Here is a 108,008-nt window from a genome sequence, read left to right as displayed (position 1 = left end):
TTGATCCAAAACACACCAGCGGCTCCACTTCTGAATGGCATAAATAAAACAAATGAAGACTTGTGAGTGGCCTGGTCTGACCTGAATCCGATTGAGATGCTGTGGCGTGACGTTAAAAAGGCGGCTCATGCTGAAACCCTCAAGATCCTCAAGGAGTCATACTCACTTCTGACATGCCGTTTAAAAATAAAGAAACAATTCAGATGTCCAGTCTTTTCCTTGTTCTTTTGAAAAAGATTTTATTGGTTAATAATTGTAACAATAGCTGTAACAAACTGCAAGAAAGCTACAGAAGAATAAGTGAGAAAGCAGTTTACTATTACACTTCAAGCTGTGTGCAACATTCAACTGTCAAAAGACAGCGCAACACTCGAAAGTCACAAGTAAAACAGTGTGTAGAGAAAAGCATGCGTCAAAGTTTGTGTGTGTATGTGTGTTAGTGTGGTAAGATGACAAAGTGCGTCCTGTATGTGGCAGTCAGGGTAAAAAACCCTCACGCAGCAGATCAGCTGTAGCTTTGCTGGCTTCTGTAACAGAAACCAGATATCTCGCCTTGTTCTCCTGAATAAAAATGTAAGGCTGCAGGATTTTGGTTGGCGTTGCGTGACACAATCATCGGCTGCAAGGACAGACGGCAGGCTGAGTGACAGCATCGCAGGTGCTGGCTAAAGATGAAGCTCTTTTCTAGACAGTGCAGATCTTATACAGTGGAAACTCATCTACTACCAACCAACATCACTGATGTTCAACAGGCCACGAGGGCTGATCGCCACATCTTCTGCTTATTGATGACAAACATTCTACTGGTTTTATTCCATCTACGCTGGAATCGTTACACAGTCACATTTAATCAAACATTGTACTGTTTGCTGCTGGGCTGTAGCAGGTCTACTGGTACTGGTGGTCACACATGGGGCCCATATCCAAACTGCAGCGTGCCATAAATTCCACACTAAAGCCCAAAGCAGAACAGTGCCAATAATAATGCACTGTGGCTGAATGCAAGCATTGCACAGGTTAGCACACATTATTTTAAGACATCAGACGTATCTTTTTCTTTTCATTGATATAAAACAGTCATGTTCTCATACACACTCAGACCAATTCAAATGCTTCACATTCAGATTCAAGCATATAATCAACAGTTTATTATTTTCTAATAACAGATTATCCAGTAACTCTGCACAGAGGCCATGGCAGGCTCAATCAGCACTTTGTCTTTGGTAAATACATATTTTTGCTACAGACCAAATATTTTTGCATTCAAACATGAATATTTAAATACATTCAGCCAACTGAAAGGTTTGTTATTTTGTTTGATTTGAGTGAAGCTTCCAGCAGCCCGAGCCTGATGAAACAGCCCCCACCTGTCGCCAACAGGGGGCGACTGTGGTGTCGCTCGGGTGCAGCTGTGCAGTGTTACATGAATGTTGCAGTGCGCTCCTGTGGGACTTTGCAGGATATAAGGCTAAAAGAGAAGTGTCATTTGGATTACAGCATACAGGTATGCAGAGTCTTAAACAGCACCGCCAACTACACAGAGACCACACCTGCAAACACAACACACGGCCTAAAAAACACAACCCAGCACAGGAATCACTCGGATTAGAAAATAAGACAAAGCTAAGGATGCTAATGGCTACTGTGGCCACAAACTGGGTTATTTTTCTCTTTTTAGCATTAACCGTTCATCTCTCACACACGCACAAAGATTTATCTAGCCATAGAATATTGGTTATACACATACATCCTACTTTAATGACCAACCTCAAAGACATGTACACAAAGTGAAATCATCACAAAACTCTCAAATATACAAAAAAGACCCTTTCCAGACATGAACCTGTTAATCTGATCCCACCTTCCAGTTGCAGCATTTTTCCTTCCTGCCATTCCAGTCGAACCGTTTTCAAAGTGAAACACGCAGTGAACACAGTAAAGCTGTGAGAAGCAGCTGATAGATGTGTTGTCTCTTGTTACCAGAGTCACACCAGGGAACAGGCTGCTGTCTGTGCTGCATCCTGACTGTAACACTTCCTTTCTTTAGGCTGCGAGCACAGCTGGATGACTGTACTGTCACTCTGTTACAGCTCACAGGACACACAGTGGTGGTTCTTACTGCATGTCCATGTCTGGTATGGTTACTTGTGCATCTTCTGTACTTGATCCTTCGCTCACACAATCCAACCTCCCAACAACAACAACAACAACAAAAGATGGCAATCATATACAATGTAACTAATTGACTTTCTTATTACAAGACTTTGTTCCACACATGAATGAACATGAGCTTATTTACTAGATCTATGCTGTGTGTGGAATAAATCAGATCCCCTCATTACAGGTTTGTGCTACAAAAAGGTTAATATATCAGACATTAAAGGAAACTGTTTCAGACACAGCGCAGGAACGTTAATGAAAGCTTTCTTGTTTTGGAACAGCCAAGACTCAATGGAAAGCTGGAAAAACTTTCACTCACCAGGAAGCATCAACTATCTTCAAAAGTTAAGTTATTAGGAAAAGTCCAGTCAAGTAAAAAGTATAAAAAAGCAAGCTAACAGTGCAAACACACACAAGTCTAAAGTCTAAATGCAGCAGGAATATATGCTACCACACTAGTACAAACAGAACTGCTCAGTTTCAGAAAGCATTCCTCAGGGCACTATCTAAACCCTTCAACTAACTACGGCTGCTAACATCGTCGACACGGCTAAACCTTTTCAAACACAGACCAACTCAACCAAGGTTCTGTGCAGCGGTGCCAGCTCCAAACTCCTTCCACTCGGTCCCTAATTTTCCTATCGCACCCATTTTAGTCCAGCAGAAACTGAAATGTCTTTTTAATAGAGTAATGAGGGAGTCGGCCAGTGGTTTGTCTTCGTTATTCCTGGATCAACAGTTAAACTAGTTTGTAGTGAGATTTGGAATATCAGTAAAACCCCAAATCAGCCAGGTCTGAGACAGATGCTGTCAGAGACGATGTCCTCTGGACTGATTATGGCCTCGGGAATCTGTCTACTCGGATGCTGAAGGTTATTTATTTATACACAATCTTCTTGTCTTCACATCTAAGTTCTGTTACTGATATAAAGTAAACATTTACTGGTTTCACTGGTTGCTTAGATGTGCAACAGTTAGTAATTAGTTATTCTTCAAAGAGGGACGCTGAATTTCATTTCCACATCCATCAGATTGATGTGATCTTTGCTCAGTAACTCTGCAGAGAAATAGGTTTCATAGAGTTTTTCTGAATTGTTAAAACACTAAAAACTAAACTACCAACACCAAAACACATCAAATCAATCTCACAGTTGTCAAAATCTTAAACACTGTTCATCTGGTTAGGACATCATTTGCAAATCTGAATCTCCCATTTACCAAAACTCTAAACACTTTCTCAAACACAAAATTCATTTAGCAGTGTGGTGCACACAGGCTACAGAAGTTAAACACAACTAACACACTGTTGTCATCATTTACACCGTGCCACTTAAAATTGAAAACATGTGTCCAATCAGTGAACCCGATTACTAAACAGTATGAGTATGGTATGAGTGGATCCAACAGTGGGGCAATACAATAGAAGAGGAAGAGGAGTCCGTGTCAGAGGTGTTGGGCAAGGACGAAGACCAAGAAGATCATGTTCTGGTGCATTGCAATGAGGGAGGCAGGGCAACGTGTGCAACCAAACCTACGCAGGTTGCTACTATAATCCGGACCTTCAGAGAAGCAAACAGGTAAAAAGTTTACTCTCAGTAAGAAGACAGTGAAAAATCATTTCTCCATGTTACTGTGTGTGAAAACCTGAAAACATGAGTGTGTGTACTTATATCCAAATGGTATTTTGTTTAGAATTGAAAGACGGCCACATGAGGGTGGAAGAACGCGCATGTTCTCACAACGCCAGGAGACACTTATTGTGGATATGGTCCGTCATAATAATGCAATTCGACTGCGTGAAATACAGCAGCAGATTATGGAAGACAACACACTTTTTGAGGGAATAAATCGTGTGAGTCTGTCAACGACTGACCGTGTCCTGCAACGCTACAGGATAAGAATGAAACAAGTTTATTGGGACCATTTGAACGAAACTGTGCCATCAGCAGCTATGGGGTTCTCCACCGCGATGTTACTGTTGGGCCATACAACAACGAACTTCTAGCAACATTCCTGGATGGTCTACAGGATGCTTTGCTTGAGCAGGGAGATCGCGAGTAAGCAGAGCATCATTTGGGACAATGGAGCTTTCACCGAGATTCAAGAACATGCAACTGGTTTCACAATGAGCAGCATTTTGAATGTGTTTCTTCCTCCATACTCTCCCTTTGTGCACCCTACTGAGGAGTTTTTCTCAGCATGGAGATGGAAAGTCTACGACCGAAACCCTTACACAGGAAAATCTACTTCTAATTTTTGTCTGTAGGGTGTAATCGTTGCTAAGTTGTGTTTGCACATTGGCTGGTTTTGAGTGGTTTTTGATAGTGGTGCTTGATTTTGAGTAAAGTTAAAATAGTTTTGGATCAAATGTTTGGTTTTGCAAGACAGGTTGAAGGTTTTGTGAGTGTAGCTTGAATTTTGCAGTTTTAGGAAATGTGTTTTAGCAATTCAGAAAAACTAATGTGTTTTATTAGGATACCATGAATGAAGGTTACACGTCTACTAAAAGTTCCACCGTCCTGTAGCTGAAAAATCTGGAAAGTAGGCAAACCCCTTGTGTAGCATACAGCTGGGCTGTGGAACTAAATGCAAAGAAATATTACACTGAATCTTTGAGAGTACGAGAGCAGAGCTACACCACGAGACACAAGAAGGAACCATAAGCTGGACCTGACATGGATTAGCCTCCAAGCTAATGGCAAAACAGCCCTGTTTAAATATTTATGTTTGTTATGGGATAACTGTTTGACAAATGTTAACAATCTTAACTAATATAACTACTCACTTTACAGTTGTTTTCAATGAATTCACCTTTTGTCATGTGATGTTATTTCTTCTAGAAAAATTCACAAACTTAAAGTCAAAGTCACCTCAGAGCTCCACAAACCCAACACAAGAACTCAGTCACCAGTACTACTAACTACTCATGTTAGACTTGTTAACATTTCTGTGACAGTCAGCTTTTTTCCCGGGAACAAAGTGCTGGAGTTTCGTCCGTTTCCACTGAAGAAAGTCCCGTTAGGATTCAGAGGGAAGCAGCAGCTCACGGGACGCAGTTTTAAGCTGAAACTGATGTGGAACAAACTTCATCATCATCACTCACATCAAGTGCATTTACTGCTTTTCTGACTTTTCATATTTGGCACAATACTCAGTCCTCTTACTCTCACAAGCTTTACACGTGGGAAACAGCTTCCAGTCCTTCATATTGTGAGGTAAAGACCCTCCAATCAATAATCCCCTTTCCCCCTTAAAGAAGACAATATGGCAGAGTGGGCGCGCAGAGTGGGCGCGCAGAGTGGGCACTGTTTCCCATCTGAGGAGTTCCCATTCTAGGTTTGAAATTGACCATAAGGTGTTTTATTAACCGCTCAGATGTTTCAGCATCATTTACATTAATGGTTGAAACAAACTAGAAATGAGTTTTTTTTATAAGGCCATTTACACTCTAATACTTACAGGTGTTGGATGCCTTAGTCATTCACTAATGTACTTGGTTAAGAAAGATTAGAGCCAAAGCTGTGTTAATAGTAACATGGTTAGAGTAGTAATAGTGCAACGAGCTGAATGTCCTCCACAGGCGTGTGGAGAGCAGAGACTAAATAAATATTTCAGATCAGATTTCTGCATCAACAAGAACAATAGCTTTGATTTACAAGACATGATTAGTTAGGCTTCAACGAGGGACACAGAATGATCTGTTATCCCTAAATACAACTCACAGTAAAAAGAATAAAAACAAAATATAAACAATATAAAAGTCAGTTTGAGTTTCACAGCAATCTGGTTAACTTTGGAGTTCAGCTTCCTCAAATGCTCTTTTAGGCTGCTTTAAAAACATGCAGCAGGTTACTGACTCATCAGTTTGCCAAAAATATCATCAATAAATTCAAATGTGCCCAAAACCAGCTCAGTGGATACTGACTGAGTCTGTGAGCTAGCTTCTCATCTCAGGTATTCTTCAATCTGTGCCAGCAAAGCACTACAGAGTACATGCTGGCAAATAAATAACAGTAAAAAACATTGTGAGTGGTTAGTGGGGTAAAACCCACACGGTGTGAGCTGTGTGCGTTACAGAGAATTAAAAACATGACATTTGACAAACCAGGATTACAGATCCAGGTTCTGCAGCAATAATGCTACACAGAGACAACCTGTGACCTCTGCCTGTTCAGTGTGTGTGTGTGTGTGTGTGTGTGTGTGTGTATAGGGGGGTTATGCGAAGGGTTTGTTGGGGAGTCCGGTGATTGGCTCTGTTTTACACAGCGTTCTCTTCAGTCTGAGGTTCAGCGTTGGGCGGCTCCAGCAGAGTCTGCTGCACTGCAGAGATACAACAACATTCCTGTCAGACATTATTCTAACAGATCTGTGACAGCTTGTTCTGAAAGCAAGGAAACAACTTCAGTGGTCCCTCGTTTATCGCGGGAGTTACGTTCTAAAAATAACCCGCGATAGGTGAAATCTGCAAGTAGCCAACTTTATTTTTTAAAGTTATTACAGATGTTTTTAAGTAAAACTCGTCACTACACACTTTATACACTTTTCTCATACAGGCTCAAAGTTCTGTACTGGACAGAGGACACGACACGAGATCGATTGACAATGGTCTACAGCCAATCAGGACACAGAACAATGCGCTGTAAAAAAGAAAAATTGCCACAAAAAAATCAGTGAAACAGCGAAGCCGTGAAAGGTGAACCGCGTTATAGCGAGGGACCACTGTACATTTATATGCATTTATATAACAGGGGGGTGTGTACCTTGTGGTTCTGTGGCCACCACCGCTTCAGGGTTCTCGGCTTTAAGCATGTCAGTGTTCAGACTCTCTGCCAACACATAACAAACAGTTCACTATAAATACTTCGTTACTGTACTGCAGTACAATTTTCAGGTATTTGTATCTTTCTGACCACTTTTTGATTTTTACTTCCTACATTTGTAAACAAATATCTGTCCTTTCTACTCTTTACAGTTTCTAAACAGGCTTGTTATCAAAGCATCAGCTGTATCATCTACAGCATTTATACTCGGGGGCTGAAGTGTCCGTCTGTTTAGTCAGCATGTAGCCAGCGCAACGAGCATTAAGGGAAAAATGTTTCTACAAGGGTTCGATCAGCTCAACAAACATCAGCAAACACAAACTGTTTGTCACACAGTGTGTTGCTGGATTTCAAAGGAAGAGACAACACAGAGCTAAAGAAATAGTATTTTTTAACACCAGTATTTGTACTTTTACTTAAGTACAGAAAGTCTGTACTGTTGCCACCTCTATTCATGACCAGCCAATTAGACTAGAAATGTAACTACAAAGAGGATGATCTGTTAGAGGTGATGTGTTAGAGGTGATGTGTTAGAGGTGATGTGTTAGAGGTGATGTGTTATCTCCTGGAGTTAATTCAGTCAACTCTGAGTGCATTCACAACATGTGGTAGAAAGGCATCATCAGTGGAGCTTCAATATTAGCATTTGCATTTCATACTTGGTGTGATGGAGCTGAATAATTGATTATTCCATCAAGAAAAATAAATAAATAAACATTGACTGTTTTGATGATCAATTATTGATTTTTCAAAGGAAATGGAAATGATGACTCCATCGTATCTCCTGTTTTTGCTGAAAACTCTTGAAATATTGTAAAAGTAACGACAGCTCTATGAAGTTTAAATGGGAATTTTTAACATTTCCAACCAAGTCATCAGTGAATTAAAAATAGTGAGTATATTAATCCAGATGTAATGATAATAAAATATATTCATAGTCAGAGACATAAGGAGCGGCTGCTTGTATCTCTTAAGTCCTGCAATAATCCAGAAAAAGCACATTTAAATAAATCTACCATAAGAATTACAAACTGTTTATTTCTGTATAAGTTAGCAAACCCACAAATTCAACGAGGATCAAATACTTGACGCTAACAGCAGCTCGCTTTTCATTTTATAGCAGTGTAGCAGTGAGGGCCCGCCCCCTCTGAACCACCTGTGCAGTGTAGCTTACGCTGAATACTGAAGCACAGCTTCTTCTTCTGGTAGGAAATGTAGCTGCTGACCGCACCCACCAGCGCCATGGCAACTACACTTGCAAACCCTGCGATGGTGCCCACTTCTGCTGTGTTCTCTGGAAACACACACACACACACACACACACACACACACACACACACACACACACACACACACACACACACACAGCTCAGTTATAGGAGCACAGCAGACACAGAAACCTGCCACCACATTCCCTCGTGTGGAAAGAGCGTTTACATCTTTGGTGTAATGAAATGTTAAATATGTACCATGAAGTCTAACCTTTGCTTTTGCCGTTGCTGTCGTCAGGCTTGTAGGTCTCATCTCTGCTCAAATTGAACAAATCGTCGTCAGAGAGCATACCTGGGAGGAAACACAGTGAAGACGCAGCTGGATGTGAACTAAAACATGAGTGCATTTGATCTGTCAAACTCTATTTTGGTGTTCAGCATTTAAACACTGAAGCAGACAGCAGTGTGTCAGTGGGAGGAGGAGACGTGGGAGCAGAGGAGGACAACAATGAGCGCTCTGTGACAGAGAGTGGCTATCAGTGGCTTGGAGGAGTCCATTAATTCAGTTCAAACACATGAGAACTGAATGAATCACAAACAGAGTGATGAGATCGTCAGGTTTTAATGACGGCTTTAAAAGCTTCTATAGAAACTTCACAGACACTAACAAATTCTTGAAATGCACTTTCGTTTCTTCTGTTCTCTCATTTAAAAACAAAATAATTTCATCTGACCAATGATCCAGTGTCATTATGCAGCTGGGACATTAGGCAGGGTGTAACTAAATCCTGCAGCTTGCAGCAGTTTTCAATCCAGTGACAAAAACACCAAACAAGAGGCTGATTAGCATTAAATCGTTACATGCAATAAATTCAAAGTTGCCCCTCTTTGTCTACGTTTGGAACAGATGCAACGGAGACACAGCTAAGCAGTAAAAATTAAGAAATGAGATGGCAGAAAGAAGGAGAAGTGAGATGGAGATGAGTGGACGGACAGATAACTCCTTTAGACTGACACGGTGCCGAGGACGAGCACTGAGGCCTCGTGTATTTTACGAATCAGGCCACATTTTGGTGCCACTCATGGCTTCAACTTTAAGAACAGCGGCTTTCACACCATGCACCAAACTGACTTTCGACAGTCAAAAGGAACCTAAGGAAGCTTAAGCTAACACAAACCTGCAGAAACACGGACAAACAGGAAACAGATAAATGACATGTTCTCATTTGAAATGAGAAATCTCGCCATTTAATGAAGGCGGATGATTTAGGAGTCAGGTTGATCTTATGCAGGACACCATCACCCACCTCCCTTCCCCACGTTCTTATCCTTGCCATTAATGTCATTGCTGGGGTCTAAGGCATCAGCCAGGTTAAAGTCATCACCGGCTGCAGGGGTAAAAAGATCAAACGTCTGTGTTAGAGCAAAAAAAGGAAGCAGAGATCAAATAAACAATACTGTTAAAAGAAAGAAAAAACAACTAATTACACTCTAATTAAACCAAGTGACTACACTTCCCTTATGCTTTGGTTACTGTGTGTCGTTGGCCTGTTTACTGCACTGGCCTGTGGATGCTTGTGTCTTTATGTTGTATAAAGCGATCTGAATGCTCAAGTACAGCAGTATAAGAACCAGCCCATTCACCATCACGGTGCATCAACAGCTGAGCACGAGTACGATGTTGAACAGGAAAGTGCTGCAACATTTTTACCTGTTGCAGCAGGTAAAAGGCAATTATGGAGATATTCTATATGTGAATGCTTCATGCTGTGTATCGTGCTTCTCTGAGGTTCATCACTCACTGCAAACCTCACACTCACCACTGTGAGTTATACTCCGAGGTAGGATGGGCTGCTTTGGCCAGTCGCAGGAACTCTCATTTATACAGTTTTAAGGCAATAGTTGGATTCCTGCATATGCTGCCTGGTTGCGGTGAAACATGCTGGTCATTATTCTCTTCGTCTGCATGGTTACTTGTTGCTTTCTGTTCCATTTGCCCAAAATGAACCTTTCCAAAAGAGCTTTCGTCCATTTAGCCCCGTCGGCTTGGAACGAACTGCAGAACGACTGGAAAACGACTTCATTTCATTAAGTGCTTTGAAATCTAAACTATGAATCCTAAAAGGCCAAGTCCATAACATGCAGCTGTGTCAATTCAGTGATTGTCATTTTAACTGAACTTTGAAATTTATATTTGCATTTTATTGAATTTTATCTTTACTTTATTTTCATTTTATTCTTGCATGTGTGTTGTTGCTGCCTGTGTTTGAGGAATTTCTTTAACTGTGAGACACTTTCTGCTTCTTGGTCAGGTCTCTTTTGAAAAAGAGGTTTTTAATCTCAATCGGATCTTCCTGGTTAAATAAAGGTTAAATAAAATAAATAATAAGTGAAATGTTCAGCATTAAACTGAGAGCTTCTCTTAGACAGGCAGCCTGGATTCTTTGCCCGCTGCCTCGGGGGGAGCTGTTGTAACCCCGGACAGGTCACCAGTGTCGCAGAGCTGATGCAGAGAGACAGGAGTCATTTTTGTGAATCTGGTGGAGACAGCCAGTGTCAAAAGGCTCTGATGTTTTTAAAAGACACTGACCGCCAAGATAAATTATTTCCATTACCATATCACCTCTTCAAAACCAATATTGTTCACCATTTCCATATCACAGTTTCCAAACCTCAGTCCCGGTACACCTAACTTTTCCCTTGATTAATTTAAAAGCCTCTAAGCCCAGGTCCAACCTTGCTGGTCAATCAACCCGCTTCAGGAACGCCCTCACCGATAGCGGTCAAATTTCTAGGCCCTATGTTAATTTAAAAGTGGTCCCCGTGAGTTGACCGGAAGCCCCACTCGTGGGCGCTTTCGAATCCCGTCTGCGCCATTAGCTTTACCTGTCAATCACGTTCAAACGGGACCACCCGGGTCCAACCCTGTCGGTCAAACGGTGCAAGAAAAGTGGTACTTGACCACTGATTATTAACGACTGTCCCTATCTGTCACGGGTATCACCCGGATGACCCTGTCGTCGCAGGAAATTGCAGCGCGTCCGCCGCAAGATGGAGCCATCACAGTCAGAACATTTTGCACCCCTAGAAGTCCAACGTCCGTCCTAAAATTTATTTAAATACGTTTAAAAGCACCACTGTGGGGATTCCACAGCTGAATTATCTGGTGCCCGAGTCCAACTCTGCTAATCAATACAGGAATATATCCCTTAACCAAATATCCTAACCTCATATCGCTTTTCTTGGCTGACGTAACACACACACACACATTACACACCAACATCAAACATACATCACAACAATTAATAAATCCACCCCAGTATTAACAACAATGAGCTTTCATCAAATATCCCCAAACTTTACTTTTATTTATCCCAAATTACCCAAAATTATCATGGACATGTCACCTGAAATCTACTTAACAGATTTTATAATTTAGTTTAATTTCCACTAGTGAGCCACTTTAATGGTAACAATCATCAATTCAGTGGACAACTAATTTAGAATTCATCCAATGTACACAATTTTCAACAGGCTTGCGGTTACATATACTCTTTTAGACCGGTCTGTTGTCCAACTCATATCAGATCGTACCTTAAGGTCCAAATTAGTCCCCTCAGCCGCACAAGAATCCGGGTCACGGCACCAAGTGTTAGAAACTGTTCTTTTGATTCTTAAAAAAAATTAAAAAGATCTTTATTTACATATCCCGGGATATGGAGACACACAGAAATGCCTGCTCACAAGCAGAAAACAGGAAGCCAGGTTATTTATGTACCTCTCGACGTCACATACGTCACACAGTTTCATTACACACAAAACTTCTTCTATTCAGTTCCTCTTTTCTGCGTCTGATTTATTAATATGCCTGTGCACTAAAACTTCCTGTGCAGCTTGCAATAACTTCCACTTTCTAAAGGTCTGTTGCCAGGGCAACCTGTCTAGACTTAGTCTCACTCTGTCGGTTCCTCATATTCTACAAAAAACATGCAGTTTCTGGTCAGCCTGTAACCTAGTTTTACACTGAAGTCTGGGCCTCTCTTATTTATTACCTAACAAATGTAAAGCGCAGTGAGGGGAGCCTGAGAGCTACATAAACTGCATTGAGCTGAATTCACTCGGCCATCAGAGACTGTTGTGTTTTCTAGAATTAATACTTTTTTTCCCTAAATGTTGCTCCTGGCACCCTCCCCATTATAACAACTACAGCAGCAATGAACTAATAGAAACTAAAAACTAAATGAACGTACTAACTGCAGTAAATAAATCTGTCTGCATGTTACAACCAGCTACTACCAAGAGGAAACTGACAGTCAGTACACAGACTCCACCAGGCGCTCCTAACTAAGGAAACCAGGTTTCATGGTGAGTCTAGGAATGTTTTCAAAGAAGTAACAGCTTCAGCTGCTGGATACGTGTGCCGAGACAATCTAGATAAAAATATTCTTCTTTTACCTCCTAATATGTTCTGCAAATTCAAAATAAGTCAATGTTTGAGCGTGAGAAAATTCTCATGTTTTCTCTACACCAAAACCTCGATGTGCCGAATGGTTTAAAAGCTCTGATTAATCGGAAGTGGGCGTGGCTGCTGTTCACCGATTTATTCAGAGATGTAAAAATTGAACTCTTGAGATTTCAGGTAACAAAGCCCGTTCGCTCTGCAGCTAACCCACAGGCCTCAGGAGGGGAGTTGGGCTGCTTTCTTTCACCTGGCTTGGGTTTGGGCTTCGCTGGGGCCTTGGTGGCTGCAGGGACCCTGGGGAAAACCTTGGGTGGGACTTTGGTGGTGGTGGTGGTGACATCGTTAAAGAAATCCTCCAGTTTAAAGTCTGAGAGAAAAAAACAACAACACAGTTACAATCAGATTTGTTGTAGCGCACAGATTTTCTTGTCCCACATTTATTCAGACCTAAAATGACTCTGTGCAAAGATGCTGTCAAGTTCTCACCTCCGCCTGCTCCTCCTGATGGTGCTGTTTGCTTTTTTGTAGGTGCTGGTGTCACTGTTATACAAGTCAGAATAACATATAATGGTCAATATGTTTACTGCCATCACTCATGAGATGATAGCAGATAATCACAGTTTATTTATTCAGTCACACTAGATACCTTTCTGCCTGGCTGCGTGTTTCAAATCATGAACAAATAAGTAAAATCTTACAGTTTTCATTTGTGAAAAATGCAAACATCTCTAAGTGATGGAGCTGAAATAGTCTGAAGCTGGGTTTCATCCAGCAGTACAGGACTGACACCGACTCTGCCCAGTATGGAGCCAGTCCAGGTTACTGGGCTGTAGGTGGATGGGACCAGTTCCTTTAGGGGATCAGGACTGTTCAGGCCTCACGGAGCCATTACCAGCAGGTTCACTGGTGCTGCTGGGTGCTCACAGGGTGTCTGGCATCCAAAATGGTGAAACAAGCTCCATATAGAGGTAGAGCTGGGCGATAGAACGATAACGATATGTATCGCGATATAACTTTTACTCGATAGAGAAATTAAGCTATCGCGATAGACCTCGCCGCTCTTGTCCTCTTTAAAAATAAATATATAAATAAATAAAAAAATTTAAAAAAGGTCAGCCAATCCAAATTAAGTAGCGCAGAGCCGAACCAATCACGTCACGTGACTTGTTACGTACAGCACAAGTGCCAAGCTGCACGTGTGTTTGTTTGGGAAGCAGCCAGCGGGTAATGGAGCCAGCGCGTAATGGAGGAAATGAGTGTGCCGACTAGAAAATTCAACCGAGCGTGACCGAAGAGAAAACAGATGATGGTTGCAACGCCGGAGAGATTGTCGAACAGAAGAGCCATAGAAGTTCTGTAGTGTGAAGGTATTTCGGCTATTTCAAGTCTGACAAAAAACAGAGTAGCGTGCACTGTAAATTGTGCCGAAAGCAAGTCTGGAAATACAATAAACTGGTGCATGCGTCACACTGTGCGCCACGTTATTGTTTCGGTGAAATGAATTTCTACAATACTGTTAATTCTACTCTCTGCAGTGTTTAAATGCTTACATATACACACAGTTACTGTCCCTCCACACATACGACTCGGTTCTGCTTCTATGCCCCAGCTTTGTTTACTTTTTCCCACCGAGGCTTCTAGACTTCTGATTGGCCAACATTTCTGCACGGTTAGGAATCTAGCGCCACCTGCTGCTTTGGCATGTTCATAGCAGCGTTTTCCTTCATTTCTGCCTTTATGTGTGGACGGGATTATTTTTTAAAACGGAAACGGAAAATCTCAGTTTTCAAAAATACCCGTGTACGTGTGGACGTAGCCTCAGTCTCTGACTGGAAGCGCTAATTCGTCATTCGGCTTTTGTCAGACTAAAGTAACTGTTAAAACTGTTTGAAAAGCTAAGCTATACAACAAGGAGAGATTGAGAATTTCCTTTTAGTTCTCAGTTTATTTGATATTGACAAAAGTTAGTCAGTTTTGTCTGTTCTTCTGTAAAACAAACTAAGATTTATTTTTAGAATTAATATTTTGTTTCTAAGTGGAATTGACAATTTAGTCTGTTTCGTTTGTTCTATTTTGAAACTTAAACGCTTTAGTGGCTGCCTTTTGTGTAGTTTGCAATATTTGCCTTTATTTATCTGTTGAACTTATTATGGGAAATAAATATTTAAATAAAAACAAGTTGCTGATTATTTCACATTTTACTTGTGAGCAACGGCACATTTAAATCTTACAAATATAGTTATTTGGCTTATATCGTGATAGATATCGTTATCGCCTGAAATGAAAAAAACATATCGTGATATGAAAAAATCTCATATCGCCCAGCTCTATATAGAGGAAAACAAAGGCACTGAATACGCTCTGCTGCTGGACAGACACAGCTTTGCAGACTACATCTCCACAGTCTCAATCAAAGCTGTAGACATTTAACACATTTGTGTGGTAAGATTTTAGTCATTTGTTTGTGATCCCAAGAGAAAAGTAAAAGTCAAATGTAATGGTGGCATTTGTACACACAGGAGGTTTTCTGAAAGAGGAAATGCTGAACTTTAAACTTGTGCATATATGATCGGTTTTTATTCAGATTCCCTTTCAGGTGTGTTGGCATCAGTTTGTGTTTGGATTGGAGCTCTTAAAGGTTGCACACATATCTGACTTTATGCTTGTGGATCATATATACAGTAATATCACTGACACTGAGAGGCAGCCTCAAATTTGCATCTATATAACTAAAAAAACAAACTGCAGGTTTGACACAAATCTTATGACAAATACAGCATATTTCATTCCAATGAAACTAACTAAGCTCATACAATAACCAGAAATGGAAATGTGACTTTATTACATCATGTCATCTTGTGTACTCAGTTTCTCCATCACAGTAGCTGTTGGTGCAGCTCTGTCTGCTAATCTTGCATCAACTGATGCCTTTAAACTGGGGCCATGTTGGACGAGGGAAACGCCCAGACACAGAACAGCTGGTCACCCGGTCACGGTGAGAGTTTTAAACCAGAAACAGCTGAGTGGTGTTTCACTGTGCTTACGTGGTTTATTGTCTGCATCACCCAGAGCATCCTCCAGCTTGAAGTCCTGAGGCAGAACTGCAGGGCAGGTGAGAGAGAGGAATGCATTTAGGAAAACACAATCACGTTGTTACTAAGTTTGTACATAAACAAGGAATTTCTCTTGATGTCCTGGTGCAAGAACAAGAAATTCTGCAGCAGGACGCCAAACAGCCAAATTTCAGCGTAAAGAAGAACAAGAAGTACTGAGGTGATGGTCCCTGATGTCAGCATCATCAAGTGTGTCTGGGATTACAGGCAGAAGCATGTGAAGAAGCCCACTCTCACTCAGAGAGAGAGAGAGAGAGAGAGAGACTCACTCACTCAGAGAGAGAGAGACTCACTCACTCAGAGAGAGAGAGACTCACTCACTCAGAGAGAGAGAGAGAGAGAGAGAGACTCACTCACTCAGAGAGAGAGAGAGAGAGAGACACTCAGAGAGAGAGAGAGACACTCACTCAGAGAGAGAGAGAGACTCTCATTCAGAGAGAGCGAGAGAGAGAGAGACACTCACTCAGAGAGAGAGAGAGAGAGAGAGAGAGAGACACTCACTCAGAGAGAGAGAGAGAGACACTCACTCAGAGAGAGACACAGAGAGAGAGAGAGAGAGAGAGAGAGAGAGACACTCACTCAGAGAGAGACACAGAGAGAGAGAGAGAGAGAGAGAGAGAGAGACACTCACTCAGAGAGAGAGAGAGAGAGAGAGAGAGAGAGAGACACTCACTCAGAGAGAGAGAGAGAGAGAGAGAGAGAGAGAGACACTCACTCAGAGAGAGAGAGAGAGAGAGAGAGAGAGACACTCACTCAGAGAGAGAGAGAGAGAGAGAGAGAGAGACACTCACTCAGAGAGAGAGAGAGAGAGAGAGAGAGAGACACTCACTCAGAGAGAGAGAGAGAGAGAGAGAGAGAGACACTCACTCAGAGAGAGAGAGAGAGAGAGAGAGAGAGAGAGAGAGAGAGAGACACTCACTCAGAGAGAGAGAGACACTCACTCAGAGAGAGAGAGAGAGAGAGAGAGAGAGAGACACTCACTCAGAGAGAGAGAGAGAGAGAGAGAGAGACACTCACGCAGAGAGAGAGAGAGAGAGACACTCACTCAGAGAGAGAGAGAGAGAGAGAGAGAGAGAGACACTCACTCAGAGAGAGAGAGAGAGACTCTCACTCAGAGAGAGAGAGAGAGACTCTCACTCAGAGAGAGAGACTCAGAGAGACTCTCACTCAGAGAGAGGGACTCAGAGAGAGAGAGAGAGAGACTCAGAGAGAGAGACTCAGAGAGAGAGACTCAGAGAGAGAGAGAGAGAGACTCAGAGAGAGAGAGAGAGAGACTCAGAGAGAGAGAGAGACTCAGAGAGAGAGAGAGAGAGACTCAGAGAGAGAGACTCAGAGAGAGAGACTCAGAGAGAGAGACTCAGAGAGAGAGACTCAGAGAGAGAGAGAGAGAGAGAGACTCAGAGAGAGAGACTCAGAGAGAGAGACTCAGAGAGAGAGAGAGAGAGACTCAGAGAGAGAGAGAGAGACTGAGACTCAGAGAGAGAGAGAGAGACTGAGACTCAGAGAGAGAGAGAGAGACTGAGAGAGAGAGAGAGAGAGAGAGAGAGACAGAGAGAGAGAGAGAGAGACTCAGAGAGAGAGAGAGAGAGACTCAGAGAGAGAGAGAGAGACTCAGAGAGAGAGAGAGAGAGAGACTCAGAGAGAGAGAGAGAGAGAGACTCAGAGAGAGAGAGAGAGAGACTCAGAGAGAGAGAGAGAGAGAGACTCAGAGAGAGAGAGAGAGAGAGACTCAGAGAGAGAGAGAGAGAGAGAGAGACTCAGAGAGAGAGAGAGAGAGAGAGAGACTCAGAGAGAGAGAGAGAGAGAGAGAGAGACTCAGAGAGAGAGAGAGAGAGAGAGAGAGACTCAGAGAGAGAGAGAGAGAGAGAGAGAGACTCAGAGAGAGAGAGAGAGAGACTCAGAGAGAGAGAGAGAGAGACTCAGAGAGAGAGAGAGAGAGAGAGACTCAGAGAGAGAGAGAGAGAGAGACTCAGAGAGAGAGAGAGAGAGAGACTCAGAGAGAGAGAGAGAGACTCAGAGAGAGAGAGAGAGAGAGAGAGACTCAGAGAGAGAGAGAGAGAGAGAGAGAGAGACTCAGAGAGAGAGAGAGAGAGAGAGAGAGACTCAGAGAGAGAGAGAGAGAGAGAGAGACTCAGAGAGAGAGAGAGACTCAGAGAGAGAGAGAGAGAGACTCAGAGAGAGAGAGAGAGAGACTCAGAGAGAGAGAGAGAGAGAGAGACTCAGAGAGAGAGAGAGAGAGAGAGACTCAGAGAGAGAGAGAGAGAGAGAGAGAGAGAGAGAGAGAGACTCAGAGAGAGAGAGACTCAGAGAGAGAGAGAGAGAGAGAGACTCAGAGAGAGAGAGAGAGAGAGAGAGACTCAGCGAGAGAGAGACTCAGAGAGAGAGAGACTCAGAGAGAGAGAGAGAGAGAGACTCAGAGAGAGAGAGACTCAGAGAGAGAGAGAGACTCAGCGAGAGAGAGACTCAGAGAGAGAGAGACTCAGAGAGAGAGAGACTCAGCGAGAGAGAGACTCAGAGAGAGAGAGACTCAGAGAGAGAGAGACTCAGAGAGAGAGAGAGAGAGAGACTCAGAGAGAGAGAGAGAGACTCAGAGAGAGAGAGAGAGAGAGAGACTCAGAGAGAGAGAGACTCAGAGAGAGAGAGACTCAGAGAGAGAGAGACTCAGAGAGAGAGAGACTCAGAGAGAGAGAGACTCAGAGAGAGAGAGAGAGAGAGACTCAGAGAGAGAGAGAGAGAGAGAGAGAGAGAGAGAGACTCAGAGAGAGAGAGAGAGAGAGAGAGAGAGAGAGAGACTCAGAGAGAGAGAGAGAGAGAGAGAGAGAGAGAGAGAGACTCAGAGAGAGAGAGAGAGAGAGAGAGAGAGAGACTCAGAGAGAGAGAGAGAGAGAGAGAGAGAGAGACTCAGAGAGAGAGAGAGACTCAGAGAGAGAGAGAGAGAGAGAGAGAGAGACTCAGAGAGAGAGAGAGAGAGAGAGAGACTCAGAGAGAGAGAGAGAGAGAGAGAGAGACTCAGAGAGAGAGAGAGAGAGACTCAGAGAGAGAGAGAGAGAGAGAGAGAGAGGAGAGAGAGAGAGAGAGAGAGAGACTCAGAGAGAGAGAGAGAGAGAGAGAGACTCAGAGAGAGAGAGAGAGAGAGAGAGAGAGAGAGAGACTCAGAGAGAGAGAGAGAGAGAGAGAGAGAGAGAGAGAGAGAGAGACTCAGAGAGAGAGAGAGACTCAGAGAGAGAGAGCGACTCAGAGAGAGAGAGAGACTCAGAGAGAGAGAGAGAGAGAGACTCAGAGAGAGAGAGAGACTCAGAGAGAGAGAGAGAGAGAGACTCAGAGAGAGACTCAGAGAGAGAGAGAGAGAGAGACTCAGAGAGAGAGAGCCTCAGAGAGAGAGAGAGAGAGACTCAGAGAGAGAGAGACTCAGAGAGAGAGAGACTCAGAGAGAGAGAGACTCAGAGAGAGAGAGAGACTCAGAGAGAGAGAGACTCAGAGAGAGAGAGAGAGAGAGAGACTCAGAGAGAGAGAGAGAGAGACTCAGAGAGAGAGAGAGACTCAGAGAGAGAGAGAGACTCAGAGAGAGAGAGAGAGAGACTCAGAGAGAGAGAGACTCAGAGAGAGAGAGAGACTCAGAGAGAGAGAGAGACTCAGAGAGAGAGAGAGAGAGACTCAGAGAGAGAGAGACTCAGAGAGAGAGAGAGACTCAGAGAGAGAGAGACTCAGAGAGAGAGAGAGAGAGACTCAGAGAGAGAGAGAGAGAGAGAGACTCAGAGAGAGAGAGAGACTCAGAGAGAGAGAGAGAGAGAGAGACTCAGAGAGAGAGAGAGAGAGACTCAGAGAGAGAGAGAGAGAGAGACTCAGAGAGAGAGAGACTCAGAGAGAGAGAGAGAGAGAGAGACTCAGAGAGAGAGAGAGACTCAGAGAGAGAGAGAGAGAGACTCAGAGAGAGAGAGAGAGGTAAAGAAACAGAGAGGGCAGTGAGGGTGTCAGAGTCACTGTTGGATTGTCATTGATGCTCATAGGTAGGGCTGCTCGATTATGGCAAAAATGATAATCACGATTATTTTCACTGAAATTGAGATCACGATTATTTGACGATATTTATTTAACCCTTTAAGACCTACTATAGAACCAAGTCCACCAGAGCTTATATTATTTATTTATTTTTTTTACATGCTGTAGTGCCATTTGTGGGAGCATTTCAAGTTGCTATACATCAATACAACTGTTATAGCCCATATTTTAATAATATGTATGCATTAAGTCCATAGTAATTACATAAATTGCAAAAAAGTGCAATAAAATACAAAAAAAATTGAAAATCGCTTTTGTTTTGTTTACATATATTTCTACTTGGAGAAATTTAAGAGGTTTATCCCTCAAAACTTTAAATACAATAAAGTTGCAAAAAATAGTTTCCCACCACAGGAAATTTATTTTGAGTGTCTTCATAGTTTTATTTTGGAGATACACCAATTTTTATATACTGCAGGAAAAACAAAAAACAATCCTATGATGCAAATTTGCAAAGAAAACAGCATGTGCATCATTTCACTGTGGGAAGTGTTACGAACAGCTGATGGATCGGCAAAGCGTGTTTCTGGAATATTATGCTTTTGTTCCTGCAAGCGCTTTTTATGCAATTTTTGCAAAGCTATATGTGGAAGGAAACCGTGACCGAGGACAAGCTGATGGCATAAGATGTAAGTACAACTCCTCCGGTTTCATATGCAAAACAAATTATTGCGCTAGCTTACACGGTTCAGGTTCTACAGGGATTTAAAAATAGTTACACAAAACGGAGCGTGCTGCTTTGACCGGCTTTAAAGGGTTAACAATGACTTTAAAAAAATAATATAAAATAGTGTGCAACACCACTGAAGTTTTTTTTTTTTTTTTTAACTCTCTTTTCAACCAACGGCAGTCACTCTCCTCTCCAAATAACTTCTGCTTAGCTTTCCGAGCTTCCCTCGGGTCCTCTTAATCAGCGGTCTCCACCCTTTTTTGCGCCACGGACGGTTTATGCCCGACAATATTTTCACAGATGGCCTTTAAGGTGTCGCGGATAAATGAGGGAGGGGCTAATAATCGGCTCAGTCATTTTTAATGATCGTTGAAAGCCCAGATCGTAATCGTGATTAAAATTCGATTAATTGAGCAGCCCTACTCATAGGTATATAATTGATTGTGCAATGATAGAATGTCTGATCCTTAGTAGTCTGCAAAGGCTCTGTGTACGTTCACACCACACGTCCTAAGGTCACGAGAGAGGTCGTAGCTTCTCTTTCTCTGTTTAGGTAAAAGTGCCTTTTGTTTAGGTGAACTGCTGGACTCAGGCACCAGCAGATCTAGGAGTCACAGGGTCACATCTTCACACACGGTACTCTGTTCACATACATGCCTGTTTGAGACGTCATATGTTAATGAACCTATGAATATTCATGTACCTCAATAAAGAGCAGTGCTACGGGGGAGCTGGGGTTGGAGCGGCAGGAACGGCGTTCGTCTCATTCATGTCCCTCGTGCACGAGATCACAAAGAGTTCTGCCTGCCGTCCCATGTTTGCTAGCTGCAGTAGAACAGTCTCAGCTGTTCCAGCAACAGGTTTGTGCCTGGACAGAGCTATCAGAGGGGAATGCCTAAAGGAAACTACATGACCTAGAGTCCTCTACATCCCCCAGAGACATAAACAGGAAACTCATAAGCACATCAAACTGAGACTAGGAACCATAGATCACCAGGAAGCAGGAACCTGCTTCCTGCTGCAGACCTACTTTATGGAACTGCAGATTTCAGGACTTGGCACCTGCACACAGTGCCAACGCTACCAGCACCCGGTTTAACCTCCTAAGACCCGAGCTCTTCCACAGCAGCATTTTTGATTTCTCTTTGATATTTGGGCTGATTGGGGCCCGATGAATGTAAAAACAAAGAATTACCAGATTTTTTTTTTTTTTTTTACTTTATTTTTGTTTTTATGAAAAGTCAGAGCCACATGTGAGGACATTTGTTTAAAATTTTGATAGAACAGTTTAATGTCCTCGTCAGTGGACATCAGGCCCTCGTAGAGCACAACTGAGTATTTTGGTCTAAATAACCAAAATGTGATGTCCACATATGTGGACGCCAGGTCCCAGGAGGTTAAGGACCTTGATCTTAATTGGCCACTAAACTCGCCTGACCTTAAGCCCATAGTGAAGAGGAAGATGTAATATGCCAGAGCTAACAATGAAGAAGAGCTGAAGGCCACAATCAGAGCATCCTGGGCTCTCATCACACCGGAGCAGACATCCGATCATGATTATATACCTCTAAGATTATATGATTATATGTTTCTAAGCATAGATGACAATCCAAAGCTAGAACCCTGACATCGTTTCCATTAGTTGTCCGATACAATCATCAGAATCAAAAGACATAAACAGTCTGTATGGACTGAATGTAAACATTATACAACTTTCCCTTTTTGAATGGAATTGGTGACATACATCAACTTTCTGATGATATTCTAATTCTATGACCAGCACCTGTGTTTGGCAGCAATAAGCTGCACGTTGTTTTCACTGCACCAGGCCGTCTGCCTCCTATAGCACCAGTTGATGTACTGGTTTAAAGTTTATTAGCGTAAATGCACTGATCAAAAACATTAAAGGAAACTGGGCCGCGGTTAAGGCTTCCTGTGCCCATCATCCATCCGAGCCCTGGTAGTTTTCAGGATAGTGTCATCCCTCCATTCCCTCCCATTGTCTGCCATTTTGCTTTGTGCCACACACGCTGTGAAATCCCTGCCACAGAAAAGAGTCCGACAACAAATACTGAAGAATGACAAGAATTTTATCACAGGTGTTGCCAGGTCATCTGTGAGCTCACTGTGGTGCGGTCATCTTTGTCTGCTCTGTCTGCCAATCCAAATAAATTAGCACGAGTCGAGAAACGTTTTATATTTCTCTACTGTGCAATATGTGTGTGTGTGTGTGTGTGTGTATATATATATATATATATACACACACACACACACACACACACACAGGGTATATTAGTTGATGATGATGGAAGCTGCAGCTGCAGATAAGAAGCTCCAGAAAATCTGCTGTAAAACTTCATCTTTCCTACATGTCCTATAAGAGAAGCTAACATGTGACATTAGTCTAAAGTTATTGACCTTGTTCAGCTTCATGCAACTAATCCTAAATACAGTAACTCAAATTTCAGCTGGTTCCAGTGAACAAACACTGGTGTGCGTGGACTTAAAATGTAGGTTTGGGGTATACAACATTTCCATTATCCAAACCTCACTTACACTACAACGTTTACCAACCACAGCTAACTATTGACCTTAACTTACCCATTATTAAACAACATCATGATTAAAGCGTGTGCCATACGTTCTTCACTCTACCATTCAGTCACATTTTGCTCATTTAAATCTTCCGGTTTTCATAAAACAAATCAACTCATGACTAAATTAAATCGTCGGGTTTTCAGTGATTCGCCTTCACCTGAAAACCGGTCACATCATCCTCCATCACCGAGCACGAGAACCATTTCCAGTAGTGCACGTGCAGCTGCGACGCACAGAGGTGACGGGGTGTTGTCTCTTTGATCTTTTCCGTGGATCTGCATCCAGAACTACAGGGACCAAAGCAAGTCACTCCAGCTGCTGAACTATAAGCAGTAAAGCTTTGTAGAGGCTGAAAACCGTACGACACGTTTCAGGCCGACGGACCGTTATTCGGCCTTAAACCGAAGTGTGGCACAAAGGGAGAGCCGGCGGGGTGAGGTGTGCGGGACAAAGCTTACCTTGGAGCGGCAGCAGCAGCGGCAGCAGCACACACAGAGCGCACAGAGAGCGGTGAGCCATGGCTACGAGTCCACACGAGCCGAGACGAGGTGCAGAAACAACGAGCGATCAGCGGGCGTGTTGGCACTCAGCGTGTCCGAAAGCCGCATCCAGGGCGTTCCCCACGGCTAGCTGAGACACACCCACTCTGCGCCACTTCCGGTTGCTTTTAAAACAAAAGTCCTCTCATTAGAGAGATGTTGCATTAGTTTATCTCGTCATTAGCGCAAGTACACTGAACAAGGGTTATGAATAGGTTTTACTATTATTTTATCGAAAAACTCCACGATCGCATACACGGTTCCAACAGAGCACGTTTAGTCGGTGTGCTTACTATTCATGTTATTTTTTTATTTTGTGCTAAGTGAGGGTGGGGTTTATTGCTGTCAAGTTCTGGCCCCTGTGTTGGTTACTTTGAAAGGTCCAGACAACTCGCCCAGATGATTGTACCTGCAGTGTTGTTCTTTTAGTCACAAACTCTGGGTAGTGATCGTAGGTGAGAGTAAGGACATAGAGTGACTGGTAAATCCAGAGCTTCGCTTTTACGTTCAGTTCTCTCTTCATCACTGCAGCCAATTCATCTATCAAACGCTTGCTCCCCTCTCCCTTCACTTGAAGCCCAGAGATACCTAAACTCCTCCACTTGGGGCAGCAACTCAACTCAACTTAATTAAATTAAATTAAGTAATCCCAAAAAACTAGGCAGCACGGTGACACGGTGGTTAGCACTGTTGCCGCACAGCAAGAAGGTCCTGAGTTCAATTCCACCATCAGGCCGGGGTCTTTCTGTGTGGAGTTTGCATGTTCTCCCCGTGTTTGCGTGGGTTCCCTCCGGGTACTCCGGCTTCCTCCCACCGTCCAAAGACATGCAGCTTGTGGGGATAGGTTAATTGGATAATCCAAATTGCCACTAGGTGTGAATGTGCAAATGAATGTGAGTGTGAATGGTTGCCTGTCCCTGTGTGTTGGCCCTGCGACAGACTGGCGACCTGTCCAGGGTGTACCCCGCCTCTCGCCCTATGACAGCTGGGATAGGATCCAGCGCCCCCCGCGACCCTGAAAAGGAGATGCGGAAGCGAATGGATGGATGAATCTCAAAAAACTCAAAATCACTGAGTTTGTTGGACAAAAAGGCAATGAAAGCAAAAGCTAAACAAAAACAGTAAAATAAGAACTATGCACAGAGCACATTACTGACCACACTCATGGGGACACTGTTTGGCATCTTTCTCAAAGACTGGAGGAGCCACAGATTAATGTATGAGGTTCTCTACCACAACAAAGGTTTTTCCCCCAAAGATGATTCATTGTTTTATTAAAAGTATCGACAGTTTCTACATATGACCTGCTCCTTAAACTGATTACAAAATCAGAAACACAACACACACAGGCCCCAGTACAAAAACACTTTTTTCTTTCCTTGAGTTTTTGTTTACATTTGTTGAGACACGTCAGCATTTTAATAAAAGTGAGAAGGGCTGTGACACACGTGGGGAATACAGAGAAATGCCGTTGCATTAGGTATCTGAAAGTGCTGTGCCAGTCCAAGCACATTGATCTCAATCCCAGCAACCGGCTGACTCTCATGTCTGCTGCTGCTGCTGCTCCAGCATGACTTCACAGGTGCGTCCCAGTTCTCCCAGTTTGACCTTGGCATACTCGGCTCGGTTCAGTGCCATCTGACAGTCCTTCCTGGCTGAATAGGTAGAACCTTCATGTGGCTGACCAGTCGCTACCTGGAGAAAGAAAAAGGAGAAACAAACTCGAATCTGTTGCTCACAATATTTCTATCATGGAGGTAAGTTCTTCATTCATAAAAACAAATATTAATAATTAAAAGAAAAACTGCATCAGTTTGTATTTGTGAACCTCATCTGTCTATTAGATTTATGACTTTAACTCTTAATTAAAAACATTTTCTCTTCAGTTTTACAGTAGTATAAACTCCAACGACGACCCCGAGCACTTTAACCTTAACATACTGTAGAGTTTTTACCTTTAAACAGAAAGCACACGACTGTTGATGTGATTTGGTGCTATATAAATAAACTGAACTGAATTCAGGGTCACATGATCCAGCCCATCTATAAACTGAAACTTATTAAAAAGGAAAGTGTTAAGCCTGATCTTAAAAGTAGAGTGGGTCTCTGTCTTCTGAACCCAAACTGGGAGCTGGAGCAGACCGCTAAGGGCTCTGCCTCCCATTCTACTATCAGGAGCTCCAGGAACCACAAGTAAGCCTGCATCTCAGGTTATTATCCTAATTCATAGTATCCTAACTTTGTTAGGATACTATCAAATCTTGAAGATATGATGAAGCCTGATATTTTGAGACCTTGTAAATGAAGACTTTAAATTCAATTCTGGATTTAACAGGTGGGAGAAATTTGCCATTTCTAGTTGAGGTGAAACCGTTTCTGAAACAAGTCTGCAGCTGTGGATTGAACCTGTGTAAGGTAGCGGATCTGGCCACTTAGTTCGTTCTCCACTCGGCTGACTGAGTTCTGGAACTGGATGAGCTGTCTGTCCATGAAGCTGGCATTGTGTTTATCTTTGGAGAGTTCAAGAACAATGTTACCTGCAAGGTCAAGCATAAACATAGAAACGTGACTTAAAAAGACTTGATTAGACACAAAGACAGAGAGTAAATTTAAAACTTGATTCTTTGTTTTAGTAAAGGACTGTGCTATGCTGAGGACTGGTCGTTGTTGTAGAGTCAGCCAAACAAATGGAAACAAATTGTGTTGTTTGTTTTGTGTCTAAGGATACTGAAAATTGGTTCTTTGCTAGGTTTCCTGGTATGTGTATGGCTTATTAAGCTAAAACCATTTTAAATGTAACAGGTCTGAGGAGTAATTTGAAACTGAGTGAAAAATTCTCAAATGTCGAAGGAAAAACTTTCAGAAAGCCTGGAAACTGCGAGCGAAACGAGGGGCTGAGTTCAGACTTTTGCTGAGGAATACATTTTCCCCTCTGTGATAAAAACCAAATCTTTACAGAGAATAATGATCAGGCAGCGATCTGTTGGAAACAGCTAGGTGGAATTTACGGGATCTCTCGGGTACTTGTCCTACTGTCGGATGAAGAGCATCAGAAAATCAGGCAAAAGTAATCAACGATGCACGGTTTGATTAACAGCCGCAAGAAGACACTGTCTCACCGGCACACTGCAGCACCATCGCTATCTCCTTCTCCACATCCTCCAGCGCCCTGAGCCTGTCATTAGCCATCAGCAGGCGGGAAGCAGCCGCTCTCCGAGGACCAGCTCAGCACAGTGATCCAAGGTGTGACCAAAGCCACTTAATCGAGTTTAAACGGAAGAAAACGTACAACTACTGCAGTCCCTGCAACTTTAACGCGTTATGGTTGAGGGCAGGGTAACAACAAAGAGCTAAAAACTGACGTCACTGAAATATGACGGCATCAGAGTCGCACAGTAGTGACGTTCGCTTGGCGGAGAGGAAAGATGGCTACATCGGCTTGGCTGCATGGCCCATCTGCTATGCGACTAACTGAGGGTTTGGTGTCTGTTCTGAAAGAGCAGCGTCCGGAGCATCTACCCGCTCTGCTAGCAGGCTACAGGGAGCACGGCGTGTTCCAGACACAGGTAGGGCCCGGCCCGAGCGAGCTCCGCGGCTGGAAGCTGCTTCAGCGTTAGCCTGCTCTCGCTGTGCGGCAGCCGCGAGAGGCTTTGTTGTACAGTGGCTGACATCTGGAAGTATGGCAGGACCATATGCAGCAGGAGCCGAGCTGGTTCCGCGTTTCTTAAACGTTTTGATCTCACTGTTCTCTAAAACTGTCTTGTCTTTGCAGAGCGCGTGCGCCGTTGGTGGTCTCGTGGGTTTTAGCAATGCCAAACTGGGCTCGAGCAAGACCAGGTGGGAAAGGACTACCTCAATCAGCTGTTGTCATAGGCTGATCATACTACAGTTTTTAATGTTTTAAGATGTATACCAGCACCTGAGCACTGTCCTGGACCAGGGGAGGTGTGTAGCCGCATTTGTCCTTAAATTTGCTGGCTGTCTGACTGGTGTCCAAAAGTCATGTGGACTTTATGGATAAGGGGAAACGTTCAGGGGAAAACCTGGACTTGTTAGGAGAACACGGTGTCCATCCCACTTTGAATGGAGCAGCTCTCATTTCTAGAAATCTTCCAAATTTATTAAACCCCCCAAAATATGACTATCCAGAGTTGGGACCAGGAAGAAGGCGTGCAGTCTTACACGCCTCTCTGCAGCTCCTCTCCTCCTGCTACCCCCCAAACCCCATCCCCATCCTCTGTGTTTCCTAAAACAACAAACAATCAGCAAAAAATGATTTAAAGAAAAGAAACAAAAGTATCCACAACTGTGCCGTAAAGTGAAACCGTGAAGTGTGGATTATTAAACATTCGCCCTCTGTCTTCTTAGTTCCTGTTATTACATGACAAACAAATCTATTTAGTCTGCCTTACAGAAACCTGGTTACAGCAGGATGATTGTGTTAGTTTAAATGAATCAACATCCCCGAGTCACTCGAACTACCAGAATCCTCGAAGTGCAGGCCAAGGAGGGGGTGTGGCAGCTCCTACTTCAGCTTATCAATCAACCAAAGACTCAGAAACACTAATCCTCGTCCACCCCAGCTGTGAAACTCAGCATTTAGCCTGAAAAGCCAGTTTGCTGCTCTCTTAAACAAAAACATCCATAAAGCTAGAACGTCTCACTGTTGATCACTTATTAATGGAGTAAGAACAACCCCAGGTTTTCATCACAGCACAGAAACGGCTTTAGTGAAGGTTACAAATGATCTTATGGCCTCTGACAGTGGACTCATCTCTGTGCTTGTCCTCCTCGATACTGTCGACCATCAGAGTCATGCTTAAAGACACTGCGCTGCAGGGATTTGAATCATGACTGTCTAATAGACTTCTGATTTTTGTGAATGGAGAGTCCTCTTCACACACTGAGGATAATTATGGAGTTCCCCAGGGTTCAGTGCTAGGACCACTTCTGTTTACGCTGCGTACTTTGTGCTTTTACAAATGATCATCTGTGCTACAGGATATGACGTGTGTTTTATTAACCTCGGTTCATTCTAACACATTGATGAGTCTCCATGCGAATCAGTAGCATTTTGTTCTTAAGCCCTCATCTACTCACCTTTAGATCAACATCTCCTGTTGATACAATGTTATGAATGTGAATATAATTTCACACAGTCGAAACAGATTCACTTTGATACTGTATGTTTCTAACATGATTCTGTGTGAGCAGGTTCGAGGGGCTCTGCCTGCTCTCCATGCTGGTTAAAGACAGTTCCAGCGATCTATTCCAGCAGCACTGCCTGTCGTGGCTGCGCTCCCTGCAGCAGGTCATACAGGTAAAGTCACGTGTCGGCTGTTATCATTACAATATTGCTATTTTTCTCCATTTTATCTTAAGGTCTAAAAATTAAAGGTTACCGTTTCATTTTTAAAATTAAAAATACTTTCTGTGTTTTTGTTCTTCACTAGTCTCAGGCTCCAGTTGAGACTGTGCAGCTAGCAGTGAACATTCTGAAGGACTTGCTGCAATACTCGTCTCAGCTAGCAGAGCTGGCCAGAGAGGTTGGCCTCAACTCCATCCTGGGCATCCTCACATCCCTGCTGGGTCTCAAGTCAGAGGTGAGGTGACAAGGCGGTGAGTGGAAGGGCCCACCAGGAGGGCTCCGCAGCCCCTCTGGTGGAGTGTGTATCCAGGTACTTTGACACGCAGTTAGTGCCACAGAATGTGAGTGTTAGCCCTGCCACAGACTGGCGACCCTGCCTCTGACACCGCCCCACAACCCTGAAGAGGATGGGTGAATTGAAAGTTGTGTTTAGTTACAATGTAACACTTTATGTATAATTGCATCTGTTATTATTCAGTTAGCTTCAGCTCAGATATCGATCTTCTAACTAGCCTTAAAACGGTTTGTGTTCCTGTTTGATGTTAGTGTGAGCTGGCAGCCATGGAGGGAATGACGGCCTGTATGACCTACTATCCGAGAGCGTGTGGATCCTTGAGGGTGAGACACTCCTTCCTGAGACTGTTTGGACTGTTATCGTGGTGCTATTAAATATCTCTTCTTCTTCTTCTTCCTAACAACAGTAATAATAATATCTATTATCTATTATTTATTAGTCATTGCTGTCGCACACTTCTGACAGATTAAGATAAGATAAAACTTTATTAATCCCTCGGGTGGGTTCCTCTGGGAAATTCGGTCATTGTCAGCAAAATAAATAAAAACATTCAATTTATACTTGGAATTTTTTACACCAGTATATAGGTTAATGTTGCTACAGTATTCCTTTAGCAGTATTCTGTGCTGTACTCTGTATTCTGCTTGCTGCCTCTGTTTAGAACCCAGCTGTGTCAAACCTGCACCTGTTTGTTGTTGTTTTTAAGGACAAGCTGGCAGCGTACTTCCTTTCCAAGATGGACAGCACAGACAGGAAAACACAAGAGGTTTGACAAAACAAGCACCAAGTCTTTTTTTTAAAGATTATTATCATTATTTGAAGATTTGTTTGAACGTTTGTTTTGCTGTTACTCTGTCAGATGGCCTGTCAGTGCTACGGTCGTCTGCCCTGCCTGGGCGGCGTGCTGGACAGAGGGGTCGGGGCTGGCAGAGCTGAGGGCTGGACCAATCAGATTCACTGCCTACTGGCCTCTGCCAATGGCCTGCTGGCTCAGCTCTACCAAGGTTCAGAAACAGGTGTGTTGTTTTCTTTGTGAGCAGTGGTGACATTTGGCTTCTGTGTGTGTTTGTCTCCATGTCAGTTAACAAACAATGACAACAAGAAATTCTTCAAATCTGTCTCTTTCCATCCAACTAATATGAAACATTGTGTTAATTACAATGAATCACTATTTAAAACTGTAAAAATAAAAGCTTTTTCATAAGCCAGTAAAGTGTACGTGGGCCAGTGGAACTCTGGACCCTGAATTATGATTAATATTAATTATAACATGTTTTTTAATCGCCATAGAAACGGCATCAAAGCACAGACACACTCAGTCATTTCATGTAGAAACACAATCCGATGGTTCAGTTTTGGTTTTGTGACAGATTCAAACATTGAGCAGTGAAAGAACTTTGTTGTTTCTCTTTGAATTCTTTATCATTTCTTATTAATAAGACAAAAGTATTTCTTATTCGAGCTGCAGACCTACATGTGGTATTAAAGCCTAAAACTAAAACGTAACAAAAACAGAAGTTTTGATTGAATCTTGGGTTAAAGTCCTGTTTTCGTCGTCCACAGTCCTCGACGTTGTCGTGTCGACGCACCTTGATTAACTCGATAATGTCAAAGCAAACTTCTCCTGCTGGCCACACATTTTGTTTAAAATGGTGCAGTTATGTTCTTTTGTCTTACAGCTGTGGCCCCAAACACTGTGGCCCCCAAACACTGTGTATCACTCCTCCACACTCCTCACTTTTCTAGATAAAATGCATTTCTACCAAGTAAATCAGTCAGTGAACCGCGCAGTGAACAGCTGTCAGTGTTGGAGGTGCTGACGTGATGGTGTGACTGTATCCGTTTACTGTTACCGAGGTTACTCACACTCGACTGCTTCTTGCGGTCACAGATGGAGCGATGCAGTATCAAGGTCCCGGGATGGAGCTGGCCTTTCCTCACCTGGACCCAACAGATCCCCTGCTGCTCCTGCAGCTCCAGCACAGATACACTGCTGTGTGCCTCGCACTCAAACACACACTTAGGTACAACACATGCAGACAAGCACACACACCTTTCCCACTCACAGGTTTCATCTGGAATGACTCAACTTGGATTTGACCCTCCTGCACAACCTTTAATCTGTGCTGCCACTGTCGTGTATCTGTGACCCTATTAAACCAATCTGTGGTCAGGCTGTCTGCATGAACATGCTGCAGCTGTGGGTGGAGCATTTTCTGTATCGATAGTGATGCACAGATGCTTTGCATTACTAAGAAGCAAAGCAATCTTTAGACTTTACTACTGCGACGTGCTCAGTTTAGGAGTGAAGTCGTGTCAGAGCTCTGACATCAGACTTCTGAACTAACTGGAATGAGCATTATTGACCAAGCTGGTATTAGGATAACTGGGATACAGAAAACATCTGGAAAACACCAAATTGAATCAGTTGTATATCTTATTTCTTTACCTCAGCTTTTTAGCATAGTTGTAACATTTACACAAATACACTCAAAGGCCCCTTTGTTTAATAAAAACCTGTACGAGCAGTAAAGGCTTTCATTGTTTCTGGTACTCGTTGCATTCCTTTGTCGTTTCCTTCCATCAGAGTAGATCCCGCCTCAGCTGTGCGCTTGCCCGTCAGGCCAATGCTCAACTTGGTGTGCCGAGCCCTTGCTGTCAGCTCCAAGAGCATAGTGAGCACACACACAATAACACTTATTGAACAGAGACCGTGTCAAAAGCAGTACTGATCTTAATGCACGTTTGACTTTGTGTGTCAGAATTTAACAGGAGATGGAAGTGTGAGGCTGCTGGTCCTCCCCATCATACACAGCATCACCCTGGAAGTCCTGTCAAGTGTGATCACTGTGTGAGTACTCGCACACACGCAGGAGGCCACATTTTGATTTCCTGCAAGCCTGACTCTTGGATTTGTGCTGTGTTACAGAGTACGGGTCGGCATGGTTCAGTACGCTGCAGTAATACAGAGGCTGTTTTCTCAAACACTCTCTGCTTGGACCCCCCTACCTGAGACCAGTGTGGGACAGCAGAGGGCCTACAGGTGACTCACAGCCTCGCACAGCTGCTGTTTGGAGTATTGACTGAAGTTCAGCCTGCAGTTGGAAACCTCGTACACACCTAATATCAGCTAGTGCATCATATTTCATTCTGTGTGTGCAGCGTGTGTGTAGCTACAACCTACAGTTGCCCCTGAGAGCCTGTGGAGCAGAGTCAGTGGTTGCCAAGACAACCACCAAGTACTGTAACAACTGGAAGTAACAAAATCTTTACAAAGGTTTCCTCAGAGAGGCTGATGTAAGATCACCGTTCTCATCGCTGCCCTGAAGCGTCCTTAGCACGCTGTGTGTGCTCGCAGACGTCTAAAGGAGTGAATGATGACCATTTAGAGGTTTTTAGTCCCGAGAAAAGAAAGAAAGTCTTAACTGATCTGTTGCAACACAAAGAAGATGAAATGAAAACACCGTGTGGGGATCGAGGAGCTTATTTTAGTAACATTATGGGAAACTGGGGACAGTCTGAGCTGCTGCACTGGGGAAGATTTAATAATGTGTCATCAAGTATATTCATCTCTTGTCTCTCCTCCTTCCCACAGTGCAGTGCGGGTGTCAGTGTACAGAACCTTGGAGCTGTGGGTCCAGGTTGCCGGAGCGTCTTCTAGCATCCTTCAGGGAAGCCCGGGGCACTCGGAGCTCCTCTTTAACCACCTACTCGGGGACATCACACCAGGAGCAGAGTCTGTCAAGGTAGGGGAAAGATGCATTTGGACTAGTCGTCGTCACTAGTCTGTATCAATGCACTGCCACCAGATGGCGCATCAGTGTTGAGAAACGCCATAAATCTGATCATCTAGGCCTCATAGTTTGTTAACACTGTTAGAAAAACATCGCAGAGAGGCTTCGCCTTTACTGATAAGGTGAGGAGTTGAGTCATTCAGGAGGGGCTCAGAGTAGAGCCGCTACTCCTCCACGTCTAAAGGAGACTGCTAATGTCGACAGATCTATCAGCTGGCCTTGGAAATGTTCGGCATTTCAACAGATGAGCTGGAGGAGGTGATAAAAGGGAGGCTGCTGCCCCAAAGCCTGACTCCAGATAAGCAGAAGAAAAACGCCGGATGATTCACTGTTTTGCTGTTTTAGTTTGAAGTCGTGGTCATGAAGTTTCAAACAGAGAACATAAGAATGTAATTGTTTAAAATGCTTTGCTATTAGTTTTGGAGGTTTTCCACTAAAGGGTTATCAAATCTAACTTGATATCTGAGACTCGTCCATTTTTTCCCACGGTTAGTCGACTAAGAGATTAGTCATGAGCACTAAATCTAAAAAATTTACTTTAAGCTCTGACCTTTATGAAACTAAAGGGAACCAGTGGTTTGTTGGGATGTGCTGAGCTTTCTTCTGTTCCTGCTCCTGTGCGTGGGGTGTCCTGTTTCCAGCTCCGGGCGGGACTATCGGCTGATGTTGTTCCTGGAGGAAAGCCCGGCCCTCGTAGGACGAAGCATTTGGTGATGGCAGATACAGTCGGGCCATCGCTGCAGAGGAAAGGAGACCATCTAGCCAATCAAGATACCTGCCTTGCAGCTGTCAGGGGTGAGATGCAAACCAAGTTTAATGTTATTGGGAGTTTACTGGTATACTACGTATGATATTCTGATACCAGACTGACCTTTGTCATCCTTGTAGCACTGAGACAGATCATACAGACCAGTGGGACGCTACTGAAGGACGACATTCACAAGGTAAATGTGATTTAAAGTAACATAAGCGCTACAAAAGAGTGCCCAGCAGAGGGAGACACTTTCTACAGGCGTCTCCAACCATCCACAGATCAGCCTCTGCTGCAGCGAGTGGCACCGAGCCGCCCGCTTTGGAAGAAGATCCGTGTTTAAGCAGACGTGATGTTTGCAGTTCTTTAAGCAACGATTTCCTCCACCCACAGTGCATTTCTAATGATCCACATGAAATATCCCAACATGTTCTAATATGTTCTTGTAGCCAGAAAAGAAATTATGTAACTTTATACACAAATTATAGTGATGCATGTTTACTTTTTTAAATAGAGAACGCCCATATCTGTGAAATTGTTGCTCAAAGTGCTGCCGAACATCATCTGTTTAAACCTTGTTCTTCTTTTAAAACTGAATTTTTCAGTGTACAGTTTAATGGATTCATGTGTGTTATTGTTTTAAACTAATTATTAACATTATGCATGATCATTTTACTTGACTAGCAGTTTGTTTTAAAAGATTAACATGGTTATTAATGTGTTATTAAATAGAAACAGGCCGTTTTCCTGCTTATTACACAGAACCTAGCGCAGGTAATAGAGTAGTAATAACATAGGAATTAGCACATTATTGCATTCTTGTTACCCTGCAGTTCCCACATCATTAGCTTCAGTTTGTGGACCATTATTATCCAATTGCATCAGTTTCAGTGTAATATTACTCGGCTGTAACTGTAAGTGGTGTGGTTAGCGTCGACGTGTAGTTACATGTCTCAGCAGGTCCACGTCAGGTTGTGGCGTAGGGTTAAAATGGGATACTGATTACAAGTTATGATGTAGTAAGACACGTTTCCCATCTTGTGATGATCTGCAGCTGTAAAGTAAAATGCTTTCGTTTGTTTTTTTCCATCATTTAGCATTTTTGGTGTATTGCAGGAGAGACTCTTCATTTTATTGTTTTTAATAACGAACGATTACACTGTTGTGTCCTGTCGATTCCTTCAAGCGGCTCCATGAGGTGGTTCTGCCACTGTGTGTGCGCCTGCAGCAGCAGCAGTCTTGCAGCAGCAATGCATGTGAATCTGCAGGGAGCGCGAGTGGGCAGTACAGCAGTGCTCTGACTCGACGAGAACTGTACAGGTACGATCTTCATGTTAGCGATGAGCCACACATTAGTGTTTCAATAGTGTTACGGTGCTCCTCCTGCTTTTTGTCCAGGTTGAGTTTAAATGTTCCACTGTTGACTGAAGGAATGTCCACACAGTGCTTTATTCAGACTGGACCCAGTCTGACACCACCCTAGCACCAGCACCACTGTGGGCCCCGAACTGGTCTATGTTCTGTAGATGCAAAAGTTCACTTTAGCTTCGTGTTGGACTGAAGGAGCTGTTTCACTTGTATGAATTTGAAGGTTATTGCTGGCCCTGGTCCTGGTCCCCTCACCCTGTTGGCCCCCACCTCTGACCTGTGCTGTGTCAATCCTCAGTAACGGGCGTACCGACAGGAATGTTAAGGTAAGCCCTAAGGACCTGAAGCGCTGCAAAAAGGTTTTTAAAATGTAGCAACGTGTAGTGAGTGGAAGGATCAACATTTGTCTTGCTGTGAAGTTGAAATAAAATAATTATGGAGACAATGATGTACAATCTGCCTCAAGTCTTCTGTTAAAGCTCAGATTGACTTAACAGTTTCAGACTTGGCAAAAACATGAAGTGTTTGTCTGCTCACTGTTTCCAGCTTTTAATCAAACCCATCGTCCACTTTCTCAGGTGTCTTCGTTCTGCGCGGAGGCCTTGACCATCTGTAACTTGATCCTTCATCCCCGCTTTCCCTCCATCGCCCTTCCTTTGCCACCTCTCACCATGAAACCTTCCTCCACCACTCCGGTCCTCCCCTCTTCCCAGGGACCTGCCCCTGGATTAACCTTGCCAACCCTGCTTGGAGGTCCTGCCCCTGGCCCTCCTTTTCCCGCCCGTCACTCTGTCAACCTGGGCCCTGCTTCCCTTCTGAGCTCTTTTGAGAACCATCTGTCTCTGGTTCCGGGACTTCCAGGCCAGGGTCCGACTGCAGGAGACATGATTCTGTCCCCACATTCGCACCACCAGCCTGATCCTGCAGGCCTGGGCCCTCCGGAGGGACAGAGACCCGTGTTTGTGCGTTTTGACAAAGAGGAAGCCGAAGACGTCGAGATCTCTCTGGCAAGTGACTCGGACGACAGCGTGGTCATTGTTCCTCCGGGTATGCTTAACATGGAGACTCAGCAGGACGACGCAGCAGCAAACTCACAGAGCATGTCCTCCTCTGCACCGGGTGGCACTGGTGTGACACTCGCAGGTGCAGAATCTGTCACCATGGTCCCAACTACGGCAGCCGCAGCCACAATAGACGGGGTCTCTCTGCCCAATGACCTGGCTGCCTCTTCCCCCCTCCTCACTGCTTCCACCACCTCCATCAACTCCTTTCCTCCTTCCAGTGCCTCGGTGGTCTCCCTGGTTCCACCTTTGAACTCCAGCACCTTTACAGCTCCACCTGTTGGTCTGGGGGAGTCATTGCCTGGCAGACCGCAGCTCCAGCAGATGCTTATGCAGCCCTCGACGGCAAGCCAGGCTGGTCCCATGGGGTTACCGCTCCAGATGCACCTGCAGAATCAATTAAGTCAGCAGGGTCGGCACCTCCACCAACAACCAGCTGCTGCTGCCAGCAGCGAAGATTCTGCTGTCATCAATATTAACAGTACTGATGATGAAGAGGAAGATGATGAGGACATAGATGAAGATGAAGAGCTGGAGGAGGATGAGGAGGAGGAGGGGATAGATGAGGAGGACGAAGAGGAGGATGTAAGTGAGTTAGCTGATGAGTTTTTTGATGGGGAGGAATATGAGGAGCTGGATGAAGAAGACGGTGAAGATTTGGAGGAGGAGGAAGAGGAGGAAGAAGAGGAAGAGGATGGCGACATACCGCCTCTGGAGGGAGTCGAAGACAAAGACGGAGGGTCGGGGATTCAGGAGGGGAAGCTGGATGAGGGACGGATTTCTGCATTTAATGTGGAGGAACGCACAGAAGGAGGGATAGAGGAGATCCAAACTAACAGGGCGCTGTTCGGAGAGGACACGATGAAGGTGCAGGAGGTGGAGAGCATCGGAGTCCTTGAAGCGGCTCGGGAGGGCGAAGTAGAAGAGGAGGACAACGAAAGGATGGATGACCCCACCATGCCGCAGATCCTGTGTGTCACCGGAGGAGCGTTGGAGGAGCGAGAGGAGGCCGAGGAGGAGAGGGAGCAAGCCGGAGCAGAGCTGCAGAAAGAGGAGTGTTCGTGGGAGCAGGGAGCCAAGGAGGACGAGCCGCAAGCAGCGGAGTCCGAACAACCGGCCAGTCAACAGGTAGATCCTGCAGCTTTGTGAATCATACTGTTGAATGACAGCGTTACACAGCTCAGCGTGCTGAATGCATTAGACAATGTAATGAGGCTTTGCAGTACAAGTAACTCAGAGTGTAAGTGGGCCTTTCACGGGACCAGCAGATTTAAGGAAAGAGGGAAAAAATGGAGACAGGAAATGATGTCATGAAGAGCAACAGCAGGTGGTGCAGCATGAAGAATAAAAAGGTTTATCAGTGTAATCAAGGCCACTGATATCCATGACACGCTTCATGGAAACAAAGTTGTTGCTTTCAGCAGTGTCCTGTTGAGAAAGTAGGTCAGAGTAGAAAGACAGACGCCCTCTACTGGTAAGATCAAACTTTCCCTTCATAAAGTAAACAGCTGGGGCTGGATCAGGTGACCCTGATTATGCTGCAGTGGCCTTATATACAAAATATACATGAATTTCTCACAAAAAGCCTGATTTTCTAATGTGATCGTCACAGTCTGAGCTCCAGATTATCTCAGCAGCTCAGTCATATATTTGTACAAATGCACATGAAGTATTACTACACAGTCTCTGTTAGAAATGTGTTTTTCTCCTATATATGATAAATAAAGAGAGTATTACAAGGAAACTGAAGCTTTCTGTCTGTATCAGCAGGAATCAGCAGCTGAGCCTGCAGAGGACGCCAGCGCGAGCGATAACCAGCTGCCCAGCTGTGAGGACGAACCGCTCGAAGCTGTTCAAGCAGGAGACTCGACAGCAGTGGCAGACTCTGAAAACGCAACAGAACCAAATGTGACAGAGAAACAGGAAGAAGACACTGAGAAGAGCTCTGAAAAGGAAGCAGAGCAGCCGGAGACGGGAGCAGGGGGAGGGCAGGAGAGTAATGGAGAGGAGGGAAAAGGAGTGAAGAGGAAGAGGGAGGAAGGACATGGAAAAGAAGAGGTGGGGCAAAGCCCAGAGAAGAAAAAGGTATTGCTTTTAATCCCTCGTTAAGATGCAGATGGTAGCTGCTGTTTGTCCACTGATTGAAAGCTTCTTCGGTCAGGGTGATGACCTGACTGTATGAACTTGTGCTTTACACTGTGTGACGTCGCTCTCTTTCAGATGGACGATGAAGCCATGGCGTCAATGTTGGCTGATTTTGTGGCGTGTCCACCTGATGATGAAGACGGTGCTTCTGGATCAAAAGCCTCATAAATATTTGCCAACCTGAAATGAAATTAACACTGATCTCTGGCTTCTGTGAGCAGAATCTGGCAAAACATGTATCGTTAGTCACATTCCCAAGGTTTAGTTACCTCAAACATCATGCTTTACATCGCGTGTCACAGCAGTTTAATATGGCGTTCAGTCTTTTAACCATCGGGACCATTTCTGGCTGGTCCGACTTTCATACCCGGGTTATAATTGGCTGTCAGGTGTAAGAGAACTCTTTTCTACGGTGGACCCAGTGTCCTCCCAGCAAGGAGGCAAAGCTCCGTGAAATGTGTTAACCTGATGACTTTGTTGTTCTTTACAGCACAAGTATCTTCCAGCTAGTTTGCAGTTTTACTTTTGTTTGTATGCATCTTTTTTGCTCTCATGGTTTGGCATCAACATCATGCTTTGTTAAAAAAATAAAATGTACTTCCATTACATGTTTTTCTTTTGTTTGGGTTCTTTTTGGGGGTTTTGTCTGACGTCTGCTTGCATTAATCATTGTTATGGGACTGATTTGCTGTACATGTTAGAGGTGCTGCTCCTCCACGTTGAAAGGATTTGGGGTGAAGGAGAGGGAGGTGTGGGCATCTCTGATAGCCGCTTTGTTAGCCTTGGAGGTGCGCAAGGCTAACGGATCCCCGTCTGACCCACCTGCTGTCATTTTAAGAACTGGCTGAGCCAATAAACTGCATTCAGCAACCCGCAGGGCTCCAGCACATGCTGCAGGTTGATCTACAGCAGCGGTCCCCGGGCCAGAGCCGTTTGGTCCCGGGCCGCCAGAGTTCAGGCTCGGATGTGAAATTTATGGTTTTCAGTATTTTTATCGTTAACTCGGTTTCCCGGGGTCTTTTCCCGCGTTATAGTTTGGCGTCTTATTTTGAAAGAACTATTTACGCGTTGCCATGGCGACCAGAGAGCATTAGGATGCTAGTCTGTTTGCGCATTTCCGGAGGACGCTGCTAATAAAGTTAGCTACACAGTGAATTCGCGTATTTAACACTGTATTTACAAAATACCACAGTTGTTCTCTTGGTCGTATCATTTTATTTTGTTTTATTTATCCGCGACAACTCCGTGGAAATATTCCGTGGCGCAAAAAAGGTTGTAGAGCACTTCAGCAATGAGCAAGCTTTGTAAATGAGGAAGACACGAGGCGCAGCTGCTGCAGGGTGGGAGTGGGCTCGGCCGCAGTGTGAAGATAAAGCTCTCATTGATATTGCTGTCAGAGCTGCCAGTCATACTTCCCACGCTGTCTACATGCATGTTCTCACGCAACTGAAAAACAAATTTCAAACTGAACCTAAGCCAGTGCACAAGAGTGAGTACCCACGGTCACAGGGGAACGCCCCCTCCTTTTTTAATAAAAACTCATGACTTTAAGTAAACAATCTCAGATGTACGTGCCTCAGTGGAAACCTGGTAATATAACACACTACATATGTAGATGGTCCCAAACATAAAGAGCATTACTATAAATGACGTTCACTGTTTCTGGTTCACTGGCTCAGTGCAATCTAGTGAACATTTAAGACACCACACACAACAGTTTGTGTCAAATAAATCAAATGCAGAAAAATGGCAGAAACAAGAATCAAAGGACAGTCGATGTAACATTTTTTTCCTCAAAGATATTTTTATTGAAGCAACAACAAGAATGGATACACAGAATTGTTAAACAACAGACAAGTACGTTTCACAATGATTGAACTGAAATAACAGAATGCAGATTAATGACACACTCACATACCTTGTAATTGCTTTTATCAGTTTAGCCCCACTTAGCCCCATCCCTCAGTCCAGGTAGAAAAAAACCGTCGTAAATACAACAGGACAAAGCAGATATATAAGATGAAATAACTGAATCCAAGGAATTAGTCGACATTTAAAGGAAAAAATAAAGAACAAAACTAAAGAGGACGTGACAGACGTCCAATAGGAATAAAGAGAAAGCTTGATGTAAATATTAGCCTGTAGAAGGCAAACCAGTAGTGACCCTTGATGACTGCTTAGATATTGTTATTTCAATAATAATTAGTTTCTTTGTTTAATGCAGTTTGATGAAAAGTTCAAATACAGTGTAAAAGTAGTGAGCCTCGCCTCGTTTCTTTCCATTTTCCAAGGAGTCAAACTTTTCTTTTCTTTTTTTAATCTTTTTCCTTTGGCTGCTTTTTCTCTCACTCTTCAGTTTAGACCTTCTACCCGATAATTTCCTGAGGAATCTGGTTTGTTTACTTGGCCACATAACATTGACTAAGAATTCATTCAAGTCTCAAAAAGCTCCATACTCCAGGGATGAATCAGTTATTGAAACCGCAGCCTCCTTTGATGCGGTCTCACTTGTGTACCTACAGCTGCAGCAGTGGAGACTGTCAGGAAACTGAACCAGCTCCAGTGATACTTGCACACTGATAGGCCGCTGCCTCAACATGTTTTAAATACAACGAGGGCCATGGACGGAGTGGAAGTAGGGCTCTTGGCTCCTTCATAGTGAGAGCACTAAGCCACAGGCACAGATATGTGGATAACACCTGGGTCAAAATCAACATGCAAGACGTAAAAGTTCACATCAACTTTGTTCTTCTGCTGTTTTAAAAAAAGTAACAAAGTCGAAAAACTCCAGTTTTCACTGATTTCTTTGTCTTTTTTCATTTTCAGTATGTTTCTTATTCTTATTATTCCAACACATCTGCCTTCAACCTTTAGGAAGCACACAGTGTCTGATGTTTTATTTTAATTTCACTAAAACATTCTAATAAATAATTTCTAAAAATTGCTGTAACTGAAAGTGTGAAAGACTTCGGGGCTGGGCTGATGCTTCAAGATCCTAACGACGTCCCTGATGTGTGATCAGGCTGCTGCTGTTACCTCAGTGAACGGTTGTCTTCTTTGGAAATCACAAACTGACACAACTGCAACTTCACAATGCCGAACTTAGCAAAGTGTGAGGAAAAACCCCAGAACAAGACAGACGGATGTTTTCCTCGCAGCTGTTTGGAGATGATTAAAATATTCTGCAGCAGCTCCTTTTTCAGCGTCTGCCAACAGCTTCAAATATTTAGCAGCATGATATCAACTATTTAGATTGTCTGCAGTAGATACTACACCCTCAATACCCAAGAATCACCTTCAGCAACTGGAAACAGCTGTGAAAGCTTTGTCGACAGCTTACACTGTTACTAAAACTGGAAGATTTAATGGAAAGTTACCATATTGTGTTCATTTCAGTAACTGTGTACAAGTGGTGAGAAAAAAAAAATAGAAGACCCGCAAAAATCTGAGGTTGTCCAGTTACTTTGATTGCTTCATTGCACATTTTGCTGTCAGTGTTTGTGTCCAGTTGTTCCCTGAAGGGTCAGTGCACATCAGGATCTTTTTGATCGGAGATTATGTATCGGAATTTCAGGAGCAGGATCATGCCTCCAAACATGCTCCTTCCGGCTGTCATCTATATTGGTTCCCCCCAGTTCTGCAAACTGCTCGTTGTTGTTTACGTGCCCCACCCTCCCTCCTTGTTCTCAGTTCTTTAACTTCTTCACTCCTATTTAGTACACGGGGATCTGCCAGGCCCAGGAGCCAGTCCCCTTCGAGGCCTTCCCCAAACCACAGCTCAATTCATGTCCAAGCATCACCTCTACCCACAAAAACGCTGTCAAACCTAAAATGAGGACGTGGGCCCATGTGATGGACCAAGCAGTGAAAGAAACTTAGGCACAGGTTAAAGTCCAAAAAAAATTATTATTATTTTTTTTATTTAACCCAAAAAACATAATTGGTTAAATCATGCAAAAAGAATCAAAATCTTGGGCCCATGAAAGAGGTCAAAATAACAGAACTCTACTCAAAGTTGACAACTCAAACAAACTGACCTAACTTAACGAGACAAAGAGGAAACTTAAATAGTGGCTGATCAGCCCACAAAAACAGGAGAAGGGGTAAAACACACAAAACCTAACTAAACCAACCAAACATAATGAACTCCAATCCCCCCCACCCCACCCCCGGTCCCAAGTTATGGCATGAACCAATTTGTAGTCGTCCTTTAAAGCTCGCTCCGCCCTTTTCCACCTCTTGGCTCCTTAAACAAGGGACTGGAACAGCTGCAACTAAGGTAACTCAGAAAACAAAAAATTAATCATACATAACAGTGTAAACTAAAATGTGCGCACTTATTTTAGAATGCAGTGTTATGTGGATATGTGAATTAACTCTAAACCAAAACCTGTTATTTATTGTCCTGTCAATAAATTCCTATATTTAAAGAAAGACAAATGTGAATGCAATGTTACTTATAAGCCTCTACACTAACATGTTGGGTATTACCACTGTGTGGCTGTAAGTGCAGCCATCACAGCCCAGCTAGTGAAATTACTGAAAGAGAACGCTGATGATGGACTACTACACAGGAAACCGCTAAGATCTCACAAAAAGAAAAAGAAGTACAACACATCTTCTGTTTGCAACAATAACCACAGAGGTTCCTCAACACTTCTTAGTCAATGTTCTGTGCATATGTAACACAAACGTAAGTCTTAACTGCACATCACTGTGTCAAAGTCAGCGTTATTTTCAAAACCCATATGTACAGATCACATTTAACATTGCAGGAATCCCCCGGCAGCCTACGTCTATTGCAGCATAACTAAGGGAGGATTCAGGGTCACCTGGTCCAGCCCTAACTATATGCTTTAGCAAAAAGGAAAGTTTGAAGCCTAATCTTGAAAGTAGAGATAGTGTCTGTCTCCTGAATCCAAACTGGAAGCTGGTTCCACAGAAGAGGGGCCTGAAAACTGAAGGCTCTGCCTCCCATTCTACTTTTAAATACTCTAGGAACAACAAGTAGGCCTGCAGAGCGAGAGCGAAGTGCTCTAATAGGGTGATATGGTACTACAAGGTCATTAAGATAAGATGGGGCCTGATTATTTAAGACCTTGTATGTGAGGAGCAGGATTTTGAATTCTGGATTTAACAGGAAGCCAATGAAGGGAAGCCAAAACAGGAGAAATCTGCTCTCTCTTTCTAGTCCCTGTCAGTACTCTTGCTGCAGCATTTTGGATTAGCTGAAGGGTTTTCAGGGAGTTTTTTGGACATCCTGATAATAATGAATTACAGTCGTCCAGCCTGGAAGTAATAAATGCATGAACTAGAATATTTCTGATTTTAGAGATGTTGCACAAATGGAAGAAAGCAGTCCTAATATTAGTTTAATATGTGCGTTGAAGGACATATCTTGCAAAAATGACTCCTCACAGCTTTACTGGAGGCCAAGGTAATGCCAGCCAGAGTAAGAATCTGCTTAAATACCATATTTCTATGATTTTTGCTGCTCTGTGTTGGTACAGGGCATTGGAGATGATAACAGTGGGTGGATTATATTCTTAAACTTAGTTACAGCGCTTTCAGAAAGACATCTACTGTGATAAAGTCTACTCTCCACCGCTGTGTAATCAATTATTGTAAATGTAAATGTTATCAGGAAATGATCAGACAGGAGAGGGTTTTCAGGAAACACTGTTAAATGTTCAGTTTCTATGTGGTGGTGGGTGGGTTCTTTTACATGTTGAGAGAAGCCAATTGAGTCTAATAACAGATTAAATGCCATGTTGAGGCTGTCATTTTTAGCATCTACATGGATGTTAAAATCACCCACAATAATTATTTTATCTGAGCTCAGAACTAAATTAGATAAAAAGTCTGAGAAATCAGAAACTGTGTGTAAGGCCCAGGTGGACGATAGATGATAACAAGTAAGACTGGTTTCTGAGTTTCACAGCTGGGGTGGACGAGGCTTAGTGTTTCTGAGTCTTTGGTTGATTGATAATTAAATATACTGACCACAGGAGTAGAGAAGTGCTCGTCTCATACAGAAAGGCTGAGAGAGAAAAACGAGTGTAGCGAGAGAGAGAGAGAGAGAGTAAAAGGACGTGTCAGAACAGCCGACAGCCACCGGACACTCCACTCCACCAAAGCGACAGTCCACTGTGAACACGGCGCGCGACTAAGGTGGGTCTTTTTCTGTTGTCTTCTCCAAACTCCAGATTATCACAGCTGACTGTCAGAGCCTCCGCTGCCCAGCCTGTGATAGCGGTGTCGTGCAGACACGCTGCCACTGACAAAAGCAACATTAGAAAACAGCAGAAGCTGTTTTGGGGAACAAATTAGTTTTTCAGCTTTCATATAAACCGCCGCAGTAAATGCTCAACATCACACGCGCCTGTTGTCTCGTTAAATATGTGAAAAATAATATTATTGCTGAAGTACCGGAATGTCGTGACTGAGTCAGTACAGCTGAAATTGTTTCGGTCAAGACAACTTACGCAAGTGTTTTACGCAAGAGTGTGTGCGAGATTGTATTATTTTAACACGCAGCAGCAACGGTAGTTCATTCTGAATCACGCCATACATCGTCTGCATGGGTTATGTAATAGGAAAAGTTACAGAATACAAAGTGCGGCATTCAATACAGAGGACAAAGAAAGCGTTGATTTTTCTGCTTGCACTCTTAGAGAATCTATGAATGCTATCGCCTCACCTCAGCCTGGTCAGGTGGGAGGCTGTCCTCGTTTTAAAATCAGACACTCGATCTGTGTGTCAAAACATGTAAGTTGTGTTTTTCATCCAAAACCAAGAGAGTTGTGTTTGTGTTTTTCAAATACAAGATAGTTCAATGCAAGATAAACAGGTCAGGAGTGGTGAAGTATGGCTGTGGTGCTCATGGTCAGAGTCGGGTTTGTATTCAAGTTAATGATGCTAAGATTAATTTACAGAATTTAACCTTTATAGTGACTGTATACTGTTCAGTGTATGAACAGTATTCTGTCTGTACAGGGAATCAACCAAGATTTAATTGTGTATATGCACAGGAAGCAGTAAACCTACACTAATCATACTCTGTTTTCTGTGCAGATGTGGAGGCAAAGTACAAAAGAAACAAAAAGGTTCTCATTTAAAAAACGTTTATGTTGACAAGCAAAGGTTTGGTTAGTTTGCACAAAGATAGCTGATACAAACACTTTGTAGACTTTTACTACTGATTTATCACAGTATACTGCTGTCAGTGTCAGGAGTTGATTATAATGTTAGCAAATATTTCAAAAGCAGAGACGAGCGCAGCGCCTCGGTGTCAGAGATTTGAGGAGCTGGAGCTGGGAGGCGATGTTACCTGACAGTGACACAGAAAAGCTGCGGTGAGGAAACGCTTGTGTCTGGATTCTAAATGAAGCTGTAGCGTGTTGTTGATTGCATTATCTGTAGATGCATATTGATAGTCAGAGGTGTAACACACACAGTTTGCTTGAAGTTGAGATGTTCAAACTTTTCCTTAAGGAAAAATAAATCACTCATCTCACAAGAGGCTCTTTACCAGTAACGTCTTTTTATTATTGTAGGGTTTGTATGCAGCAACAGACTGAAGTGACTGTTGTTGGGATTTGATAAGATACAAAAAAAAAATTAACTGTGTTGAAATATATACCACCAAAGGAAATGGTTACTTAATGCCTGTGTCTGTGTGCGCGCGTTCAGCTATCTTAATGAGGATCTTAGTGAGGGAATTTGTGAGGACCAGTTTGTGTGTCACAAAGATAGCTGGACAGGAACACACGCGTGCATGTGTGTGTGAAGATGAAATGTGCTACATTTGCACCATTGCGGTTTGAACATTTGGTTAGGGTTAATATTTAAATAATTAGAAAACATGTTCACTCAGTTTGAGCTGTAGAGTGCGTGATCTTTTTAAGAGTTTGGTTCCTCTTATATATTAATGCATCATATATCATTGCATGCAAAATCGCCAAAAATACCTGATTTCCTGGAGAAACTTGTGGACTTTGTATAAGATGCAAATGTGATCATATATAACATCCGAGAACACTGCTTATTAAAAAACCCACACAAATCTACTCCAGCTCTACGATTATATCCACAGCTTGGATAAAAACATAGTCAGTCACCATGGTGACTCAATGCTTAGTACTGTTGCCTCTCAGCAAGTGTGAACCCAGGACACTCTTGCAAAAGAGTTTTGGTTTGGGTAATGCTACTTATTGCAAATGGACTGATTCTTGTATAGCGCTTTTCTACTCTCCCAGAGTACTCAAAGCACTCTATACAACACGCCACATTCACCCAGTCCACAAGCACTACCTCTATACTGAGTGCTTTCTAACTACACTCACACACATTCATACTCCAGTGGATGCATCAGAGAGCAACTTGGGGTTAGTATCTTGCCCAAGGATACTTGGCATGCAGACTGCAGGAGCCTGGGATCGAACCTCCAACCTTCCAGCTCTACCTCCTGAGCTACAGCCACCCCACAAATGACACATGCTAATGTTGGGTGATGAGGTCCCAACAGGAGCTGTCACAGAAATGGCAGCTGGGCTAAAGGATAAATACAAATAGCTGAAACATGCATGAAGCTTCTGTTTGTCTGCAGGCAGATTTAAAGCAAAGAATCAGAGACTCAGCTCTGCAGCTCCGACTTTCCAATTATGACAAGAAAGCCTAAAACTTGAAGAGTCGAAAAAAGGGCTAAAAAACAAAAGCCTTGTGACTTTGAACTTAGACCTTCCTATTGCTACACCCTTCATTTTCCCTCTGAAGCACGGTGCTGTGACATCTTCCACTAACCATGGTGACGTCACTGAGCCAAGACAGCTGCAAGTTTGTTTTTCCTGTGTATTCAGGTGCACGCATGTTGCTAGCTGAACACTTATGTATGACTCATGTCTTCTTAGATGGAAGTCTACACTGTTACAGTAGCAACTGGTACTTCAGAGTATTCAGGCACCAACAACTACATTTATCTGACGCTTGTGGGGGAGAACGGGGAGAGCGAGCGCACTCAACTCGACAACCCTGGACTGGATTTCTGTCGAGGAGCAGTAAGTGTAGTTTGGGTTAGATCAGCTCAGGACATTTTAAGTAGTTTTTAGGACAACTTGACAGAATAACATGAACTAGCTTTTCAGCGTCAGTCTGAGATAGAAAGTACCTCATTTTTTTGTATTTCTCTTCCTCTATTCTTCCATCAGGTTGACCAGTACAAGGTGACGAGTCCTTCACCTTTAGGCTCGGTGCTACTGGTCCGACTAGAGAAACAAAGATACTGGGTGGAAGACAACTGGTTTTGTCAATATGTCACTGTAGAGCCTCCAGATGGAGGTAAAGTGCTGACTTTCCCTTGTTACCGATGGTTTGTAGGCGATGTCAAGATGGAGATACGAGAAGGAACAGGTAGGAAAGAGTCTCATTCCTTCATTGCCTTCAATGCCTACATGTGTAAAAGGCCTGAGGTCATTTTGAGCAAAGATGCAAATTTCCCTTTAAAGCCATGCAGGTTCTATTTTAGTACAAGACTGATTCCTGTGTGGCATTTTATAAACCATGCATCAATCGCCCATTGACACACATGCATACTCCGATGGATGCATCTGAGAGTAACTTGGTTCAGTATGTTGTCCAAGGATAGTTTGGGCTGGAGCAGACAGGAGGAGCTGCAGAACAAACCAGCAGCAGATTAGTAGATGATACCGAACCCTAAGTTGCACCTGATAAATCCATCAGTGTGTGAATGTTAGGTTAAAAGTCCCAGTCAGTTTACCACATTAAGCAGTTGGTGGTGAGATTAAAAGGCTATCTAAGGCTACTCGTCCACCCATGCATGAGCACACTGGGGATGTGTAGCTGTTGCTGTACTACCTTCGAGTCCAGGGGTGTCCAACTCCAGGCCTCGAGGGCCGGTGTCCTGCAGGTTTTAGATCTCACCCTGGGTCAACACACCTGAATCAAATGATTACTTCATTATCAGGCCTCTGGAGAACTTCAAGACATGTTGAGGAGGTCATTTAGCCTTTAAATCAGCTGTGTTGGATCAAGGACACATCTACAACCTGCAGGACACCGGCCCTCGAGGCCTGGAGTCCGACACCTGTGCTCTAAACCCAAGCTAGAATCTGCCCCTATGCTCAGCAAAAACTACAGAGCAGCAGCTGCTGTAATAATGATGACCAGTGATTCAGGTTTTTAGCTGGAGCACATCATCTTTGTTGACAAGTTGCCATCACCGCCTAAGAAATGTGCAGCTGAGACATAAATATAGACACAGTATCAGATAATATAATCAAGATAAGACCACAAGGTGTAAATGAGGCCTGTGTCTTTCATGCAAAAACGGTGAAACACTGGGCTGCTGTGCCTGCTTTCCATTTGCATCATATTTGTTTACAGGTTCCGCTTAGACTTTTGTTATGTAAGTGTCAGACCATACAAGAAGATATATTTCCGGTGTTACATATAAGCAGAACTCCTTCAGTTATCTCATGTGTGACCCTTTTTCTTAGTGCTTGATTTCATCGGTATCGCTGCCCTACTCTATAATGTGATGGTATAACTTCCAAGTGTCTGCTGTTGTACTTCCCTGTCTCTCCTGTAGCAAAGACGCTGACAGGTGACTCTGCACTGCAGCTGCTGGAACACAGGAGAACAGAGCTGCAGGAGCGACAGAAGACTTACAGGTAGGGACTCACATTTATGGTGTATGAAACCCTTTAAACTGTACAAACTACAAGCCACATTTGACCAAATACATTCTGTAACAACACAGATTTGAAGCATTGAATATTTTTGTGTTAGATGGGTAACGTGGGCTCCAGGGATTCCCAGATGTGTTGATGCTGAAACAGAAGCAGACTTACCCCAAGACGCCCGCTTTGACAACGAGAAGCGGAGTGACTTTGAACATTCATTACATTACGCGTAGGTGGTACACACACACTCTATGATTCAACACATTTGTAACAAATTTGATTTTAAAACAACAAACGCCTCATTTCCTCTCCTCAGTTTGCTGGAGTTATCTCTGAAGAAACTGACCATCTGGTTTGGGAAATCCTGGGATGACCTTGAAGATTTCAAACGTATCTTCTGGAAGTTGAAAAGTCCCATAGCGGGTGAGTAAAAAAGCATAGCATAAAACAGCTTTAATAGTAGTTTCATGCAAATTCAAAATGCTACCTAAAAAATGATCTTTTAAAAGTGGTAATCACCACGGTGGCATCAGTAGGCAGCTGGATCAGATCTCCTGAGGGATCACGCTGATGTTCCTTGGCAGCAGATCCAAAAGAGTCTCTCTTGTGTTTAAACAAAAAACAGGAAAGAGAAAAAAATCCAAGTGGACCAATCACACCTTCACAGATAAACCAGCTGACCAATTTGCTTTAACGAGGTGGTTTGTCTGATTGGTTAACAGTTAAGCCACATCTTCTGACCTTTTAATCTGTAGTGGTTCAGTCCAGAATCTATTTGGACCAATTAGCCATTACCGCCTTGTTAAATGTGAAATGGTCAGCTGGTTTATCTGTGAAGGTGTGACTGGTTTCCTGTTGCCCACTTTTATTTAAACACAAACTGTTTGACGTTCCCTTACCTGATGAAGGCCACAAGCCGTCACTTGATAAAGTTGTTCCCTGATACTTAGTGTTGCTGGAGTCTCCACGTCATCAGATCTTTGTCTTCTCCATGCACCTTGGGAGTGGGTGAAGTTGTGCCAGAGAAGTTTGTTGCTATCAACTTTCCCATCGTTACCAGTTCTGCCACTTTCACCTCCCTCTTTAGATTATTGCAGACAGTGAGGGCAGCCTATTTAAAAGCCTTTTCTCCTTGTTCTATTCTGACTTTCTAATTGTTGTAAAATTTGAAGATGGTCCATAAAAGCATGTGGGTAATATTCACTTCAGATCAAGCACATTATCTCTCTCTCCCTGCCACTGTAATCAGTGGCAGGGCTGAACTTGATCTCTGCGGCGGTACTTTCTGTTCCAAAGGCCTTTGAACAGCGACAGACACCTGATGCTCTGTGTGTCTGTGTGTATACAACAGAGTATTGTATGAAGCACTGGAAGGAGGACTGGTTCTTTGGCTACCAGTGTCTAAATGGTTCCAACCCCAGGATGATCCAGAGGTGCAAAAAGCTGCCGGAGAACCTCCCTGTTACCGCAGATATGGTGCAGCGCTCTATGGCTGGCAGGACCAACTTGAACAAAGAACTGAAGGTTGAGAAAAAGCACTACTTTGGTTTTTACAATAAAATAAAAGGAACAGCACAAATGTAGACGCTGTTATTGTCTCACTGCTGGTGTTTATTTCATGGTCTCTGTTGCATGCTTGCCATCATATCTTAAATTTCCTTTACACTCTTGTCCAGGCAGGAAACATATACTTGTTAGACTATGCCATCATGGATGGGATTCCCAGTAACACAATCAAGGGACACCCTCAGTACATCGCTGCTCCTATCTGTCTCCTGTATCAACACCCAGATGAAGGACTTATACCTATTGCTATACAGGTATGTTGTTTACATGCTTACACAGAAGCACAGGGACAAATTTCATTAACTGGTACTTTATCAGCAGCACAGTGGGGTGATTAGCACTGCTGACCCACCACAAAAAGGTCCTGAGCTTGACTTTGTACTTGACTTCCTGTTATAACTCTCAAGCACCTTACAGCAGATAATGAGTAAGCTCACTAAATTAGCCTATCCCAGCTGTCTTAGGGCGAGAGGCGGGGTACACCCTGACAGGTCTGTGTGATATCAGGCTGTTGTGGTGCTTTGAACATGTATTTTTGGGGGTAAAAAAATAATGTTGGGTCTATTTGTTCTCCCCATGCTTGTGGCCTTGTGATAAAAATAATAAAACACACTATATATAATAATATACAGCACAGTCTTATTATAAGCTGGGAGCATGCTTGTGCTGTAAGGTGTCTGGTTGTGTAGTAACCAGTGGATATGTACTTTTATATATAATATACTACAACATATATATTTATAACGGCATGTCTAGTCTATTTCTTATGTGCCTTTGAGACCTGGGGGTAGAACTGGTTATGACCTGTTTATATTTGGGAGCAGGTAGAAAGTCCTCTCTTCCTCGCCGGCTCCATGTCTGTCATTACGTCACACACCGGTTTGCTCTGTCGCACAAAATCACCGCCAATGATTCAGTTCTTTCTAAACGACAGAATCAGGTATTGAAGCAGCGACGGTGAAGCTTCGGTCATGTGACTCTGTTCAGACAAACCAAGCCTTGATACGGTGCTCTGAAGCCATGTGTTGGCTATACAAGCTAAGCGACAGCCCGTTCTACCTCTTGGGCCACAGCTCAATAGTCTCTTTCACCTTCTCAGCTTGAACAGACTCCAGGCCGGGACACGCCCATATTCCTGCCCAGCGATCCCCCTCTGGCCTGGCTGCTGGCTAAGATGTGGGTGCGTCACTCTGAGTTCCAGGTATTCCAGCTCCTGTCTCACCTACTTAGGACTCACCTGGTGGTAGAAGTGTTTTGTGTGGCCACTTTGAGACAGCTGCCTGCTGTACACCCCATTTACAAGGTAAATATTAATATAAGTCGTATTATTCAGCACTTTCACTGTTGGTCATAGTTGTTATCTGATATGAATTGGTTTAAAAGCAAAGAGATGAAGCCTTCATTTGTAATTTCCTTTCTGCAACATAAATCCAGTAGAATCTAAATTTCCAACAATAATCAAAATGTTCTCTTTTTTGCTGATGCAGCTTCTGGCCCCTCATCTACGCTACACTCTAGAGATCAACTGTAGGGGGCGCACTCAGCTCATCTCTGCAAATGGCATCTTCAAACGAGTATGCCACAGCACGCTTGGCTTTAGTATTACTGAGCTCTTCAATATTCAGATCTAATATTCCTGAAATGTTGTGTAGGTTGTGTCTACAGGTGGTGATGGCCTGTTAATTTTGGCCCAGAGGGAGTACAAGGTGTTGACCTACCGCTCCATTCAGCCGCTGTATGATTTCTGTGACAGAGGAGTGTCTCAGCTCCCCAACTATTTCTACAAAGACCACAGTCTGATGCTGTGGGAGGCCATACACAGGTACAATAGCAAGCTTGTGGTGTGCTAGCTTGCTGCAACCACTGGGTGTGATTTATTCGGCGGTGCAGTGGGTAGAACTGGTGGCTTAAAGAGTACGCATGTTGTCCTTGTTCCTGCGTAGTTCTACAAGGTACCGATGATCTGTGGAACCAGCACCTGAGTGCAGGAAGTGTGGATCAACTCTGTGTTTAAAAAGTCCACTCTCTGATCCTATGAGGATTACCCAGGAGGCGGTGCAGAGCTCGGATAGAGCTGATGGCCAGTTCTAACTGCCTCTATTCTCCAGATGTCTGCACTGCTTACTCTGATTCAAAACTGGCCCAGCCTTGCAGGCCTGCGGTGGCAGCTCTAGATCAGTGCTCTTGGATTACGACTGGGTTTAATTCAGTGGTTTGGAAAACTAAGCCCCCAGTCTGTTACTTTAAAAGGCTGGCGTAACCTGTACGAGCTGTTTCTAATCTATTAGTACTCAGCTTTTTACCTTTACTGCTTCACTGGAAAACAGTGGAATTCCTTGGAAGTCCGAATTCTCTTAAATTTATAATCTAACACGGCAAAAATGAGCAGAGAAAAAACCAAATTGTAAGTCCATAGTTCAGGCAGCAGTTGATCCCTCTGGCACCTTTGCTGGAATATCCAACTGGGAATTCTTAGATCCAATCTTCTGAACTGCTTATCTCACAGAAGACAAAGGGAAGAGCCTATCATCTCTTCTGCATAAAACTTACATGACACCAGGTCCTCATCTCTCCCCAACATCACAACAACAGTTTTAACAATGGCTTTATATTGTAAGTATAAGAAAACAGAGAAAACCAAACAATCATATGACCTATGAGGACACAGTTTGGTGACAGTGGGGAAAACTCCCTTTCAACAGGAAGAAACCTCCAGCAGAAGCAAATCAATAATTAAATACAAAGAGGTGTATAAACACGTAACATATACACCTGAGATGAGCTCTGACGTTACAGTGACATCCAATCATAACTGATGACATTTAATCACCTGATGCCTAGCCATGCCTTCTCATCCTGTAAACTTCAACACGATTTAAAACATAGTTTAAACCCTAAAATCACTTCATCACAATGTTGTACTTTCTATGTTGTACTTTAACATGATTTATGAATAATTTCATCACAATGAGTAAACTTTCCTTCATGTTTCATTGATCTAATGCTGTGTGTGTGTGTGTGTGTGTGTGTGTGTGTGTGTGTGTGTGTGTGTGTGTGTGTGTGTGTGTGTGTGTGTCCCAGTGATCAGGGGAAATCAAAGATAATACCAGCAAAAACTACTAAAGCCTGATATTTTTACATGTTTTGAGTATCAGTCTGAATGTCCATACTATTTATTTTAAACAGTGTATTCTTATAAATAACTAGAAAGTTTTTACCTTTGCTCCAGTTTTGTCTCCAGTATGGTAAACCTGTACTACCAGTCAGACCATGATGTGCAAGAAGACCTGGAGCTTCAGGCCTGGATCAGAGACATCACGGAGGAAGGCTTCACAGAGCTCCCCAACTTTGGTCAGTTATTAATGTAATCACCTGGACATGTATAGTAAGTTATTCATTTATTGATTGCTTAAAATGTCATTAGGTGTGAAGGTAAGTTTTTCTCGAGATACTACGCTCTCACGGCTGGTCTAAAAGATTTATTACATTTTTCATAAAGTGTTAAAATGTTTAAAGACAAAAGTAGATTTAAACAATAAAAAGTTCATCTTAAGTTCTCCAAGGAGCATATGGGAGCAGGATGCAACCCATAACAGCAAAGCTCGGTGGTTAGAGGATCTGAGGGCAGACCACAGCAACCTCTCTGAACAGGATCCAGTAACCACCAGTGGAAGACATCCAAGAAAGTCTCCAGTATGAAGAGCTGGACTGCACCCGCCTACTGGCTGAAGAAGCTGACTGCACTCCATGAGGGCCTGGCAGCACAAATGAACCAGCTGTTGATGAGAGACATCTGGAGTGTCTAACCGAAGGCCTGACAGCCCAGATATACAGTGGGGCAAAAAAGTATTTAGTCAGCCACCGATTGTGCAAGTTCCCCCACCTAAAATGATGACAGAGGTCAGTAATTTGCACCAGAGGTACACTTCAACTGTGAGAGACAGAATGTGAAAAGGAAATCCATGAATCCACATGGTAGGATTTGTAAAGAATTTATTCGTAAATCAGGGTGGAAAATAAGTATTTGGTCAATAACAAAAATACAACTCAATACTTTGTAACATAACCTTTGTTGGCAATAACAGAGGTCAAACGTTTACTATAGGTCTTTACCAGGTTTGCACACACAGTAGCTGGTATTTTGGCCCATTCCTCCATGCAGATCTTCTCGAGAGCAGTGATGTTTTGGGGCTGTCGCCGAGCAACACGGACTTTCAACTCCCGCCACAGATTTTCTATGGGGTTGAGGTCTGGAGACTGGCTAGGCCACTCCAGGACTTTCAAATGCTTCTTACGGAGCCACTCCTTTGTTGCCCGGGCGGTGTGTTTTGGATCATTGTCATGTTGGAAGACCCAGCCTCGTTTCATCTTCAAAGTTCTCACTGATGGAAGGAGGTTTTGGCTCAAAATCTCACGATACATGGCCCCATTCATTCTGTCCTTAACACGGATCAGTCGTCCTGTCCCCTTGGCAGAAAAACAGCCCCATAGCATGATGTTTCCACCCCCATGCTTCACAGTAGGTATGGTGTTCTTGGGATGCAACTCAGTATTCTTCGTCCTCCAAACACAACGAGTTGAGTTTATACCAAAAAGTTCTACTTTGGTTTCATCTGACCACATGACATTCTCCCAATCCTCTGCTGTATCATCCATGTGCTCTCTGGCAAACTTCAGACGGGCCTGGACATGCACTGGCTTCAGCAGCGGAACACGTCTGGCACTGCGGGATTTGATTCCCTGCCGTTGTAGTGTGTTACTGATGGTGACCTTTGTTACTTTGGTCCCAGCTCTCTGCAGGTCATTCACCAGCTCCCCCCGTGTGGTTCTGGGATCTTTGCTCACCGTTCTCATGATCATTTTGACCCCACGGGATGAGATCTTGCGTGGAGCCCCAGATCGAGGGAGATTATCAGTGGTCTTGTATGTCTTCCATTTTCTGATGATTGCTCCCACAGTTGATTTTTTTCACACCAAGCTGCTTGCCTATTGTAGATTCACTCTTCCCAGTCTGGTGCAGGTCTACAATACTTTTCCTGGTGTCCTTCGAAAGCTCTTTGGTCTTGGCCATGGCGGAGTTTGGAGTCTGACTGTTTGAGGCTGTGGACAGGTGTCTTTTATACAGATGATGAGTTCAAACAGGTGCCATTCATACAGGTAACGAGTGGGAGACAGAAAAGCTTCTTACAGAAGACGTTACAGGTCTGTGAGAGCCAGAGATTTTCCATGTTTGAGGTGACCAAATACTTATTTTCCACCCTAATTTACGAATAAATTCTTTACAAATCCTACCATGTGAATTCATGGATTTTTTTTTCACATTCTGTCTCTCACAGTTGAAGTGTACCTCTGGTGCAAATTACTGACCTCTGTCATCATTTTAAGTGGGGGAACTTGCACAATCGGTGGCTGACTAAATACTTTTTTGCCCCACTGTATCTACATAGATCTATCTAATCTCGATATCTAATATACATCTATATCATATAGAAATATATTATATATAGATATTATCTTTATTTATATAATATATATAGAGAGATAAAGATAGTATCCATATATGTTATATATAGATAATATGACGATGTGACACAAGACCTGAGAGATGCATCTGGCCCTTCAGTTGATCCATCTACTGCTCTAAACTGGTCTCAGTGGAAGGGACGCCATGCAATACATGTTTGCACATGACAGTAAACCATTGGACCTGTTAGGTGCACAGCTCTGCTAAACCAGACAGACTATCATGAGAAAATGTTGTTACTACTCAGCGACGAAAATACTTATGAGCTCCTGAAACGAGACCCAGGAAGAGGCTACAGGAAGAAGCTGATAGACTGTCTGAAGCAGTTAGAACAGGACAAAGCTATTGAGCGGACCTCATACCACAGGATGTACCCAGGGGAGTCTACAGCAAGGCTGTATGGTTTACTGACGATACATAAACAGGGTGCACCTTTATGACCGATTGTCTGCACGATCAACTCAGTCAGCTCGAGTTTCTGGCTTCGATCCTCAACCCGCTGGTGGGCAGCTCTGAACACCACATCCAGAACACCCTGGATTGTGTTGAGAAGGTGAGAGATTGCAGCCATTCCCCAACTCTCTGTGAATGGTATTCATGGCATTGATCAGTGATCTTTGATCAATGGTCATGAGAATCTGCATAATTAAGATTAAGGAACTGACCTCCCAGCCCATTGTTCCTTCAGTGGGCTGGTTTCAGTCATTATGCAAATGTGCTGTTTATAAGGTTGAAACCTGCAGTCAGCTGAGACTGAAGGAGTCACCTGGTGATGACGAAACGTTTCTCCCACTGAAGACGTCCAGATGAACAGAATCAACTTTTGGACATTGGACCTGTTCCCCATTCTCCTACCAAAATATAAGTAAATGAGGGGCGTTCAAGACTTCGCACAGCACCATTTGTGTTAACTGTTGTTGACGAGTGTTGATGGCTAACAATCAGTCTGGATCTGGTCTCAAACTCTCTTTCACTTGATCATTTATCTGTAACTATATGCAGTTAAGTTCAAAACATGAATGTACTGCAATGTAGAATTCACAAGTTGGTTTGTTAATTGAATTTAAAAACAAATGACCAGGTGAAATTTAACTCACATATATTTGCACAAGATTATAAAAACAAAGCGATTGCCAGAACGAGGCAGCAATTGTGTCACATCCTTCCTTTCATAGTTTCAGACTACAGACACATCTCCTCCAGTTAGCAGAAGTTCTCGGCAGGATATCCTGTAAGTGTGTATCCTGTGTATCCACTTAATGGTTCATGTGTTCCAGGTTTGCCCAGTAAACTCAGCAGCAGAGAGGAACTCTGCACACTGCTGGCAGTGGCTATCTTCACAAGCACAGCCCAGCATGCTGCAACTAACAACGGACAGGTGCTGAACACACACACAAGACAGTCGACACTGTTACACAAGATGCACTGAGGTGCAGAAACTGACACTGTTGGTTTGTTGGGGCGACTTATTTAAGAAAAGATGATACCACAGGGGTACAGCAAACGTTTCTCTACTCTGATTCCTTTTAGTTTGACTGGTGTGCCTGGGTTCCCAACACCCCCTGCACCATGAGACAACCGCCACCAACAGACAAAGATGCTGTTACCATGGATATGATTATGGCCACGCTTCCCGATGTCAGCCAGTCCTGTGTACAGATGGCCATCACATGGCATCTGGGACGAGCACAGCCAGATGCAGTGAGTCCAAGTTGCTCACCATACTGTGTCCCATACAGTTTATAAGTGATATATACACGTAATATACAGCGATAACAGCGATAGATCGGTTAAAAATATGAATATTCAAAAGTTTTACACAGAAATAAAAATGTCAGCAATATTTGTTAAATAACTAATATAAATAGATGCAATAACACTAATGTCACTGTATCTACTGATACGTGTATATCATGGTTACTCAAGCCACCTGTTCTTTGCTAATGGTTTATGTTTATAAACATAATGCAAATATTTGACACTCATATACGTTTTCGTTAACTGCAGGAATTTCAAAGACAACATGTCACCTCAGTTCGTCTTAAATAAAGAAAATGGCATTTCTATTGCATGGGTTGATTTTTTTTACCTTGCAGCACCACAGAATATTTATTTTTACTTATTCTTTGGGGATTTTCTTGCCTTTCATTAAGATGGAGGAGACAGCGAGACATGCAGGGAAGCATTAAGTCTTGCAACACGTATAAATGATATTTTGTAATGAAAAATGGAATTGATCCTTTTTCCTCAGCTACTTGCAGTTCACATTGTTTCTGTCTTTTCTGCTCAGATTCCTTTGGGCCGATACACAGAGGACCACTTCACCGAGGCCAAAGCCCTGGAGGTGATCGACAGGTTCAGGATGGAGTTGAAGGAGATCGAGAAACACATTCTGACTGAGAATGAAGGACTGGAGCTGCAGTACCTTTTTCTCCTGCCCAGTCGCATAGAAAACAGCATCACCATATAGAAATACTCCCAGACTGCTGAGTGAATCTTTGCAGTGCAGGGACTCCAGCGACACTCAAAGAAGGGAACAACTTTATTGACTGACCGGCGTGTTTCGGCGTGTGGCCTTCATCAGGGTCATAGTAACACATAGAAGTGTGCTTAAATAAAAGGCAGGAAATTAACCAATCACATCTTCATAGATAAACCAGCTGACATATAACAGGTTGGTATTGGTTAACTGGTTAGGTCACGCACAAGTAAATACTGGACTAGATCATTATCTTAAATCTTAAACTTTGGAAATTTGTCCTTGTGTTATATGAGGTTGTTTTCTGTTCTTTAAATATGAACCAAAAATGAATCAAAACAATAGACGATGCAGGAGATGATCAGGAGGGAAAAACGTTTCTTTACACAGACTATAAAAATATTTTGTAAATGGAGCGGTTCTATTGTAGCACTTTTCTACTCTCCCACAGCAGCCAGTGCTTTATACAGCACACACGTTCAAATGAGCACTTTTTTATGCTTAAGTGTTTTCTATCTAATATTAACTCACTCGTACTCTGATGGATGCATCTTGGGTTCGTATCTTGCCCAAGCATATTTCAAACCACCAACCCTCCGATCAGCCGATGCCTCGCTCCACCTCCAGCCGCAGGATTTCCTGGAAGCTCTTTATTTGCATCTCAACCACTAACAGTTGGGACTGATGTGTCATGTGCAGAGTGGGCGAGCAAGTGAAATGAAGTGTCTGACATGTCAGTTCCCAGCTGCTTGAGATCTGGTGACTGGTCAGATTAGAGATAAACCTGCATGAGTCATGTTTGGAGAGATGAGTCATTGTTTGTGTTCACATTAATTATATGAGTTTATTACTGTGGCACAGATATTTCCTTCTGTAAGATAAGATAAGATAAGATAGAACTTTATTAATCCCTCGGGTGGGTTCCTCTGGGAAATTCTGTAGTAGGGTAAGTTAAGTTTACCTCCATTTAATCAATCCTGGGTAATCAGTAAGTAGTACTTTTGACAGAATAACTTCAATGTTTTAACTTTTTTACTTAAAACATATAAATGTATTATGAAGCTTAAAGCAAGACATCCTGATATATCCATGTGCTTACAATGTTGAGAAATAAACAAATGAAGCTACAGCCTTTGTGTGTACTTTGTGGCTTCAGTACAACTGTAAGATTACTGCATGACTCATCAGGTAACAGTAAAGAGTGGGTCACTGTGACGCTCACCACAGGAAGAACACAGTGGATACAGTAAGTCTGCTTACAGCAGACAGCTGGACGTCCTCCAGGGAACCAAAGGTAAACGTAGGATTTAAAAGGCGCTTTCAGACAAACTACGCTGAGAGAAATGATTTAATTTCATTATCAACATTCCCAACACAGTCACATGGTCACTGATAAGGATTACAAACATACTCTCTGATTTAAGAAGTACACCAAAGTGTTTTACAGCTTTTATTTCAATCTGACTAGTGTAACCAAACAGTTATAACACAGTAATCAGAGGTAGAACTAGTTTAATCTTAGAATTAACACGTCAAATTACTTTTTGTTCTCAAAGTGTCCGACCTCGTCCCCTTTGACAAGGTCCCTGAAATCCTGAGACAGAAGAAAAAACAGGTGAGAATCAACACAGCTGCTGTCAGTGGGCTGCGGGGAGGTTATCCTTCCACCAGGTGGCGCTACTGCACGAGATACTCCTGAAGAACAACACCGAGGAGCAGAAATGAGAAACTGTAGCAAATACAATAAACCATCAGTTTATAAATTAAACAAGAAAGCAAACTATAGTTAATCCTCCTCTTTGACCTCAAATAAACCTCCTATTTGTTTAATTGACATAATACATTCAATAACGTTTAAAACCAGAGAAAGACCATAAACTCATCATGACTCATATCTCTGTGATCAAGGTTGTTTTACTTCTTCAAATGAATTTTGAACTAGTTGTCTTCCATCATCTCCATAAAATCAGAGGACGTACAGCTGGTTACAGATGGTTGAGCTGTTTGGACACAGTAGAAAAGAAAGGTGCAGAAGAAGAATAACTGATAAAGTGAACCTCATGACTGTTGCAAAGAGGACATGCAGGGCTGCAGGAGAAGAACAGACAAACTATGCCTCCATACTCGTCTGCTTATCCAGAGCCAGGTCACGAATGTAGCATCCTAAGCAGAGAAGCTTTGACCTCCCTCTCCCCAGCCACCTCCTCCAGCTTACCCAGGGGAATAAGGATGACTGCGATCCCCAACACACACCCTCTGGACCCCCTTCTTAAAGATGGGAACCAACACCTCGGTCTCTTAATCGATAAGTACCACCCCTGATCTCCATGCAGCATTGCAAAGGTGCGCCAACCAAGACAGGCCTCCAGCATTCAGAGGCTTCATGAACTCGGCCGACCTCATCCTTTGAAGTTTAACTTGCCTGAGTGATGTCACCCCCCCAATGATGTCACACTCGTCCAAAGACTCTGCATCCTCTATGGAAGGCGTGTCGGCGGGATAAAGAGGTTCTTTCAGTATTTCTCAACTGAAGTCAGCAATTCCCCCTCTGCAGTGTATACTGTGTGGGTAGATCAATGCTTCCCCGTCCTGAGTCATCCGGCAGTTTACCAGAATCACGTCAAGGATGCCCAAAAGTCTTTTTCCATGGGATTGTTTTTTAAAGCTGATGTCTGGGACAGTTACATGGGAAGCATTTATGGATTTTTCATGGACTGACCCATCTCAATCTCCAGTACTACCTCAAAAGAAACTAACTGGATCAAATTGTTCAACTGAACAATGTTGTTTGGCTAAGAGCAAACAGCTTAACAAGATGGAGTCTCTTGTAATCGAGATCCTGTGATTCTCCCAAAATAAATTCAAGTGCATTGCAAGGTAAAAAGTCAGAAGCATTAACTCACCTTCTTCTTATTGAGCTTCATCTGGCAGCAGGAGAACAGTCCACACACTACATACATAGCAGCTGCGATGAAGCAGTTGTAGCCCACCTTCTGGTACACGTCATAGGCCCTGTGAGGTGGATTTAAACTGAGAAAATAGAAACATTGCAAAAGAAAAGTTACACATCTCATGAATGATTCAGTCACTGCAGATACACAGCAGAATGAACAAGTACTGAACACATCACGCATGTTCTATGTAAATATATTTCTAAAGGTGCTATTGAACTACAACACATCCCATTCATACATGCAAAGAAATCAAACCACAGATGTCTTTAAATTATGTGTTATAATGAGAAATGACAAAGGGAAAAGCATATTTAATACTTCGTACAAGGACAGTTTCTAGATGCCTCTTGTATGCAGAAACTAGTCACGTGCATTACTCAGGTGGGATTTTGGTCCATTTTTTCACACAAACAGTCTTGAAATCCTGAAGGTTCCCCTTCTATGAACTCTGACCTTTAGTTATTTCCATACGTTTTCAGTAGGATTCAGGTCAGGTGACTGACTGAGCTAATCTAGCAGCTTCTTCTTTCTCTGAAATCAAATGAGACTTTCCTTGGCTGTGTTTGGGATCCATTGTCTGGTAGATGGCAACAAAGTTTGTGAGTCTAAGGAGCTTGGAAAGAAAAGCGTCTGGACTTCTTTAAGTTGCTTGAAGACGTTTCACCTCTCATCCGAGAAGCTTCTTCAGTTCGAAGGTCACATGGTGGAGAGTCTCAGATTTAAGCTCTGTGGGTGTATCCCCCACAAAGAGGGACAAAAGGACCACCTGATGATCCTCTACCTAATCACATGAGCCAGGGTTTTGGGTGAGCTCACTGTGAAACCTGGCCCCACCCTATCATGTGATTTCCTGAGGTCAGATGGCCCAGGGTGTGAGTGGGCATTTGGCGTCTGGGAAGTATCTCAAAACTGGACTATAGATGGCAGACAGTTGGTGTCGTAAGCCCCGCCTCTGTTCAAAGATGGCCGCTCACAGTGGACATAGATGGCTTCTTTTACTCCTCTTTCAAACCATCTGTCCTCTCTGTCCAAAATGTGAACACTGGCATCCTCAATGCCATTGTTCCCACTTTGGAAGCAACTTGAAGAAGTCCAGACGCTTTTCTTTTCAAGCTCCTTAGACTACGATGACCTGGATGACCGAGAACCTTCACAGACAAAGTTTCTGAGTATTTCTTCTTCAATATTTTGTCTCTGTACATTGTTCGTTCCCTCAGTTTATGAAGTATGTGGAAATGTGTATGTGGGAGCACCTCGTGGCCGGTTTATGGTGGAATGATTTTCTTTCCACATTATTTACTCCAGTGCTCACTGGAATTTACAGTAGTTTAGAAATTCTGTAACCAAGGGCATCAACTGGAAGAAGCAACTAGAGACTGAAGAGGTACAACACAAACACTATGGCAAAGGGGAGCCAGGACATCAAGTTGGGGATACCGTTGTCATTCCCACCCACCAAGCCCCAAGAACAACTTGCGTATTAAAGGCGTTGAGGGCAAGTACAGCTGAAAGAGAGGCTCAGTGGGGAACCCGGACTCTCCAAGACTCTGTGAAGGTTCTCAGTCATCCAGTCCACTACAGAAAGACAACACCTGCCTGTGAGGGTGACGCCTCCGTACCAGATGTGCTGAACAACTTCTACGCACGGTTTGACTCTCAGGACGTGATGATGAGGAAGACTACTCCCCTCACAACGACCAGGCTCTGTGTCTGATGTGAAGTACTGATGTGCACCGTTGTGTCTGCATCATTCTGTTCTGTCTGGTGTTGCACAATTTGGTGGGTTTTTTTGCCAGTTTTGCACACTTGCACTTTATGTAGTTCTGTGTTGATTGTTTGTCAAAGTGAGTTGAGGCAACTGTTTTTGTGATTTGGCGCTATCGAATAAAAACTGAGCTCAACTGAGCTGTGCCTGTAAGGGCTTATTAAACACAGGACAAAAACACAGGACGGTCGTTTAGCCCAAGATTTGCTACCCCTCCCCCAAAAGGTTGATTCTGTTCATCTGGATGTTTTCTCTTAAAACGAGCGTTTATACGGTTGGAAACCTGCAGTCAGCTGATAATGAGGAAGTCACTCTGCTACTCTTTGAGTCCAAACTTCCTGTTTTTCATTCTGGACCAGATTGAACCATTTTACTATTTATATTCCTTTTAAAATGTCCATGTTTAGCTCATTAGCAGCTAAGTGGAGGCCAAACGCTGCATCGTGTTCAAAAACAGGATCTCTTTCCCGTCTGCTGGACAGATTTGGTGACCTGTGGTTTATTGCTGAGGCAGATTTCAACTTTCAAGGAAGAATCGTGTTTCTACAAAAGACACAGCAATATCAAATAACATCATTAACCTTTTCTTCATTTACATTTTACGAGGGAAAGAGCGTTTTTCTGCTGTCTGTTTTCATTCCTTCTATTTAAGGCAGAAAATTGAAGCATAATTGGTGACTGTCTCTGCAGGAGCAGGATACCTGCAGCTGACAGGATACTAACCCTAAACAGAATGACCAACATGCAGTGCATCAGTCCAGCTCAAACAGACCAGTACTGAGCCAGAGTGCAGCTGCATAGGCAGAGATCTGGAGTGATGTGTTATAGCACAAGACTTACTCTTTAAATGTGTCTTCATCTGTCAAAGGCACATCTTCAATCAGTACTGCTGAATTTGTTGTAAAGAAGATGCCCAGCAAGGCCTGAGACAGAGAGGGGTATATTAGTCAAGCAGTGGCTCAGAGTAACTTGTAATGTGGTCCCAAATGGAATGAACATAACAGCAGGGTACAGCTCTTTATGATCCAGATATGTTTTTGACACAAATGCAATGCTTCCTAAACATTTACACAAAACAGGACTATTTAATACGCTATTGGATTAAACAGAGTCTTTCTTTACTCTTTAACTGGAGCTTCCTAAGCTGCCCTCTACTAACACTGGGAGGGAGATTCAGAAAAGTCAAACCATAGATCTGCTGTTATAGTTGCTGGTACAACAGGGTGTTTGCCTGACACTGTCTCTGCACCTTCACAGAAACAGCATACATGTCATGCACATCACGTTTTACGTTTAAAAGGGTCAGTCTGGACTCAAAATCTAACTTTATTTCAACCCACGTGGCTCATACACAAGTGTATGTAAGAGTTAAGGCTCCGTTTTCAGACACATTTAAATATATAATGTTAAGAAACTGGAATCACGTGACTGAGTGAACAGTAACTTCGTAACAAGAATTTAAGTGGCGCATAACGACGCAGCAAAGCAAAATCTCCACACTTACCAACATGACAACTCCCCACATGCTCAACACGATCCCACATGCGGCGAGTTTAGGTCCACAGATGAGGCCACGCATGATTCCACTCTGGTGCTCTTACTAGTCCACACAGAGAGCGTCAAACTAATCTCAGACTACGGTAGCTTCTTCGGACACGTGACTATGACCGAACAGGTTCCGGGATGTTGAAAGTTAGAAATAGAAACAAACCGATCGAGTGAAGTGTTTTATATTAGTGTGCGGTGCGATACATTTGCTCCTAACTTACTGTAATAAAAGCCTGACACGTCCGTCACGTACAAACCTCTAGTTACAAGTTTTCTGTAACAATCCGGTAAACGAAATCACGTGACCGCAATGTTCTCAGTCATGTGACCTTCCCTCTCCGCGCGCAGATACCTTTGGAAATACAGTAATTTCCTGATTTCACAACAACATGAACGCACGCCTGTCTACTTTATTCTCTGCGCTTATTTTGTGTGATAGACTTTGAAACGCTCTGCTTTGCAGTAAACGCGTAGTGTATCACTAGAAAGTAAGCACTCATTTAACGCGGTGTCTTCTTGTGCACATGGCAGGCAAGTGATTTGAATGATAATATATATTTAGAAAAAACCACTGTAATGTATCTATGTGTGCCTTTGTAGTGGTACAGTATGGTTATGTATAGGTTTCCACCAGCCTGCACTGTGCAGTGTGTGTGAGATAGATACACCATAACAGTACCTGATGATAAGCTGGATTTAGACCAAATTTATTATAGCTTAAGTACAATTAAACAACAAACTGATGACTAATACAACCTACAGCATATAAATGGAGATGGAGTGTTTAAGGAAAAAGATTCGCAGCATGAAACATTAATCTGGATCAGAACTAAGTAAACTATGCAGCAACCCTACATTTCTTTACTCGTGTGGCTCTTTTTTAAAGAGTTGTGCATAAATAAGCACGTTTCTGTTTTTCAATCTTCCCTTCATTGTGTGAACATATATTTTTGGTAAACAGACTTATGTACTGCTTTTCTAACTCTATCTGCTTTTTTCTATTTCTGTTTTACCAGGTTCATTCACCCATTCACAGACAAGCACTTTCTTCTATACACTGGCACACACACTCTCACGGATGTATCGTGACAACCCGACAGACACTTGGACATGCAGACCGAAGCAGCCAGAGATCAAATGATCAACCTTCCACCTGGTAGATCACCCACTCTACCTTCTGAGCCACAGCCATCCGTCATGCTGTACCTCATACTATCCCCTCTGGACTTGTGTGTTGTTGTTTCTACAGTAGCGTCACCAGTGTGTAGTCAGATCTCATTTCTGTAAACAATTAAGGTGTTTTATGGTAAAATATAACAATATAAAAGATAAATACAATATAAATTGTCAATAGACTGCCTAAATGTTAACAATGTAAACCACCATGTGTCACTCAAAGAAGCCCCAAAAAGACCAGATCCCCTGCTCTTTAACTACAGTAACTGATCATGATAAGCACGAATGCGATTATCGGTGTGCTTAGCTTTAGTCTGCACCCATCAAGAAGTTATTGTGAAAGATGTTCTGAGGACATTGCTATTCAGTATTTTTTCTTTCTTTAAAGCCAAGGTAAGAGTATCAGTTTCAACCAGGAACCTTCCTGCTGTGAGGTGACAGTTCTAACCACTGCAGCACCACGAAGCACTGGCCTGAGTGTCAAACTGCTGAAGCGTTTTCCCCGGGACTATACAAAATAGATTCTCAGTGTAGACATCACAGTGTGTATGATTTTAGTTTGAGGATGGACAGACTTATACGGCCATATTTTAAAAGAACGTGCTACAATCTGTGGTTCCAACAGTGTGCCAGCACTTTAACATTATGAAAAGGTTTTTGAACATTCTGTTAAAACGTTTCTTCTTGGTAACCTTTTTTAGTTTTTTTTCAGTTTTTATCCTCAATATCGTACGGAGCCCCGCAGGGGACATGGAAGAAAAAAAATTAAGACGGACTTTTGCGAGATCTCGCAAAACAAACTCGCGATCTCGCAAAAGTCCGTCTTAATTTTTTTTTCTCCCATGTCCCCTGCGGGGCTCCGTAATATCATCTACTAATCTGATTAGGGTTAGATGTATTTTTCTTGTAAGTATTCACGTCCTCAAGTTTACCCCGTTTCGAGTGACCCGGTCACAGTGAGTTCTTAAAAACTGAGATTTACGAGTGCACCCTGAAGCCAGCGCGAGCCATCTGCTGAGCGCGCGCACATCCGTCTGTCGTCAGTGACATGATAGGAAAGAAGTTTGAAGGCAGATAAAACACCTTTTGCAGCAGTATGCAGCGCGGTATGAAAAAGACTGCCTTTTCCAAGCAGTGATACTAAAGACGGCGGGAGAGCTGCTTTCTAGCTGTGGAGCTACATTAGCTAAGTGGCTATGCTGTTAGCATCGTAGTAGCTGTAATTGAACTGAAGGACATCATTGAGTGTGTGCTATCACAGAGACCAGCGAAATGACCTCAGCTTCTACTAAAGTAAGTCAGTCTGACACGTGAACATTTAGCATGTATTACATGGTGTGCATACAGTGTTGTTATTAGGGTTGCCAACTCCCTGAAAAATAAATAAGGGACACCTCGTGGCCAGGGCCGGGCGACCCAGTTGTCTTCACCCTTCCCAGTGTGGTGAATTTTCTAGCTCTTTTTTTGTGTGTGAAATTATTTTTTTTAACCCTTTGACTTGAATTTGATTTAAGTAGATGTGTATTCTTTGTGATATGAACACATGTGAAACAAATGATCATTTAGCCATTTATTTTTAGCTCAAAATGACAACATTAACACATAAAACAGGTCTCTTTCTTAAACAGAAGCCTGTCATGCTTAACTTTTGAGAATATAAGTAAATCTTTCTTTAAAAGAACTCTGTCCTGCTTAACTTAAAATAATAGAAAACAATAGAAAGAAAAATATTCTTGTAACAGTGCACATTTAGTGCATTTAGTACAATTGGCTTCAGCTGAGGTATTATTTCAGCTTTTCTAATGCTAATCAGCTGCTCCTGTTTGTAAACCCGCTTGTTCCCATGATTACGCATCATAACTCATCATCATTATTCATCTATGTATTACTTTTATGTATTAGTCATCTATTTGTTGTAATCATCTATCCTTGCAGTCGTTTATTACACAAAATAAATTATATTATCACACTTCTGGCCACATAGCGCTGATATTCATTGCACATGCCCATATTAACTTTTTCCAGCCAGGTGTTTTCCTTTTCCCATTCTTCCCTTTCTCTGAGGGGAACAAACATTGCTGCTCTAACGCTGGGCTCACACTGTGCGGTTTTAGGCCCATTTTGAGCCGATTTTTGAGTGATCGGACCGATTTTGGCCTTCATCGTGTAGTATACGTGGGGTAACGAGAAGTGATTAACACCTCACGACCAGCTCCCGATCATCAATCGCTCGTGAGCCGCTCACACTGCTCGCGCGCAAACACGTAAACGCCGTGAAAAAGACGGAGCAGCACGGCTGTGCAGCGTGTGATCTGGACACAAGCGATGGAGGCACAACTTGTAGAACTTTGAAAAGCTCATCCGAGCCTTTTCGATGTGGCATCACAAAATGATCACGACCACAACAACCGTGAAAATAGTTGGATTTACACTGCTGCTCATTCACAGCTGCCTGATCATGTTTTTCATTAGCAATTTAGCAAAGTTGATGGTGGTGGTGTGTCTGTGTGAGTGAGAGACAGAGAGCGAGCGACAGATTTTCTGTTATAACCTTAATTTTATGGAGGCACAGTGTGAGCACTCAGGTCGCATCAGAGCATCGGGCGGTATAGTGTGAGACCTGCATCGTGACCTACCAACTTCTAACCCCTGCGAGTCAATCGTGCAGTTTGAGCAGGAGCTGAATAACGTGACTGAAAAAATCGCACAGTGTCTGCCCAGCTTTAGGTGTACTGTCGTCCGAGACTTGCACCGCAGTGACGGCGTTTGTTTCCCTGTTGGCCATGCTTCTTGTTGTGGTCATCTGTTGTCTTCCGGTATTTTCTCCGTAAGCGACCTTTCCTCGACCAATGAGATGAGCGGTAATCTGAATTGTCATACTCGAATTGTCATAAGTGTGCTGTCAGCTCATTGGTCACAAAGCAGGAGAGGGGCTGGGAATTATGTTTTCAGACAAAACGTTAATTCCATAAACATTTATAGACTACTTTTGATTCTCACTGTATTACGGGACAAAGTGCGTCCCTTATTAGCTCAATACGGGACGTGTACTTTTGTTTCTAAATACGGGACGATTCCGTATTTTAAGGGACGGTTGGCAACCCTAGTTGTTATCCTTACACAAACGTACCAACCCCAGTTTGCACCGAGCTTCCCGCTGCTTCTACACAATGGCCAAAACATGGACTGAACTTTTCCAGGGGATCATCAAACAATATTGCAAAATCTTTAAGTTTTAGGACAAAATATCTAAAAAGCAACAGTGGAAAATCATGGATCATCTATGCCCACGTGTTGCTTTTGGTCCTTCTTTTCCAGTGAGGGGGAATCTGTATACCTCCACCCAGCACCAGTGTAAGCTGGTGCTGTTGTATTACTCTGTGCTGTGACTGCGTGCAGCAGGACACTGCACATAAACAACCTGGATCCCAATGATAAACGTCTATCTGAGCACTCAGCGTGCTTTATATAACTTGCCTCATTCACCCACACGCACTCATAATTTGGGGTTAATATCTTGCCCAAAGATATTTGGCAGGCAAATTGGAGCAGAGAGGGGTTGAACCACCAACCTTCTCTCAGCTGACCTGCTCTACCACCTAAATGTTAATCGCAGCATGTTGCAGTACACATCCCTTTATTACAACGTTCACCCTCTGTGGAACGATACGTAGTCATTTTCCATGGATGCTACTTGTCCACTTAACCACTCTGTGTTGGCCAGGTGGGCGAGATCTTCTCTGCAGCAGGAGCAGCCTTCACCAAACTAGGAGAACTCACCATGCAGCTTCACCCAGTGGCAGAGTCCAGTCCTGCCGGGTAACACTAGTCTCACACACCTTGTATAATTATAATAATTTGTCTAAAATGATATAAAAAGTAATGTTGTTGCATTTCGTATGGACTTGAGCTGTTTTTGTTGTTGGAGCCAAAAACTAAGATGTACTTTATATAAGTTTAATTTCATTATAAACCATTGAGTTAAGTAAATTAATTTTCTGTCTATAACAGAAAATTAATTTCTCAGTGTGCTTTATATAGTAAGGCAGGGTGTCCAACTCAAGGCCTCCAGTGTCCTGCAGGTTTAGACGTGTCCAGCTGATTTAAATGGCTAAATGACCTCCTCAACACATCTTGAAGTTCTCCAGAGGCCTGGAAATGACCTGATCATTTGATTCAGGTGTGCTGACCCAGGGTGAGATCTGAAACCTGCAGGACACCGGCCCTCGAGGCCTGGAGTTACCCACCCCTGTAGTAAGGTAAACGTTTTCACGAGGGGTCTCTAAGGCTACGTTCACACTGCAGGTCTTAATGCTCAATTCAGATTTTTTTTATCAAATCCGATTTTTCATTTATTTACTTTTTTGTCTGCTTGTTCACACTACAAATAAAATGCGACAGCAAACGCGCTCTAGTGTGAACCCTCAAAGCGGCCGCATGTGCAAAAGAAGACGTCACACACAACGCGCTCTGTTTAGACCCAGAGCAAACAGTGTTGTTGGACTGTCCATCCATCCATTCGCTACCGCTTTTCCTTTTCAGGGTCGTGGGGGGCGCTGGAGCCAATCCCAGCTGTCGTAGGGCGAGAGGCGGGGTACACCCTGGACAGGTCGCCAGTCTGTCACAGGGCTAACACACAGGGACAGACAACCATTCATACTCACATTCACACCTAGTGACAATTTGGATTTTCCAATTAACCTATCCCCACAAACTGCATGTCTTTGGACGGTGGGAGGAAGCCGGAGTACCCGGAGAGAACATGCAAACTCCACACGGAAAGACCCCGGCCTGATGGTGGAATTGAACTCAGGACCTTCTTGCTGTGTGGCAACAGTGCTAACCACCGTGCCACCGTGCTGCCCTGTTGTTGGACTGATAGCCTTAATATAAAGACCTGTTTCGGACTTTACATTTCCCAATTTTGCTTTAAGTTATAAAGTTATTGTGATATTTACATTTGGCCTAATAATGATCCTTATTGCTGTTTTAGAGGAGCGGTGCTTCAAAGGATAGTTGCAGATTCCTGTCAGAATCTGCAGATTATACAGTACAAATAAAATGTTCACGTTGTCTTCCCAACAGTTTCACTGGATAGCCAGGAAGCGTTCACGATGTCTTCTCCGGCGCTGATAGTTGGCGTCTGTCCTGTGTCAGTGACGTAAAAGACTGATTTAATGCAACATGACCGTTCAAACAGCAGTCGCTTTCTGAAACATCAGATATGTATCGGATTCAGTACCACATACGAAAGTGACCCAGGTCTGATTTGAAAATATCGGATTTGTGTCGTTCACACTGTCCTACCATGATCAGATATGGGTCGCATAGGGTCAAAAAAATCAGATTTGATGTGCTTTCGCCTGCAGTGTGAACGTAGCCTAAGTGGATGGATATTTGATTAAGTAGATTTACTAGATGTCCTTTCTGATGCAAACTCCAAAGGATTTGAGTAGTGTAAACCACTACACTATGGAGTCACTGCTTTATATAGTAAGGTAAAGGCCCAAATAACGAAGGAAAGACTCCAACAATCAGACCAGGCTACCCTTAAGGAGAGGAAACCATCTGCTAGAACAGGATGAGCATTTACGTGAGTCTACAACCCAAAACTTATACATGTGCATAGCATGCATGGCACAATTTCATGTACTGTAAATAATCTATAAACTATACTATAAATAACCTAATTTAAGTTAGGTTTGTGAGTGCATTAACTTGTGGGTCACCATAGCTGCATCTACTAAAAGAAGTTCAGTCTCTGTGACCTCCATCTCAAGGTCAGGGGTTTAAGTTTGCACATTCATAAGATTTTCAGAAAACTCGAGAATAATTCAACGTAGAATTTTTAAATTGAGACCATAGGTGTATCTACTAAAAATCTTGGACACGTCTTATTCATGAGAACAACCTCTGGGGCGTAAAACGTGTAACTTTGTGAGCCGGTTTTAATAATAAACATGAATCAGACACAGAGTGTTACAGTCAGAGTCAGACGAGTTACCAAATAAATGGTCACAGAACGTGTGATTCATCTGTGTCATCACATGTGCAGAGACTACCCAGTGTGGGCCGGAATAGCTTAATCCTTAATTTAGCTCCCATCTCTCCTCCAGCAGTTTGACAAAGAGCACAGTGAAGAGGAAACCATATGAAGATGGAGCTACGCCTGCAACTTCTGACAGTCCAAAGAAGGTCATCAAGAAATCCACTCTTGCTGTTGCCAGAGCATCGCAGGGCCCTCCAGCTGTTATCTCTGTGTCCACAGCTCAGGTTGTCATGGCAGCAGGTCTCCAGGGTCCCCCCTCCAGCCAGCCTCCTCTGAAGAAACAGAAGACTGCAGGTCTCCATCCTCGAGTCCACCAACAGTTTTATTCATTTCATAAAAAAAAAAAAAAAAAACTTTCTTGTAGCTTGTAAATAATAACTTTTTGTAAATTTTAAATACACAAAAATGAACAAATAATACAGAGAAGTGAAGTGAAGTGAGTGCTGTGTGTGTGCAGATGTGACCCTCAGCGCTCTGAATGATTCGGATGTGAACAGCGATCTTGTGGACATCGAGGAACTCGGTGAGCGATCCAACTCCAAAAAACTCAACAATTTTGATCAAGGTAAAGTTCATGAACAGAAAAAAACCACAGATGGATTGTTTTACGCTGAATTACACAAACAAACAGAAGCTGTCAAATATCCCTGGGGCAGGGATAGCTCAGTAGGTAGAGTGGTGGCCCCATGATCGGAAGGTCGGGGGTTCGACTCCACTGAATGGCTACCCTGAGGTACCCCTGAGCAAGGTACCGTCCCTACACACTGGGTTAAATGCAGAGGAACAATTTCCCTATGGGGACTAACACATACACACACATTGAAAAGTTGGGATCAAGTCAAAAGATTAGATAGCTTCTGCTTTAACATCATCGGGTCTGACTTCTGTTGTTCAGCAGAAAAAATTGGGTAGAAAACCCCATCCAGTAAGTCCTGCACCTCACTGGCCTTACCATCAGCAGTTTGGGCAAGTGGCTATCAGCTAAAGTTGAGAGCAGGGAAACTTTGGGTTTTCACATTAAAAAAAGTGACGTTGTGAGCATCTGCACTATCCAAAACATGTAAATGTGTACTAGCACAAAAGGAGGTTATGTAAAAAAGGCAGACGATCTATATAGGATCAGGCCACTGCAAGGTAAAGACGGGACAGTAATTCAATAAACTGGCAAAAACCCACAAGCCTGTATATTTATGGGCCCCATGTAAAGATTTGGACCATTTGATGATCTACAGTAAGTATATGAGACTTTCTTTTCTGTCTCCATAGATACTCTGAACCTGGACTCAAGCCTCATTATGAACCCCAGCGACCTGCCTCTGCTGTCCCGCTGATCCTCCTGTAAACGTCTAGAAGTGATGAAGAAACACTTGAAATAATTTGTAAAAATCAGGACTCGTGTTTGTAAGCAGTGGATGCTGAGCACTAGGATGAACAGCAGTCAGAATGTGTTGGTGATGAAGTTAGTTCTAGGCAAGTTGGCATAATGTGTGACCTTGTGTAATTTTCGTTTCCTTAAACTCTGGTTGGAGAAACATTTAGAATATCCCACTCTATTTATTTAAGTTACATTTCAGCAGAAAACCCTTGGCTTCACTGATAAAAGATAACCTTTGCAAAAGTTCTCCCGCTGCGGACGCAGGACATGTGTTTTTTAAACAAAGTTAAAGCATTTACAGAAACTCATTAAAAAGCTCCTCTATAATTTCCACTTCAGTGCCTCCAAATGCCTTTGTAAGATTCGATTTGTCATGTTGACAGCATAATTGCTGGCATGTGTTACTAATGTCTTTGACGAGCCAGTGTCCTGAGAAATCCACATCTCACTTTTGGCAGATATCTGTGGTTAAAACTTTGACTGTACAGACATGGCAGTAACAACATGATAAAAGGACATCTCAACTAACTTTACCAGGATTTCTCTGTAGAGCTCTGAAACACAACTAGTTTTCCACTAAACAGAATGACACCAGTGAGCTGAGACAATGTGGATGAATTCCAATTGAATATCAGAACCAGACTTTGTTCATCCCAAAGGGACAATTAAGATACAACAGAGCAGCATGACGTCGAAGACAAGGACAGAGCATAAACAGGCAATAAGAGTGAGATAATAAATACACAGAATATACAGTTTTAAAATTAAAGTGACTGAATAAGTGACTAAAGTGAGTAAAGTGTTGGGAATATAAAAAGAGATATTGCACCTCTCCAGCATCCATATCAAGCTCCTATTATTCCAGATTGGAGTCTGGAAGTTGAAACAATGTAACAAATGATGATTTTAATTGTTATTTTTTCTGTATGTAGAAACTGTCGGTTTTTGTGTATTTTAGCATTTGACAGCATCATGTATGTTTCATGCTGTTTAATCTTTTCTTTATATTCATGTGAGTGGAACATAAAGTTAAGGTGATAGATTTATTTTATCTCGACTTCATGCCTTTCATTTATTTTATTGCTTTGGCAGGAGCGTCACAGACGGGGAATTTTCATCAGTATCATTTTGCATGAAAGTGCTTGAGCTTTGAAGTGCAGCGAAGCATAGCTGCGTAAATGGTAAATGGCCTGTATTTATATAGCGCTTTACTAGTCCCTAAGGACCCCAAAGCGCTTTACATATCCAGTCATCCACCCATTCACGCACACATTCACACACTGGTGATGGCAAGCTACATTGTAGCCACAGCCACCCTGGGGCGCACTGACAGAGGCGAGGCTGCCGGACACTGGCGCCACCGGGCCCTCTGACCACCACCAGTAGGCAACGGGTGAAGTGTCTTGCCCAAGGACACAACAACCGAGACTGTCCAAGCCGGGGCTCGAACCGGCAACCTTCCGATTACAAGGCGAACTCCCAACTCTTGAGCCACGATCGCCCGTAAACACGTTGGCTTAAAAGAAACAGATGTTTGGGGGATGATGCAATAGCTGCGAATTTGAATGTGCTTGTGCATCTTTTCCATTCTGTTTAGTTCCCAAAGAAATGTTTTTGTCTAAATAGAAGAAAACATTATTTTAGTTTTCATCTGCCAGCCTCCAAGTGCACCCCAACACATTAAGACACTAAGAAAAGTGATGCTAATTCTCTCCTGAAGAGGGAAAAGTAAATTGCAAAAGGATGATTTAAAGAAATATCCCTTGAGCTAAAAGCTGTGAAGGTGCTGACGGTGGATGTGATTGACGGCATCAAGGACATTTATAGGAACACAGTGACCAGCAGTGTGATATCCTTCATACACCATCTCTGTGTGCTCACATAAGTGGAAATCATGACACATTCATTTGCGTTTTGTAAAGATTCATCAGCGCTGTAGACACTCAAACCTGGCTCAGATTTTATTATTGTGCTTGGAACAAAGCCATCGCGACCTTAAAGAACTTTAGCATGCATGTAGTTTAAGGTGAGACAGATTTGAACCTTTTCTTTCGGTCTAAAATAAGTTTCAGTAGACATTTTAGTTTTCAAATGCTGACCTTTTATTAATGTGTAACAGTCATAATCGACCCACAGACCGTTATGTTCGTCCACTGGGAAGTTTTAGACACATTAAACTGCAGTGCTGCTTATTTCTAACAAAATAAATGATAATCACAGCAATGTAGTGATGTGTGTCTGACAGAAGCAGCACATAACATACTGGTAATGCAGTGAAAAATACCAGTAATGATGTGCTGCTACGGCCAGATGCACTGAATGTGACCAACACTCACACGTACTCACAAACATGCATTTCTGGAAAAACAAGTAAAGAATAAATCCAAGCACTACAGGTAACGCAGCATATTTTCAGCATGCAGTGATCTGCCTCCCACATACTGATCTGAAATATAAAGACCAGAGATTTCAATGCAAACACCTCTCAGGTTGTTTGTGACAGCAGCTTTGGATGGATCAGTGATCTCTGGAGGGACGAGCACATATTTGAAATGAGTGATTCCACAGACTGGCAGGCTTTGACACGAGTACCTATCAAAAACAAGAAAATCAGCAACAAAATATAAACAAATGCAACATGCAGGCACTCCTGGTCAGCTGTGTGTTTGTTCCGAAGTTTCTTAAACAATTATTCATAAACAGAAATTAGTTTTATATGATGTGGATAAAACACATTGTTCTCTTATTTTAATAAAAACCTTTAGAAAGAGAACTGTGGCTGGAGTCTAATCGCTGATTGTTCCACACAAACACTAACATAAAATCAACATCGTTATGAGTGAAAAACCTAAAAAAAGTTTGTTTTAAATAGAACGTGTCTAAGCTGTCGACCCTAAATAAGGAAATTATCTAAATCATTCGTCCTCATTTTCTAACCTCATTATGTTCTCTATAAGTAGGAAATGCTGTTTTCAACTCACTGGTGCAATTAGTTTGTTGTCAGGAGACAAAAGGATTTCAGCTTGAAACAGAATTAAATGTGAGTTTGTGCTCACTACTGCTGCTCACTATTCATGTCAGTGCAATTCTTTTCACAGATCTCGACAGAAAAATAAACCAGTGATACTCAGATAATGACATGCATCCAGCTGCTATCAGACAACAGGAAAGCGACTCATGCATTCATTCACCCACATGTGGTTCATAGCTTTAAGACAAGTAACAGAAATTATTGCAATCAAAGTCTAAGCTGGAGGAAAATGGACTAGGAGCAGTGTGATGCTGAGGATCCCAGGGCTCACGGTGGCAGCACATGATGATTTGAAGCGATTCAGCACATCTGCAAAACATGATGTGCTGCTAGAGCGCACCCTGGACACACCGAGTCCATGACTCAGGCTGGTGCATGTCCACGGGGGCGGGAGGGCAAAGACAAAACTGAAATGTATGTGACCTTTCTCTGAAGAAGACGGCCACGTACAATAATGTTGAATTTTTGATTCCGTTCATCTGTACGGTTTTCTTTTAAAAACAGAGAAAATGGAGGAAGTGGAGAAAAAGAGGAAGCAGATGGGGGAGGGGAGGGGGACGACGACATATAGCTCAGATATTTTTGAAGAAAGATAACATTAAAGAATGTTTCACCACAAGTATTTAATGATAAAATAATCCACACATTTTATTTTCTGATGATTTCCACCTGAAACATACTACAAAAAATAAAATAAAATCAAAGATTATTTAAGCAACTGAAATAAAATAAAAAGTATGACTGTACTTACCCCGACTATATCCTTAAAGGCAAACCACAAACAGCACACAGCAGTGGGGAACGTTGAGTCGTAACAAGCTACCTACTCTAATGTAAACAAAGATAGAAAATGAAAAACGACATTTACATGCAGCTTTTAGAAGAAGTCTTTCACCAAAAAGAAACACAATATAAACATCCGCCAGATGTCTGAGTTTTCAAGATACATCAAGTTCAAAAAGCTGAAAGTAAAAAAAGAAAGTGATTTATTAAAATACTTGCATCCCAATTTTAATGAATCTCCACTGAACCAAATGTGTATTTTTATACCAAAAGTGTAAAACAGCATCTTACCTGCAGCCCTGCAGAGGGTCACGCTTTAAACACTGCAATCAGAGCAGATCAGTTAGTGCAATTGTCTAAGAAGTCATGTCTTGTTGATGCAGCCCCTAGGAACTAATCCAGACTCATGCCACACAGTATTATTGAAGGTACAGCAGCTCTGGTCCAGCCCAGAGGTTCTCTTACAATTTTCCCGTCATCTAATTCGTGAATGTTGGCTGCAGTTCAGTATTTCATGTGTCAGAGGAAAGAAGAAAACAAGGCAGGGTTGCTTTTTAAGGATAAGTGAGACTGAAGTAGTCATCTTAACCTGCTTGGATTTTATTTATTTAAATGCATTTCCAACTACAGATATATCGACAGAATATCAGTGATGAAAAATCAGTTTTTGTTTATGGTTTGGTTTATAAAATACCTGCAAATATCCTTCACATGTGATCAACAGTTACTTAAAGGATTTTCTGTTGATTGATATATTTCACTTTACATGTGGATCCTTACATTGGAGCCAGTATTCTGTCATTTTAATGTGAAACTGAGAGTTAGTTGACTGATTCGTCAGTATAAAGAAAAAACAGATTTGAACTGGACAGGGCGGGGCCAGCACTGAACCTGATGCACCACACTTGACAGGATACACTTAAGATTTATACTTCCATAAAACTCGGCTGTAAACAGGAAACATACGCATGCATATCTGTCTGCAAAAAAATCCTCTTAAAGGGCCAAGAAGTTTTTATTTAAAACAAACAGTTTTAAATGTAAAATGTTTGGTGCTGATGCTTAACCTCCAAGGCTGCTCAAATGAAGCCTTATAAAGGCATGTGGCCACAAAGGGTCAGAAAAGGTAACTACAGATAACTACGTCCCAAACATCCACTCTCACTCACAGAAGAATCAAAGTGTGATGGAGGGAATAAAAGGCAAAGTGTTGGAAAGCTCCTGTCTATGGCCTGCTGCTCCTGCAGTCACAGCACCACAGGCCATTTTACATTCTTCAGAGGAAAAAAAAAGATTCACTTACCATTTGCTGCTGAGATGTTAACCTGATGATGGAGGAGCTAACTAGCTTAACTACTGACTAAGAACACTGAAAGTAAACTCACACCTTCTTCTGCCTGTTTGTGTGGATACATTGTCACAATCCACAGACCAACAATCAGAACTAGTCCTCAAAAATAACATAAAACAGGAACAACAGAGGCACACACAGACACACAGGATGACTAGATTTGTCAAATAAAAGTAAAAACCAAGGAGAGTCCCAACAGCAGCTCTACACAAACACCCATCAGAGGGATAGAGCTAGCCTACTACAGTGACAGAGAGAGCTGAAAAAAGGCCTGTTTGGGGTTTCTGGTTGCTCCTGCTTCTGTTCGTAGTAAAAGGGGGTGTCCGGGGAGGAAGGGGGTTGGTCAGGTTTTGGTCCCAGTCCCAAAAATACCCCCTCCCCCCCCAAAAAACAGACAAACAAACAAACACAAACAAACAACCAACAACTTCGTGTCCCCTCATCCTTCCTTGCTGGCCTTTCACCTTTTAGCTATGTGTATGTGCATGTCCCAGTCCTTCTCAGTGCTGCCTCGCTGAGCCCTAGCTACGCACACTGAGACAGTGAGAAGACTCAGTAGGCATAAAAACCTACAGGGCTGCAGCCTTTTTCCCTAGCAGTCACTTTCTACAATACAAATCGACATTTTCGGGGGCGGCGAAAAATCTAAAGAAAATATGTGGACGCTCCCCAGTGTGTGTGTGAGACAGGTGTAAAGCGCGGGGTCTGTTGGAGCTCCCGTTTGCACGTAAAAAATTTATTTGTGCGAGGCAAAGGGGCTGCTGCGCAGCGCGGCGCATTGAGCCTGTACGCCTGGCAAGCTGCTCCACTGTCAGACTGAAAGAAAGCCTGAGAAGACAGGGAGGGAGGAGAGGGAGGAATATAAAATGAAGAATAGTGTGGCTCTGAGAGGAAGCTCTTTATGCATTCACACACAGTTTGAGGAGCCTACTTTATAGGCTAATGTTGCGAAATAAAAAACAGAAACCACAGCAAACACACGAGTGGGGTAAGTACAGTGAGCCACCAGCTTCTCTGTGCTGCGACACACAAAGGAAGCAGAGTACAGAAACACACACATGGACTAGTATTAATGCACAAATGTAATCGCACTGAGAGCTACACTCGGTGTTTGCCTGACTCTATTTTCTCATGTTCTCATATGGCCGTGACATGGCAGTCGACAGGAAGGAGGAAGACTCACACTGCTGAAAGTGCTGCTCTCAAACTACACTGTTTTACAAGGAGGTGGCCCTGCCTACCTCTCTTTCTGTTCTACGCACTTTTACACACACAGAAAAATAAAACATGGGCACATTAAGAAAAAGGCCCGGCGCTAACTTGAAATAAATCCTAGACCAGGCTCTAATGGAGCAGCTCCTCCAGCATTACTCGGTGTAACAGTGGGTGTCACAGTTAAGCTCCAGGGATGCCCCAAAATACAAAGTATGCTCGTTTTCCATTCACATGAAGCAGTCTTACTCTAATCACTTACAGGTGATGATAATGGCTAACACCACACCATCAGTCCAGGAGAAGAATTCAAATTGGCTAAGCCACACGAGGTTTCTTCACGTCTATGTCAGTCGAATTTTAATAGAATAATCCCGAAATGATCTTAATCCATTTCCTAACATTTCTGCAGGCTGAGGCCCTCGATGTGTTTGTGGTAAAGACAAAAAAGAAGAGTTTAAAGATTTGTTTACTCGGTTCTGCTGTGCAAGTCTGGATATGACACATTGGAAAATATTTCCACATCAATTCACATCTTGAAGTTTAAAGTTCTGTTGTTCCTGGAATTATGTTTTTTTTCTTTTACAATTTTTATATTGCATGTGTGAATATTTGACCTGCTGCATAACAGCTGAAGATCTTTATGGATCAGATAAAATATCTGATGCTATAAGGAATGGTGAAAAATATCCACAGCTGCAGTATTAAACTTTATTTAAATTTACCTTATGGATTTAAATCAGTGTAAATATAAAATAATACAGTAAAGAAATTTTAGCTTTTCAATTTGGGCCACTTCACTTTGTGATGGTTCGGACTGAACATATTCAGTGAACACAGCTCTAATGAATATAATAAAAGAATTATAATTATTTCCAGAATTTCTCTAAATGTTGCTGATACATTTTTGAATGTGATGCATTGAATTAATTGTTTCAGTCGACAGGAAACAAAATTCTGTCATTACAGTCTTCTTAAACAAAAAAGATTCAACTTCGGTTTTAAAGGTGTCACTTGTTGCTACTTTTATTTAATACTTTGTATTTTTGATGTTTTATGGATTAAAAGTACTGAGTTGTTAAAACAAAGTAATATTTAGAACAAAGTGATGCCAACTATTCTGCAAAAATATTCTCCTTTTTGTGAGCAGCAGTTTCTGTCAGAATAAGCAAACACTATCTCCTTGGTGAGGCACAGCCGTCGTGACCTTTTCTTTATAAGTCACCAAACAAGATTTAATCTAAAAAAAAGTGAAGACATTAGAAATGTTACTTCACTCTCAGATGATGGTGTGCAGCACATACACAACCAGGGTCTTACCTAAAAACGTTGAACAGTAAGAGGGAGACTTTTTAATGTCAGGGTCCGTTTCTCGGTCATTCTGGGGGAGAGTCCAGCGGTCTGTGTGGGAGCTCCGCTTTTTACCTCGTTTTTCTATCAGTTTGTAAACGACACGCTTAAAAAGAAAAAAACTTTCCCTATAGTTTGCCTAGAAATCATCTATTTGTCATGTTGCCTAAAGCTTTGTATTAACACATTTATGAAAATTAGTTTCATTGTTCTAAAAACCGACTAATACATAATCAGAGCTGACTGATCTTTGAGTAAAGTCGAAGTCAAAGGCAGCCGCACATATTTCGATAACTGCCCGTATTAAAGTGCGCAGTCCTCGCTGTGATGAGAGGATGACAGGCTGCGCAGGTGAGAAACTGCTGAGTCACTGCGTTTTCCGAGCCTGGACTTTCTCACTGTTTCCTCTGTTTAACGGGGCGTTTTGACTTAAGTATAGTTTATTTATTTGTTTGTTTATTGTGCTTGAAGGCGAGATTAGCGTCGTATTTAGACACAGTGTGCAGCCGAGTGGGCTGGCGTGGTTGCTGGGGAGGAGGCTGTGACTAGGGGAGTGTCCCCTTCCTCTACTTTTCCACTTATCACTTAAACTCTTTTGTAAAGAAATATAAGTTCTGCACTGTTAACAATAAGCTATATTTGAACATTTGCTAAGATACTATATTATGATTGCTTTGTCTCCGTGCAGAAATGGACGCGCACAGTGTCTGACACAGTGCAGTCACGCAGCCTTTTGTTTCAAGCCGCACTTTACTTTGTCTGCTAAGCGTCCCTCGCACAAAGCCTTTACTTACAGCACATCCACGCTTACAAAGCAGCTACCGGCCATAACACGTAAACACTTTTAAGTTACTTACCTACAAATGAAAATAAAAAGATAAAGACTAAATACTTTATTAGTCAAAATTGGGGCGGAAAAAGAAACTCTTACCTTCGGAAGAAAAAGAATATCCAAAGGAGAAATAATGTTAAGATAATCCTGGTTTTACGCTAAAAAGCGAAATAGTGCGTAAATGTATTTGAAGACGGGCTCTCATTCTGTCTCAGTGGAGGATTTGAAAGTGGCGCCAACGGCAGTTGTTCCTCTGCTACCCACGCAGCCGTCACACACACAAAAAATAAATAGAAATTTAAACGTGCAAGTAGCAATATTTCATTCATACCAAAATGTGCCTGCCGACCACCGCAACCCACTCGTGTCCACAGTTTTGAATAATATACATTCTGCGATTTTTATTTATTTTTTATGTTAAATTAAAATAACCGTCAGAGGCTTTTTGAGCCGCGGTGCAAGACGGGAGATTTCTGTTGTGTTTTGAATTTCGAACTGACCGGAGCAGCTGACGTGCTGGCTCAGTGGCTCCCCCTACAGCCACTGTGCGTGCACTCATTCGTCACGACTTGATGATATGAAATTTATTCAGTTGCTCCGAGATTTTGCGGTGTCTTTTCTGTTTTGTTTTTTGATCTTTAACGATCAAAATGACTTTGATTTTGTTGTGGTATTTTCTAAACATGTATGAATAGGGGAGACCGGGGATAGTTGTAACATTTTTGACATTTCTGTCTGTAAATTGGAGCTCTTTTAAGGTAGTGGATTCGAAATGTAATGCAAAGTATTTACATGTCTCTGCTATTAAATAGTGCAGCTATTTTCTCTGCAGCACAATTACCCATTGCATGGTATGGTCTCAAACACAAAGAGTGAAATGTTACAATTAACCCCATAGTCTGGGTTAGTTGTAACATATCCTGGGGTGAAATGTAACACAATGAAATAAGGGTACTAACAAAATATTAACATGTAATCTTTGTTTATTCAACACATGACTGTACTTAGAGCCATTTATGTAGCTGTGTGTGTGTGACAGAATGCAGAAATCTAACTTTTGAACATATTCCAACCCCCCAAAAAAGACAAATTATGGAATTTTCTGCAAATGAATATTTCGTTAATTTTGGTTGGTCTTCCTTGAGTTTGGCCTCATTGGCTCAGTGGGCATTATAACCTACAACTCTTGCACCAATTTTGAACATAACAATGAAGCTGAAAAAATGTAGTTGTTCACCAGCATCGCAATTCCATTACTTTTTATCCTGGCTTACCTTGGTGTGGTTTGCAAAGTGCTTCAGAAAGATGAGGAAATCTGTTTCTTGCACCCATCCTGACTTATTTCCACTACCAGTGCTTCCTACTGGTCCATCTCTGACACAGAGGTCTGCATAATGTATGTGTGGGAACACAAACAGTGGAGGAATTGTGTTGCCAATGGCATTAACCACATATACAAATGTGACCAGTGAACCTCTCTCTGCTGATGTCGTTGCCCCAACTTGTTTAATATAAGTTAAAGTAATAGTGTGGTAAGTTGTAACATCTGCATTATTGTTACAACTAACCCAGACTGTTGCTGTTACAACTGACCCAGACTCCTATAGCCATGAACTAGCTTACATTACAGCCAACGGCTAAAACATTAGCACTAAAGACCTACACAGAATATATCCCCATAGACATACAAATAACATAATTCAAGTTTGATGAGTTTAACTGCAAAGCAGATAATGCTATTAGAAATTGAAATAAAGTAGAAAAACTTACTTTTTGGCATACAAATGACTTTTTTTCGTGTTAAATTGTCTGTGTTTGACGAAATGTGCTGATTTTTCACATGTGATAGCAGAACTGAGTTGGGCATGCACAGGATGAGTCACATCATTTGAAACTTAGCCCTGATTGGAGAAATTGGAAGTGTTACAACTGACCCACGTTACAACTATCCCCGGTCTCCCCTACTTGTGTGGAGCCCCCCCCCCCTCCTGTATCAATGAGGTAGATGGCTTAGAAATGAAGTTTATTATATATTTTTATATATTTATATGGACATAAACTCTACAGTATAACATTCTTCAAAATTCTTTTGAAATGGCACTTCAAAAAAGAAAGAAAACCTTCATTAGGCACCATAGAAGTAAAGCCATTGACTTATGTTTTCATCAGTTTGGGATTCAGTTCAGCTCATATTGCTTCTGCACCTCTTTCCACAACACATTTCAAATAACAGTGGTCCTTCTTAATCAATCTCAGTAGAAAAATGAAAGAAATCATCTGCATTTGTTTACAGTGCATCTGAACAGAAACTCAACATTTCAGTGTGTAGTTAAAACAGCAAACATACCTTCAAATAATAAGGTTACTAAAAATCTATGTGCTTTCACATTTCAGTTTCGTCAAGTGCACTGAAGCGACTTTCAAGTCGGCGATTATGGTCCAGGAAAACCAGAGCCGTCAAGTTCCTGCTTGATGTGCTGCTCATAAAAGCTGCTCAGCATCAGCAGAATTAGGATCTGCCTCCTTGCAGCACAAAGCTAGTTTGCTCATCACAGCAACCCACTCCTGTACACCATGCCCAAAGGCATCAAGGTCCACAGTACCACTCACAGATGCTTGGAGTGCTGCTGGTCCTAGGCTGCTGAAGTAGCTGCTCATCTCCTGAAGGTACTGAAGAGAAGCCAGGGGTGGTGTTGGTGAAGCTGTCAACCATTTATTATGTATCTGGTCAGCTTGACTTTAGATTTCTGCTCCTACTCAACACACTTCTTCACAAAGCTGTTTGTTGGCAGCCAGGTTTATCTGCAAGTCATCAAGGTAATCAAGGACATTTGTTGCCACAGGATATCTGCTCTGGAAAACATCCAACATTTGCAACATCACTTTGCATTTGTCTGCAAATTCACCTAGGGAGTTTTTTCACTTTATGAGTCATTCCACGACAAAAATTGGACTTGGATATTTTTACATTTTTACCAAAATGTACTATTTATATGTATATCCCACATCATTAAGGACATATTTAACTATCAGAAAAATGCATTTTCCCATCTCAGGCATTAGTTTTCTTTTATTATTGATCATATTTTCAAGATGTGGTGACTGTAATTCTTCAACCCCGTTATAGACACTTTGGAGGCTCTCTGAATATTATCATAAAATGTATTTCTAAAGAAATCAATATGTTTACATTAATCAGATGTCCCCCATACTAATTCAATAATTTTAAATAGAAAAATGACATAAAATCACACATTTTTACTCTCTTAAATCCTGAAATGTAACTAATGAGTGAAAGCAATCTTGTCATTTTTCATCAAAAACAGAAATCAGCAAACATTAAATTATTTCCTCAACATTTTAAGAAAATAATATATGAAAATGTAGGTGTGACGGGGTTGAGACTAGCATAACAGGGTTGAAGAGACAAATACAGCTTTACACATAAACAGTTGTTTACTCTCAAATTCAATGTACAGGACTTTCCATTAGCATTATATCTCACTTTGTAACCACGGGAAGGACACCAGATACAACCTGCAGTAGAATTACGTTTTATTACAGTTTTTTCTGAATGCTTAAACCCTAACTGTGATTCTTATAGCACAACCACTCACTGAGTTTGCAAAACTAAAAGCACAAACACTGCTTTGCACTCAGTTTGCCATTTTGTAACACACACTTTGCAAACCTGTAGCTACAATCCACTGCACAGCACTCTTTTTGCAGAACTGTAAACACAACTCACTGCTTTACACTCAATTTCCAAATGATCAACGCACTCCTAGCAAAACTATACACATTTACGGCCATTATTTACACTATTTTGCCAACTGTCTGGCACACTGTCACATGTGAAAACTTTTTTAGATAATTAGTTCACTTTGCAATCAGCCTAAGCACTATAATACAGGTAAGCTCTGTGTGTGGAGTACAATGGAGGGAGCCGGAAGAGTGAGAACAGATGGGTTTGGCTGTCGAGGGGCGCTTTTTTGAACTGCAGGTCCTTGAAGGGTAATACAGTTTGAAGCTGGAGGATCTCTATCCCCTAACTTTCAGCAGATGTTGAAAGGATAAAGTTGTGGTATATCAGTGGTTAGAAATACCATTATTACTTTAGGATTAGTTTAACACAACGTCAGGGCTGTGAGTCACAGTCCGCAGCATAAAGGTCCTTTCACATCAGATGCAGCATGTGCTGCTAATGCTAACTGCTAACTAAAAGCCAAGGATCCAGAATTTGTTGCTGGCTGCTGAGCTCTGTGGGTTTTTGCAGCAGCTCTACCTGATGCACCTGCTCCTTGTCGTTTCTATCTCCGACTTTGTCCTCTACAAGAGTTTCTGGGTTTTTTGCTGGTTCTTCAAATGTTCAGTAAAAACATGTATGCTAATTCATAACGAAGGAAAGCTTTGTAAGTATCCCCACTAGTGAAGACTGTCCTTTCCACAACACTGCCCCCCCGCCGGAGGTTCGCAGCGCTGTTGAAAAGGTTCAGGAGGTCCCTGTATTAAGCATGTAAACCTGTGACACAAAAATCACAAAACTCAGACCACCACAGACTGTTTTCCTTCGTGGAGATGAAGGAAAACGCTGGGCTGGCATGTAAAAGGGCATTTATTCCCTTCAAGGACCTGCAGTTCAAAAAAGCACCCCTCCGACAGCCAAACCCACCTGTTCTCTGATTGGATAGTTAAATTTGTGATTGACATGACATTGGCCAATCAGATGAAAGGAAGAAAAATGGGGTCAAAATTCGTACTTGTAACTTGAAACTTGAGTGCAGACTTTCTCACAGATTTTTTGGCTAAGTCCACACACAAATCTTTTTTACGCACACACAAATTCTTTTTACACATACAAAAAAACTGATTTACAAGTACAAAATATTTATGACCACAGTTTGAGCCCATAACCTTGTGCCCAGAGAAAGCAAAAGCCAGATGTGTTTTTTATTCATACCATCAGTGACTACAAACACGCACATTACCAACTCCGGAAGACGATCAAAGCAGCCAAACGTGAGTACAGGGACAGGGTGGAGCAACAGTTTGACAACCCTCGGAGTATGTGGCAGGGACTAAACACGATCGCAGACTTTAGAGGGAAAACCAGCACACTGCAGACCACGGCCTCTCTGTGTGAGGATCTAAACGTATTCTACGCTAGATTCGACACAGCGAACACCATGAGACCGGACAGTGTGCGCACCGTGGATGACGTCAGTGCGCACACTGTGTCTGAGGAGGATGTGCGGAGGTGCTTCAGGAAGGTGAACGCACGCAAAGCTACTGGTCCGGACGGGATTCCCGGCCGCGTCCTCAAGTCATGCGCGGCTCAGCTGGCTGGAGTGTTCACACACATCTTCAACCTTTCCCTCTCTCTGTCTGTAGTCCCAGCCTGCTTCAAAATGGCCACCATCGTCCCTGTACCCAAATCCTCCATCTCCTCATTGAACGACTGGCGACCTGTAGCCCTGACCCCCATCGTAAGCAAATGCTTCGAGAAGCTGGTCAGGGACTTCATCTGCTCTGCACTACCCGACTCACTGGACCCTCTACAGTTTGCATACTGCCACAACAGGTCCACTGATGATGCCATAGCCCTGACACTACACACTGCCCTGTCACACCTGGAGAAGAGAGACACGTATGTGAGGATGCTGTTTGTGGATTACAGCTCAGCATTCAATACCATCGTTCCCTTGAAGCTGGACAGGAAACTGCAGGATCTAGGACTGAGCAGCTCCCTCTGCAGCTGGATCCTTAGCTTCCTGTCTGACAGACGCCAGGTGGTCAGACTGGGCAGCATCACCTCATCCCCCATCACACTGAACACTGGTGCTCCACAGGGGTGTGTACTGAGCCCTCTCCTGTACTCACTCTACACCTACGACTGCACAGCCACTAACAGCTCCAACATCATTGTGAAGTTTGCGGACGACACTACAGTGGTGGGTCTTATCACCAATGGTGATGAGACGGCTTACAGGGAGGAGGTCAGCGCCCTGACCCACTGGTGTCAAGACAACCATCTCACACTCAACGTCGCAAAGACAAAGGAGTTGATAGTGGACTTCCGGAGGTGCAGAGAAGTACACACCCCCATCACCATCAGCGGCGCTGCTGTGGAGAGAGTGAGCAGCTTCCGGTTCCTTGGCGTACACCTGGCTGAGGATCTTACGTGGTCAGTACACACAAACAAAACAGTGAAGAAGGCGCAGCAGCGCCTCTTCTTTCTCAGGAGACTGAAAAGATTCGGCATGAGCCCCCGCATCCTCAGGACCTTCTATCGCTGTGCCATTGAGAGCATCCTCACTGGATGCATCACCACCTGGTATGGCAACAGCACCGCCTACAACTGCAAAGCTCTCCAGCGAGTAGTGCGGTGCTCTGAACGGATAATTGGAGGTGAGCTTCCCTCCCTCCAAGACATCTACAGGAAGCGGTGCCTGAGGAAAGCGGGGAGGATCATCAAGGACTCCAGTCACCCCAGCCATAAACTGTTCAGACTGCTTCCATCAGGAAGGAGGTTCTGCAGCATCCGGTCCCGTACCAGCAGACTGAGAGACAGCTTTTTCCATCAGGCCATCAGACTGCTGAACACGTCATAGACACCTCAGCTTCACTACTGGAACTTCAACATTATGCACTCCATACTGTACAGTAATGCCACTGTTTTGCACATGTCTCAACTCTGTATATTTTTATATATTTTATTTATTGTTTACTCTATTTAATTTGTAAAATATGTGTACACACACACACACACACACACACACACACACACACACACACACACACACACACGTAGAAAAATATTTAGTATACACATCCAGAAATGCATATACTATTATATATTGTACATATATTTATTAGTTTCAGATGTAGCCATTCTTGTATTTTGCTTGTTTACATTATTGTATTTTGCACAACTCTGTTGCTTGTGAAGCTCGCACACAAGAATTTCACTCACATGTACTGTACCAAAGTACCTGCACATGTGATGTGACAATAAAAGTGATTTGATTTGTTTAGTTGGTGCATTGTGTGCTTATTAATATGATGGCTTGTGTTAACTGTTGGATACGAAAATACCATTTTTACAAAGGTGTGGAGAGTTAAGCAAGGGTTATTCGCTTTTACAGGGAAACTACAATGTTTTGCTGATTGGGTGAAGAGTTTTCTTATTTGTGTGTAGAGTTTTGCAAAAATAGCCAATAGTTACAAAAAATGTGCTCAAGCCATCAGAAAAAACTATAATCTAAAGTAAAAACAACCACAACAGCATATTTACAACTAACAAACATTGCAAAGTGAATTGCTCAAATGTAACATAATGTGTGTGTGCGCGCGCGTGCGTGTGAGTGTGGGTGTGTGTGAGTGTGGGTGTGTGTGTCTAGGCATAAGTGCTGATGAGGTGCTAAAAGTCACCTCATCCTTGCTCCGGTAACAATTAAACTTGTTGAACTGGTTGAACTAATAACAATAATAATCAGTTAACGATTTCAGTGTGTCTGTCTGTATCAGCGCCTGTGTCTGTGTCAGAGTGTTTTTGCATGTGTGTGCCTGCATCAGTGTGTGTGTCTGTATATATGCATGAATGTGCCGTTTGTTTCATGAATTCATCTTGTGAGTCAGTTCCACACCTCTTTCAAGACTTCCACATGGCGCCTTGTCACAGCCTGTGTGGGTGGAATGAGTTCAAACAAATCATCAAACAGGTACCAGAGGATATGATCCTGATGCAGCCAGAAGAATCGGTTTGACCCAACACGATGCATGCATTTGACCTGGACTTGTGTTGTTTGTATGTTTAGAATGATGCCTGGATACAAATCATCGTCATATCTGAGAATACACCATTTACCAATCAGCTCTGGACTTTCCCACTGGATTTCTTTTCCTGGATCCCCCCCACTGCCTGTCTGTGACACAGCCGGTTCTATCTTCTGGCCAAAAATGAAACACTGGGTGTTGAAGCACTTGCCGTTAAACTGCTTCTGTGTTGTGCACATGCAGCTTACATCACAAACCATCAGTTCTCCTGGAGCTACAGTAACGACCTGGTGAATTCTCACGGTTCCAGGAACAGCTGATATCTGCTTCGGCATTTTCTCCATAGCTTCCTCAACATCTTCACTTTTCACAAAGAACAGTTTCACACTTGTGTTTGTTTCAGACAAGGCCCTGAATAACTCTTCTGCATCTGGGATGTCATGGCCCTTTGCTACCATCATGTCAGCTGCTCTTTTTAAGGCTCCCCCGACACCATCTGGTGCTCCTTTTACATGACTAGCCTCGAAAAAATTCCAAGAACCAGCCTTGAATCCTCTTATGTCCAGTTCTGTAGTGAAAAGGTAGAAGTTTCCTCGTTGTTTGTATTGCGTACAGGGTCCGCCGCTTAAAAAGTGCAGCACAGACACTTGTGGATGTTGCCCTTGAAGGTAATCTAGCACAGGATTTAGGTGCTGCCATATTGCTGGAGGGCCTTTATGTCTACTGGGGGAGATGGTGCTAAAGCACACAGGCTCTGAGAGCCCACCAACATACAACACACCAGTATGAACGGTGGCCTGCTGATGTGAAGCCCCAAAGTGGACCACCTGAGCTTGAGAACTGTATTTACAGCTGTAGTTTTCTGAGAAGTCAACATGTATCAAAGCCTCCTCCCCTGACATGTTGTTCTTCAGCTCACGGCAGAAGGCATACTGCTGGACTGTGCGCGCTAAGCATTTATCAGAGCCGTGGTTGAATGAACATACGCGCTCCCTCAGACGTGACTACAGACGCGCTGAAAGGAGATGGAAAAAGGACAGATTGTATGTTTCTCTACAGATTTTAAGGACTTTCTGTCCTTCTGCTCACCAAGAAGCTGTAAAAACTGCAAAGACACAGTTTGTCTCAAACTTAGTGTCAACAAACAGTCACAGGCCTCAGGTACTTTTTAACGTTCTTAATCACTTTCTTAGTTTATGTGATAATTCTGGAGTCACTTCTTCACCAAGTATGTGTGATGATTTTTTAGCATTTTTTAATGACAAGATCCTATCAATTAGGATTGATAGGATCTTGTCTCGTTGTCTGCTGCCTCAGATCAGAGTCCTTCTCCTGTGTGCTCAGTTGTCTTAGAGCAGTTTGATCCTGTCTCCCTTAAGGACTTGACCGCGGTAGTTAGTAACCTAAGATCATCACACTGCCCCTCTGATTGTCTCCCCCCGAGCTTGCTTAAAAGCACTTTTAATACTGTTGGGCCTTTTATCCTGAGATTAATTGATACGTCCCTTGCTACAGGCTGCGTCCCATCATGCTTTAAACAAGCTGTAGTTCAGCCTCTTCTTAAAAAACAAAACCTGGACCCAACTGTTCTGTCCAACTACAGGCCTATCTCAAAGCTTCCTTTTCTATCTAAAGTCTTGGAGAAAGTGGTCTACCTACAGTTGCAGGCACACCTTAATTTTAATATGATCTCTGAAAAATTTCAATCTGGTTTTAAATCACTACATAGCACTGAGACGGCACTTTTAAGGATTTTTAACGATATTCTTTTCACTCTGGACTCTGGCAGCCCTGCTGCCCTTTTATTGTTGGACTTGTCAGCAGCTTTTGACACGGTCGACCATGACATCCTGTTATCACGGCTAGAATTTCATGCTGGCCTAAAAGGATCTGCACTACAGTGGTTTCGTTCCTATTTGTCAGAAAGGTTTTTTTATGTCAATATGGCCACCCACAACTCCAAAATAGCCCCTCTTAAATACGGTGTACCTCAAGGCTCTATTTTGGGTCCTGCCCTGTTCGCACTCTATTTTTTGCCATTGGGCTCCATCTTCTCGCGGTACAGCATTTCATTTCATTGTTTTGCTGATGATTTGCAGATTTATCTACCTTTAAAAGCAGGGTCAGACCATCCGCAGCTCTTATTACGCTGCCTGGATGATGTCAAACAGTGGTTGTCATTAAATTTTTTAAAGCTAAATGAAAATAAAACTGAGGTTGTCATTTTTGGCAACTTTAATCATATCGACAGCACTCTGGGCACCGTTTCCTCGTATTGTAAAACACATGTAAAAAACCTCGGTGTCTACATTGATGGTTCTTTTAAATTGAATAAGCAGGTGAGTGCAGTAGTTCAGTCCTGTTTTTTTCAGTTAAGACAGCTAGCCAAGGTAAAGCCATACCTTCCGGCTAACGTCTTTGAGCGTGTTATTCACCTTTTTCTTACTTGCAGATTGGACTACTGCAATTCATTGTATTATGGTCTAGATCAGGCCTCCATCCATCGTCTTCAGATGGTTCAAAATGCTGCTGCTCGCCTGCTAACTGGTACCAAACAGAGAGAGCATATAACCCCAGTTTTAGCTTCTTTACACTGGCTTCCTGTCTCCTACAGGATCCAATTTAAACTTTTACTTTTTGTTTTTAAGTCACTTAATGCCCGAGCCCCTCCTTACCTGTCTGAGCTCCTCTCTGCCTATATGCTCCAGGAAAAACCACAAGGTCTAGCTTAAAACTAATGCTGTCCATCCCACGGACTAACCTCAAACCCCGTGGTGATAGATCCTTCTCTGTGGCAGGTCCCAGACTTTGGAATAGTCTCCCCTTAAATATTAGATCTGCACAAACACTTGAGCAATTTAAATCTTTACTAAAGACACATTTCTATGCCCTGGCTTTTAACACACTATGACCCAAGCATTTTGGTCTTATTTGAATTAGTTTAGTTATTGTTTTAATTCTTTTACTGTCCTTTTATTGTTTTTTATTGTTATTATTGTATTACATTGTTGCTTTTTAATACCATTTTTATATTGTTAAGCACTTTCTGCAGCATCGGCTGTTTGAAATGTGCTATATAAATAAATTTGACCTTGACCTTGCTGCGTGATAATAAAGTGATGCATTTAAATTTCCTTACAAAGCTGCGGAGGAGCTCAGTGAGGTCCTTTTGTGTGCCCTCACCAGAGATGGGCAGTAACGCGTTACTTGTAACGCGTTACTGTAATCTGATTACTTTTTTCAAGTAACGAGTAAAGTAAGGGATTACTATTGCAAAATCGGTAATTAGATTACCGTTACTTTCCCGTAGGAACGCTGCGTTACTGCGTTACTAAAACCGTGATTTTTTTGCGAGAATGTCTCATGACAGTGACGTAAGCAAGTGCGACGTTGGTGACAGCAGCTGTGTGCAGATCAACAATGGATAATATATCGAGTGCGGGAGAGAGTATGAGCGTGCAGCGTTTAAAGTGTGGAAGTACTGACCTTACTTTGAGTTTGATTCCATAAAAAGTGACAAAAACATTAGCGTCCATCGTGCATGGGAACAAAACTTCTTTTTACAGCGAAAAAAACCCCTAAACTTCCGAGCAAGCACCGAGTAGCTACGACGTGATGGGAAACTCACAGAGACACTCGCGCGGATTCTTCAACTGACCGCAGCACACCTACACCAGGGTAACCCTCCGCCTACCCTGCTCCTGCTTTACAGGTGAAAATAGAGCAAAAGGACCGCTGAGTCTTTGACTTTATTTATTTTCTGCTGTGTTTTACTTGCATCTGTTTGAAAGAGTGAGTGAAAACACAAAAAATATTTTATTTTATGTGCTGGAATGTGTAGAAAATAGGTTTAAATGTTAAACTAATTTATTCAAGTCAGAGAATGTTGCATATAATTAAATGTTTTGCTTGATGCATAAAGTTAAAAGATTAAAACTGATAAAACAAGTTAAAAAAAGAGACTTTTCCATTTGATTACATTTTGTATGATGGATTATGTAGAAAAAGTAGAATTGGGCTGAAAGATCTATCACTTTATCACCTCTTCAGGTTGTAAATCGTGTTTTTAAAAAGTAACTAAGTAACTAAGTAACTAAGTAATTAATTACTTTTGAAAATAAGTAATCAGTAAAGTAACGGGATTACTTTTTGGGGGGAGTAATCAGTAATTAGTTACTGATTACTTTTTTCAAGTAACTTGACCAACACTGGCCCTCACAGACTTCCTGACTGTCACCTTGACAGTTGCCTTTTCTCCCTTTTTGTGTATCTCCTTCTCCTCTATTACCCACTGGGTCAGTGGTGTGTTTGCGGTGCTGTTGTATGCGGTTGTCGTGTGGACAGTTTTGTCCTTGCAATGGACACACTCTCCATACATGCAACTCTTGCTGGATGAGTTGCAGCAAACCTTCTCTATCAGTTCTTCAATGTTGGCAGTCTCAAGCTTCACTGCCAGGAAGCTGAGATTTTCATGCAACTTACACATGCATGTGTCACGTTCAGAGAGTGTTGGATTCACAACCCAAAAGGGGCGAAGATGACAGAAAAGGGAATAGGATATCATCTGGTCTGGGTTTTCCGCCAAAAACCTTCTGTGGATATTTTCCATCGTGTCCATCAGGAACCTCTTCTGCATTTTTAATTTGTCCTTTGTGAGTGTTTGTTTGGTTCCTGTGGTCATTCTACTCGCGTCATTCTTGAGATTGAACGCCTTGATTCTTCTTTTTAAGTCTTCAGTGAACCTGCTGGTCCTGTTTCTTTCAAAATGAAGACTGTCATGATGTCTGAAACTCTTGTTTGAAAATCCGAGGGAGTCACTTGCACAAACTTTTGCAACCTGTAATTTTTTTATAATTCTCCCTGTCGTGACTTCGGCAGTCAGCTGCCTTTCTCTGTTCTTGGTGGCTTTTTTGTATTTATTCCTAATATCTTCAATCAGTGATTCATGGAAAAGTAAGGTTTTTTTTTAATTTGTGGGTTAACAGGGCAATTTGAAGTGAATCGTGTTATTTTCGACTGTGGTGAATCCAAAGATTTCTTTGAACGTTGGCACCTTTTTTGTATTTTTCTTTGCTTTTCCTTTCTTTTTCAAGTTTCTCCTGGAGTTCCACTATTTGCCTCTTGAGCTTATTTTTTTCAGCTCTGTACTTTTTCCGAGCCACCAGACGTTGCCCACAAAGCAAAGCAATTAAAGTTGATTTTTGTGTGGAAAGTTAAAGCCTTTTTCCTCCTGCCCTCCCTGTTTCTAAAAGGACATTTTCACTGTAACACTGTTAACTACCCATTGCCTTAACCTAAGCTGCTCTCCACATTTGTCTTTTCTTACGCTGTTCTCTTTTACTCAGTTCATTAATTGCTTTCTTCTTCCCTGCCTCTTCATTCTTTCTCCATCTCTCAGCTCACTCTGCAGGTTTCTCTCCCTTCTTTCAGGATCAGCTTTAAGGCGTTCCCGATACTTCCTTTGCCTTTCTGCTGCTGTTGTTGGTGCCATCTTACTCGCATTCTTAACATGGAACATAAATCACATTCAGCATGCATGCAGTATAAGAATGTTGATTGAATATAATAATAATTAATTTAAATAATTGGATAACTTAACAACCAAGGTATTAAAATCTCAACCCCGTTACAATCAAAAACATAACAGGGTTGAGATTTTTGCACAAACTGGCCACTGCTCAATGTAGTGAGTACCAGACAGAGAGCACATGGCATGCATGAAATTCAAAATCACCATATATTCATGAACTAAAAAAACCATTTTCATTTTTTCATGTGACGGTGTTGAGTCACTGAGTTTGACGACCACAATATCACAAGATAAATGACTAAAAGAAAAGAAAAGATGGGAGCAACTTGCCTGTCTCTGTGGTGCTGTTGTCCAAAAGACTTCAGTGATGTCACTTCCTGATGTATTTGGAGTTCTGGATCACAGCATTGTAAGTGTGGCTCAATTTTAAATACCATCTCTCTTTACTCTTAAATTTAACAAATATGTTTTTTATATTTATCAAACTAAAAAAATTAACATGTTGTCATGGTCCTGGGTGGTTAGACCCAACGTTTTGTGTTTCATTTTGGTGTCCCCTTGTGTTTTGTGTTAATTCTTATGTAACCTGGTGTAATTTCTGTGTCGCTCTGCCCAACAGCGTCTTTCTGCCCTTCATCCCGTGTTTGTATGGTTCCAGGTTTGTTCTTTAGTTGTTCACAGTTTATGTTTTAGTTTTGTTCATTGTCGTTCACTGTAAATAAACTCACTCGCATCACTGCCACTGACTGCAACTTGGGTCCTTCTTTCTTTCTTTTTGTTTTTGCCTGTCCCGTCTTTTGCCATCAGAATTGTTGTCTGAAGGCCAAGAAAGATGCCAAGCAGATTTACTTTTCCAAGTGGATCATCATGGCGTCGCCATATTGGTCCATTTGATTGACCTTTATTATAATTATGTATTTATTTTATTTTCAGTTGTTACAGGCGGAACAGACAGAGGGGAGAAGAGATAGTGAGAAAAGGGGGAAGAAAAAAACAACAAAAAACAAAACAAACCCAAAGCCCCGCATCTGGCAAGTTGATCATATTATTGCTTTGTAATATGTCCGGATTGTTCCAGGTGAACGTTTGCATGGGATTAATGAAGACTGTTAATTTTAGAAACTCCCACCATGCTGTCAGAGAAGAGCTGATGTTGACGCTTTTGAAGCATTCATATCATTTGATGTTTGAGCTGATAAGTGTATATATGACATTTCTAGATTATTACATAGTGCTGTTCTACATGTATCCAGGGTTCATCTAAGAAGGTGTGTTTTAACCATCTAGAGATGAACTGAAGCCTGTTGGCTAAAAAGTAGTGATTAAAGTTTGCCTTGGTCCTTTGTAATGTTTTTAAGCTGATACGCGGGGGTTTATCTTTCCAAAGGAATTTAGAAATATATCAGTTTAGAGATCTGCACCAATCTTGTGATGGCTTACTTGGGATCACTGAAAATAAATAGTTTATTTTGGCAAGACCATCATTTTTATAACAGCAACCCTTCCCATGAGTGATATGGGAGAGATTTCTAGCCAGATCGCCTTCTACTGTCTTTAAAAGTGGGATGTGGTTTCATTTAGTTAGATCTGCAAGCAAACCATCTGGACCTGGAGTAAAACCATCTGGACCTGGAGTAAAAACATCTGGACCTGGAGTAAAACCATCTGGCCCCTCCTTCACCACAGGACTGCTGCCCCAGCCGTGACACATGACACAGTCTGATTTAATGTTTTACAATTTTTAAAGTGTTATCTGAAGAGTATGTAAACATCTGGTTTCAACTGTATATTTGATGATGTTGGTGTTTGGCTTGATTGTTAGCACAAAGAGGGAGAGAGAGGGAGAGAGAGGAGCAGTGAGGGAGAGAGAGGAGAGCCATCCATTGGATTCGATGCTGGCGTGATCACAGTGTACACGTGGTCCAAGGACTGCTTGGGCGTGTGGGTTTTCTCAGTCACATAAACAAGTAGTGGGAACATTGCAGTTTAGATAACTGTGCCCGGAAATGCCAGGGATTTGGAGCTGTAGGAGCAAAACACATCTGGACTGTGTTACATTATTGTAGCACTTTTCATCTTAACACACGGATACACACCTACACACACAGACAGGGAACATTAAGGCCTTTGGAATGCAAAAAATTTCAACACAATTTAATTTTATTTATACCTCATATAATCCCAACAACAGTCACTTCAGTCTGTTGCTGCATACAGACTCTACAATAATAAAAAGACGTTACTGGTAAAGAGCCTCCTGTGAGATGAGTGATTTATGTTGGCCTTTACATAGGAAGTAAGGAAAAGTATGAACATCTCATCTCATTATTTATTTTTGTATTCTTCTTACTTTATTATTATAGCAGTAGGAATAATAATAAGGGAAGGATTCTGGATCAGTACCATGATGGAAACGTCTGCTCACAGTATATACAGTATTCTGAAGAAGGTCTAAAATGTCACTGTTGTACGTGTGTGTGTTTTATGTATATAGATTTTTAAAAATTACTACTCATGATATAACACAGTCCAGACATGCCTCGTAAAGATGCTTCTATAACATTTTCTGTCATCACTTTATTGTGGATTAGGTGCAAGAGTTTTTAAGTGTGGACAATTAAATATTAGATTAATGCAAAAGCAAATTGCGCCTTGTTCTCAGATGGACAGCAAGTGGAGAGCTGTAGCTCAGATGAGGAGATGGAAGGAGGAAGAGAAGCAAAGACTGATTCACAGGCAGAGTCAAGTTTATTTCTCACACTTTTTTGTTGCCTTATGCTGTCATCAATCTTTGCATTTTTTTATTATCTCGTAGCACTTGTTTAATCAGCTACCATCTCTCCGCTTTAATGTCTGCAGTCTCAGATCAACATAGCTTGGCTCTCCTGCACTATCTGCAGCCTGCAGAGCTCCTTTTATTTGCTCTCTCTCTCTACACTCATTTATTCTCTCAGCCTTTCTGCATGAGACGAGCACTTTTCTGCTTCTGTGGTCAGTATATTTAAAAATAGTGAGACTCACTCCCTCATACCACAGGAAGGATGTTCAACATCATCACACTCTAGATCTTGTTTTAACATATGCATAGAAACTGAACATTTAACAGTGTTTCCTGAAAACCCTCTGCTGTCTGATCATTTCCTGATAACTTTTACATTTACAATAATTGATTACACAGCAGTGGAGAGTAGACCTTTTCACAGTAGATGTCTTTCTGAGAATATAATCCACCCACTGGTATCATCGTCAATGCCCTGTACCAACACAGAGCAGCAAAAATCATAGAAATATGGTCTCTAACCAGATTCTTACTCTGGATGGCATTACCTTGGCCTCCAGTAACGCTGTGAGGAACCTTGGAGTCATTTTTGACCAGGACATGTCCTTCAACACACATATTAAACAAATATGTAAGACTACTTTCTTCCATTTGTGCAACATCTCTAAAGTTAGAAATATCCTGTCTCAGAGTGACGCTGAAAAGCTAGTTCATGCATTTATTACTTCCAGGCTGGACGACTGTAATTCATTATTATCAGGATGTCCAAAAAACTCACTGAAAAGCCTTCAGTTAATCCAAAATGCTGCAGCAATTCATGTATATATTGCATATAAGGCCACTGCAGCATTCATTGGCTTCCTGTTAAATCCAGAATTCAAAATCCTGCTCCTCACATACAAGGTCTTAAATAATCAGGCCCCATCTTATCTTAATGACCTTGTAGTACCATATCACCCTATTAGAGCACTTCGCTCTCACACTGCAGGCCTACTTGTTGTATAGAGTCCTGATGTACACTGATCCTTCAGGGAACAACTGGACACAAACACTGACAGCAAAATGTGCAATGAAGCAATCAAAGTAACTGATAACTATTTTTCTCACCACTTGTACACAGTTACTGAAATGAACACAATATGGTAACTTTCCATTAAATCTTCCAGTTTTAGTAACAGTGTAAGCTGTCGACAAAGCTTTCACAGCTGTTTCCAGTTGCTGATGGTGATTCTTGGGTATTGAGGGTGTAGTATCTACTGCAGACAATCTAAATAGTTGATATCATGCTGCTAAATATTTGAAGCTGTTGGCAGACGCTGAAAAAGGAGCTGCTGCAGAATATTTTAATCATCTCCAAACAGCTGCGAGGAAAACATCCGTCTGTCTTGTTCTGGGGTTTTTCCTCACACTTTGCTAAGTTCAGCATTGTGAAGTTGCAGTTATGTCAGTTTGTGATTTCCAAAGAAGACAACAGTTCACTGAGGTAACAGCAGCAGCCTGATCACACATCAGGGACGTCGTTAGGATCTTGAAGCATCAGCCCAGCCCCGAAGTCTTTCACACTTTCAGTTACAGCAATTTTTAGAAATTATTTATTAGAATGTTTTAGTGAAATTAAAATAAAACATCAGACACTGTGTGCTTCCTAAAGGTTGAAGGCAGATGTGTTGGAATAATAAGAATAAGAAACATACTGAAAATGAAAAAAGACAAAGAAATCAGTGAAAACTGGAGTTTTTCAACTTTGTTACTTTTTTTTAAAACAGCAGAAGAACAAAGTTGATGTGAACTTTTACGTCTTGCATGTTGATTTTGACCCAGGTGTTATCCACATATCTGTGCCTGTGGCTTAGTGCTCTCACTATGAAGGAGCCAAGAGCCCTACTTCCACTCCGTCCATGGCCCTCGTTGTATTTAAAACATGTTGAGGCAGCGGCCCATCAGTGTGCAAGTATCACTGGAGCTGGTTCAGTTTCCTGACAGTCTCCACTGCTGCAGCTGTACACAAGTGAGACCGCATCAAAGGAGGCTGCGGTTTCAATAACTGATTCATCCCTGGAGTATGGAGCTTTTTGAGGCTTGAATGAATTCTTAGTCAATGTTATGTGGCCAAGTAAACAAACCAGATTCCTCAGGAAATTATCGGGTAGAAGGTCTAAACTGAAGAGTGAGAGAAAAAGCAGCCAAAGGAAAAAGATTAAAAAAGAAAAGTTTGACTCCTTGGAAAATGGAAAGAAACGAGGCGAGGCTCACTACTTTTACACTGTATTTGAACTTTTCATCAAACTGCATTAAACAAAGAAACTAATTATTATTGAAATAACAATATCTAAGCAGTCATCAAGGGTCACTACTGGTTTGCCTTCTACAGGCTAATATTTACATCAAGCTTTCTCTTTATTCCTATTGGACGTCTGTCACGTCCTCTTTAGTTTTGTTCTTTATTTTTTCTGTTGCGTTTTCAGAGTTTGCCACTGCTGTCGAGTCTCCTGCTTGAACAGCTTCGAGCGGTTCGTCCTCACAGCTGGGCAGCTGGTTATCGCTCGCGCTGGCGTCCTCTGCAGGCTCAGCTGCTGATTCCTGCTGATACAGACAGAAAGCTTCAGTTTCCTTGTAATACTCTCTTTATTTATCATATATAGGAGAAAAACACATTTCTAACAGAGACTGTGTAGTAATACTTCATGTGCATTTGTACAAATATATGACTGAGCTGCTGAGATAATCTGGAGCTCAGACTGTGACGATCACATTAGAAAATCAGGCTTTTTGTGAGAAATTCATGTATATTTTGCATATAAGGCCACTGCAGCATAATCAGGGTCACCTGATCCAGCCCCAGCTGTTTACTTTATGAAGGGAAAGTTTGAAGCCTGATCTTACCAGTAGAGGGCGTCTGTCTTTCTACTCTGACCTACTTTCTCAACAGGACACTGCTGAAAGCAACAACTTTGTTTCCATGAAGCGTGTCATGGATATCAGTGGCCTTGATTACACTGATAAACCTTTTTATTCTTCATGCTGCACCACCTGCTGTTGCTCTTCATGACATCATTTCCTGTCTCCATTTTTTCCCTCTTTCCTTAAATCTGCTGGTCCTGTGAAAGGCAAAAACACTGCTCAGCAGACCATTTAACACTTTATTTCACATTTATATAGCCCGACTATTTCACATTATTTCTAGAAGGGAGATGCGTCCTGCATGACACACTGCCGCGGATCTCAAAATGGTGGTGTAACAGTTTTATTACAGAAGCTCTCTCATTCTAGTCTAAACAACAGTGTCTCAGTAACTTTCCACTAGAGATGGTCCCCTCTTATCTACTTTTTCTCAGGCAAGTGTGATCAAAATTGTTAAACACACAAATAAAGTCACAAAAATGATCCCAGGAAAAACTGTGTCATGTTAAACATGAAATTCCCCCTTTTTTGACACACTTCCATGTGTCAATTCATCGGAACTAGTAAATTAAAAGAAAACATTCGTAACATCATCTTTCACAAAACATCAGAAATTCTCCTCTCGAGTGTCGTTGCTCCAGCTCTGCTACCCTGTGTTAAATCAATTTAGTTATCATCCTAAACCTGTTGAACTCCTGGCTCCGCCCAGAGCCTGCATCCGCAGAACTGCCTGCAAACAAAACCCGTGTGTTAACATGAACTTCACATTTGCAACTCTGTTTTTCCCCCACTGTCCTTCCCTCACTGATCACAGCAGGGGATTTATGTCCTGATTCAGCCATGAGTCCAGCTCAGCTGATTCATCACTGAGCCCCACCGTCACTGGCATCTGATAGTGCAGCACTGCATCTTCTTCCCTTAGTGTCACTGTTTTTCAATCTGTTAATTAGAGTCCTTTAACATGAAATAGACCTTGTCCACAACAAGTCAATACAGCTGTGATTGTGGCCAATTATGAATCAGTTACCAGTCAATGATAAAATAATAGTTTTATTTTCTGCATGCTTCAGTCAACCACTCACCCAGAGGAAAATTCCTTCTCCTCATTTGTCTGTCATCCTTCCATGCCCTGGTAACTGGCCCATCCAGAGCTGTATCATTTTGAAATGTACATACAACAAGCCAGACCACACCTTGGTCACACCAACCCTTTTTCCACCCTGAGGATGTCCAACTGACGATAGCGCCATTTTTGCCGAAGATGACACCGAGGCGACTCACTTCCACATCGTACGGCCTCAAGATTAACGCCGAGAAGACCAAAGTCCTGACCACCAACAGCTCACCAGCGATCGTCCACCTCGACGGTGTGCAGATCAAACAAGTCCAACAATTTAAATATCTGGGGTCCCTCGTTGAGGAGAAGAAAGTGGCATCATCAGTGGAGATACGCTCCAGAAGTGGGCAGGCGGCGGCAGCGTTCACTTCCCTGCGCTGGTGCGTTTGGAAGAAGAACAACATCTCATTGGCGACAAAGATCCGCCTTTACCGAACCATGATCATTCTACTTTAAATGCGTTGCCTTAGATGCGTTCTCTGCGTTTCCCTTCGCGACCGTCATTCGAATGACACCATCCTCACCAGCTGCGGCAGCCAACCGACGATCGGCGACCTAATCCAGCGCCGCCGACTCCGTTGGTTTGGCCACATTTGTCGAATGGACCAGAGCCGCTACCCCATGGCCTACTCTGGTTGACCCGCCCCACCGATTGGAGGGTGCATCGAAATGCACCAAAAAAGACATGGATGAAACAAATCCAGGATGATTTGAAGGCCCTTCGACTTGACCTCGAGCAGGCAAGAACCATCGCCTTAGATCGAAAAGCATGGAAGATAATCGTTGGTCAAGCAAGAGAACCTGCGGCACCTACAGCAGCGTACTGGTTGCGTGGCCGACCACCGCCGCTGGTTGCCCACTAAAGGACAAGAAGAAGAAGAGAAGTGGATGTCCAACGCCATCCTAGTCTGGACTGTCAAATGTGCCATTTCATGACTGGGTTTGCGTCTTTTCTCTGCAGGGTGTCACAGGTGTTGCATTCCCTCACAGTTTTCCGCATCTCTTCCATGTGTGGGTGCAACGTACAGGCCTTCCATGTTCTTCTGAGTCTGTTTCTGCTCTCATGTGAAGGACCATGTGGTTGTTTTAACGATAGTTGACCAGGTTTTGTTAGGGCAACTTGATCTCTCGCCACATACTTTCCAGCGTCCACTATTCTGTGTTGTTTATTTCTCCATCTCACTGATCTTGTAGGCTCCTGCCTTTTGTTTTAATGTCATCGTCTGTCAAATGATGGTAATGACTCCCCTGTTAGAGCATTCATTTGTCAGGTCTGATGAGTCTGTATAGATGTGTTACTCCTTCCTCCTCCTGAAAGTTGTATTGCCTTTGGTGAGAGTCAGAATTTAATCTAAGGCAGATTGTGTGCTCTAATTCACCATCTGGATGTTTGTAGGCTCAGTTTGTAGATCTGATGTCCGTCACTGCCCTGCACAGTGTTAATGCAGAGTTATCAAGGTCAGCATTCTTTTGCTCGGCCTCACTTTTCATCCGGGTTTAATGGGCGTCACGTCACTGGGAATTTCCCCCGTGTTGTGAAACTGGCCTTTGGTTTAGCACCCTCCGTCTCCGTCTGTGTGAGATCGCTTTCCTGCAGCACCGTTGACATTTTCAGGTTATTGTTGTGGGTCCAGCTGCCGGGCCCTGTGTCAGCCTTCTCTCCTCCCTTGTTATTTTTTAAAAAAAGAATATAACCAACTCATACCTCACCAAGTTCACAGGACAACGGAAATGCATAATTTAAATATTACCAAAATAGAATTTTCTTCATACAGTAATCACTTGTGTTGCTCAATCAGCAGAAAACATCTCATAATCCTAACCACTAAATTTATTGTTTCATCACTGGTTGGTCATTCCAGTCTCTTGCTTTGTGAAAGTTAAGCTGTTGTCCTGCAGCCCGGAGAGGTTGTTTGTCAGCAGTGGATAAACTCAGCATTTAGTGTGTGTTAAGTTTCCCTGCTTTAATATTGCTGAAAAGAATTGACGTGTTCATAAGCGCAAGCTGATTTTATTGCATGTGTGGGTTAGTAGGCAGTTCAATGTCTGCGTATGCCGTGGAGCTGTGGATTCAAATTTCTCTACAAAAAGCATTTGATGTCTCTCTGTTTGAGTGTGTGTGTATGTCCTGTCTTTTTATTGCGATAGTCTGGACACTTTCTCAACCTCCACAAGTCCATCAGCCGTACCTTTCAACTCAATTTTAATGCACTTTAGTCTTCAGGGAGAGATTGACCGTCCTCGAAGCTTCTACGTGGAGGTGGAGATGTGAAATTTTCAGCCAAACGTGGCCTCTTTGTGGTTCCAATTATGTTAATCTATCATTTTACTCTGGCTGATGTGCTTGTGGAGGACCAGGTCCGTGGTCACCTGTATTAAAAGATTTATTTAATATCATTTCATCCCTAATTATTTGACACTCTGCTTCTCTAATTTTAAACACATTTCCCCTTGTTGCTAATTTAAATAATCCTGTGCCTTCTTTCCCAATTCCTCCTGTTCTGCTGTAGTTTTTTACCCCTGTTGTTTTGCTCTCTGTTTTAGACACTTTCCCCTGCGGTCACACAGACTGCCTCTCCCAGCTCCTCCACCTCACTCAGCTCCTCCCCTCTGAGTCGGGCTGCCTGCCCCTCCTTCTTCTGTCAGTCTGCTTCACTCTGCTCTGGGAGACACTTCTCCCTCACACTCAACACACCATACAGAGCACGTGTCTCGCTCTGCAAAACCCAAACACACGGTTTTAGATGCAAATTCAGCTTTGTCAACCCCAAATTTAAACCCAAACAGTCTAGAGGGACTATAGCCTGCGAACATAACCCAGGATCTAGATTATCAACCGAACGAACGCGGCCCCATTGCCATAAAGACTATCGAACGAATTATACACACAAGCTAAAAACACTGTATACTCGGGAATCCCACTTGGGCCCACACGCATACCTGTCGGTGCGCCCGTTACTGAGGATTGACACAGCACAGGTCAGAGGTGGGGGCCAACAGGGTGAGGGGACCAGGACCAGGGCCAGCAATAACCTTCAAATTCATACAAGTGAAACAGCTCCTTCAGTCCAACACGAAGCTAAAGTGAACTTTTGCATCTACAGAACATAGACCAGTTCGGGGCCCACAGTGGTGCTGGTGCTAGGGTGGTGTCAGACTGGGTCCAGTCTGAATAAAGCACTGTGTGGACATTCCTTCAGTCAACAGTGGAACATTTAAACTCAACCTGAACAAAAAGCAGGAGGAGCACCGTAACACTACTGGAACACTAATGTGTGGCTCATCGCTAACATGAAGATCGTACCTGTACAGTTCTCGTCGAGTCAGAGCACTGCTGTACTGCCCACTCGCGCTCCCTGCAGATTCACATGCATTGCTGCTGCAAGACTGCTGCTGCTGCAGGCGCACACACAGTGGCAGAACCACCTCATGGAGCCGCTTGAAGGAATCGACAGGACACAACAGTGTAATCGTTCGTTATTAAAAACAATAAAATGAAGAGTCTCTCCTGCAATACACCAAAAATGCTAAATGATGGAAAAAACAAACGAAAGCATTTTACTTTACAGCTGCAGATCATCACAAGATGGGAAACGTGTCTTACTACATCATAACTTGTAATCAGTATCCCATTTTAACCCTACGCCACAACCTGACGTGGACCTGCTGAGACATGTAACTACACGTCGACGCTAACCACACCACTTACAGTTACAGCCGAGTAATATTACACTGAAACTGATGCAATTGGATAATAATGGTCCACAAACTGAAGCTAATGATGTGGGAACTGCAGGGTAACAAGAATGCAATAATGTGCTAATTCCTATGTTATTACTACTCTATTACCTGCGCTAGGTTCTGTGTAATAAGCAGGAAAACTGCCTGTTTCTATTTAATAACACATTAATAACCATGTTAATCTTTTAAAACAAACTGCTAGTCAAGTAAAATGATCATGCATAATGTTAATAATTAGTTTAAAACAATAACACACATTAAACTGTACACTGAAAAATTCAGTTTTAAAAGAAGAACAAGGTTTAAACAGATGATGTTCGGCAGCACTTTGAGCAACAATTTCACAGATATGGGCGTTCTCTATTTAAAAAAGTAAACATGCATCACTATAATTTGTGTATAAAGTTACATAATTTCTTTTCTGGCTACAAGAACATATTAGAACATGTTGGGATATTTCATGTGGATCATTAGAAATGCACTGTGGGTGGAGGAAATCGTTGCTTAAAGAACTGCAAACATCACGTCTGCTTAAACACGGATCTTCTTCCAAAGCGGGCGGCTCGGTGCCACTCGTTGCAGCAGAGGCTGATCTGTGGATGGTTGGAGACGCCTGTAGAAAGTGTCTCCCTCTGCTGGGCACTCTTTTGTAGCGCTTATGTTACTTTAAATCACATTTACCTTGTGAATGTCGTCCTTCAGTAGCGTCCCACTGGTCTGTATGATCTGTCTCAGTGCTACAAGGATGACAAAGGTCAGTCTGGTATCAGAATATCATACGTAGTATACCAGTAAACTCCCAATAACATTAAACTTGGTTTGCATCTCACCCCTGACAGCTGCAAGGCAGGTATCTTGATTGGCTAGATGGTCTCCTTTCCTCTGCAGCGATGGCCCGACTGTATCTGCCATCACCAAATGCTTCGTCCTACGAGGGCCGGGCTTTCCTCCAGGAACAACATCAGCCGATAGTCCTGCCCGGAGCTGGAAACAGGACACCCCACGCACAGGAGCAGGAACAGAAGAAAGCTCAGCACATCCCAACAAACCACTGGTTCCCTTTAGCTTCATAAAGTCAGAGCTTAAAGTAAATTTTTTAGATTTAGTGCTCATGACTAATCTCTTAGTTGAAAAAAAGAATTGACTTATACACGAGTCTCAGATATCAAGTTAGATTTGATATAATCCAGAAGTGAATTCAAAATCCTGCTCCTCACATGCAAGGTCTTAAATAATCAGGCCCCATCTTATCTTAATGACCTTGTAGTACCATATCACCCTATTAGAGCACTTCACTCTCGCTCTGCAGGCCTACTTATTGTTCCTAGAGTATTTAAAAGTAGAATGGGAGGCAGAGCCTTCAGTTTTCAGGCCAAAATAAAGTGAAGAAAGCTCCTTCCCACATGGATCCAACCTTTTATTCGGTCATTACAAAATATTTGTGAGTCCAAGTTACAGTTCAGTCTCAGAACTTCACTGGTTTCATCCATTTCTGCAGAAAATATCAACATAATATCCTTATTTTATTGACATAAAAACCTTTATGATTGTTGGAGATAGACTGAGGTTCATGTCTGACCCACTTAATCAAAAGACTTTTCTTGCCAGCATTTGTGTGAATGACTTCTTTGTGTTGTATTAAAGAGTCAGGAACATTTCAAAGCAAACAAAGTAGTGGATCTGCTGGCACTGTTTACTCATTATCAGAATCAGAAAGACTTTATTTATACCCAAGGGGCAATTAAGATGCAACAGAGCAGCAGGACATTGAAGATAAGGACAGGGCATAAACAGGCAATGAGAGTGATTGTTTTACTGATGTTTGCACAAACTGTTCTTCAGAAAGTCAGAATGATTCCCACAAACAATGGAGCCTTCTTCCAACTGTAGTCTAACATTTAGGACAGTTTGGTTTTATCCTTACTGTAAATATATGGTGAAATATAAAGATTATGCAGTATGTTATATTGTAACTCTTTATATCTATTACATATTGAGATTCTGAAGGGCAGCAGCAACATTTTGTCCCAAACATCATTCAAGTTTATCCAAGTT

At 42.6% G+C, this 108,008-nt stretch overlaps 7 protein-coding genes, 1 long non-coding RNA gene and 1 pseudogene across 13 annotated transcripts; 3 read left to right on the top strand and 6 right to left on the bottom strand.

Annotated features, from left to right (window-relative positions):
* Nucleotides 1-211: 211 nt before the first annotated feature.
* cd99l2 (CD99 molecule-like 2) lies at nt 212-23,728 on the bottom strand. 2 transcript variants are annotated; one of them, XM_086290964.1, is made up of 9 exons: nt 23,552-23,728; nt 15,698-15,754; nt 13,140-13,193; nt 12,901-13,020; nt 9,499-9,579; nt 8,463-8,543; nt 8,155-8,274; nt 6,921-6,986; nt 212-6,480 (listed from the first exon to the last, which is right to left on the bottom strand). In XM_086290964.1, exons 1-9 carry the CDS (start codon nt 23,610-23,612, stop codon nt 6,419-6,421), a joined length of 702 nt encoding a protein of 233 aa, XP_086147090.1. In that variant the 5' UTR covers nt 23,613-23,728; the 3' UTR covers nt 212-6,418. The 2 variants fall into 2 exon arrangements, with proteins under 2 accessions (XP_086147090.1, XP_086147091.1); XM_086290965.1 differs by lacking the exon at nt 9,499-9,579.
* Nucleotides 23,729-24,878: 1,150 nt separating this feature from the next.
* med11 (mediator complex subunit 11) lies at nt 24,879-27,258 on the bottom strand. The gene is made up of 3 exons (XM_086290963.1): nt 26,752-27,258; nt 26,039-26,169; nt 24,879-25,327 (listed from the first exon to the last, which is right to left on the bottom strand). The coding sequence occupies exons 1-3, from the start codon at nt 26,819-26,821 to the stop codon at nt 25,175-25,177; spliced, it is 354 nt and encodes a 117-aa protein (XP_086147089.1). The 5' UTR covers nt 26,822-27,258; the 3' UTR covers nt 24,879-25,174.
* On the top strand, nt 26,617-39,022 carry pelp1 (proline, glutamate and leucine rich protein 1). 2 transcript variants are annotated; one of them, XM_086290961.1, is made up of 19 exons: nt 26,617-27,198; nt 27,405-27,469; nt 28,847-28,952; nt 29,086-29,235; nt 29,547-29,618; nt 30,002-30,061; nt 30,155-30,311; nt 31,187-31,319; nt 31,883-31,970; nt 32,058-32,146; nt 32,225-32,338; nt 32,891-33,041; nt 33,731-33,884; nt 33,978-34,033; nt 35,027-35,160; nt 35,432-35,534; nt 35,787-37,397; nt 38,037-38,354; nt 38,490-39,022. In XM_086290961.1, the coding sequence occupies exons 1-19, from the start codon at nt 27,058-27,060 to the stop codon at nt 38,580-38,582; spliced, it is 3,795 nt and encodes a 1,264-aa protein (XP_086147087.1). In that variant the 5' UTR covers nt 26,617-27,057; the 3' UTR covers nt 38,583-39,022. The 2 variants fall into 2 exon arrangements, with proteins under 2 accessions (XP_086147087.1, XP_086147088.1); XM_086290962.1 differs by having other exon boundaries at nt 26,620-27,198; nt 38,040-38,354.
* Nucleotides 39,023-44,517: 5,495 nt separating this feature from the next.
* On the top strand, nt 44,518-59,812 carry alox12 (arachidonate 12-lipoxygenase). Of its 2 annotated transcripts, none has more exons than XM_086290955.1 (15): nt 44,518-44,585; nt 47,324-47,470; nt 47,621-47,822; nt 49,021-49,102; nt 49,221-49,343; nt 49,431-49,537; nt 50,466-50,638; nt 50,791-50,934; nt 51,780-51,983; nt 52,168-52,254; nt 52,333-52,502; nt 53,910-54,031; nt 57,482-57,582; nt 57,735-57,905; nt 58,495-59,812. In XM_086290955.1, the coding sequence occupies exons 2-15, from the start codon at nt 47,324-47,326 to the stop codon at nt 58,672-58,674; spliced, it is 2,013 nt and encodes a 670-aa protein (XP_086147081.1). In that variant the 5' UTR covers nt 44,518-44,585; the 3' UTR covers nt 58,675-59,812. The 2 variants fall into 2 exon arrangements, with proteins under 2 accessions (XP_086147081.1, XP_086147080.1); XM_086290954.1 differs by lacking the exon at nt 44,518-44,585 and adding an exon at nt 45,044-45,182.
* A 201-nt stretch (nt 59,813-60,013) lies between these two features.
* On the bottom strand, nt 60,014-65,226 carry LOC147329659 (ribonuclease kappa-A-like). Its single transcript, XM_086290960.1, has 4 exons — nt 64,907-65,226; nt 64,243-64,325; nt 61,587-61,713; nt 60,014-60,378 (listed from the first exon to the last, which is right to left on the bottom strand). Exons 1-4 carry the CDS (start codon nt 64,979-64,981, stop codon nt 60,361-60,363), a joined length of 303 nt encoding a protein of 100 aa, XP_086147086.1. The 5' UTR covers nt 64,982-65,226; the 3' UTR covers nt 60,014-60,360.
* Nucleotides 65,227-66,957: 1,731 nt separating this feature from the next.
* Nucleotides 66,958-74,601, top strand: LOC147329658 (BPTF-associated chromatin complex component 1). Of its 3 annotated transcripts, none has more exons than XM_086290959.1 (5): nt 66,958-67,419; nt 69,851-69,945; nt 72,243-72,469; nt 72,633-72,698; nt 73,442-74,601. In XM_086290959.1, the coding sequence occupies exons 1-5, from the start codon at nt 67,399-67,401 to the stop codon at nt 73,504-73,506; spliced, it is 474 nt and encodes a 157-aa protein (XP_086147085.1). In that variant the 5' UTR covers nt 66,958-67,398; the 3' UTR covers nt 73,507-74,601. The 3 variants fall into 3 exon arrangements, with proteins under 3 accessions (XP_086147085.1, XP_086147082.1, XP_086147083.1); XM_086290956.1 differs by having other exon boundaries at nt 66,975-67,419; nt 72,633-72,740; XM_086290957.1 differs by having other exon boundaries at nt 66,979-67,419; nt 72,246-72,469; nt 72,633-72,740.
* Nucleotides 74,602-77,252: 2,651 nt separating this feature from the next.
* On the bottom strand, nt 77,253-82,445 carry LOC147329657 (uncharacterized). The gene is made up of 3 exons (XR_015129212.1): nt 82,209-82,445; nt 77,656-77,687; nt 77,253-77,409 (listed from the first exon to the last, which is right to left on the bottom strand). It is a non-coding gene; the product is annotated as an uncharacterized LOC147329657 (long non-coding RNA).
* Nucleotides 82,446-89,731: 7,286 nt separating this feature from the next.
* Nucleotides 89,732-94,371, bottom strand: LOC147329656 (uncharacterized; annotated as a pseudogene).
* A 10,688-nt stretch (nt 94,372-105,059) lies between these two features.
* LOC147329655 (proline-, glutamic acid- and leucine-rich protein 1-like) lies at nt 105,060-107,024 on the bottom strand. Its single transcript, XM_086294125.1, has 4 exons — nt 106,784-107,024; nt 106,635-106,690; nt 105,517-105,650; nt 105,060-105,245 (listed from the first exon to the last, which is right to left on the bottom strand). Exons 1-4 carry the CDS (start codon nt 107,022-107,024, stop codon nt 105,092-105,094), a joined length of 585 nt encoding a protein of 194 aa, XP_086150251.1. The 3' UTR covers nt 105,060-105,091.
* Between the last annotated feature and the right edge of the window lie 984 nt (nt 107,025-108,008).

The sequence above is a fragment of the Aulonocara sp. 'chitande type north' Nkhata Bay genome, linkage group LG5, assembly GCF_057382095.1.
Source record: "Aulonocara sp. 'chitande type north' Nkhata Bay isolate Kocher_YH1m ecotype deep benthic linkage group LG5, A_spYH_male_GT1.1, whole genome shotgun sequence".
In the NCBI taxonomy this organism is placed as follows: Eukaryota; Metazoa; Chordata; class Actinopteri; order Cichliformes; family Cichlidae; genus Aulonocara; species Aulonocara sp. 'chitande type north' Nkhata Bay.
Note: the sequence above shows the minus strand (reverse complement) of the source record. Positions and strands in the feature narration are given on the sequence as shown.

Excerpts from the sequence above, each read along its gene's own strand:
- cd99l2 (XM_086290964.1), bottom strand. The coding sequence starts at position 23,612 with ATGGCTCACCGCTCTCTGTGCGCTCTGTGTGTGCTGCTGCCGCTGCTG. Across the intron at positions 8,544-9,498 it reads TAAGAACGTGGGGAAGGGAG|GTATGCTCTCTGACGACGAT; the intron begins GTGGGTGATGGT and ends GTTTCCTCCCAG. Across the intron at positions 6,987-8,154 it reads GCTGTGCTTCAGTATTCAGC|AGAGTCTGAACACTGACATG; the intron begins GTAAGCTACACT and ends ATGTGTTGGCAG.
- med11 (XM_086290963.1), bottom strand. The coding sequence starts at position 26,821 with ATGGCTAATGACAGGCTCAGGGCGCTGGAGGATGTGGAGAAGGAGATA. Across the intron at positions 26,170-26,751 it reads GATGGTGCTGCAGTGTGCCG|GTAACATTGTTCTTGAACTC; the intron begins GTGAGACAGTGT and ends TTGACCTTGCAG. Across the intron at positions 25,328-26,038 it reads AGATCCGCTACCTTACACAG|GTAGCGACTGGTCAGCCACA; the intron begins GTTCAATCCACA and ends TTCTTTCTCCAG.
- pelp1 (XM_086290961.1), top strand. The coding sequence starts at position 27,058 with ATGGCTACATCGGCTTGGCTGCATGGCCCATCTGCTATGCGACTAACT. Across the intron at positions 30,062-30,154 it reads CAGACAGGAAAACACAAGAG|ATGGCCTGTCAGTGCTACGG; the intron begins GTTTGACAAAAC and ends TTACTCTGTCAG. Across the intron at positions 31,320-31,882 it reads GCACTCAAACACACACTTAG|AGTAGATCCCGCCTCAGCTG; the intron begins GTACAACACATG and ends TCCTTCCATCAG.
- alox12 (XM_086290954.1), top strand. The coding sequence starts at position 45,096 with ATGAATGCTATCGCCTCACCTCAGCCTGGTCAGGTGGGAGGCTGTCCT. Across the intron at positions 49,538-50,465 it reads GTTGAAAAGTCCCATAGCGG|AGTATTGTATGAAGCACTGG; the intron begins GTGAGTAAAAAA and ends TGTATACAACAG. Across the intron at positions 57,583-57,734 it reads CTGCAACTAACAACGGACAG|TTTGACTGGTGTGCCTGGGT; the intron begins GTGCTGAACACA and ends GATTCCTTTTAG.
- LOC147329659 (XM_086290960.1), bottom strand. The coding sequence starts at position 64,981 with ATGCGTGGCCTCATCTGTGGACCTAAACTCGCCGCATGTGGGATCGTG. Across the intron at positions 64,326-64,906 it reads TGTGGGGAGTTGTCATGTTG|GCCTTGCTGGGCATCTTCTT; the intron begins GTAAGTGTGGAG and ends TCTCTGTCTCAG. Across the intron at positions 61,714-64,242 it reads GATGAAGACACATTTAAAGA|TTTAAATCCACCTCACAGGG; the intron begins GTAAGTCTTGTG and ends CTATTTTCTCAG.
- LOC147329658 (XM_086290956.1), top strand. The coding sequence starts at position 67,399 with ATGACCTCAGCTTCTACTAAA. Across the intron at positions 67,420-69,850 it reads TGACCTCAGCTTCTACTAAA|GTGGGCGAGATCTTCTCTGC; the intron begins GTAAGTCAGTCT and ends TGTGTTGGCCAG. Across the intron at positions 72,470-72,632 it reads GAAGAAACAGAAGACTGCAG|ATGTGACCCTCAGCGCTCTG; the intron begins GTCTCCATCCTC and ends GTGTGTGTGCAG.
- LOC147329655 (XM_086294125.1), bottom strand. The coding sequence starts at position 107,024 with ATGAAGCTAAAGGGAACCAGTGGTTTGTTGGGATGTGCTGAGCTTTCT. Across the intron at positions 106,691-106,783 it reads CTGCCTTGCAGCTGTCAGGG|CACTGAGACAGATCATACAG; the intron begins GTGAGATGCAAA and ends TCATCCTTGTAG. Across the intron at positions 105,651-106,634 it reads TGAAGGACGACATTCACAAG|CGGCTCCATGAGGTGGTTCT; the intron begins GTAAATGTGATT and ends GATTCCTTCAAG.